This window comes from Manis javanica, chromosome 11 (assembly GCF_040802235.1).
Source record: "Manis javanica isolate MJ-LG chromosome 11, MJ_LKY, whole genome shotgun sequence".
NCBI classification, from domain to species: Eukaryota; Metazoa; Chordata; class Mammalia; order Pholidota; family Manidae; genus Manis; species Manis javanica.
Genome location: NC_133166.1, coordinates 79402927 through 79546216, shown reverse-complemented (window position 1 = coordinate 79546216; position 143290 = coordinate 79402927). Strand labels below are relative to the sequence as shown.

Here is a 143290-nt window from a genome sequence, read left to right as displayed (position 1 = left end):
AATTATTTGTTCCAATTCATTGAAGAATGTTGCTGGTAATTTGAGAGCGATTGCATCAAATCTGTATATTGCTTTGGGCAGGATGGCCATTTTGATGATATTAATTCTTCCTAGCCATGAGCATGGGATGAGTTTCCATTTGTTGGTGTCTCCTTTAATTTCTCTTAAGAGTGACTTGTAGTTTTCAGAGTATAAGTCTTTCACTTCTTTGGTTAGGTTTATTCCTAGGTATTTTATTCTTTTTGATGCAATGGTGAATGGAATTGTTTTCCTGATTTCTCTTTCTATTGATTCGTTGTTAGTGTATAGGAAAGCTGCAGATTTCTGTGTGTTAATTTTGTATCCTGCAACTTTGCTGTATTCCGATATCAGTTCTAGTAGTTTTGGAGTGGAGTCTTTAGGGTTTTTAATGTACAATATCATGTCATCTGCGAATAGTCACAGTTTAACTTCTTCTTTACCAATCTGGATTCCTTGTATTTCTTTGTTTTGTCTGATTGCCGTGGCTAGGACCTCCAGTACTATGTTAAATAACAGTGGGGAGAGTGGGCATCCCTGTCTGGTTCCCGATCTCAGTGGAAATGCTTTCAGCTTCTCGCTGTTCAGTATAATGCTGGCTGTGGGTTTATCATATATGGCCTTTATTATGTTGAGGTACTTGCCCTCTATTCCCATTTTGCTGAGAGTTTTTATCATGAATGGATGTTGAATTTTGTCAAATGCTTTTTCAGCATCTATGGAGATGATCATGTGGTTTTTGTCTTTTTTTTTGTTGATGTGGTGGATGATGTTGATGGATTTTCGAATGTTGTACCATCCTTGCATCCCTGGGATGAACCCCACTTGGTCATGGTGTATGATCCTTTTGATATACTGTTGAATTCTGTTTGCTAATATTTTATTGAGTATTTTTGCATCTACATTCATCAGGGATATTGGTCTGTAATTTTCTTTTTTGGTGGGGTCTTTTCCTGGTTTTGGTATTAGGGTGATGTTGGCTTCATAGAATGAGTTTGGGAGTATTCCCTCTTCTTCTATTTTGTGGAACACTTTAAGGAGAATGGGTATTATGTCTTCTCTGTGTGTCTGATAAAATTCCGAGGTAAATCCGTCCGGCCCCAGGGTTTTGTTCTTGGGTAGTTTTTTGATTACTGTTTCAATTTCTTTGCTCGTAATTGGTTTGTTTAACTTTTGTGTTTCTTCCTTGGTCAGTCTTGGGAGGTTGTATTTTTCTAGGAAGTTGTCCATTTCTTCTAGGTTTTCCAGCTTGTTGGCATATAGGTTTTCATAGTAGTCTTTAATAATTCTTTGTATTTCTGTGGAGTCTGTCGTGATTTTTCCATTCTCATTTCTGATTATGTTGATTTGTGTTGACTCTCTTTTTCTCTTAATAAGTTGGGCTAGAGGCTTATCTATTTTGTTTATTTTCTCAAAGAACCAGCTCTTGGTTTCGTTGATTTTTGCTATTGTTTTATTCTTCTCAATTTTGTTTATTTCTTCTCTGATCTTTATTATGTCCCTCCTTCTGCTGACTTTAGGCCTCCTTTGTTCTTCTTTTTCCAGTTTTAATAATTGTGATGTTAGACTATTCATTTGGGATTGTTCTTCCTTCTTCAAGTGTGCCTGGATTGCTATATACTTTCCTCTTAAGACTGCTTTCGCTGCATCCCACAGAAGTTGGGGCTTAGTGTTGTTGTTGTCATTTGTTTCTATATATTCCTTGATCTCTATTTTGATTTGTTCATTGATCCATTGATTATTTAGTAGCATGTTGTTAAGCCTCCATGTGTTTGTGAGCCTTTTTGTTTTCTTTGTAGAATTTATTTCTACTTTCATACCTTTGTGGTCTGAAAAATTGGTTGGTAGAATTTCAATATTTTGGAATTTACTGAGGCTCTTTTTGTGAGCTAGTATGTGGTCTATTCTGGAGAATGTTCCATGTGCACTTGAGAAGAATGTATATCCTGTTGCTTTTGGATGTAGAGTTTTATAGATGTCTATTAGGTCCATCTGTTCTAGTGTGTTGTTCAGTGCCTGTGTGTCTTTACTTATTTTCTGCCCGGTGGATCTATCCTTTGGGGTGAGTGGTGTGTTGAAGTCTCCTACAATGAATGCATTGCAGTCTATTTCCCTCTTTAGTTCTGTTAGTATTTGCTTCACATATGCTGGTGCTCCTGTATTGGGTGCATATATATTTAGAATGGTTATATCCTCTTGTTGGACTGAGCCCTTTATCATTATGTAGTGGCCTTCTTTATCTCTTGTTACTTTCTTTGTTTTGAAGTCTATTTTGTCTGATATTAGTACTGCAACCCCTGCTTTCTTCTCACTGTTGTTTGCCTGAAATATGTTTTTCCATCCCTTGACTTTTAGTCTATGCTTATCTTTGGGTTTAAGGTGAGTTTCTTGTAAGCAGCATATAGATGGGTCTTGCTTTTTTATCCATTCTATTACTCTATGTCTTTTGATTGGTGCATTAAGTCCATTTACATTTAGGGTGACTAGTGAGAGATATGTACTTATTGCCATTTCAGGCTTTAGATTCGTGGTTACCAAAGGTTCAAGGTTAGCTTCTTTAGTATCTTACTGCCTAACTTAGCTCGCTTATTGAGCTGTTATATACACTGTCTGGAGATTCTTTTCTTCTCTCCCTTCTTATTCCTCCTCCTCCATTCTTCATATGTTGTGTGTTTTGTTCTGTGCTCTTTTTAGGGGTGCTCCCATCTAGAGAAGTCCCTGTAGGATGCCCTGTAGAGGTGGTTTGTGGGAAGCAAATTCCCTCAGCTTTTGCTTGTCTGGGAATTGTTTAATCCCACCATCATATTTAAATGATAGTCGTGCTGGATACAGTATCCTTGGTTCAAGGCCCTTCTGTTTCATTGCATTAAGTATATCATGCCATTCTCTTCTGGCCTGTAGGGTTTCTGTTGAGAAGTCTGATGTTAGCCTGATTGGTTTTCCTTTATAGGTGACCTTTTTCTCTCTAGTTGCCTTTAAAACTCTTTCCTTGTCCTTGATCCTTGCCATTTTAATTATTATGTGTCTTGGTGTTGTCCTCCTTGGATCCTTTCTGTTGGGGGTTCTGTGTAATTCCATGGTCTGTTCGATTATTTCCTCCCCCAGTTTGGGGAAGTTTTCAGCAATTATTTCTTCAAAGACACTTTCTATCCCTTTTCCTCTTTCTTCCTCTTCTGGTATCCCTATAATACGAATGTTTTTCCTTTTGGATTGGTCACATATTTCTCTTAGTGGTGTTTCATTCCTGGAGATCCTTTTATCTCTCTCTATGTCAGCTTCTATACGTTCCTGTTCTCTGGCTTCTATTCCTTCAATGGCCTCTTGCATCTTATCCATTCTGCTTATAAATCCTTCCAGGGATTGTTTCACTTCTGTGATCTCTTTCCTGACATCTGTGATCTCCTTCCGGACTTCATCCCACTGCTCTTGCATTTTTCTCTGCATCTCATCCCACTGCTCTTGCATTTTTCTCTGCATCTCATCCCATTGCTCTTGCATTTTTCTCTGCATCTCTGTCAGCATGTTCATGATTTTTATTTTGAATTCTTTTTCAGGAGGACTAGTTAGGTCTGTCTCCTTCTCAGGTGTTGTCTCTGTGATCTTTGTCTGCCTGTAGTTTTGCCTTTTCATGGTGATAGAGATAGTTTGCAGAGCTGGTACAAGTGACTGCTGGAAGAGCTTCCCTTCTTGTTGGTTTGTAGCCTTTTCCTGGGAGAATAGCGACCTCTAGTTGCTTGTGCTGGGCAGCTGTGCGCAGACAGGGCTTCTGCTTCCCGCCCAGTTGCTTTGGGGTTTATCTCCGCTGTTGCTGTGGGCTTGGCCTGGCTGGGGCTGTTCCTCCAAAATGGTGGAGCCCCGTTGGATGGGGAGCGGCCAGGAGGCTATTTATCTCCATAAGGGGCCTCTGTGCTCCCTGCTGCCCAGGGGGTTAGAGTGCCCAGAGATCCCCAGATTCCCTGCCTCTGGTCTAAGTGACCTGTCCTGCCCCTTTAAGACTTCCAAAAAGCACTCTCCAAACCAAAACAACAACAGCAACAATGAGAGAGGGAACAGAAAGAAAGAAAAAAAAAAAAAAAAAAAAAGGAAAAAACAAGCGATTTTTTTTTTTTTCCTCAGTTGCCGGTCCCAGGCACCCGCTCACTGGTCCTGCTGCCCTGTCTCCCTAGCACCAGGGTCCCTGTCCTTTCAAGGTTTCCAAAAAGCACCCACCCACCGGTCCTGCAGGGAAGCAACGCTCGATATTCTTTGTCCTCAGGCACTGGTCCCAGGCACCCGCTCACCAGTCCCGCCGCCCTGCCTCCCTAGCACCGGGGTCCCTGTCCCTTCAAGGCTTCCAAAAAGCACTCGCCAAAAAGAGAGAAAAAAAGGGGAAAAACACGCGATTTCTTCCGTCCTCAGGTGCCGGTCTCAGGCACCCACCCACTGGTCCCACAGGGAAAAATGCCGGATATTCTTTGTCCTCAGGTGCCGGTCCCAGGCACCCGCTCACCAGTCCCGCCGCCCTGCCTCCCTAGCACCGGGGTCCCTGTCCCTTTTAGGCTTCCAAAAAGCACTCGCAGAAAAGAGAAAAAAAAAAGGGGAAAAACGCGCGATTTCCTCTGTCCTCAAGTGCCGGTCTCAGGCACCCGCCCACCGGTCCCGCAGGGAAAAACGTGGGATATTCTTTGTCCTCAGGCGCCGGTCCCAGGCACCCGCTCACCAGTCCCGCCACCCTGCCTCCCTAGCACTGGGGTCCCCGTCCCTTCAAGGCTTCCAAAAAGCGCTCGCCAAAAAGAGAGAAAAAAAAAAAAAGGAAAAACGCGCGACCTCCTCCGTCCTCAGGCACCGGTCTCAGGCACCCGCCCGCCGGTCCCGCAGGGAGAAACGCGGGATATTCTTTGTCCTCCGGCGCCGTTCCCAGGCACCTGCTCACCGGTCCCGCCACCCTGCCTCCCCAGCAACGGGGGCCCGTCCCTCTAAGGCTTCCAAAAAGCGCTCGCCAAGAAAAAAAAAAAAAAACCGCTCCGGTTTCTCTCCACCCGCCGGGAGCCGGGGGGAGGGGCGCTCGGGTCCCGCCGGGCCGGGGCTTGTATCTTACCCCCTTCGCAAGGCGCTGGTTCCTTGCAGGTGTGGATGTGGTCTGGATGTTGTCCTGTGTCCTGTGGTCTCTATTTTAGGAAGATTTTTCTTTGTTATATTTTCATAGCTCTATGTGTTTTTGGGAGGAGATTTCCACTGCTCTACTCACGCCGCCATCCTGGCTACACCCCGAGAGATTTTTTAAATAAGTAAAATAAAAATAATAAATCCCCCTAAAATGAGGAAGTAGGCTGTGCGTGTCCTCTGGGTAAGGATTTAGGTCTCCCTGCACATCCTGGAGTTGCACAGGGGCTGGCGGAGGCCTGGAGGGTGTAGCTGCGGTTGCGCCCTGTTCTGGCACCAGGACTGCCCAGAGGAAGGATCACCAGTGATGTGCAATAAGAAGGGTGGCTGGGGTGGCACACTCTGTGTGGACATCTCATGGGAGGTGCAGGGCCCTGGGGAGTACAGCCTGGGGGGGGGACTGTGGCCCTTGAGTGGCAGCACAGGCCATTCATTTCTCACCCAGAGGCCACCACCAGTCCCCCATTAGCTGGAGCCTTCCTTGGCAGGCAGCGGCAGGCTCCAGATGCACCACATTACTGAGGCACCGTCCCCATGGGAGCCAGTGCTCGAAGAGTATGGGACTCAGATCAGGTCATCCCACACAGGCTTCGGGGGTCTGTGGGCCCACCTCTGGCAGGCTGGGTGTTTCTCTGGGCCCAGAGGGTGACCTCTGCCCATCTTCCTCTCGGACTGGTGCTGGGGAGGGACTTTTCCCTGGAGCCAAGCCTCACGGCTCTGGGCCTTCCTTGTGGAGGAGCCAGCAGCTGCTGAGGGAAGAGCTGTGGGGCTGTCTGTCCCCATGGGCTCCTGGCAGGGAGGCACTGTTAGGGTCTAGGACTCTGGGGTTTCCCAGAGAACAAGACACATGGACACGGAGATGAAAATCCAAGCAAAGTCTTTATTCAGTCAGCAAGCTGGGGTCGACAGCACCTTCCCTGACACGCAGGCCGAGTCCAAGCTGCCGACCCCGAAGCGACTTTGGGTACTGATTATATAGGATCTTCACAGCCGTTACACCAAAGCCCGCGCAGTTCTACAACTAATAGGTTTAAAACACACTCTATATTGTAACCAATGGGAAACATTGTAACCTTTTTAGGGAACGTGCCAGTTGCCTGCCCGCTTCAATTGTTATCTCTTGCTTACCCAAGCATGTGTATGGACTTATCACGGGTTACATCCCCAGGCGTTCCCAGGCTGTTGCCCACTTCTAGTTATCTAACTTAGGGTAGGCGCATTTCTCAGAAGCCTTGGGTAATTTACACAAGAAAATACTGGGTGGCTCTCGCTCTAGGCAGTCAGGTTAAGTGTCATTAGTTCTTTTTCCTGACTCTTGATGCTCTCTGCACTCCGTTACAGCACGCCGGCTGCTAGAGGCTTGAGGGCCCTGGGTGGGGGCGGCCTCTGACCACGCATACGTGAGGCAGGGGCACCAGGTGCTGGTGGCCCTTCGGAGTGATGGCAGTGGCCCAGACTCCACAGTGGGAAGTCTGAATGGTCGATAGAACAGAGCCTATATGCCATAATGGGAAAGGAGGCAGGGACCCCCATCTCTCCAGCCAGAACTCGGACTGGTGGTTACGTACTCTGGAGCAGTTGCTAGGGAGTCAGTGGGAAGAGCCCACACTCCTTCCTTCAGATGCAGAGCCCCTGGGAGACCAGCTTCCCCTTTTGGTTTGTCCTAGTCTATCAGATGCAAACAGGTTTCCATCAAACTCAGAGACATCGGCTGAGAAAAATTGATGGGCAATAAAGTTTTCCTCTGGGGAGTCTCCATGCTGTTCTCTCCTCCTTCCTCTCCTTGGGCTGCTCAGAGGGCCTGAGATATGGATGGAGACCAGGCTGAGAGCAGATGCGTGTGGCCACAAGTGGCCTTAGAATCATGATCAGCCCTTTGTCTTTTTGCCTGGATCCTGGGGAAGGTGGAAACAATCTTGACAGAGAGACGGGCATGTAGCTCATCCTGACCCTACCCTCGGCATCTACATCACTTCCTTCATGATCCTAACGAGGTAGGAAACTCAAGGAAGTACAAAGTGTTTTTACCTGAGAAGAGCAGGGCTTTCCAGAGACGTGGCAGTGTTAGGCGTGCCACCCCATCTCGCCCTGCCACCAGATGGTAACCAATAAGAAAAGGTTGCTTCCTTTTAAACTTGTAATTAAAGTATAAAAGGCAAGGCCCCGCTGCACTCGGGTCTCAGCCTTTGATATGAATCTGCTGAGCCCGTGACGGCATCAATAAACACTGCTTTGCACCAAACATCTCAATGTCCTGACTCCTTGTTTGTAGTTTCCACCGTCCCTGCGCCACTAAGACCTCCTGTTTGCTGAATGTGTCCAGCACTAGATTAGCAGACCTGGGAGGAAGGGGAGGATGGGTGAGTGAAGCCGCAGTAGGGCCTCGAAGCCAAGGAGCTGAGGGCTGGGCTGCACTCCCCAAGAGCAGTGGCCCAGGGGCAGGGATCCTCAGCTCTGACCTGGAAGGTGCTGGAGGAGCCGGGCTGTCCGCAGACATGGGTGGGGTGGCCCTCCACATACACAGCCTCATCGGGCCTTCACAGGTGCCACACTTGGCACCTGGTCAAATGTGTTTGTTCTGCAGATGGGAAAACAAAGTGAAACACTTGGCCCAAGCCAAGTGAGTCCGCGGCAGGACAGGGCCTTGGCAGAGGGCTCCACTGCCATGCTCCATCATTAGCTCCATTTCTGCTGATTTCAGTGGCTCTGCCTTTAGATTCTAGATGAATTTTGGGGATGAGGTGTAAAAGTGATGACTCCCAGGCCTTTCCCATAACTCTGATTAAGGAGGTCTCGGGTAGAGCCCAGGGGTCTGCATTTTAACCTGAGCGGTGGGTACACCACCCTTGGAGAAGCATAGCCTCTGTCCAGCAAAATTAATAACCATCTACAAAGATTCCCAGTTGCATTAGATTCACCAAGAGGCTCAAGTTCATTAACAACTGTTTTCTGAGAGCCTGTAATTCCTGTCCTAAGTCACGGCTGGCTTCAGTGGTGAGTGACCAGCCAGCTGCAGGGGCCCACGGTCAGGAATCCCATATGTGAAGTTTAAGGCTCTGTAGTTGTAGTTGTGGCTGCCCTTGACATTCTTCATAATGTGAATTTGTGTCTTTGTAAATGAGGTCTAACAGGACAGTGGAGCAAAGATGGGGTTTTGGGGCCTGGATTTACAACCAGGGCTTCTGCAGGATGGGTTCTCAGCCCTGCACCCTGACCAGGACACCAGCCTGTCCAGAGTGGGTCTGAGAGAGATGACAGTCAGGGTCTGGTTCAGTGCCTTTGGTATCTTAAGGCAGGGGCATGGTGGCCCCCTGGAGTCTAGAGGCTGCAGGATGGCAGGACCCAGCCTCTTGCCCACCCTCACCATCAGGTACTGGTGGTGTCCTGGTCTGCACATCCTGAGGGTCACCCTTCTGTTGTAGGTTGGGACAGTGGGTCTGTGGGCAGATGCCTAGCTTGACTTTCCAGCTGTGGCTTGCTGATCTCTAGGAGGCTACAGCTCCTTGACTTTCATGGGAAAGAAGGAAGCTAACATTTATTGAACCCCTTTCCCCCAACCTCATTTAATTTTCATGGATATATCCAGTGCCTACGATACATGGGCATGTGGGCAGTGCTCAAAAAACGTTTGGGCAGTGAATGAATGGTGAATATACTCTGAGGTAGATAGATATCATGTTCTCCCCATTTTACAAGTCAAGCATTGAGGTTTAAGGAGCCCAAATAATTTCTTGGAGGTCCAGAACCAGTCAACGACAGTGACAGAAATAGGATTTGAGTACAGGCAGAACTCCAAAGCCTTTGCCCTTCACCACCTCACAAAGTGTGAGGTCACGGCCCAGTACCCACCACCCCAGTGCCATTTGCCCAAGCGCTGGGGTTGCTCATGTCATGGCCTCCTGCTCATCCAAGGCGGAGAGGGACTGTGAGCCCAAGGTGAAGTGGGCCATGTGGGTTTCCACTGTGCTGCTCACTAAGGGAAGCATAGGTTAATAAAGCAGAAGTACCCACTCCAGGTGGGAGTGCAGCTGTGCTCCAGAGGCGAGCAGCCCAGCGGGATCCGGGCTGGGTGGTCTTGTAGCTGGAGATAAGCAGGGGACGGAATAGTCACCATGATGGGTGGAGTTTTCTTGGAATTGGGAGGGGATTTCTGGGTAATAGGGTGATACCCCCTTTTTGTCCTTAGGTGGTCTGCCTTGGAACTGGGTGGTGCCACGGGGTGATTTTTGGCATGCTAATGAGCCTATGATGTATTTGGAGATGAAATGAGGGTCAGCTTCTCCTCCGTGTGGGAACCAGCCAGTTTGACCCATCTGTTATCTGTATTCTCCCTCCCCACATCCCAAGAGAACAGTGTACAGGGAATGTTGAGAATGTACACAAGCATGTAGTGGAATGTAAATATCAGCCAGATGTCAACACGCCAGAGCCTCCCTCCCCGTGACTGTTCCTGTCTGGCTATCAGGGTCTTCCTCTGCCCTGGAGGCTCCAGGCATGACCTGTGGGTGGATACTGGGGCTGGGTTTGACTATTCATCTGGAGCAGAATGGGTGTTGGGGAGTCAACGATGATGTCCCCATGGCAACAGGGCACAGGCAGCCCTCTTCAGGACCTCTCCCCAAAATGTTCTGAGACAGCCCACCCTTCTTGCACTGCCCAGACCCTGCCCCGCCAAGTCGGCCAGGGGTCTAGCGTATGAGCCACACCAATGTGGTGGCTGGGTGACAGCAGCAGAGTGGCCAGGACAATGATGGTGCCACTCCACAGTCAGCCCAGGCCGGACCCAGCCATCGCAGCAGGGCCCTGCCACTGGAGGGGGAGACAGAGGAAGGGTAGCAGTTGGCCGTGACAGCTGGGACTTGTTCCTTACATTGGAGATACCAAAACAATAGGGTTTCTGCAGGTGGCTGGCATCTGAGCATAAGAGGTGGAACAGAAGTTGCTCGCAGAGCTCAGCTCTTTTTGCCAAGGAAGCCAGTGGCTCCCAGACTTGTCTTACGTGTGCAGCACCTGGGAGAGCTGGGTGGACAGTGCCCACCACCTCCCTGGGGGAGGAGTTCTCACAGCTAGGTGGGGGCCTTGACCAAAGCCTTCTCTTTGTGAGGGCCAGTCACCGCCTGAGGCAACACTGGCTGTTCCTGGGTGTGCTGGTCTTCTCCCTTCCCTTCCCCGGCCCTCTCCTTCCCTCCCCTCCCATCTCCTCTCTTTCTTTCTATTCCCCTCTCCTCCTGTCCCCTGAGCTCCCCTTGCTTTTGCTTTCTTGCACCTTTCCGTATTGCTAAATTAAAAAAATATATCTTACTGGATTTTCTGAATAGATACTATACCTCATGGTTCAAAACTAAAAAATACATTTAAAAATAGTCAAGAGTCCTTTTTATATCCCCTTCAGCCCAGCTTCCCTTCAGCCCCCTCTTCTTCCATTGTAATATCTTTTGTCTTTTCCTGTAACAACTTTTGTATACTTCTAGAGTTTCTTTCTGCATATACAAGCATGTAAAAAAACTTTATTTTCTTCCTTTTTTTATACATACATACTGCTCTGTGCCTTACTTTTTTCATCTGACAACACATCTTGGAGGTCCATAGAAGTAGCAAGAGCATCTCCATTTTTTATAGGGCTGCTCTTTGTAATAGAACATTATAATACCATGATTTTTAAGAACAGTCTCTTATTGATAGGCTTTTAGGTTGCATCCAAACTTTGTTATTCCAAGTGATGTTGCAGTAAAAAACCTTGTATATCCATTATTTTGCATATGCACAAGTATTCCTGTTTTTATTTCTAGGATAAATCCCTGTAAGTGTAATATCTAGGTTAAAGGGCATATGAAGTTGAAACTGTGATTTGGCAAATTGCCCTCCATAAATCTTGTACTAATTTATACTACCCCTGGAAATATCCAAGAGTGACCTTTCCTAAGATTTTGCCAACAGAATTTGTTATCAAATTTTTGGAAATTTGTCCGTCTGATAAGTGAAGTATATCTCAGTATGGCTTAAAAGTCTTCTTTCCTGAGCAAATTTTCACATAATAATGGACTCAATTTAATTGTACACTTCACAGAGTTTTGACAACTTGATATACTTGTGTAATGAAGACTCCCAATTAAGAAATAGGACATGTTTATCACCCGAAAAGGTTCACTTACGCCCCTTTTAAATCAATATTCTGCCCTCTCTGTCCCAGGAAACCATAACTCTGATATCTATCACTATGGATTAGTTTTGCCTGTCTTAGAATTCCACAGAAATGAAATCATTTCTACATGTGCTTTTTTATGGCTGTCTTCTTTTGCTCAGCATGATTTTGAGATTCAGCCATGATGTTGCTCATTAGTTCATGTAGCAATAGCTGATCCCTTTTTACTGCAGAGTAGTATTCCATTAAATGAATATGATGCAATTTTCCATTGTTCTATTTTTCATTCATATGTTGACAAACATTTGGGTGGTTTACAGTTTGAGACTGTTATGGATAAAGCTGCTGTGAACATTCATATACACATAAATAGCTTTGTGTTCATGTGCTTCATTTCTTTTCAGTAATTACTAAGATGTAGAATTTCTGAGTAATATAAAGCATGTATGTTTAACTGGATAAGAAACTAGACAACTGCTTTCCAAAGTAGTTTCACCATTTTATACTCCCATCAGTAAAGTTCTAATAGCTTCACAGTTTCATTAACACATACTGTCATTTAAATTTTGGCCATTCTAAAGTTGGTATATGGTGGTATCTAATCAGAGACCTAATTTGCATTTCCCTGATGATTAATAGTGTTGGGCCTACTTTAGTGTGCTTATTTGTAATCTTTTGAGAAGTGTCTTTTCAAACCTCTTTCCCATTTGTTATTGAGTTATTTGTCTTCTTAATATTGAGTTATGGGAGCTCTTTATATATTTCTCAGTGAGGATTTAATTTGCATTCTTTTGTTATGTATGAAGTTAAGCATCTTCTCATATGCTTATGAGCTATTTGTTTTTCCTTTTCTGTGAACTATTAATATCCTTTGCCCACTTTTCTATTGAGTTTAAGTCTTTATCACTTCTAGGAGGTCTTTATACATGAAGAGGATTAAACCCTTGTCTGAGATAGGAATTGCAATTACTTCCCCTAGTTTGTCATTTGCCTTTGACTTTGCCAGGCAGAAGATTTTTATTTTTATGTATCTGAATTTGCCAATTCAGAGAAGTTCTATGTCTCTTGGATTTTGAGTCATGGTTAGAAGGGCCTTTCTCACCCCAATGATACAAGTCTACCATGCTTTCTTCTCTAGGTTATGTAGAGAACAGAGCACGCATGGGACAGAGCGTTGGAATACTCTAGTGGCAGCTGCAACCCCAGGGCAGCATGAGAGAGGGTAAAAGGGGTATGAGGAAGGAGGGCAGGGTGGCAGGGATGAGACTGCATTTCTCCAGCTGGCATGGCACCAGAAGACACAGAGCAGGTTGCCTCCAAACAGATCTTGGCCGTTTGCTTCAGAAAGGCTCTTGGGGGAGGAGGGGTGGAGCTTTGTGCCCTGGCTCTGTCCTGTCTCTTGTCTCTCTTGGTCCCTTCTGGCCCCATGTGGGTTATGGCTCTGGACTGCAGGCTGTGTGCTGGCTGCCAGGGGCAAAGCTCACACCTGGGGTCCCAGAGCTTCATCTGCACCTGCAGAGGAACTCGCTGGGTCCAGTGCCGTGTCTGCTGTGGAGTCACTGAGCAGGGATGTGTTTGTTTGCATGTGCCTTCATGAGACTCCCTGCTAACCTCTGGAGCCGCACCACCTGGCAAGGGCCATTACCTGGCTGTCCTTTGACCTCCTCCCTGTAGCTGGTTACAGGCCTGGGGGTGCTGGTGGGTAACATCTCTTGCAGAGCTGATCCTGACACACTCCGAACCCAAGCTTGGCTGCTCGTCACTCCAAAGGCCAAAACTCAAGGGTCAAATGCTGGTGAATAGGAAAGAGGGCTTTATTCAGGAAGCCACACCCAGGGGGAAAGAGGCCTGAGCCTCCAACTGTCTGGGGAATGTGCTTCTCTGTCGCTTCTCTGTTGGCTCCCAGTGAAATTCCAGAAGCTCAGAAGGTCTGGGTGGAGGGCAACATGGAATGAGAGGCTTCACTACTTCGCTTGCTTGAAAATGGAGCGAGTTGGGCTTCATTAGAGCCTCTACCAGGGCCAGGTGTGGGCCGACACCAAGACTCTCAGCAGCTGGAGGATGGGGTGGCACATTTTCCCAGAAGTTACCAGGCCCCTCCAGCTTCTGCCCTGACCCCATGTTCCTCTGCCAATAGTACAAACCTGCCCTCAGCCAATTGGGGAAATGTCCTCTGCCTGCCTACTGGCTGCCCTGATGATAAGCAGGCTTTCTTGGCTTCAAACCTGGTGACCCAGAGAGGGCACATGAATCTGGCTTTGGGGTTCGGGAACATAACTGCAGAGGCCCTGCCCTGGGACTGAGAGAACAGCAGCCTTAGGGACCCAGGCAGGGCTGGAGTTCTCCGTGGAGCAGGCCACCTGGCCTGTGGAGATGGTGACCTGAGTTGAGCACATGTAAGTTTATGGTTCTTTCTCTTCTCTTCCACTTAAAAAAATACATTTAAATAATCAGTCTGTCAGAGTTTATCCTGGTCTACACTGTGTGTGGTGTGAGGCATGACTCCACTTGAATTTTTTCTCCCAGATGACAACTGGGTTTTCCCTACTCCACCCATTGATAGTTGATCTTCTGTCCCATTGAAATTCTTGTATTTGGGGGTCCATTAAAAAATTTTCTTTTCTGTCCCATCGGTCTGTCTGTCCAAGTTGTTTTCATTATTGATGTTTTACAATATGTTTGGTATCTGGTAGGCCTAGTGTTCCATCATTGCTCTTCTGTTTCAGCATTTTCCTAGATTTTCTTTTATAATTAGCTGGTCTGGTAAAGAAAAAAAGCTGACATTTTTAATGGATTGCATCCATTTATACATTAATTATAATTACATTACATTTATAGATTAAATTTTGTGAAGTGGTACATTTCTTGTGATTTTCCTATCCAGAACATGGTTGAATCTCACTGGTTCCAGACTTCCTGTTTCTTTCTATACATTTTAAGACCTTGCCCAATTCTTGTTATGTTCATTTCTAGTTGTTGGCAGGTGATAGGATTTGGGTTTATTTTCCACTTTTCCTTTGGCTGCATTTGGAAAAAAAAGGTTGAACATGTGTACTTTTTTTTTTATGTTTCTATGAAGACTTTATTACCATATTTAATAATAGTCTTAAGTTATTTCTTTAAACAAAATTCCTGGGAATTAATCACATAACCAAAGGATAAGAACATACCTGGCTTTTCTTAAGTATTACTATATTGTTTTACAAAAGGATTTTACCAGCATATAATGCTACCAGCAGTGGTGGAGGTACTGCTAACTTCACCACAACCTCATCATTCAAATTTATTTATTTATTTATTTATTTATTTTTTTGAGAGGGCATCTCTCATATTTATTGATCAAATGGTTGTAAACAACAATAAAATTCTGTATAGGGGAGTCAATGCACAATGCACAATCATTAATCCATCTCAAACCTAATTCTCGTCAGTCTCCAATCTTATGAAGCATAACAAACAAGTTCTTACATGGTGAACAAATTCTTACATAGTGAATAAATTCTTACATGGTGAACAGTACAAGGGCATTCATCACAGAAACTTTTGGTTTTGATCACACATTATGAACTATAAACAATCAGGTCAAATATGAATATTCGTTTGATTTTTATACTTGATTTATATGTGAATCCCACATTTCTCCCTTTATTATTATTATTATTTTTATTTTTAATAAAATGCTGAAGATGCAAGATAAAGGTAGAAAACATAGTTTAGTGTTGTAAGAGAGCAAATGTAGATGATCAGGTGTGTGCCTGTAGACTATGTGTTAATCCAAGCTAGACAAGGGCAATAAAACATCCACAGATGCAGAAGATTTCTCTCACAACAGGGGGGGATGAGGTTCTAAGCCTCACCTCTGTTGATCCCCAATTTCTCACCTGATGGCCCCCCTGCGACTGTGCCTGTCTTAGGTTGTTCCTCCCTTGAGGAATCTTACCCGTCTCTGGCTAACCAGTCATCTTCCGGGGCCATACAGGGAAATGTAAAGTTGGTAAGTGAGAGAGAAGCCATATTGTTTGAAAAGGTTAGCTTTTTACTTCTTTGCAGATTTATGCCCTGTGGCTTCTATGCCCAGCATTTGTCTTGAGGTATCTTTACCACTTGGAGGAATTATGATACTCGGTAAATTCGATATGAGGCACAAATTCTATTTAAGTGTTGTAATTAGGAAGGAAGAAGAAAAGCTATAGAGGTAGCAGATGGAAGAAAACATGAGAGGATTGATTATTTCTTTGACATATCTTCTTGTAGAGTACCTTAAGTATGTATAGGTTTTAAACTACTAATTAAATTGTGCACACACATTAACATAATAGGAATACAGTTACATAACCAAAGCAGATCTATAATTACTAGCCTTCTCCAGTGAAGCCAAGAAAACCAGTTAGGCACCCTAGGCATTTGTGAAAATTTGTCTATGATATGATGGATATTGTCCAACTGTACTTGAACAGTCTGAGAGAAATCAGACAAATTAAAACAACCCATTCCTGGGAACTGTTCACATCCCATATGTTCTTTTAACAGTAGATAGTCTGTAGTCATAAGATTTTGGAACTTGCACTTCTCCTAATTCTTGGTTGAGTTCCAACAGTACAGATCCAGTCAAATTTGTTGTTTTACTGAAAGCACAGGCCAGCTTAGATATCTCCTTCATTCCAATGGCAAGTCCAGGAACCGGTGGGATGGATGCAGCTACAACTGCAGCAACGCCTAGACCTTTGTTGAGGGTTTTTGATGATCATCTTCTGGTATGACTCTTCCAGAGAGTGCTGATGTTGTAAGTTCTTCTTCATATCGTATCTTAGTTCATTTTCTGGGTAGCCAAATTAGGCTTTGATCCTCTGTATAAACACAAACAGACCCTTTGCCCTCACTTTGATATGCCCTTTATACCATTGTGTAGAACTCATTGGAGGTCACCACACAGAAACTGCTTTTTTTTTTAAGAGAAAGGAATATTATCAGAAAAGTGTACCTCCATAGCCGATCATCTGACACCCTTTAAGTGATCAAAATTAAGGATATTTAAAGCATGCATTAATCATTGATTTACAGTTAGTTTTATCCTATCAAGGAGTAATCCCCCTTTTCTTTCTTTCCTTCTTTTTTTTATCTTTAATCTACACTTACATGAAGAATATTATGTTTACTAGACTCTCCCCTATACCAGGTCCCCCCTATAAACAACTTTACAGTCACTGTCCATCAGCATAGCAAAATGTTGTAGAATCACTACTTGTCTTCTCTGTGTTGTACAGCCCTCCCCTTTCTCCCTCCCCTCCATGCATGCTAATCTTAATACCCCCTTACTTCTTCCCCCCCCTTATCCCTCACTGCCCACCCATCCTTGATTGCTGCGTTCTTAGGGTAAATTTCTAGGAGTGGAATTCCTGGGTCAAATGGTAGGTCTGTTTTGAGCATTTTGATGAACCTCCATACTGCTTTCCACAATGGTTGAACTAATTTACATTCCCACCAGCAGTGTAGGAGGGTTCCCCTTTCTCCACAGCCTCACCAGCATTTGTTGTTGTTTGTCTTTTGGATGGCAGCCATTCTTACTGGTGTGAGGTGATATCTCATTGTAGTTTTAATTTGCATTTCTCTGATAATTAGCGATGTGGAGCATCTTTTCATGTGTCTGTTGGCCATCTGTATTTCTTTTTTGGAGAACTGTCTGTTCAGTTCCTCTGCCCATTTTTTAATTAGATTATTTGATTTTTGTTTGTTGAGGCTTGTGAGCTCTTTATATATTTTGGACATCAAGCCTTTATCGGATCTGTCATTTACAAATATATTCTCCCATACTGTAGGGTTCCTTTTTGTTCTATTGATGGTGTCTTTTGCTGTACAGAAGCTTTTCAGCTTAATATAGTTCCACTTGTTCATTTTTGCTGTTGTTTTCCTTGCCCGGGGAGATATGTTCAAGAAGAGGTCACTCATGTTTATGTCTGAAAGGTTTTTGTCTATGTTTTTTTCTAAGAGTTTTATGGTTTCATGACTTACATTCAGGTCTTTGATCCATTTTGAATTTACTTTTGTGTATGGGGTTAGACAATGGTGCAGTTTCATTCTCCTACATGTAGCTGTCCAGTTTTGCCAGCACCATCTGTTAAAGAGACTGTCATTCTGCCATTGTATGTCCATGGCTCCTTTATCAAATATTAATTGACCATATATGTTTGGGTTAATGTCTGGAGTCTCTAATCTGTTCCACTGGTCTGTGGCTCTGTTCTTGTGCCAGTACCAAATTTTCTTGATTACTATGGCTTTGTAGTAGAGCTTGTAGTTGGGGAGTGAGATCCCCCCTACTTTATTCTTCTTTCTCAGGATTGCTTTGGCTATTCGGGGTCTTTGGTGTTTCCATATGAATTTTTGAATTATTTGTTCCAGTTCATTGAAGAATGTTGCTGGTAATTTGATAGGGATTGCATCAAATCTGTATATTGCTTTGGGCAGGATGGCCATTTTGATGATATTAATTCTTCCTAGCCATGAGCATGGGATGAGTTTCCATTTGTTGGTGTCTCCTTTAATTTCTTTTAAGAGTGACTTGTAGTTTTCAGGGTATAGGTCTTTCACTTCTTTGGTTAGGTTTATTCCTAGGTATTTTATTCTTTTTGATGCAATGGTGAATGGAATTGTTTTCCTGATTTCTCTTTCTATTGGTTCATTGTTAGTGTATAGGAAAGCTACAGATTTCTGTGTGTTAATTTTGTATCCTGCAACTTTGCTGTATTCCAATATCAGTTCTAGTAGTTTTGGAGTGGAGTCTTTAGGGTTTTTTATGTACAATATCATATCATCTGCAAATAGTGAGAGTTTAACTTCTTCTTTACCAATCTGGATTCCTTGTATTTCTTTGTTTTGTCTGATTGCCGTGGCTAGGACCTCCAGTACTATGTTAAATAACAGTGGGGAAAGTCGGCATCCCTGTCTAGTTTCCGATCTCAGAGGAAATGCTTTCAGCTTCTCGCTGTTCAGTATAATGTGGGCTGTGGGTTTATCATATATGGCCTTTATTATGTTGAGGTACTTGCCCTCTGTTCCCATTTTGCTGAGAGTTTTTATCATGAATGGATGTTGAATTTTGTCAAATGCTTTTTCAGCATCTATGGTGAAGATTATGTGGTTTTTGTCTTTCTTTTTGTTGATGTGGTAGATGATGTTGATGGATTTTCGAATGTTGTACCATCCTTGCATCCCTGGGATGAATCCCACTTGGTCATGGTGTATGATCCTTTTGATATGCTGTTGAATTCTAACATGTGTACTTTTTAACTGAAATAAGAAATCACCAATCTTTTAAAAGTAAAAGAAGGAAAAAGAACATTTTTTAAAAACAAAACAAAACTGAAACCCCCTAAACCAAAGCTGGGCTCTCGCTAGTCTCGGCGGGCTGAGTTCCTTGGCCAGAGATGCTGCTGAGCCTGGGGATGGGGCTTGGCCTGGGTGACAGTGATGCAAAGGACCAGTGGCTTCTGTGCAGCTGCTCTGGAGTCTACTTGCCCCAGGCTATTCCCAGGGCAGAGAATCCACTTCACCCAGGCTTCTAATCTTCCATAAACTGCATTTCCTGCTGTAGAGTAAACACACTTGCTTTCTCGCCCCTTATCTGGGAAGTCCTCCTTGCTAGGCCAAACTACTTTTCCCTCACGGCAGGGAGGCGGGCCCTCACAGCTGACTTTGCTCTGGAATCGGATAGTTTTTTACCATCTGTGTGCCTGCTGAGTCCCAATCACAAAGGAACTGTGTTTCCCAGGCAGAGTGGTGAGGAGCGGGAAGGTGGCAGGAGGCAGGGAGAAGGCGAGGAAGTGTCCTGTCTGGGGTCAGGCCTGCCCTCCAGGGCACACATTAAGTCCCCACTGGGTCTACACAGCCACTATTCACATGTGCTCTTTCTTCTCCAGGCCAAATATCATGGTAGAGTGGTATTATCAGGGGTGTCTTGCCAAAGGGTTTCAGCCCCAAGCAAGTTTGCTATGGATTCAGTGTGACCAAAGAAATGACAGTAGAACGTTCTTGGGGTGAAAGGGTTTATTACCCGGCTTGTTCTCTGGTGGTAGGTGGAGCATGAGCATCTCTGCCTCCGCCCAGAGCACTGGGCCAAGCTCTCTATATAGCACAATAATAGCTTATTGCCTAAAGGTGCGGAAGTGGCAGCCTAGCAACAGACCAGTTATATCATCAGGTGGTTTAAGTTCAGTGAGGATCCTGGCCACAGGAACCCCAACTTCCGACACACTCCACCCCTCCAGGATTCTCGCCTTACAATCTACATGCTTCCAATCTTTCACAATGGTCCCTGTGTGAGAAAGCTGGAGCACTGTAACCAGATTCCACAATAGCAATAGAGGATAACAACAACTTAGAGATAATAAAAATTAAGATACAGCAAGATTTTGATGCAGGTAACAAAAGTTATAATATTCAAGCCAGAGGAGGTTCCTAATAACAAAAATTATAATAATTCTCAAACCAGAGGAAGTTTCCAATCCACAAAGACTTTAGGGGCAATAACACACTTTTTAATGCCACCAACGTAGGCAAATCTTGTTCATCAGGTAAAATGCATGCAAGATTGTGGTCCTGTGATATGACTGTATCAGGAAGGGGGTCCCTTCCAGGTCTAGTATACCATACTTTTACTTTTCCCATGGGGGTTACTGAAGGGTCTATTCACAGTGCTACTGGAGGTGCATGCACTGGCCATAATGATAAAACAAAACTCCCCAGAAAGATGCTCCTACCTTCGGGCCATTCAGGATATACTACTGTGAACTTCGGCGGGCACTCTGCTGTTATTCCAGAAATACAAAGGAGGCCAGCTTCCAGGCCTTGTCCCCAAGGTGCCACAAGAGCCAGCCATTGGTGGTCCATGTGTCAAAAGGTCTAAGGCCATGTCCACTCAGTGGAGTCTTCCAGGTTCAGTGCAGTTGGTGCTGGCAGCAAGATGTTATTCTGGTGGCTGAACCTTGGCTTCAGTGATTCTTCCTTGGTTTGTACTTGCAGTTGTATAGGGGAGGCAGCCAGATGTATTAATGTGTCTATGGGGCTCAGGGCTCCCTTTTGGGGTCTCTCACTCAAACGCCATAGCACAGTCCATAAGTGAATTGACCATCCCTGCAGACTATTGGTATCTGACTTTAGTCCAGGTTTTAACAAGTCATTGTGCCTCTCTATCATGCCTGCTGCAGTAGGATTGTATGGCACATGAGACTTCCATTTGATTCCCAGCTGTCGCACCCATTCCTGCAGTGTATGACCAGAAAAATGGGTGCCCTGATCACTCTCAATTACCTGTGTTCAGCCATAGGCAGCAAAGAGACACTCCAGGCCTCTTTTGGTTGTCTGCTGGTCTGCACAACAGGTAGGAAAAGCAACCAGAAGTCCAGTAGCTGTGCCCACACAAGTCATCGCATACCGATATCCTTCTGACACAAGTAGAGGCCCAATATAATCTATCTGCCATCTGATGAGGGGTATAGGCCCTTTAGCTATTGGCCTATGTTGCTGTGGAATTCGGTGTAAGTCCCTTTTGGAGCACATGACACACTCCTTCTGGGCTTTACTAACTTCCTTGAAGGTCAAAGGCAAGCCCCACTGAGGGACTACAGCCCAATTGTCTTTTGCCCCACATGCAACAAATGCTGATGTAACCATTGGGCTACATCAGAGGCAGGCTTTCCTTCTAACCAACATATCTGGGCCAATTTATCTGCTTCATCATTTCCTGGGGATGCCAGTGGCAAATGACCTGTCACATGGTATACTGTAATTATTTTAGTCTGACCACAGGTCCATAAGTCTTGCCACAATTCTTGCCCCCAAAGGGGTCGGTGACCAACCAACCAGTTGGCATGGTACCAGGTTGATAGCCACAGGGTCAAGCCCTGATAGACAGCCCAGCTGTCAGTGCAGACAATGATAGGGGAGGGCTCCTGGCTGATCACAAGCCACACAGCCCACAACTCTGCCCATTGGATGCTCTTCCCCTCACCATCTTCCATCCATTGTCTCAGTCTTAGGATGAAAAGCTATGGACCTCCATTTTGGGGGCTGCCCATGGCTGGAGCCATCTGTGTACCATGCATCTTCAGTTATAGGGGCTCTTCCCTCCCAATAGGGACTCTCTGCTACTAATGGTTCAAAAGCGAGTTCTTCCTGCTTTTCACTAGTATATGTCACCAGCCCCAATGAGCATTGGAGTTATTCACTCAAGGAGCTAGTAGAGAGGGCACTACACTGCTGTAGGTAAGTACCCCACTTGGCTAGTGTGGGTGTTTGTGCCACACCACCCCTTGGCTTTTGGGTCCAGTCTCACATCTACCCCAAGATGGGATAGGTGGTTATTACCTTTATGGGGGCCATTCCAGTGATGGGTTCTGTAGCCAGCAAGGCATGATACACGTCAGCCAGTTGTTTTTCTATCAAAGTGCCCCTTTCCAGAGTTATGACCAGAATCCAAAGGGTTGATGAGTTTGTTTAAGCTGCTGCCAGAGACCCCAGCCATAACCATCTTAAGTGACATGAATGTCTATCTCACAGGGCCTTGATGGGTCTATCACACTCAAGGCCTGCATGGCCTTGATGACTGTTTTGCTGTAGTAAAGGCAGATGTACATGTCTCATCCCAGTCCCACCTGATACTCTTTCATACCAAACAGTATAAGGGCTTCAGAATTTGTGCCAAGTGCAGGATAAACACTCTCTAGTAGCCTAGAAGACCCAGAAACTCCTGTAGCAATGCCACAGTTGTGGGGGTAGGAAAGGCCTGGACTTTGTCTATAACTGCTTCTGGTATAATTTTGGTCTTACCTGACCAGACAAGCCCCAAGAATTTGACAGACAAACCTTGGTGCTGTTCACAGCCAATCCTCTCTCCTGTAAATGTTGCACAGTCTAGGTGCTGCACCTTCTAGATCGGAAAGAGAATCAGACATGAGTATGACATCATCAATATAATGGTACAGGCACACCTTTGACAGTTTCTCCCGTGTAGCCAAGTCCTGGGCTACAAGTCCATAACAGATGGTGTGGCTGTAGGTATCCCTGTGGGAGGATAGTGAAAGTCCACTGCCGTCCTTCCCATGTGAAGGCAAACTGTTCCTGACTTTCCTGCTCAGTGTCAATGGAAAAGAAGGCATTAGCAAGATCTACCACATAATGGTATGTTCCTAGTTCATGGCTGAGAGTATCCATCAGGTCTGCAATAGAGGGGACAGCAGCATGCATAGGGGGTATGACCTTATTCAGTTCTCTGTAATCCACAGTCATACGCCAGGAGCCATCTGGTTTTTTTACTGGCCACACTGGGAAATTGAAAGGACTATGGGTGGGCTTTATAATACCCACCTTTTCCAGTACCTGGAGAGTTTCTCCAATCTCTTTATGCCCTCCAGGCAGTTTGTATTGTTTGGTGTTAGTCACCTGCCAAGGCACAGGCAAAGCTATGGGCGTGTGCCCAGCATGTCCCCTCAGAACTGCCTTCAGCACACATACTCGCAGTCTGAACTCACCTGCAGTGGTCTGCAGCCATAGACCCTGCAGGATATCAATCCCCCAAATATACTCAGGGATAGGAGATATATACACAGTATACTCCTTTGGGGGTAGACACTCTATTCACAAAGGGATTTGGGCTTGTTTCACTATGATAGCCTTCCCCCCATATCCTTCTATGATAGTGGGGGTCCTGGGGAACCACTCAGGGTTACCAAGAATCAGTGAACATTCAGCCCCAGTGTCCACCAGAGCCAAGACACATTGTATGTTCACCGGGGACCAATGGATAGCTATTTCAACATGTGGCCTACGGTCCCCCCCTGGTCCCTCAGGGCAGATACCTTGACCTTCCCCTCAGTCAAACTGTATTCCCCAATCACCTTCCTGTGTGGGCTCAGGTGAGGTTGGCTCGCTCCCCAGCAAGAAGTCATGCAAACACACAGGCCGGACTTGAGGCTCTGTCTCTGACCTCTGCCTCTTTGGTCTTAATGGCTGGAACTGCTGCTCTGGTTTCAGCTGTTGCCATAGCTCTAGTAAGGTCCTATTTGACTTCCCATCTAATTTCCTCCCATCTGCTCCTGCCCATATTAAATCAACCCACATCTGGGTCCTCGTAACCTTCATGGGGCCGTGTAAATTCTTCTTGTGAGTAGCAGATCTTATTTCTTTCCAGATATTCGTTGTTTCAGCCTCTCCTAAGTCTGCTACTGCACATGTCACCTTGCTTATGGGCTGTCCTAAGTGAGGGGAAAGAATGGCCACTAGAGACGCAAAGAGGGATGTAGGAGCCATTTGAAGTACAATATTTCTCATCCCAGTAGTGAAAATCTCTTCATCTGGGCCATAATTCCCTGGACTATAGATGGCATTTCTTATGCCTAGCTCTCATAGCACCTGTTGGAGCTCAGCATATGTTTGCCATCTAACAGGAGAAGATGGCAGATCACCCGGACTGGGCCACAAAGTGCGTCCATAATCCAATTGAGGACAGAGTGACTCCCTGGGGTCTGATGTGCATTTTGTAATCGCTGCCTCAAGGCAGGCTGCACTGTCAGGGAAGACAGCTTTCCCATCTCTGATCCTGACAGAACAATTCCATCCACCCCTAAGTCTGACAGATGCAGGAGCCAAACTGATATTGACTCGGATGGCTTCTGCCTAAACCAGGAGCCCAAATCCATGGCTCAGCCTGAGTATAGGGGCGGACCATAGAGTGCTCCACAACCTGGGGAGGGGGCTGCTCCTCTCCTTGGGGGAACTTTCAGCTGTTGGGTCTTTATTTTCTTTACAACCACTGGGCATGCTTTCAATACAGGAGGGGCCAGTGCCTCTGGCACCCCCCCTTCATCTTTCCCCAGCTCCTCCATTTCTGGGGCTGATGGTACCTTTCTCTCCCCTCCCCGAAGTGCCTCCTCTGCTACAACCTTTACCTTTTCTAAGGTGCCTCGCAGCAATGCTACCTCAGTCTTCAGAAGGTCTCTTACCTTCACCTCAATGCTTCGCAGCTGACATTCTTGTGCCACCTCTGCCTGTGCTTCCCTCAGGAATTTGTCCTTTACCTTGATGGCCTCTTGCTCCTTCAGAACACCTGGCAGCGCTGCCGTCTCGTCTCTAATGGCACCTTGCTGCTGGCGCTCTCGTGCTGCCTCCTTTTGTATCAAGCCCATCTCCTTCCTCAGGGAATCCACAAAGGTTTGCAGCTCGCATTCTCATGCAGCCATTTCTTGGGTCTCCTCTTTAGACCTTTTTAAGACTGTGAGAAGCAGTCAACCCACAGTCCCCGCTGCCTCACGGGCACTCTGCTTCTCAAAGGATCTGCTTACTATACCAAGGGCCACCCCTACTGCCTCAGATGTCACCTCCACTTGGCTCCAGTCCTGGGGTGGGGCCCACTCCTCTAGGAGGCAAGCCACCTCAGACCACATACCCACTGGGGGATTGTAGATAACATGAGAGTTCCTGTGGCCAGGATTCTCACCTGGCCCTGGTTGACTAGGTCACTGCACACCTGTGGGCATTACATGGCTGTTAACTCTATAAAAAGAGCTCTGCCCAGTGCTCTGGGCACAACATGGTGGCAGGGCTGCAAAGCTGCAGGAGAGCAGAGCAGAAGCTGGAGTGGCAGCAGCACCAAGGACAGAGGCCCAGAGGATGGCTGTGCAGGATGACTGTGCAGAGAGGCCCAGAGGATGGCTGTGTGGATGGTTGTGCAGACAGAAGGGCTCAGAGGATGGCTGTGCAGACAGAGGGGCCCACAGGACAGCTGTGCAGACAGAGGGGCCCAGAGGCAGAGACCAGCTTGTTGCATGCAGACTCGCTCTAACTGAATGAGATTTTAGTGACTGACCTGCCACATGGAAATAAATAAAACATCCCAGGAATGTTTTGCTACCATTTTCTTTGGTCACACTGAATCCATTGCGAACTTGCCTGGGGCTGAAACCCATTGGCAAGGCAGGGATGAAATACTATTTCCCCATTCACAGGGGCAGCCGCTGAAGCACCCCTCCCATAAGGGCAGCTTATCTTTTTCCTTGGTCAATAGTGAACCCTGCCGACTTTTGCCAGTTGTCTTGCCAATGGGTTTCAGCCCCTGACAAGTTCACTATGGATTCAATGTGACCAAATATATTGACAGCAAAACGTTCTTTGAGGTGAAAGGGTTTATTATCCAGCTTGTTCTCCCAGCGGTAGGTCGAGCACTAGCATTTCTGCCTCCACCCAGGGCACTGAGCCGAGCTCTCTATATAGCGCAATAATAGCTTATTGCCTAAAGGTTTGGAAGTGGTAGCCTAGCAACAGGCCAGATACATCATCAGGTGGTTTAAGTTCACTGAGGATCCTGGCCATAGGAAGCCCAGTTTCCCCACACCAACTTTATTTCCACAGTGGCAGGTCAGTCACTAAAATCCCATTCACTCAGAGTGAGTCTGCATTCAGCAAGCTGGTCTCTGCCTCTGGGCCTCTCTGCCAGCACAGCTGTCCTCTGGGCCTCTATCCTTGGTGCTGCCACCACTCCAGCCTCTACTGTCCTGCAGCCTTAGGGCTGTGCCACTGTGTCACCCAGAGTACTGCACGGAGCTCTTTATATAGAGTCAATAGCAACATATTGCCCACACCTGTGTACTGAGCTAGCCAACCAGGGCCAGGTGAGATCCTGGCCACAGGAACTCTCATTTTATCCACAAGGGAACACCCTCAAGCTGAATGTTATGTGAAGTCTTCCATTTAATATGTTTAAGAAATGAAAGAAAAGCTTTCATTGGCTTAAACACACTGTTAAGCCAGCTTTGTTTTACCCTGTTTGTCCCCAAGGTTTACTCTCCATTCAAGTATTTTAAGGGTATTTTTATGAATATTACTATCTTATGATTTTATGCTTCAAAGAAATGTTACAGAATCTCACCTGGGAAGGGGGTGGTAGGAATTCAGATGGGGGCTGGGGCCCGGGGCCTTGGGTTGGCCTTGGACCAGAGATGCTACTGAGATGCTTTGCAGAAAAAATTGCTTCACTCTTGCTTCCCCTCATTTACCTCCTTTTTCCCCCCAGAACTCCAAGGGGGAAATGTGTTCCTAGCCCAGGGCAAATAAACCACTGAAGCTGAAATTAGTCAAAGGGAGAAATAAAGTGGGAGAACCTGTTTATATCATACAAGCAGTTGTCTACTTCTGCTGGTGATGCCAGGGTTCTTGTTCAGGGAGTCAAAGAATGAACTTCGCAAACACTCAAGGTAGGAGAGCAAGGCAGAGGCTTTTATTTAGAGATAAAGTGAGAGGACAGAGCTCCTGGCTCAGGCCAGGAGGGGACAAGAGAGTCCCTGGGTGGTGCGTTGTCTAGGGCTTTTATAGGCGGTTGAGAGACAAAGGGCTAGGGATGTACACCTGCTAAGTGGTCCTGTGGGGGGAGAGGCATTGTGTATTTTCCTTGGTTCTTGACCCCGCCACAACAAAGAACTGAAAGGCAGAGACACAGTAGTGAAATGAAGTAAAAATTTTATTTAAAAAGTTACTTAGCGAGAAAGTGCAGGTGACTTCAGAGAAAGAGGAGGGCCCTGAAAGGTTGGGGGTTCCCCCTTTTGAGGATTTTTCAGGAATGTGACAAAGGGCTAGAGGTTGGCTTGTTAAGAGGTCTCAACTATCTTTGATGAGACATTAAATTTCTTATCAGTCTTCTAGCTACTTCTGCAAAATAAGCTTAACAAAGAAATTTACTGCTTTGGTCCCCTCCCAGGATAGCAGCTTCTTGGTTTGGGAGCATATCAGTCAAGACTGTCTGCCCCCTCCAAAGTGGGCAGAGTTATTTGTTTGTTGTTTGCTAAAGAGTATGTTAAGAATTTTTCTTCTTAACTTCCTGGGCTTTTTCAAAATGCAATTTTGGCTTTAAGGTGGGATCTCACTGTCTTTATTATGCTGTTCATAGGTGGGCCTTTTAGCAGGCTACAGTAAATCTTACAATGGCACAATGAAGACATGGGCTGTGCTCAGATACTTTTCCTTATCTGGGGAATATTTGAACATTCAAGGCCAAACTGCTCCTGAGCTTTTGAGTTTTGACTAATTAACTCATTAACTCTGAGTCTTTTCTGGCTTTCTAGTTTTAACTGGTTAACTGAGTCTAGGGGACTTTACTGACCTTGTTCCTTTTCCAACCCGCTCGTATCTATTTTCCTGCCTAATAGTCCCAAATGTTTATCTTTGAAGAGACATTAAGTTTCTAATTAGTCTTCCTGGTTATTTAGGATAAATTTCCTGCTCTGATTTCCTCCTAGGATAGCAGCTTCCTGGTCTGGGAGCATATCACTCAAGACTGCCTGCTTTACTCCCAAGGTGGGCTGAGTTATTGTCTGTTTGTTAAACAGTATGTTAAGAAAGCTACCTTTTAACAAACTGGATTTTCAAATGCAATCTTATTTTCAAGATGGAATCCTTCCTGTTTGTTTTGGGCTTGCTGTTGAAACTGCTCAGATGACAAATAACTTTATTAGGGCTGGAGGAAGAAAAGCAGCACATGGGTAAAGTCAGAAAAATAGGCTGGAACCCCCAACAGGCAAAAGCAAATCCTACAGTGGATTATCTTGCTTTGTTTTTTCCAGAGGCCTTCACCCTACTCTTGTCTAAGCCCATGGTTCCTGTCTCATTGGCCTGTTTCTCTCCTGACCTGGCTGCCAAGACCCTACAAAGTCTCTCTGGTCCAGATACCCTCTGTAAGTCTGGGGAGAGGAAGTCCCGGGGCAAAATACCTCTAAAAACCAAAACCAGTCAAAGGGAGAAATAAAGTTTAAAACCCATTTATTGCTTATAAACTGCAGTTGAGGGCCATCTCTCTCCTCTGCTCCTGAAGAAGCAAGCAAGCCAGCCAGCCACTCACTTTAAACTCTCAGGTTCAGACACACCTTGGTTGTCCAGGTAATTACCCACTGATATGGAGATGAACTTCTCTTCACTCCCGAGGATATGCAAATGCACTAAAGCCAGGCAAGATATTCTGGAAATGTTATGGATTTTACCCACACCCTCGTTCCCCACCCCACCAACCCTTATAATTACCTACTGATATGGAGATGGCTATTTCTCTCCACCCCTTGGAAACACCTTTTGATATGGAGATACACTAAGGCCAGGCCAGAGATTCTGGAAAATTTGCAATTTTACCTTTCTCCTCCACCACTCACCCAACAGCACAGCCCTATCCCAGGCCTGGAGAAGACCCACCCCACCCCACAGATCCAAAATCTGTCATTTGGTGAGCTCTGATTGCTCAGAGTGAGGTCTGACCCCACTGGCTAAGTGGTCCTATGTAAAACTCTCAAACTCTCAGCACTAGTCTTATTATCTCACCTTTTCTTCCCTTTCTTCTTCTCTCGGGTTTGGAGGGGCTTTATGAATGGAATAAAATAAAGGTTATGAGTTAGCTAATTAGGGATTCAGTTGTGAGGGTCCTTGTTCCAGCTACAGGTTCAGTCAGATCAAATAAGTCTGTTAAGGGAGAGGAGTCATTATGCTCTGCCCTGCGATAACTGAAACAGGCCCATCTCTCCAGATGTCCTCAAATGAGGGAAGGCTTCAGCCAAGTTGCCTGTGGCTGTTTATGTAGTAAGACACACAGTTCATCTCATTTAACAGTAAAGACAGCTGTTGCCCTGAGCTGAGCCTTGATGTGGGCTGTGTTGGGGTGGGTGTCATGCAGAGCCTCTGGCTCTGGGTCTCTGCCAGCCTCTCAGCACCCCCACCCTGGGGCTGGCTTCATCTTCAGGCTGGTGCAAGATAGCCAACTTCAGCCTCCTGGGTGGACAGAAAAAAGCTCACAGGAGGAAAAGGAGCCTTACTTCCAAGAAACTGTGGCCTCATTGGCTTCAATTTGGTCACATACCCTGTCTGGAATGAATCACTTCAAGGAAGATGAGAGGACCCAGAGACGATCAGACCGAATCCTACAGCTGGTGGCAGTTTTGTTGCACGGCAGCTGCATCTGGGAGGTCTCTCCCTGCACACCAGGTGAAACCTCAACATGGATGGGGGATGGTTCTTGACTCTGAGTGAGAAAGAATTCCCAAGCAGGTTGGAAGAGTGTAGGTAAAGAAGGAGTTCATTAGAGTGAGAGTAGTAATGAATGGCAGAGGCTTTGCAGTCAGCTGAGGGCAGGAAAGTACAGATGCAGGGAGAAGGAGTTTGCTGAACTTCTTGGCATAGAGAAGTCTCCCCTGCCAGCATCTGAAGCCAGGATCACATGGCATTCTGTGTCCTCTTGGATCTGCATGGTGTGGAGGCTAGCACCTATGTGGGTAAAATTGCCATATTTCAGAATCTCTTTCCTGGCTTTAGTGCATCGGCATATCAACAGGTGTTTCCAAGGGGTGGAGAGAGGTAGTCATCTCCATATCAATAGGTAATTACATGAGCGAGGGAGGGTTTATCTGGATGGGAGAGGTTGGGTGGAGCTCTCTTCTGCTGCAGCGGGCTCTAGAGAGAGGGGACAACTACTTGTAAGAAATAAATGGATTTCTTAAACTTTATTTCTCCCTTTGACTGATTTCGGTTTCAAAGGTATTTTGCCCTGGGATTTCCCCCATGTAGTTACACCCTACCACCCCAGAACTTGGGGGAGCTGCGGAGCACAGGATGGAGTGAAATTATGTTCTGAGAACTTCCCAGAGAAGGGAGATTTTCATGGAAGACTCCTGCAGCTGCAGTTCCTCTGGGTCTCCCAGGCAACAGGAACTTGCAGGCCCAAATCTGAGCTCTCAGCAGCCCCTCCCTACTTAATAGGAGTAAAGTGGAGATTAAGGAAAGACTTGGAAGTAAAATGAAATAGCAAAGAAATGAAGATGCTTACCAATGGAAAAGTGCAGAGAGACAAAACATAATTGTTAGGCAGCGAGAAAGCTTTATTTAAAGTTACACACTCAAAGAGAAAAAGTGTGGGCGTCCTCAGAGAAGAGGCATGCTGAGAGGCTGGGGGTTCCTTTTTTAAGCATTTTTCAGGAATATGACAAAGGACCAGGGACTGTAGACTTGTCAGGTGGTCTCAAGATGCTTATCTCTTGCAAGAGATACCATGTCTCCTCTCCTCTACTATCAGCCTTCCAGCTAATTCTGCAAAATAAACTTAACACAAGAAATTTATTGATCTAGTTCCTTCCCAGAATAGCAGCCTCCCTCTAGGAACATATCAATCAAGACCACCGCCCTGCCCCCAGGATGGGCTGAGTTATCATCTGTTCACTAAAGAACATGTTAGGAATCTTAACTCCTAACTTCCTGGCTCTTAAAATAGAATTTTAGCCTAAAATGGAATTCCTCCAGTTATACTGTTTATATCTCAGCTTGTTTGGAAAATTAATCATGATGCCTGTTTCAGGTCTCTGCCCTATATCAGTGTGACTTCCCCTGAACCACAAATGATTCTGTAGGAGGGAGGGGAAGTGGTTGCTGGGTGGGTGACTAGCAATGCCCATCAGACACGGGCTCCAAGTCCTCTTCCTCAGTTACTCTCTTCTGAGTCTTCTGTTGAAATTGGTCTTGAATGATGAGAACAACTTGAATACAGGAGAAGGAGGGAACTTCTCTTTGAATAGGTATGGATTTCTGAAGAAATCTGTGGCTCTGTCTGTTGGACAGGGTGCTCTGGCCTGAGAAAGGCCATCTGACCGCTGGACGAGCATGAGTCATCTGGTTAATCCAGCAGGAAGAAAATGAGCCACGTGACTACCCAAGACGTTACTCTCGTTTCCTATTTACCCAATGACTTTCTTAATTCAATTTCTTGAGTAGATTTTCTTACCAAGAAGACAGTGTTCAGAGTAGACAAAGTAAATTCTCTGGTCTTCTTGGTAATTAAATACTAAATGTCATATTTCTCATTCTAAGTTAATAAGTAGTCATTCTGGTCCCTTGAGTAATTTCTTTGGAATTTCAGTTAAATCAGGTTGCCAGCGCCTGGTCACCCCTGGTGACTTGAGGACACTGGGACCTCCTGAACCGCATAACCAGACCATATGCTAAATATCGAAGAAAGTGTAATGCATAGTGGCATCCCTGTCACAGTTGTGACTGCTGGCATGAGGCTCTGGGTGATCAGAACAGAGAGACAACAAGATGGCAATTGATAAGCTAATTAAGTAATAAGACTGTCCAGGAAAGAGTTGGACATTTTCTAGGTATGTGTTTCAAATGAGTGGGGTGGGAACTGCGGTAACCTCCTGTCCTTGGACCTTGGTCCTGTGGCTTGGCCCCATGGGAATTAGCTCACCTGCCTTGTGAGGCTAACTGTCAGTGTAGAATAACTCAAGCTATGTATGTATCACCTTTAAGTGGTAAGTCTATGAATACTTATTCATCACTACCTATGTGCACACCATGAGGAGACATGAGAATAACAGTGGGAATACACCATGTATTCATGTCAGAACTTCTGGGTATGACAGAAAAATCAAGCTGTCTTGCAAATAGAAATTCTATTTGTTTATGTAACAAGGTTGCTGTCACTTTAGGCTCGGCTAGATCCAGTTGCTCAGACAGGGCTCTCAGGGTCTCTCTCCCTCTGGGGTTGCCCACCCCAGCTCCTGTTGTTTGCACGCAGGTGCTATGGCTGCCATTGCCCCGGACTCATGTCCTCCTGGCTTGGCAACTGCAAACGAAGGAGAACCACTCCCAATGTTAATAAATGAACCTCAAGGAAGCCTATGTTTGGGCCTAATTAGGACACATGTCCCTTTCAAAACCAATTGCTCCTGTAGGAGGATAAAGTACAATGACTGGCTCATTCTGGGCCAGCTCTATGCAGACCTTTGGGGATTCTGGCAGAGGACATGTTTTGCCATTTTGCATCCCTGTGCAGTTGTTTGCACAGGATGTCATGTGGATGTAGGAAGCAGACAGGCAGGGTCCCTGCACTCCAGATACCCACAAGCTCTGTCTGTGGTGGGCAACACTGACTAGGGTCTGGTTCCCTTCCCTACTCATTAAGGGGCTTGTTGAGAGCAGGCAGCTTGAGAACTAAATGAGCCTGCGTTCTTTTCTAAGGTGGTCTGAAGCACATTTGTGTAGACACCTGAATTATGACGTACCAACAACCCAGGAGGGCTGCTTGTATCCTAATCAAGGCCATCTCATCCCAGCTGAATTCACATTTGCTTCCCTAATTTGCATGTCCACAAAGCCTACAACCAGATGGGTTGAGGGTGGCAGGGCCAGCTCACGTAGCTATGGAATCTAGGGTCAGTGTAACTGAGCTATTTTGCATAAGCCACAGTCTCAGATGAAAGTCTTCGTACTGGATCCAAGGAGAAGGTAAGGTATATATGACTTTTACCCTGGCTCCAAAGAAATGTGTGTATTTTAAATAAAAAATGAGTTTAACTTGAATAGATGTTTTTCCAAAGAAGGCATACATATGGCCAACAGGTACATGAACAGATGCTCAACATCACTAATCATCAGGAAAATGCAAATCAAAACCACAATGAGATGTCACCTCAACACCAGTCAGAGTGGCCAATATCAACAAGAAATAACTAAAGTTGGTGAGGATGAGGAGAAAAAGCAGCCCTTGTACATTGCTGGTAGGAACGTGAATTGATGCAGCCACTGTGGAAAGCAGTATAGAAATTTACCAAAAAACTAAAAATAGAAATAACCATATGGCCCAGCAATTCTACTTCTGGGAATTTACCGGAAGAAAACAAAACCATTCTTCTGAAAAGATATATGTATCCCTATATTTATTGTCGTATTATTTACAGTAGCCAAGATATGGAAGCACCTGTGTCCATCAATAGATGACAGGATAAAGAAGAAGTGGTACATATACACAATGGAATATTATCTAGCCATAAAAGATGAGGAAACCCTACCATTTGTGACAACATGGATAGACCTAGAGGGCATTATGCTCAGTGAAATAAGCCAGGTGGGGAAAGACATATACCATATGGTATCACTTACATGTGGAATCCAGAAAACAAAACAAACAACAGAAAAAGGCTCTTAGTCTCAGAGAACAGACTGGTGGCTGCCATGGCGGGCAGGGGAATGGGTGAGATAGGTGAAGGGGGAGAAACTAGTGAGAATGATATCTTGATCTGGGTGATGGTTACATGAGTGTGTACGCATATCAAAATTCATCAAACTGCACACTGAGATTTCTGCATTTTATTGTATGTACCTCAATATACTTTTTTTTTAAAGCCCTGGAAAAATAAATAAGATTTGGTTTAGAAGATTTTATGTGGGATAGCCGTTGTTTTCTTGAACAATCCTGTAAGAAATATAACTTGAAAAGAGTGCCTGTGGTCAGTTTCCACTAATCACTGCAAGCTGGGGACTCTAAGCAGGTTCCTGTAGGTTGACTGACAGAGGCCTACCCAACTTTCCCTCTTTGGGCCCCATCCATGAAGCAGAGACTCTCTGGCCTCACCAGCACTCCTGGGAGAGAACAAAGGCCCCTCCATGGGCCAGGAATTTCCCCTGGCACTGCCGGTGCCCATGATCCGCCCAGGACACCCAGCAACACAGAGACCAGGTCTCTCCCCTGGTGTCCTGGACTGAGGGCAAATCTCTCTGCCACCCAACTGGCTCCAAGAGCTTTTATACTCTTTACAGATGTTGCTCAGAAGAGCTGGGAGCATTTAAAACACAGGCCTGTTTGTCTCCAAGGCAGGCCTTCAAGGAGGGTGGAGGGGCGGTCATTTCAGATCTGAGGCACTGAGGGGGGACTGGACCATGGTCCCACAGTCTGGCCCATGGTGGTGGCTGGCCTGGACCACTGAGCCAGCTGAAGCTCAGAACTGCCCAACCACTGTTAGGGTCCAGGAACCCAGGGATTTCCCAAGAGAATAAAGCACACAGGCATGGAGATGTAAGTACAGGCAAAGTCTTTATTCAGCCAGCAAGCTGGGGTCGACAGCACCTCTCCTGACACGCAGGCCAAGTCCGAGCTGCCGACCCCCAGGCAACTTTAGGTATTGCTTATATAGGATTTTCACAGCCATTACACCGAAGCCCGCACATTTCTACAACCAATAATTTTAAAACACACTCTATATTGTAACCAATGGGAAGCATTGTAACCTTTTAGGGAAGCGTTAGTTGCCTGACCGCTTCCGTTGTTATCTCTTACATTCCAGCATGTCTACGTGACTTATCACGGGTTACGCCCCCAGGCTGTTGCCCACTTCCAGTTATCTAGCTTAAAGCAGATGCATTTCTAAGCTTAGCCTCGGGTAGTTTATTCAAAACTGGGTGGCCCTTGCTCTAGGCAGTTAGGTTAAATGTTATTAGTCCTTTTTCCTGACTCTTGATGCTGTCTGCCCTCCTTTACATTTCCCCCCTTTTCTTGATCAGACTAAGGAATCTTCCGCAGCGGTATCTAGGGCCTGATATTATTGGCGAAGGACCAGGAGTTGGACAGTGTCAAACCTTTCCCGTACAAACTTAAGCAGCCTGTTTATTATGCACGGACCGATTGTAAGCAACAACAGCAGGACGACCAGTGGCTCCGCAATGGCTGAGAGGAGGGTAGCAAACCATGGCTTGTGTTTGAACCAAGACTCAAACCAGCCTTCGCTGCCTTCATATTCTTTACGCCGCCTCTCTAGATCTTTTTTTAGCTTGGCCAGGGACTCCCTGACTGCACCAGTTTTGTCTACATAGAAACAGCACTCTTCTTTTAGGGCTGCGCACAGTCCACCTTCTCTTAAGAACAGGAGGTCCAGGCCTCTTCAGTTTTGTAGGACCACCTCTGACAAGGAAGTGAGGGATTGCTCCAGGTCTGACATTATCTGTCGGAGTTGTTCTAGGTCCCTATCAATTGCCAGCTTCAGGGCTGTAAGCCCCTGTTCCCGCATTACAAGGTCTGCGACCCCAGTGCCTACCCCTGCTATCCCTCGGGAGAAGAGGGCCCCAATGGTCAGGGCAGTAACAGGCTCCCTCTTTCTCCGGTGGGGGCTCGGTACTTCTTCCCAAAAGGAAAGGAGTGATTCATGAGAATGATATATTAAGCGAGGTAGAATGGCTACAAGCACACAAAACTCATTATTAGCATTGAACACAGAGGTGGATAGGGCCAGGGTGAAGCCTGTCTTTGAACAGAGCCACCAACCCGAGGAGGGTATAATCTACTTTCCCTGCTCCCATGGGGTGCTATTATAGGAGGAGCATAACTGGCTCTGGGCCGTCGGGACTGTGCCTACACACGTACCAGTGATAGAGACTTGAGCAATCATAAGTCCTCACGGTTTCCCGTCCCAGTAAGTGGGATGGGAGTTATTGATAGTGTAGGAGCCATTTATCCCAATTGCTTCATAGAAGGGGGGTGAACCTGGGTAGCATAGCCAACAGGGATCGCTGAGGGAGGAAATGGTGTGGTTAAGAGTCTCTACTACTGCCTGCACCATTTCCCACATGGGATTATCTAACCCGGAGGGAGCGTGCTGGGCCCATAACCCAGAGGTCGATGGACTCAGTCTTCTTGTGGGCTCGAGGGCAAGTGTTCCGGTCGACATTTTCTCATCTTTTTGGCCCAGGCCCTTGTCCTGGATTGAAGGTTTCTGGGGTTTAGGGTTTTTGTAGGGGCAGGGGGAGCTAATGCCTGATTTGGACCTATAGGAGCTGTTTTTGTATGGACAACTAGTTTAATGGTTAAAAGTCCACTTGGGTAAGGGCCGACCCAGGCAAACTGGCCCATATCAAGCTGAAAACCCCAAGTTATCCCAAATATCTAGGACTTTTCATTTTTAGCCCGTTCTTGGTTGAATTGCACTCGCACTTGGGGTACCCTGTTGTCAGGGTCTCTGAGGGTGAATTTAACTAAATTCCGATTTCCGACCGCCCACTTCCGGGGCCCATCATTAGAGGTTACACAACTCTAGCTTTTGCAGTAGACACTTTCTAGGCCCCCACAGGTTTTCCAGTTATTTTTTAGATTGCCTGGGCAGGCCCAAAACCTTTGTGCTTGTCCTTGAGCAGTGTCAATAAGTGCCCATTTTTGCAGTACATGATAATTGTGTTCCCTCCCCCGCATAAGTCCGAAAAGCTCCCTGAGGTCGAAGTATAAATCTGGCCACCATGTGTTTAGTGGGGCTGTGTGTGTGGTTTTGTTGAGGGTTTTACCAGTTTGTCCATCCATCAAGATCTATGTCTGCCAATAAGGTTGATGGGGGTTAGTGCCTCTGATCTCCACAGATGTGGCTCCCATGAAGGTCTATACTAAGGAGCTTACTAGCGGGATCTCTTTCATCTTCGGCTTAGGTGTAGTTTCAGGGGATTCGCAGGATGCTGCAGCACTTTCTACTCCTCCTTGCGGGCCCCTGGATCCTTATGAGGCAGGGCCTTCCGAACGTGGGTGTGGTGCACCCATGGAGCGATACCATCAACCTTGAGAGCAGTGGGGGTGGTAAACAATACAACGTAAGGTCCTTTCCACCTGGGCTCGAGAGTCCTCACTTGGTGTCTCTTGACCCACAGCATATCCCCTGGGACTATGCTATGTTCCGGGCTTAGAATTTTCCCGCCCTCGTAATATGCTCTGATCAGTGGCCAGATTTCCTGCTGCACTTTAGCAAGAGCTTGCAACACCTTCAGATAGTCAGGGGATGGGTCCTCTGCACTGGGAAGCTGCACTCACAGGGTTATGGGTGGAGGAGCCCCGTACATTATTTCAAATGGAGTTAAACTATGTACATAGGGGGAGTTCCAAGCATGGAAGATGGCTAAGGGAAGGAGGGTCACCCAGTCTCCGCCAGTCTCCAATACCAATTTAGAAAGGGTCTTCTTCAGGGTCTGATTCATTCTTTCTACCTGCCCAGAGCTTTGTGGGTTATAAACATAATGTAACTTCTAATTTACTCCCAAAGCTAGGGCTAGTCCTTGCAGGACTTTGCTAATGAAAGCCGGGCCATTATCGGAACCTATTGCTTCAGGGACCCCATATCTGGGGATGATTTCCTCAATTAATCTTTTTGCTACTACCTGGCTAGTCTCATGCTTGGTTGGAAAGGCTTCTACCCACCCAGAGAAAGTATCCACCATAACCAGCAAATACTTGTATCTATACTTCCCTGGTTTTATTTCGGTGAAGTCTATTTCCCAATTCCTCTCTGGAGCTCTCCCCCTTTCCCGCATACCTGCCGGGTGCAGCCCTCTTGGGGCTGGTCTTAGCATTGCACAGCTACTGCATTCTTTCGTGATCTGACGAGCTGCCTCATTCTTGTGGGGAAACACCAACTGCGCAGACTGGAAAAGGCTGTGCAGCTTTTTCCAGCCTAGATGGGTAGACTTGTGCAGATTAGCAAGCACGTACTGCCCCAATGCTTCCGGCAGGATCAACCTACTTTCTTGGTCCCTATTCTAATTTCCCTCCCCAAACACTTTCCCCGAGACTTGTTTCTTAATCCACTCAAGATCTTGGGGGGAATAGTCAGGTTTGGGTGGCAAGGCGGGCAGTTCAGGTATGGGTATTTCGAGGGCTACAAGTACAAGGGAATCCGAGAGGGCTGCCTTCTTAGCTTCTGCATCAGCATGGCTGTTGCCAATGGCCTCAGGTGTCTTCTTTGATTGGTGGCTCGGTACATGTACAACTGCTACCACTTTGGGTTTTTCGACAGCAGCTAGTAGTCTTTGGATTTCTTGCAGATTCCTCAGTCCCTTCCCTTCCATGGAACGGAATCCTCTTTCTCGATAGATGGCACTGTGGACATGGACAGTGCCAAAGGCATATCTGCTATCTGTGTAAATATTGGCCCGCTTGCCTTCTGCTCTTTCCAGAGTCTCAGCGAGAGCAATAAGTTCCACCTTCTGTGCTGAGGTGCCAGGGGGCAGAGCTGTGCTCTAGACAACTTCCCCTTCGTGGGTTACTACTGCTGCCCCTGCTCTCTTGACCCCTTCCTGCACAAAACTGCTCCCATCTGTATACCAATTCAGCTCACAGCTCGGTAACGGTGTGTCTTTCAGGTCTGCTCGCACCTGGATAATTTCAGAAAGGATGTCTCTACAGTTGTGGGTGGGGGTCCGGCACAGATCTGGGTCTGGCAGAAGGGTGGCAGGATTTAGGGTTACCGGGTCAGAGAAGGCAATTCATGGAGAATCTAGTAGGAGCCCTTGGTAGTGGGTGAGTCTTGTGTTCGTCATCCATTTTCCTGGAGGATGCCTGAGGATCCCCTCTACGGTATGTGGGGCTGTTACTCTCAGGTTCTGGCCAAAAGTCAGCTTGTCTGCCTCCTTTACCAGTAGAGCGATAGCTGCTAGGATACGCAGACAAGGTGGCCACCTGGAGGCCACTGGGTCTAGCCGCTTGGACAAATAGGCCACAGGTCTTTTCTATGGGCCCAGCTGCTGAGCCAGGACTCCTTTAGCCACTCCCTTCTTTTCATCTATAAACAGGATAAAGGGTTTTTCTGGGTCTGGCAGAGATAGGGCGGGGGCCTGAAGGAGAGCTTCTTTTAGTCTGTCAAAAGCCTCTTGTTGTTCCTGAGTCCATTGCCAGCCCGGCCCTTCTTTGGTCGCTTCATATAGCGGTTGGGCTATTTCTGCATACCCTGGAATCCAGAGCCTGTAAAACCCGGCTCAGCCAAGAAATTCTCTCACTCCCAGGGGTGAGGAGGGGACGGGGATAGTCAGGATAGTTTGTTTCATAGCCTGCGTTAGCCACCTGGCCCCATTAGATATTTTGTACCCCAAGTAGACTACTGACCTCTGACAGATGTGGGCTTTCTTGGCACTGGCTCGATATCCCAATTCGCCCAGTTCAGCCAGCAAGTTCCCCATGGCTTCTTTGCACTCTTCATGGGTTTCCGTGGCCAGCAACAGGTCATCTACATACTGCAGCAGTGTCACACGGGGGTGGCTTCTGCGAAAAAGCTCCAGGTCCTGGCTTAAGGCTTCCTTGAATAAGGTGGGAGAGTTCTTGAAGCCCTGTGGTAGTCTAGTCCAGGTAAGCTGCCCTTTTCTTCCCCCTCCCGGCTCTTGCCACTCAAAGGCAAACAAAGGCTGACTAACTTCAGAGAGTGGGATACTAAAGAAGGCGTCTTTCAGGTCCAGAGTAGTATACCACACATGCGTGGGTGGCAGGTGGCTGAGTAGGGTGTAAGGCTTGGGCACTGTAGGATGATGTCTTCTACCTTCTCATTGACTTTCCGCAAGTCCTGCACTGGTCTGTAATCTCTACTGCCAGGCTTCTTCACTGGAAGCAGGGGCGTATTCCATGCAGATTGGCAGGTTTTAAGGATTCCTGTCTCTAATAGTCTATGGATATGGGGTGCTATCCCTTTCCTAGCCTCCTCTGGCATTGGATATTGCCAGACCTGGATGGGTAGTGCCGTGGCTTTGAGTTGAACGACTGGGGATAGGTGTTTAGCGAGACCAATTTCTCTGGTCTCGGCCCATGCGGAAGGGAACTTCTGTAACCAAGAGTCTATTTCTCCCCAGCCCCCCTTTTCTTGATCCGCCTGAAACAGACGATGTTCATCGGCCAGGGACAGAGTTAACACATGCGCCGGTTGTAGGGGCTGCCCTTCTTTGTCCATGATTGTTATCCCTTTGGGTTCAAAATGAATGCGTGCCCCAACCTTGGTTAGTAAGTCTCTACCTAACAATGGTGCGGGGCTCTCAGGTACGACCAGAAATGAGTGAGAGACCTGATGCCTTCCAAGGTCCACTTTTCTGCTAGTGGTCCAGGCACATTTCTTGGACCCTGTCGCTCCCTGGACTATACTTGTGCGTCCTGGGTTCAGGGGACCGTGGGCCTGGTTAAGAACTGAGTATTGTGCCCCAGTATCTACGATGAACCCAATGGGAGTCCCCTCCATGCACAGGGTTACCCAGGACTCGGGGAGGGGTGCCAAGCCCCATCCCCGTCAATCCTCCTCTCCTAGGTGCAGGGTCTTAACAGGGTTCCCTCCTCCTTGTTCCCTCCTTTGGGGGCACTCCCTCTTCCAATGTCCATATCTCTTACACAGGGTGCAATGATCTTGTCCTAGTCGGGACTGATGGGGTCCTGTTCCTCGAGGTGGCCTAGGGCCCTCCTTCACCCCGGCCAGGAATATCCTGGCCATCTCCTCCTTCTGCTTCTTGTTCTCCCTCTTCTGAAATTCTCTGTCTTCCTTCCTATTTTTCTCCTGCATTACCCATTTCTCTTTCCTCAGCCTTTCTTCTCTATCTTCCAGAGTTTCCCTAGCATTGAAGACCTTCTCCGCCTGCTGCAGCAGCTCTCTAATAGAGATCTCCCCTAGGTCCTCCCGCTTGTGGAGTTTTCTCTGGATATCGGGGGCTGCCTGGTTGATGAATGAGAGGACTACAGCTGATCTGTGTTCTTCTGCTTCTGGGTTTATGGGGGTATACTGCCTGTAAGCATCAAACAGCCTTTCCAGATACGCAGCTGGGCTTTCCATTTCCCCGTGAACAATAGTTTTTACTTTAGCCAGGTTAGTGGGCCATCTGGCGGCCGCCCGGAGACCAGTCATCAGAGTCTGGCGGTAGACCCGGAGACGCTCCTTACCTTCTGCAGTCCCAAAGTCCCAATCCGGGCGCGTAAGTGGGAATGCCTCGTCGATGATGGGCTGGAGGATAGTGGGTCTTCCATTCTCTCCGAGGACATTTTTTCTGGCCTCATTGAGGATACGCTCTTGCTCTTCCGTCATGAAGAGAGTGCGGAGCAATTGCTCTCAGTCGTCCCATGTGGGACGATGGGTAAACATAATGGACTCCACTAGACCTATAAGACACTTGGGGTCCTCTGAGAAGGGAGGGTTCTGAGTCCTCCAATTATAGAGGTCACTAGATGAAAAGGGCCAGTATTGATATTGTTGAGCGATGCCTGTACCGATGGCACGCACAGGCAGAACCGGCACTGCTCCTTCTGATGTGGAGGAGGGAGCTTCCCCTTCTTGTTCCTTGGCCCCCGGAGGCCTTAATTGCATTCCTCCTGTTCTACCTGGCACCCAGTGTGGGGCCAGGGCAGGGGAGTGTGGGGAAGCTCTTTCCAGCCTTCTGCCTCCCTCTGCTGAAGAGTCTGGGGAAGCTGCGGCCGCCTGGTTCCCACTGGGTTCCCCAGCCTCGTTTTCTATCCTCCCAGCAGCTTCACCCCTCTCCTCTGCATACGGGGGTGGCTGCTCAATCGGCAGAAGGGGGTAGAGAGGAGAACTGTTGGGGAGGACAGGCGGTGCACTCGGGCGCACAGGATTTCTGGCCCTGCAATCAGAGGGCTCTAATTTTTCCTGAGCAACTAGGACGGAGGTCCTTAGTGGGTCAGTATGAGGTTTCCCCACCAGAAAGGGCCTCAGCCAGTATGGAGGGTTCTCGGCTAGATTTTTCCCAGACCAAGATATAGGGGAGTTGGTCAGGGTGGCCCTCAGGGTCTGGTCGGGAGATAATGGTTTTGACTTTGCTGATAAGGTCCAGGGAAAGAGACCCCTGGGTTGGCCAGCCTACTCCAAAGGAAGGCCACTTGACTGAGCAAAAGGTGTCAAGCTTACCCTTCTTGATGCCAAGGCTCATATTTAAGGCCTGTTTCTTGACCTCCAGGAAATGGGAAAGGATCAGACTCTTAGGAGTAGCCTGAGTCTGACCCATAGTGAAAAAGAAGAAGAAAAAGGATATGAGGGAGACAAAGGCGAAGGATGAAGATGCCACTTCAAACAAGATGACTGTTGTATGTGCTCGTGAACGGGTGCCTGTCGTTGCACAGTTTTTCTTCTGCGGGGGATGCGAATTTATCTGGGATTCGCGGCTGTGACCCCCTTATCCTGTCACGGGAGTCTTCTAGCGGTGGGCACCCTAATGGCTCTTAATTGCCCGACCCGTGCCCGTGGGGAATGATGTAGTGGCAGAAAGGAGGAACAGAGAGAGCAGGAGACCCTTAGAACAAGGAAACTTAAAATGAGAAGCGCATAAAAAAATATAAACTGAAACCAAAACACGGTCAAATAATCAATGATAACACCAAGCACACACACCACATCTGATCGCACTTGTTCAGACCGGGCTTTCTCTCACTCTGGTGCGCACCACACTCACCACTTTCAGGATCCTCAAAAACTCTTGTAATTCTCCTGAAAGGCGTCCACTCGGACCACCGCAGGGTGACGAGCTCGATCTTTTCCTCCTTGGGCGCCAGTTTTCTGCTGATTGGACTTGCTTTCCTAAGGCCTAGTCACTCGGACCTTAGCGCCAGGATTGGTTACCTGGGCTTCACCCAGGGTTGCTAACCTGGGGGCCAGGACTACCAACCCGGACTCTCTCACTCGGGGTCACTAACCCGAGACCATACACAGGATGGCGACTCCCGCTTTATAATGGATTTATGCAGACACGAGGGGGCGACCCTCGAATTGCACTGCCCCGTCCGGACAATTAGACCTTGCCTCCAGCCGTCCTTTGTTCTCAGGGAAGCCGCACAGATCCCGGACGAGCCCCCAAATGTTAAGGTCCAGGAACCCAGGGATTTCCTGAGAGAACAAAGCACACAGGCATGGAGATGTAAGTACAGGCAAAGTCTTTATTCAGCCAGCAAGCTGGGGTCGACAGCACCTCTCCTGACACGCAGGCCGAGTCCGAGCTGCCGAACCCCAGGCAACTTTAGGTATTGCTTATATAGAATTTTCACAGCCGTTACACCGAAGCCCGCACATTTCTACAACCAATAATTTTAAAACACACTCTATATTGTAACCAATGGGAAGCATTGTAACCTTTTAGGGAATGCGTTAGTTGCCTGACCACTTCCGTTGTTATCTCTTGCATTCCAGCATGTCTACGTGACTTATCACGGGTTACGCCCCCAGGCTGTTGCCCACTTCCAGTTATCTAGCTTAAAGCAGGTGCATTTCTAAGCTTAGCCTCGGGTAGTTTATTCAAAACTGGGTGGCCCTTGCTCTAGGCAGTTAGGTTAAATGTTATTAGTCCTTTTTCCTGACTCTTGATGCTCTCTGCCCTCCTTTACACCAGGAGGGCAGGAGAAATCCCAGCTGTGGCAGGCAGTGTTTTGCAGCAGGATCTCAGGAGATGAGGGAAAACACAGAGAAGCACAAAAAAGCTTGCTGGCCTTTGTGGCGCCCTGCTCTCAGCAGAGGGGCCTAGGCCAGGAGTTCCTTGCACCCGCTGCTATGCTTCCCTGCCCTGGAGCCCCTTAACTCTCGCATCCATACAGAGGGCAAGAGGCGTGTGCCCTGCAGCTCTGTAGATTCTCTTTTTTTGTTCTTAACAGTCGGGACTTCAGGAGGAGGAGGAGAGCACACTTCAAGGCTTGTTGGATGGGCTGCTTTTACTCCCCTCTTGTTAGCTGTCAGTCCTGCAGAGCATTTTGCCTTAGTAATAACATAATTGGCTCCAGCAGCTTGCCTGTGCCTGGACCCTTTTCTTGCCTCTCATCCATGTCTCATTTTAACAACCCTGCCCATCCTCTCTGAAGCCTTTCCAGGGCATGCAGAGCCAGCACTTCTGCAGAACTTTGAGACCCAGGCACCTGGGGATTGGGAGGAGTGTGTGTAATTGGATGAGGGTAGAATCTTCTCTGGACTCTCAGCTCCAACCCAGGACAGGGCCTCTGGCCAACTGATGGCAGCTTAACAGACCAAGATTTATCTTTCTCCTTAGGCCCTAAAGTCCTTCAGGGTAAGAGTTGTGTGGTTTCCACCACACATTTTGTTAGAAAATATATCTATTTGGGGGCTGCATGCCATTTAGTGTGAGGCTGGCTGTGCAGTGCACACTGGGGCCCTGGGCTGGTGGGGAAGAAAGGGAGAGGGGGCAGAGCAGGGCTGCCCACCTGCCCGACAAGTTCAAACAAGGCTGCACTGGCCTGATGATAGTTGGAATTTATGCTCAGGCATCACAGAAGAGGCTGTCAGGCACGTGGGATGCTTTTCCTGGGAGGGGAGGAAGGGCAAGGTTGGAGGGTAGAAATAGAAATGACTCTTAAAGGCTGTGCAGAGCTATGCAGTAACATGCAAATCGGGTGTAAACTAACGTGTGACCTCAGCTCACACCTCTCTTGGACCTTGGGGCAAGTCCTACATGAGGTCAGGGGCTTCCCTGGAGTGGAGCCTGACCCCGAGGGGTGAGCTGCACACTCTGGTAACTGTCCGAGGGCAGGAGTGGCTCCTGAAACCTGTCAGCGGCAAAGGGCAGTCGGGTGGGCCGCAAAGTTTTCCCAGAAAATGTCATTACTGGGTCACCGAGGGCCCACCCAATTCTGTTGCTTCCCCATTTGGCAAGCAGCCCCAGCAGGTGGAGGCAGGACCCCAGAGGGCTGACCCAGCCTCCTCTTGTATTAATCGGTGCTCCCCCGGTGCACCCCGCCTGTCAGGGGCGGGAATGGCACAGGAGCACTCGGGAGTCTGAATAAGCGGCTGAAGCCCCGCCCACTTAGGGGGACTGGCTCCTCCTGGAGCTCTGGGGCGGTTCGGACAGTAGTAGGAGCGATGGGTCATCCCTCCCTCTCCCTGCCAGCACCTTCAAGGGACAGGCACTAAAAAGGCCCCTGCCCGCTTCCCTTTCCCTCAGCCACTAGAGCTCTGGGAAAGGTGGAAAATGCCTGATTATTGAACAATCTGTTCCTATGTTTCCTGTGTCTGTAAAGCATTATAAGGTAATAATAAAGATAGTGATAACACCTCACACTTACAGAGGGCTTCACTTTCAGGGAAAGTCTGCCCCTATTAACTCATTTTAAACAGCCCTGTGGTTCCACTAAACGACCACGAGATCACGGGGCGACCCTGGAGCTGTCCTCCGCCCCGCAGCGCTGGTGCCTCGCAGGTGTCCTCCTTTAGTCTCGGCCTTGCACCTGGTCACCCGGATACCTGAACACTTGGCAACAGGATCCCAATTTGTCAGATAAAGAAAATGAGATTCAGAGATTAAATGAACTTGCTGCACCTCAGGAGCTTTTTCTTTGCAAAGAGGCAGATATAAATTATTCAATAGTAAGTAAAAGCCACCTGCCCAAGGCAGCCCTGTAGAACCGTCCACCCCGCGGTTCTGATTGGAGCTGGGTCACTTCTGAAGCAACACACACAAAAACAGGCAGTAACGGACTGAAGGCTAATTGCACCGTGACCTTGAGTCTTTGAAGGGCATTGAGGAGGGTCCAAATTTGTAATTCCCGTGGGACCTCTAGTCTCTCCCTTCCTGCCTCCCTAATTCCACCTCTCCGGGCCTTCTGCAGCCTCACCACCTCCCAACCTCCCCCTACCCTGGCCCAGCTGACTTTTGTTACCCTCTCCTCTCTCGTATTTTCTTGTCACTTAGATCCTTTTGTTTTATATTTACTGAAGAAGGTCTTTCAGACGTAGGTTTAGGTCACTCTGTGCACACATCAAAAGGAAAATACAAGTGAAAAAAATTGGCATTCTTCAGGTGACAAAGCTCCACCATCATTGCCAGGGTGAAACCACTCTGAGGTCAGTGTCGTCGGACATCTGTGACCCAGCCCCTCACTTAAGAAACAGTAGTTCCCAGCACTGTGGAAGGCCTTTGTGCCTGCCGGCCACCTCTCCGTCCCGTCTGCCCGAGAGCAGGCATGCTCCTGGATTTCGTGTCATTGCCCCGTGGTTTCCATACAGTTTTACCAGGTGTGTATTCTACTCAATCCATTGTCTGCCCTTGTTTTGAGCTGCTTCATAAATGGAAATATATCATATATACTCTTCTTTGTGGTTTGTTTTTTTGCTGTTTTAAGACAGCTTTATTGAGATATAATTCACCTACTGAACAACTCACCCATTTAAGGAGTACATCTCAGTGGTTTTTATTATATGCACACAGTTGTGCAGCCATCACCATGTTGGTTTTAGAGCATTTCATCACCTTGAAAATAAACTCCAATTATCACTCCCTTTCTCTGCAGACCAAGCTGGCCCTCAGCAACCGCTCATCTATAGTCTGTCTCCTAGGACAGAACAAGTAGGATCTGCCTATCTGGCCTCTCATATGAATGGAATATGCAGCATGTGGGCTTTTGTGACTGGCTTCTCTCACCTGGTGTGATATTTTCTGGGTTCATCCATGACACAGCGGCACGTCATTCCTTCTTATCACTGGATAAGATTTCATGGTGTGGATAAACTACATTTTCTTATCTGTTTGTCTGTGGATGGAGATTTGCTCTTTTGAAGGTAGCATTATGTGAGATTTATCCATGCAAATGTGTGGCCCATACACTCTACACACATGATGGACATTTAAGCTGTTCCCATATTTTCCTATTACAAATATTGCTATAAAGATTCTTATGGTTTCTCCTGGAACACCTGTGATGGTTTCTCTAGGGTATAAACCACCTAGGGGTGGAATTGTTGGCCAATAGGACTCTCTGTGATGACAGAAAGGTTCACTTTCTTCACTGTCTGGTGCCGTGCTAGTAACCACACATGGCTCTTGAGCTCTTGAAATGTGGCTCAGGTGGCTGAGGAATTGAATTTAAATTTTACCTGATTTTAATTTACATTTAAGTAACCATTTATGGCTTGTGACCGCTGTACCGGACAGTTCAGCTGTCTAGGTAAGCTTTCTAATTCTATTGCCAGCAAATCCTGCCACACCTGTCCCTCTTGCCCTGAAATCCCTGAAAACATGAGTTCTGTCCTTGTTTAATCTGTGGGCTGGACTGAACAGCTAGGTTCAGGGACTTGTTCAAGGGAAGGGAAAGGAAGAAGGGGGTCCCCAACCTTCAGAACCTGACTTCCAGCCCCGGTCATGGGGGAGCCAAAGCCAGCAAGGAGTTGAGCCAGGCGGACACACACTTGTGTCTGCTGAGCACGGGTGTGAGGTGGGCTCCCCTTGGCTGGGTACTGGGGTCTCAGAAGCAGTTGACATCACAAAGTCCACTCTGAGGTTGTGCTGGGTTATGGGGCATGGGAATTCAGAGGACAGCATTCCACTCTGAGGCTGCCTGCTTTTCTGCTTCTTTACCTTTCAGTCAGGGAAGTGGGAGCAGGTTCTCTAGGGACACTTGCTGGAGCCCTGGTCCTCTCTGCAGCTTCCTATGGAGTCAGAGGCCTCTGTGTCCTTGGACCCAGACATCGCAGTACCAAGGATCTCCAGGCCAGGCTGCTGCCTGTGTCTCCCTCCGGCCTCCAGGCTGCCCCTCCCGCCATCTCAGGTACAGGCCGCCTCTGTGTCATGGTGGCGACGCTGTCCTGGCTTTGGAGTTCCTAAGAGACAGCCACCCTGATGGATCTCTTCCCTGCAGAACTTGACCCAGCTGTAGACAGGTTCCCTGGGGTCTGAGAGACATCCAGCCTCCTCTGTGGAGGGACTGCGGTGGCTGCTTTTGTGAGGGGCGCTAAGTTCTCTGTCTCCTGGGTTGCCCTGGCCTTTTTTCTTTTTATCACCTCTAGTGGTTCCACAGCTGGCCAAGGACTGGCGAGAAGGTGATCTGGGAGTGACTTGTCCCCCTCCTGCTCCCTCGTACACCCCCACACCCAGTCCTGGGGGAGATGGACACTCAGAGTTCTGTCCGTATTTTCCCCAAGCCTGTGGCTGGTGGGCCAGCAGCATGACATCTGTCATGATGGCCCGGATGGGGCTGTGGGTGTGATGCCCAGATGTGGTGACCCACGTATCACATCACCTCTTTGCTGATTTGGATGAAGTTGCTCTCAAGCACAGGCGTCCTGGGTATGCTCCCTCATGCAAAGTGGTGGCTGCAGTTTCTCCACAGGCATGTTGATCACACCCAAAGCACGCTGCTGTGGGCCACCCAGGGCAGCCCTTGGCACCCACCCATAACTCCTCACCCCAAAGGCTGCCCAAGGCAGGGCTGAGGTCTCCTCTCCCTGCACACCAGGCCTCTGCTGCAGGAACTGGCTGGCCCTGGTGGCATGCATTCTTCCTTTCCCTTCTGCAGCTTGACTTGCCCTCTCCCCACTAACACACAAGAAAACTAAAATACAAATAAGAGGAACCTATTGTGTTTGTTCAGCACTCTGTGGTCTACAAAATACATGGACATAGTTCAATTTGTCTCAACCATCCCACAGGATGAGCCACTAATGGCCTGAGCACAGGATGATGGAGGGTGGTGGTTTTCCTCTTGGGGTGGGTTGTATGGCCCAATGTGATTTCTGTGAAGATTTAAAATCTCTCTAAAGCCTGGTGTTATCTTAAATCATCATGGCCATTTCTTATTCTACTCAATACTAAGCCTATGTTGACACAAATATAAAAATAACTTGCTAAATTATTTTCCTAAGAGAAAAATGGAGACACCTATTGATCCTGCAGTTTGAGACATGGTGTGTGTGGGGGGTCACCCTTAACTAACCTCAGCCCTGGTGGCATTGCTTATTGTTTGAGATGCAGGGAGACATGCAGGTGGTCCCTGGGAACCCTGAGTGAAGTAAGACCCCTCTCCTGCAGGCAAGAAAACCAATGCTCAGAGGGAGGGACCATCTGTGGGGAGGGTGGGGCCACAGCCTCATGCGCTCTGCAAACTCTCCTGATTGACAGCTGGCCTGTCCAGCGGGAGCCAGGACTATAGAAAAGGAGTGCTCTTCCCCCCCCAACCCACACCCCTTTATCCCAACCCCTCGCAGGGGAGAGTTTTTGCCAAAAGATGGGCAGTAAGTGCTGAGAACAAGTTTACAAAGGTAGAGGACGTGCCCTCAGTAATTCAGTTTTGATTCTCAGAAGCTGCCAATGGGCTCCCAGATGCTGGAGTGACAGCTGCAGAAGGGAGCCTGCCTCCATTCCCTACCTTTGGCTCTGGCACTGGCCTTATCCTCTCTAGTTAACCTCTGACCCCAGAAATACACTGTGGCCCTGGGAGAGCCTGCAGTGGGCCCTGATGTACCGGCTGCACTGCTGCGGCCCCACGGCTGCTTCAGGTGTGCTTCCAAGGTGACAGGAGGGGCACCGCCAGCCTCCAGGGCCCACTCAGCCTGTCCACCTGCTGAGCCTCGGCTCCCTGTGTTCTCTATAGAAGGCAGCTCACCTGCCATCCCCCTGCCCAATTTTGCTTCTGTAACTGACATGTATTTTTTTTTTTAACTGACATGTATTTTTATCAACAGTCAGTTTATTCCCAATTATGCCACTTGGGCTTGTCATCACACTTGCATAATTTAATTAATACTCTGTAAACTGGTAAAACCTGAGTGCAAAAAGGTATCTTGGAAAATTAATCTAAATGCTTCAGAAGGATTTATTTAATGAAGGCAAGTCATAAAACAAAAAATATTAGAAGTGGGTGAGAGAATCAAAAAGATTGGGGGGAAGATATTGGAAAACCAGGATTCTGACCTCAGCTGGCCTCACCAGTGTGTCTACCGGCTCCCTTCACCCTGAAGTAGAGATGGCAGTCCTGGGGGATAAATGAGGAAATGGGGCTCAGAGCTCCAAAGGGTCCATCTACAAGCAAAGAAAAGCTTGAGTCCACACTGAAAAATTGGGGGGAATATTTATGTGTCTTTTGTTAAAATGAAGTGTTTAAGGGGTGCATCATTTTCAGTGATCTTACTCTGTCACTGACTTCCAGGCTTGCCTGCAGTGGGTGGAACTGCACTGACTCCCCACAGCAACGGATGATGACCCAGTGCTGACTCACCAGATCCCCAAACCCAGAGTGAGGCCTCTGGGAGCCCATGGAGTTGGGGGTGCGTGGACCTAGTCTGAAGCGAAGATCGGCTCTGGGGTTGTATGTTGCACAACTCTCATGGAGCCGGTTCCTTTCCTTCCCGGCCCTGTTCAGGGTTACCCATCAGCTGTAGGATGCAGGAGCAGGGACCACATCTGGCACATAGTAGGCTCCCAACTAATATTGGCCCACAAATGAAGAAATGAAAGGTCTTGTGAGCACCCTAGCTTCCCAGGTTACCTGTATGTGGTTTTTCTTAAAACGACTTACTTTCTTTAAAGCAGTTTTAGGTTCACAGCAAAACAGAGGAGGTACAGAGAGTTCCCTTGTACTCCCTGCCCCACACATGTATAGACTTCCCTGGTGTCAACATCCCCTGCAGCGAGCATTTGGTACAACTGATGAACTTACACTGACTCATGAGCAACACCCAAAGTCCACAGTTTACACTGCTCACTCTTGGTGTTGCACATTCTGTGGGTTTGGACAGACATGTAATGATGTATCTCCACCATTGTAATGTCATACAGAATAGTTTCATTGCTCTGAAAATCTGCTGTACTCCCCCACTCTTCTCTCTCTCCTGACTTCTCCTGGCTGCCGATGCTCTTACTGTCATAGCTTTGCTTTTCCCAGAATGTCACATAGTTGGAATCCCACAGAGTGTAGCCTTTTCAGACTGGCTTCTTCCACTTAGTAATAGGCATCTCAGCTTCCTCCAGATCTTTTCATGCCTTGAGAGCCCATTCCTTTTCAGTGCTGAATAATAATCCCTTGTCTGGATGTACGTCAGTTTATCCATTCACCTACTGAAGGATATCTTGGTTGCTTCCAAATTTGGGCAGTTATAAATAGAGCTGCTATAAACATCCATTTGCATGTTCTTATGCGGACATAAATTTTCAACTCCTTTGGGTAAATACCAAGAAACACGATTACTGGGTCATATGGGAAGAGTATGTTTAGTTTTGTAGAAGCTGCCAAGTTGTCTTCCTTTAAAATGGCAGCACCATATTGCTTTCCCACCAGCAGTAAGTGAGTTCCTGCCGCTCCACATCCTCACCAACACTTGGTGTTGTCAGTGTTCTGGATTTTTTGGCCACTCTGATAGGTGTGTAGTGGTTTTAATTTGCATTTTCCTGATGACATATGATGTGCAGCACCTTTTCATGTGCTGATTTGCCAACTGTATATCTTTGGTAAGCGTGGTTACCTATGTCTTAATGAATCCAGATCTACATCCTCTGAAGGTAAAATAAGGACAGATGACCTGAGATCTCTCCCTGAGAGCTGCTTAGGAAATGCCTGATGAGGTGAAATAGCCACTGATCTTTACTTTACTGTTCCATTTCACTTATCACACCAGCCACCCCTACTTGCTCCTGATGTGGAATGTAGAACATAGGAGCTAATGTGGCCCCAAACTCTTTGGTCATTAGGAAGTGCTACACAGAAAGGTAGAATAAATATAAGGTATTGGTATATTCAAGTAGATGGGAGTCTGACTTAAGAAAGCTCATATTAAAAAAAAATCAGAGTGAAGGTACAAATAGACTGGGGAGCAGTTGTTTGAATTACAAGAGTGTCTTCACTTTGCAAATAAAGTCAACAGAAGTGACTTAAAAAGTAATCTCTAGCACATTAAAAATGCCATGTAACTTACAATGAAAAATATTTTCTGGATTTAGAAATGATTATTGCAAGGCCAAATCTGAGCAGGTCAGTATGCATACGGGTGTGCATGTGTGTGTGTGTGGTAGGTGTGCGGTTTCTGAACAGCTTTTGTCCTGTCTGATGAAGTAAGCTTCTTGGGGCTGCAGACTTGGCCATACATATCTGGGGCTCAGATCATCTCCTGTAGAGCCTGGTATGTCTGCAAAATGGGCATGATATAACTACCGTGCAGGCTCCCTGGGAAGGTATATGTGTCGTGGGCTGAATAATGACACCAGCTCTAACCCTAATCCTAACCCGAACCATAAAACCCTCGCCCTAGCCCTGACCCAAATGGTAACTCTAAAGCCAATCACATCTCCAACCTTGCATTAGTCAGGTTCTCCATAGAAGCAGAACCAATTGGAGGTGTACACATAAAGAAGGCTGTGTTTTAAGGAATTGGCTCATGTGTTTACGGAGGCTGGCAAATCCAACATGTGCCGGCTGGTCCAGCAGGCTGGAGGCCTAGGAAGAGTTGGTTTTGCAGTTCAAGTCTGAAGGCCGTCTGATGACAGAGTCCCTCCTGCTCAGGGAGGTTAGTTGATTCAGAAGGTCAGCTGATTAGACGAGGGCCTCCCACATGATGGAGGACAATCACCTTTACTCAAAACCCACTGATTTAGATGTTAATCTCATCTAAAACCATCCTCAGAGAAACATTCAGAATAATGTTTGAGCACATATCTAGGCACCATGGCCCACCCATGTTGACACATAAAATCACCACCACAAATCACAACCCAAATCCTAGTCTCCAAAAAGAACCCAAGTGACCTTACCTCTGAGATGGGCTGGTTGACAGGACTGAGGGGGCCCCCTTGGGTGGTGGGGTGAGTGTGGACACCATAGGCCACGTGGACCGAGCCTGCCTTGGCACCATGGTGGACAGAGCCACAGCAGGAGTGTTCTTTTTCAGACCCTGGCCCAGCAGGAGCATGAATATGGGTGGTATTTGCTCTATTAGGTGCCGAAACTTCAGAACACAATTTCACCAACTTGACCTTCATGTTGAATTTAAATACATTTGTAGCAAATTGTGCAGATTTCTATTTCATGGGCTTGGATCTAGTGGCTTTTGAATTCATCTTCTAAGTGTATGTAAATGATCCACTCTGGTCCCAACCCAGCAGTTTTTATGAGAGGACTAGGGTGTTTCTCTCTGAGGACTGCAAATTGTGTAGGAGGGCTTCATAGAGCTCCTGCTGACTCTGGCTCCCTGGGCATGTGCCCAACAGACGTTTCTAATGGGGAATGAAAACACATTAGTGAATTCATAGGAACAAGGAATGCTCTTCAGAGAGCTGAAGAAAAATCCATAGATGGTCCTGATTCTGTACAATTCCAGAAATGATTTTTGGATGCATGCAAAGAACTGAGATGGCCACTGCAGGAAATACAATAGGAAAGCCGACAACCGGGCATGTGCATGGAGGAGGTGGAAGGGGCAGCAAGGCCCACCCAAACCACGTCTCACTCAGCAGCAGTGTTACAAGATCCAGCAGGCTGTCCCTGTGGGTGCCACCAAAGCAGCAGCCCTCCTGTGCGAGTCCCTGGGAAAAGGAGCACAGTTTGCCAGGATTTTGAGGAGCATCAGTGAAGACTCAGAAAATAAAAAAAAGGAAACTAGGGGTAGTGAGCACCCAGGGGCTACTGAACTCATCGCCTAAAAGTGTGTGCATTTAGGGAAGTCATTCTGGGTCTGGGACCATGGAGGCAGGAGGAGGGACTGTAGAAATGGTGTATCAGCATCTGGGTACATCTGGCGCGGTCGGAGAGGCGCTGTCAGCTGGAGCTGGTTTTGAAGCCAGAGCTGAGCTGAGGAGTGAATGAGTTGCTTTAAAAAGTAAGTATAGATATTAACCCAATCATATATGGTCAATTAATATACGATAAAGGAGCCATGGACATACAATGGGGAAAGAGCGGTGAGGCAGGCATCGCCAGACCGTGCCCCCTGCAGTGAGGTGTTGGAACTAGCTCAAGGGCTGAGTGGAGGCACCTCTTTCCAGCTCCCACATCAACTTAGTAGTTTGAAATATCTCAGTGTGAAATATTTACACCATGGAAATGGGCTAGAGCTACAGATCAGGATGTTTCTCCTTAGACAGCTGGCTGATAAACATTTACTAGCACACCACCGCCCCCACTGTCCCCTGTCTTCTTTCTGCTAATTTGAGAGAAGTCACTTGGGTGAAAGTGTCATCATGTGCCAGCCCCTGGGGGCACAGACGGTGCTCAGAGGAGAAGGGTGCACTGTATGGGCGGAGGGGCAGCAGTCTCAACAGCACAGCCAACTGCTACTCCCCTTTCTCCTGCTTTGTTTTAAGGAACACGGTGCCACCTGCCATGCTGAGCAGCTCATTGCCATCTGTCTTTCACTAGAAAGGAAGCTCCCAAGAGAAGGGATTTTGATTTCTTCTCCAACATGCCTCCAGCACTTGGACAGCTAGCAGATGATCAGGGACTCTTGTTGAATGAAAGGGTACAGGCAGAATTTAAGTGATGTAAGAGAAGATGGAAGCTCAAGAATCAGAGGGGAGATTCCTTCTAGCCTGGAGCAGGTGAGGTGAGGTGAGGGTGGTACTCCCAGAGAGAAATGTCTCACAGACAGTTGAAAATACAGAGGTTGGAGCTGAAGACACAGCTGGATGGTGTTATCAAGCACATATTGAGGATATATATCCCCAGAAGAATGGAGGGGACAAATGCCAAAGATAGAGCCTTGGAAAATTACTAACTCTGGAGGGAGGAGGAGAGAGAAGAATTGAGGAAACAGACAGAGAAGGCCCAGTGAAGCAGGAGTATGAGGATGAGGTGTGGAATTTAAGGAAGGAGATTTCAGGGTGAAGGTGGTGGATGTGGCCAGAGGGAACTGGTGTTTAGTCAACACTCAACCAATGTTTGTGCTGAATGACATTGAAATGAAGCTTGGAAAAGGGCCACTGGACTGTACAAGGAGGAAATTTCAGCTAAGTGGTGGGTTTGAAGCCAGAGCTGAGCTGAGGAGTGAATGAGCTGCTTTAAAATGTAAGTATAGATATTAACCCATACATATATTGTCAATTAATATATTATAAAGGAGCCATGGACATACAATGGGGAAATGACAGCTGGTGTTGGCAAAACTGGACAGCTACATGTAGGAGAATGAAACTGCACCATTGTCTAACCCCATACACAAAAGTAAATTCAAAATGGATCAAAGACCTGAATGTAAGTCTTAAAACCATAAAACTCTTAGAAAAAAACATAGGCAAAAATCTCTTGGACATAAACATGAGTGACTTCTTCATGAACATATCTCCCCGGGCAAGGGAAACAAAAGCAAAAATGAACAAGTGGGACTATATCAAGCTGAAAAGCTTCTGTACAGCAGAGGACACCATCAATAGAGCAAAAACACATCCTACAGTATGGGAGAATATATTCATAAATGACAGATCCGATAAAAGGTTGACATCCAAAATATATAAAGAGCTCATGCACCTCAACAAACAAAAAGCAAATAATCCAATTAGAAAATGAGCACAGGATCTGAACAGACACTTCTCCAAAGAACTTCAGATTGCCAACAGACACATGAAAAGATGCTCCACATCGCTTGTCATCAGAGAAATTCAAATTAAAACCACAATGAGATATCACCTCACACCAGTAAGGATCGCGACCATCCAAAAGACAAATAACAACAAATGTTGGCGAGGTTGTGGAGAAAGGGGAACCCTCCTACACTGCTGGTGGGATGTAAAATAGTTCAACCTTTGTGGAAAGCAGTATGGAGGTGCCTCAAAAAACTAAAAATAGAAATTCCATTTGACCCAGGAATTCCACTCCTAGGAGTTTATCCTAAGAATACAGGATCCCAGATAGATGCACCCCTATGTTTATTGCAGCACTACTTACAATAGCCAAAAAATGGAAGCAACCTAAGTGTCCATCAGTAGATGAATGGATAAAGAAGAGGTGGTATATATATATATATACGATGGAATATTATTCAGCCATAAGAAGAAAGAAAATCCTACCATTTGCAACAACAATGGTGGAGCTAGAGGGTATTATGCTCAGTGAAATAAGCCAGGCAGGGAAAGACAAGTATCAAATGATTTCACTCATCTGTGGAGTATAAGAACAAAGAAAAGAACTGAAGGAACAAAACAGCAGCAGAATCACAGAACCCAAGAATGGACTAACAGTTACCAAAGGGAAAGGGACTGAGGAGGATGGGTGGGAAGGGAGGGATAAGGGGGGAAAAGGTGCATTTTGATTAGCGCACGTAATGTGGCAGGGGGTGGCAACAGAGAAGACAAGTAGTGATTCTAAAGCATCTTACTACGCTGCTGGACAGTGACTGTATGGGATATGTGGGGGGGACTTGGTGATGGGGGGAATCTAGTAAACATAATGTTCCTCATGAAATTGTAGATTAATGATACCAAAAAAAAAAAAGTTAGTATAATGCTGCAACATGAATGAACCTTGAAAACACACTAAGTGAAAGAAGCCAGTCGCAAAAGACCATGTATTATATGCTTCCACTTACACGAAATGTTCAAACAGGCAAGTCCATAGAGCCAGGAAGTACAGTAGTGGTTGCCAGGACTGGAAGGGTTTGGGGAAAATAGGGAGTGACTGCTAAATGGGTAAAGCGGTTCTTGTTCAGGGGATGAAAATGTCCTCAAATCGACTGTGGTGATGGTGACACGATTCTGTGAATATACTAAAAACTATTGAGTTGTAAAGTTCAGTGGATGATTTGTATCATATGTGAATTATAACTCCATAAAGGTGTTATTTAAAAATTTGTTAGGAAATATTTTTACTTACTAATACATAGCCTGAATTTCATCTACTCTAAGGCACTGTTGATCATCAAAAGCATAATTATTTTATGTGCCACAGAGAAAGATAAAAGGCTACCAAAAACAACAGGCACAAGGCTGTTTTTCCTTATCACATTGATTGTGAGATGTACCCCAATTTAGGAGAGTTTAAAATTTTCAAATCTGTGCCTTAGAATCAATGAAATAAGGTACATAGCATCCATATGTGGTTGTAGAGAAGGCAGGTGTGGCTGAATAGAGGCAGCCAGCTAAACAAGTATAACACAATCAGAGCCTGCATACTGGCCACCAGAACAATGTGTCCCTCTCCCTCCCCCTGTGGTGACCACCACTTTTTAAAAATGTGGTACAATACACATAACATAAAAATTACCCTTATAACCATTTTAAGTGTCCAGATCAGTGGCACCAAGTACAGAACTTTTTCTTCTTCCCAAATTGAAGCCAAATAAGCTGAGCTAAAGGACACCCTCCACTCCTCCCTGTCCAGCCCCTGGCAACCACCCTTCCACTTTCTGTCTGTATGAATTAAACTGTTCGAGGGACCTCATATGAGTGGAATCATACAATATTTGTCCTGCTGTGACTGGCTTCATTTTACTTAGCATGTCGTTGTCCAAGTTCATCCATGTTGTAGCATGTGTCAGAATTGCCCTCCTTTTTAAGGCTGAATAATACTCCACTGAACAGGTAGACCACATTTTGCGTATCCGTTCATCTGTGGATGGCTATTGGGTTGCTTCCACCTTTTGGCTATCGTGACTAATGCTGCTATAATGGTGTACAAATATTTGAGTCCCTCCTCTTAATTCTTTTGTGTATACACCTAGAGGTAGACTTGCTGAATCAACTGTGATTGTATGTTTAGCATTCTGAGGAACAACCATATGGTTTTTCCATAGTGGCTGCCCCATTTTACAGTCCTACCATAAGGGTCCCAATTTCTCCACATCTGCACCAACACTTGTCATTTTCTGTTTTTTGTAAAATTTTTATTTTAATAATAGCCATTTTAATGGATGTGACCACCATCCTGATTTTGAGCATACAATTTTTTTGCTTTTCTGAATAGTTTTACTAAATACATATACCTCTAAAGAATATATTTAATTTTCTAAGTTTTTAAACTTTATTTAAAGAAATCAGTTATTTGCTGACTTCTGCTGGGTATGAGGCCCTGCCACCTGGGCTGACAGCCTAATGGGTATGATGCAGGCTCCAAAAGGGGCTTGTGGGACAGGACTGTGGGCTGTTTAGCCCAGTTCAAGGGGGCAGGGAGAGCTTCTGAGGAACACTTAGGACAAGTTTGATAATAAAGAAAAACTGACTAGAATGGTTCTGTGGAGGGCACACAGGATCAAGAGAAGGTTTTTGTTTAGGAAGAGGAAATCTGCCCCACAGAAGGAGCAAGGAGAGAGGGACAAATGGAAGACTCCAGGCCCACGAGCTGCCGTGTTGCAGAGGAGGCGGCACGTGGGGTTGGAAGTCACCCAGCACAGGGCCATCGGCCTGGGATCCCTGCTTCTGTAGGGCACTGGGAGAGGGGCCTGGTGGACAGGAGGCAGGAGCCTGTGCTCTGGATCCCATCCCGAGGGGGCCTCAGGCCCAAGGGGGGAGCTTCCTTGCGCTCATGAGCCTGCAGCCTCCCTTCCCGCTTTCCCAGAATCCTGGGATGCAGAGGACAGACTGAGACATGTGACAGATGATGCTCTTGTTCAGGGCGGCTGAGGACTGGGGGCCCGGCTGCCCCACCCACCGCTGCTGTCTGGTGGGAGATCCTGTCCCTTTCCTTTGACCTTCCCTCCGTGGCCAGTGCACACAGAGGCCCACGGGGTCCCTGGGGGGCCAGGCCCTTCCTGCTGTGCTGCAGAGGCTGTGAAGCGGAGCTGGAAGGGAAGCCCAAAGCTTGCTGCTAAGGAGCCAGGGACACATGAAATGGCCAGGACCTTACAGGGAAAGCTGCACGCAGCAGGGCAGCCTCACTGAGACCTAAGTTCAGATCCTGATTCCTCCACTTACTGGCTGTGTGACCTGAGGCAAGTTACCTAACTTCTCTGAGCCTTGCTTACCTTGACTGCAGAGTGGAGATCACAATTTGAGGATCAGAAGAGATAATGTGTGTGAACCAACTGGCACACCACACATAGGAAACACCTGATAAAAAGTAATTATGTGCACGTAATGGAAAGCCCCTCAGCAGCAGAAGGGAATGAACTGCTGGTACAACCAGCAACGTAGATGAATCTCATGTTTATGCGAGGGAAAGGAGCCAGGCAAAAAGAATATGTACTATGAAATTCCATTTTTATAAAACCCTAGAAAACGCACACTGGTCTCTACCGACAGAAAGATCAGTGGTTGCCTGAGGTTGGGGAGGGACGTGGGGGGATTACAAAGGGTCTCAAGGACACTGAGACTGGTGGGTATGTTCACTGTCTTGGCTGTGCTGATGGCTTCATGGTGTGTATGTGGGTCAAAACTCATCAGATCGAATATTTTAATTACGTACAGTTTTTTGTATGTTGGTGTAAATCTGGGGAGTGGAAATCCTGGGGTAAAATCCCTTCAAACCTGAAATCAGTCAAAGGGAGAAATAAAGTTTAAAGCCCGTTTATTGCTTTCAAGGAGTTGTCCCGTGTCTCTCTCTCTCTCCTGCTGTAGAAGCACAAACGAATACTCCCCACAACCTCTCAGGTCCAGATATGCCCACGTAATTACCCACTGATATGGAGGTAGATTACTTCTCTCCACCCCTTGGAAACACCTGTTGATATGGAGCTGTACTAAAGCCAGGTGAGAGATTCTGGAAATACTGCAATTTTACCCACAGTTGGTTATAGCTCAATAAAGCTGCTAAAAGCAACAAAAATGTCATTGTGATGAAGATTGTAGTATTGAGCTGTCCTTCCCCAGTCCTAGCTGGTCACCACCCTCAAAGCAGAAGGAATTCTGCAAGGAGGGGCTGGTGGGATAGTCCCTTCCCTAAGGGCGTAGCATGACCCCTGGAGGGTCCCAGCAGGGAGGAGCATTAGAAAGAAATGACCCAGGGAAGGTTCTAGAGGCTGCTGGCACGTAGCCCACCCTTACCAAGAGCCACAGGCAAAGGAGCTGAGGGGAAAGACAAGCTGAAGGGAAGGACATGTTGGGAGATGTTCCCTCCCAGACCACCGGTGCTTCAGGGTGGGCCACTGGGTAGCTGTAGAGGGTCACTTCTGTCCGTGACGTGGGGCAGTGGACTGTCCACAGCTGTGGGCGCTCCCTGGAGAGCTGGGCTGTAGCCACTGTAGAGCTGGGCTTCTCCTCCTTTGCTTCTGCTTTGACACACTATAACCACAGCCACCCCCTTGATAATGGCAGCCCACTGTGACCCCAGTTCTAAGGCAGGGGCCAACCCAGAGCGGACTGTGGCTCCCCATTAGACAAGGTGGAGGTGGAAGGGCCTAATCCAACTCGAGCCTGTTTTTGCTCAGGAGAGACAGAGGCCCAGGGAAGCTGGGGGACTAATACTACATGGCTTTGCAGAGGCTGGGCCTGGGTGTGACACAGGGCTTCTTGGGGGCATTGCCTGAGCCCCTCTCCACCTGGCTCTCCCTCTACTGCTCACCTTCACAGGTTGGACTCAAGGGCTCAGCTGGGGACACCACTCAGCTTCCCCCAATCCCTGGCTGCTTCCCAGGCCTGTGTGTGTGGAGGGCATGGGATAAAGGAGGCCTGGAAGCCTAGCCACAGCCAGTCCCTCATCTCCGGGGGTTGTGGAATCCTGGCCACAGAGCTTCGGCTGTGGCTGCGGGCCAGAGCACTCGGGTCTGAGGGGCCTGTAGGCTCATTTGTCTGGTCCACATGTGTGTTTGCTTGGCTCTAATTGCATTAGTTAACAGTACGAAAAAATTGGGAGATTTCAAGCAAAAATCCAGATTCCCTGTTTCTGTGACAAATTGGCAGATCCCGCATCATCGTGTCCACCTGCTGAAGGACAACAGTTGTCTGGGGCTGAGTCACAGCTGCTTGTTTACAGAGCTCTGATGGTGTCCCAGGCACCCTTGGTCCGCAGTGCATTTACCACAGCCCCAGACCTCCTTCCCTTCTGCGAGCCCTTGGCCTGCCACCTCCAGGCTGCAGTCTGTGCTGGTCCAGAGGAAGGGGAAGGCCAGTCCCAAGGAGCCAGGCCGCTTCCGACTTGCAGGCTGCTGCCCCAGGCTGAGGAGAGAGCTCATTTCCTCCCCATTGTGCCAGCTACTTTCCAAGCGGGTCTTAATCTCACTTCTGCTGCTTGACAGCAGCCATCACCCTTTGCCCTTTGTCTCCTCCTCCCACTGCCCATTGTCACTGCCCAGCACCACCAGCACCTCTGACCTGGCTTGCCGAGAGCAGAGAGCTGCCTGATCAGGCCCAGGCCCAGCTGCCAGGTGTGACAGGACTGGGGGTGGGAGCGTGCTGGACTATGCAGGATTATTACTTGAGGGGCCTGAGGAGGCAGGGCCTTGATGAAACCTCGTGTTGGAATGCATGCAGCCTTGACTTCAGCAGGGCATTTGATGAAATGTCCCCAGTCCTTGCAGCCAGCTGAAAAAATGTGGGCTGGCTGATAGCAGGATTAAGTGGCTTTTTGACAAACGGAAAAGCTGTACCCAGACGTTTGTGGGTACTGGATTGATGTTACTGGGGGTCACTGATGAGGCCAATGGGCACTGGAAAGAAAACAGAAATGTGTTTGCCTCAGGTTTAAAGGATGAGCCTGGGCCCTGGAGACAAGCCGATTTGGGTCTAAACACCAGCTCCAGCTTGGGCTGAGCCACATGCCCCCTGGAGCCTTGCTCACCCCATCCAGCTGTAAAGTGGGGGAAGAGCAGAACTGCCTCCAAGGGCCACTGTGAGGAGCACATGGTCTCGTGCCGAGGTCAGGCCTCAGGAAATGTCCCTCCGATGTGATCAGGGTCACTGGGAGCACTGCAGTGGGACCTGGGGCAGCAAACAGCCCGGAGGCCTAAACTTCTCCCCTGTTAACACAGCTGTGTGCCCCCCACCACGGCCACAAATGCCAGACCCCACTGTCCGCCCAGGGCAAAGGGAGATGGCTGATGGCAGGAGGCTGGGGGTGAGGGAGGTTCACAGGGTCCCGGCCCCCTTAGACACTCAGGGACACAGCTAAAGTCAAGAGAACCACTGGGTGAGAAGGAGGAAAGGAGAGATCGTAAACAAGGGAAAAAAGTCAAAGCTACAGGAGGAAGAGGGCAGCGAAGGGTGGGGAGAAAAGGAGGGAAAAACCAGGGGTTCTTGGCCTTTCATGGGGGACAGCCTTACAGTTTGACAAATGAGGACAGGTGGGGGTCTGGCAGGGGCAGGTGATTATAGTAAGGGGAGCACACAGCTCCTTTGCACTGACCCTCGGACCCACAGAAAGCAGGACTTTAATCCCCAACAGGGTCCCAAACCCGCAAACCTGGGGACCGCCACAGCACAAGCTTCCTGCTCCTGGCCTCTGGCTCCAGCCTAGAGAGCAGGAAGCCCATTCTCTCCTGAGTGCCTGGAGAATTGTATTTATATTTGGCCTCATATATTAAGAGGGACAAGCAGAATATTTTGCTTGAAAGACAAGGGTTCTTTTCTCTGAAGCTCTGCCTCCAAGTGCCTAGCATGTAGCAGATGCTCAGTAAATGGTGAGCAAATGAAAATAACAAAGCTCAAGTGGGCGTGGGGGCTGGCAGCTCTGAAGGGACTTGCACGTTTGTTCCAATATTAGTTGGAGAGCACAAGAGGTCCAGCTGGACTCCCCTCCTGAAAAGGCCACACGGCCCTTTTTTCTAGTTACCAAAGTAAAATGTGCATGCAATTAGAAAAAAGCAATGGTATTAAAACACTTCTCATGAAAACAGCAGAACCTTGGCTACTCAAGTCCCACCCCCAGAGGCTCCACCATTAGGAAGAACCCCTCCTGGTTGATACTTATCTCAGCACTGTTTGCTGTAGAAAAGGTTGGAAATGACCAATCAGATGGTCAGTGAACACTATGCAGCAGAAAAACAATGAAGAAACTCTTTATATCCCCCTCTCTCCCTGAAGGTTTCCCCCGCTGGAGCAGAAGTCCCTCCTAACCCAAACTGGTGGGCTTGCTTGCAAGGCCCACAGCACAGCTGTCGCCTGGGGACTTGCATTCAAGGCTCTGCTCAATCCTAGCTCCTCTGTTGACTCAGGCCCATATCTTCTTTCTTAGTTTACAGCCTATTTTTGGTGCAGCAGTTTCTTAAAACAGATGCATGGGAGGTCCATTTGTTTGAGTGTGTTTACATCTGAAAGATGTCTTTTCTCCTCCCTCAGCCTTACTGAGAGTGACTGAACGTGGAATCCCAGATTGAAGAAAGCCCTCCCCTCTGAGAATGTTGAGGGCATTGTTCCCTTGTCTCCTGGCTTCTAGTGGTGCTGCTGAGACATTGGTGCCAGTTTGATTCCTGCTTCTCTTATTGTGTCCTGTTCTAGTGTAGCTCTCTAGAAGCTTTTTGGATTTTATCTTTATCTTTGGTGCTCTGACATTTCAAAATTGGTGTAGGTCTCTTTTCATTTGTAACAATGGGCCCTCAACTGGCCCCTTCAGTGTAGAAATTCATACCCTTCTTTCCTGGGACTATTTCTTATGTATTTAAATTATTTTATTTTAGATTATTTCCTCACATCTGTTTTCTTCGTTGTCTCTTTGTTTCTTTACTTTTCTTATCTCACTGGTCCTGCTTTTCCTCTTCATCTTTAACTCCTCTTTTCTGGCAGATTTCCCTTTATTGCATTTTGTTTCAACTATTATAGAGTTTTGATGTCTAAGCATTCTTTCTTGTTCTCTGATTATTTCCTTGTTTATAAAGGGCACAGGTTTCTTCTCTGTGAATTTGCACTGAAACTCTTTTTGAGCTTGTCTTCTGGTCCTTGAGCGGTTTCTGGGATCCTTTGTCTCCCATCTCAGCCCTGCCTCTGCTTGGAGCTCTTTCTCATCTTGGAGTCCTTCCTCAAATATCTGCTAATCTTTGACGGTCTGATCATGTTTCAGACAGGCTCCATAAAGCTAACTGGAAGCTCTCAGGGCTTGGGTGGAGCATGAGGACCAGAGGGACTTTTTACACTGGGAGTCACCGCATGTTGGTATTTAGAGATCTGTTTCTCCGGGATAGTTCGAGCTGTAGCTTCTGTGCCTGCTGCCTCCAGGCTCTGAGTGTCTCAGGTGTCCTGCAGGACCAACCAGATGCTTCTCATCTGGAACCTCCCCTGCAGGTGCTTTAGTCTATATGCCTTTGCCAATTTTCCTTCTCCTGTGCCTTCCATCTTCCAAACTTTGTTGAAATCTCTTCTCTGTAATTATCTCCTCTCATGTTCTCCTAGTCCTTGGGTTTACTTAAAAAAAATTAATTTGCTTTCATTTTAGTGGGGTTTTTGGAGAAAGACAGGATGAACACCTGTAGATGTTTGGGATGAAGCACATTTCTTATTGTTCAGACTGAGGTCCAGGGCTTCTCCCCCATCTCCTGAGGGTTCTGAGCAGTAGCTGAACTCTCGGGGCTGACAGCTGCTCCCCCAGACCAGAGCCCTCCCTGGCACTCCCAATGAGTCCTGTCTTTGCAGTCTCATATCAGGAAGTTAGAACCTCTGAGAAATAAAATACCACCTCTGCTCTCACCCTGGGGACACTGGGACATGATTAGCAAAAGCCAGAAGCCATTGGCTGCCAAGGCCACCTCTAGGCAGTCTTTTGTCCCATGGGGATGAGGGTGCTCAAGAGTACCCCTGCCTGGGTCTGATCTGTCCAGGTAGAGCCAGACAACAGAGACTGGCCCCAGAGCAGGTGATGAGAGGGTCCTGCCAGTGTGTGGTAGTGAGGCTGGGAAGGCTGGCAGCCCTCAAACGCCCAGCTGTCAGAGGGAGGCGGAGGCCACAGACTCCAGCACTCAGAGGCAGGCACATACAGCAGCAGGTGAAGCCAGCAGTCTGGCTGGTGGGCAGTTGGCTTCCAGGAAGTCCAGCCTCTAGATGTGGGACTCAGCTTAAGGATGGGGATCTGAGTTTGGGGGAAGGTAGGTGTGGATAAAGTGAAGGTCCCTATGGCCAGGATTCTCACCTGACCCTGGTCGGCTAGCTCACTACACAAGTGTGGGCAATATGTTGCTATTGACTCTATATAAAGAGTTCCACCCAGTGCTCTGGGTGACACGGTGGCATGGCTGCAAAGCTGCAGGAGAGCAGAGATGAGACTAGAGTGGTGGCAGCACTGAGGACAGAGACTGAGATGGCTGAGGGGGTAGAAAGGCCCAGAGGCAGAGACTGGCTTGCTGCATGCAGATTCTCTCCAAGTGGATGGTATTCTAGTGACTGACCTGCCACTGTGGGAATAAAGTTGGATATAACCCTTTCACCCCAAGAATGTTCCATTGTCATTCTTTGGTCTCACTGAATCCATAGTAAACTTGTCCGGGGCTGACACCCATTGGCAAGACAGTAGGACACCCATTCCCAGGGAATGGCTCAAGGTGGGGATACTGAGGCAGATTATTGTAATGCAGGGGACCATTCTTGGGACTGAGATACAGGAAGAAGGAGGGACAAGGAGACAAGGCAAGGAATATGAGCCAGAACAACAAACAAAGCCAGACAATTGGGTCTCCTGTGACAGCCTCCCAACAGGACCGGTTCTCAAGCATGGGTCAGGGCAATACCCTGGAGGTGACGTCAGATGACAAGGCCATGGAGGCTCTCTTCTACCAACAGGGCTTGAAATGTGCTCTTCCCCGAGGACCTCTCCCAGCTGGAAGCTGACTGAACTCGTGGAGCTCTGCGCCATGGAACCTGTCTTGATGAGCCAGATGATGGGGAGGGAGCAAGCCTCTGGTGAGCAGGTGCTTTACAGGCATTGTCTCATTTAATCCTCCCATCAGCCCTCTGGGGTCTTGTCACTCCCATTATGCCTACAAGGAATCAAGGCTCAGAGAGGTTGAGCAGATTGGCCAGGATCACACAGCTAGTGGATTCAACCAGATTCAGTCCAGGTCTGCCTGAAGCCAGTCTCTCCATGCTTCACCCTGCTATCTCTGAGAAGTGACTCATGTTCTTTTAAGGACTGAGTGGGGTCACAAGCCTTGATGGCAGGACCTCCTGTGGAAAGACCCAAAGCTGCTGTTGAAGATGAACATGGCCTGGAATCAGCTGTTGGGTCCACTTCTCCAGTGACGCAGTACACCCCCAAACCCTGGTGCACCAGAGGCAGCTAAGCCGCCCTGGGTCTGCTTCTCCCTGGCACATAGCCTGAGGTGCAGGGAGTGTTCTCCGAGGCTATTAACAGGATTTAATTTGCCTGTCCTGAGCTCTCCTAAATCTGCCAGGCTAACTGGGTTTGGGCATCTGTGAGCTGAGATAAAGCATCTACACTATCCGGGAAGAGCTGATCCTGCTGGTCCTGTTGGTATGTGTCCAACATCCTGAACCCAAATCCCCTCCAGCTGCGGCCTGGGACCACCTCTGAGTGGTCGGAGCTCAGGGTCTGAGGGAGACTCAGACGAAGGGAGAAACATGGGGACAGAGAGGTGATGGTCTAGATGCAGAAATGGAAATAGACATTGCCGGAGAGATACAGATGCAGATGGAGATGTAGGTGTAGATGTGGGGTGGATCTGCATAGATGTAAAGATAGGTAGAGCCTAGGCAAAGCCACCCTTGATGATAGCTACCATGTCCTGGGTTCCTTTATTCCTCACAGCAGACTGTGAGGTAGGAATTTTTACCCCCGCTTTACAGATGAGGAAGCCAGGCGACTTGCCAGGTCACACAGTGATGGAGGTGGAAGTGGGGTCCTGATGGTGAGCCCGTCAGCGTCAGAAGTGCAGGTTCTGGTGTGCTCTAATGAAAGCCCAGCCATCAGCTGCAGCCTCCACTGATCCTCCACCTCCCACTGCAGGCCCCTGGGCTTACTCAGCCCTCCAAGGCAGCAGGGAGATAGCCCTGCACCCCATCCTGTTCTGCAGCCCCAGTGAGGGAGAAATGAGTTTCTAGAGGGGAACAGGCAGAGTGAACCATGGGGATGAGTTCCCAAAGAGAAGCATGTGCCAGCCCAGTTCTGCTGGTGACCTGGGGGAGGGACCATGGGTCCTTCCCTGCCACAGGCCGCCCCTCCTCTTGGGACTAGAGTCCTGGTTTTTAGCTAGGCCCAGGGATGTGCAGGGTAAGGACATTTTCCAGCCCCCTAGCTGTGAGTGGCTGAGCTCTTGTGGATATAAGCCACAGTGGTCTGTGGAACTTCTAGGAAGTGTTCTTAAAAGGCAGTGCCTTCCTCTGTCCCCTCCTCCTTCCAGCTGCCTGGCACATGGATGGTGCTCAGGGAGCCGGGGAAGCTGTGTATTGGGGAGGACAGATCAACAAAAGAGAAAGGGCCTGAGTTCCTGGTCACAGAGCAGCAGCCACATCATTCCAGGTGTCTCTGTGTACGACAAATACCGTCCTATCTTGTTTAATGCCGCTGCACTTTTTATCGCAAACAAGTCCTAATAGCCTCAAACCCTTTCACCCCTCCACTGAGGCCCCACTGCCATCCTCTGAATTCAAGTCTGCCCACCTTCTCTGCCTGGGACGGGGAGTGAATGTGTGTCAAGGGGGTGGGGGAAGTAGGAGCCAGGTAAGTTAGTTTTAGCTGGGGGAAGCCAGCATGTGCTGACAGAGGGCTTGGCAGCCAGGAGAAGGGGACTCAAGCCTCGTCAGCTACGACCTGCCTCCAGGTGCTGCCGTTGCCTCTCTGTGGGGCAAGGGCACCTGCTCTGCGGCTACGCAGGAAGACCGCAGGGCAGGGGGCAAGCTCAAGACCGAGCTCTGGACTCCTTGCTGGCGCCCCCACCTGGGCCTGGCTGGTGGTGTGCACTCTATGGTTGTTTGTCAGGTGAATGAACGAGGGTGTGGCCACTGCCTGCATCCCGGCCCTTGTTCCCGGCCCTTGTTCCCGTCTGCACGGTGACCTTTGGGCCCAGGCCTCAGGCCCCAGCTCTCACTCCTCCTTTTCTCCATGTGGGGTCACTCTGAGCTTCTTGCCCCTCGCTCTCCTGTGGAGACTCAGCCCTGCTCTCTGCCCCTTTGCCCACACTTGGCCTCAGGCTGAGAGGACTGAAGGAGGCCTGGACCAGACTCGTAGGACTCAAGGGCAGGCCGCCGTTGGTGGCAGTCAGCCCTGCTGGGGAGGCCAGTTTGCACACATGGGCTTCACCTTGTTTCTGAGGCCCAGCCTTCCTCCTATGCAGCTCCATGTGGAGAACCGGACTGTGCTGGTTCCTGGGGCTCGAGTCCCATCTCAGTGAGTGGTCCAGGCTAGAGTACCCCTAGCGTTTGGTCCTTCCTTGTTCTTGGCAGAACCCACACCCCTGGGACTGGAGTCCCACTGCCCCTCGAAGTCATCCCTGCCCTGACCCCCTTCCCCACCCTGGCGAGGCGATGTGACTGGACTCCCCATTCACTGGGCTCTGCCTGTTCTCGGAACACCCACAGTTAAGGTGTGATTTAAGTCCTTCATTTCCTAACATTGTTGAGCTGTCACCACAGCCAGGAACTTCAATAGGAACTAGGGAGACAGTGGAGAACAACATGAGGTACCCCTAGCCTCTGGCGAGCTAGCAGGCAGCAAGGCAGAGCAATAGTAAACAGAACAGTATGAGACAGGGACCATGGGCTTGGACAGAGCAGGGTGAGGGCCTCCGGAAAAAACAAAGCAAGATCATCCATTGTGGGATTTGCTTTGGCCTGCTGGGGCGCCCAGCTTATTTTTCTGACTTTACCCATGTGTTGCTCTTCCTCCAGCCTTAATAAAGTTATTCGCCACCTGGGCAGTTACAAGCAAGCTCAAAACAAACAGGAAGGATTCCATCTTGAAAATAAGATTGCATTTGAAAACCCAATTTGTTAAGAAGTAACTTTCTTAATATACTCATTAACAAACACCATAACTCAACCCACCTTGGGAGTAAAGGCAGTCTTGAGTGATATGCTCCCAGACCAGGAAGCTGCTATCCTGGGAGGAAATCAGAGCAGTAAATTTCTTGTAAATTACCAGGTGGACTAATAAGAAACTTAATGTCTCTTCAAAGATAAACATTTTGGGACCTCTTAGCAGGTGCACATCCTTAGCCCTTTGTCTCTCAACTGCCTATCCATCAGCTAGACCACGCACCCCCCTGGGGCTCTTTCAGTCCCCTCCTGGTGTGAGCCAGGAGCTCTGCCCTCTGACTCTAAATAAAAGCCTCCCACTTGCTCTGCTACCTTGAGTGTTTGCAAAGTTCATTCTTCAACTCGGCAAACAAGAACCCAGCATCAAGTATACTGTGGTCAACGCTATGGAAATCCCGAGGCTATGGAGTGCTTTATAGGGGCACCTGAGCAGGTCTGAGGGGTCAGAGAAGGCTTCCCTGAAAAAGTGAGATTGAAGTTGAGGCCTGAGGAAGATCGGGGTCAGCCAGATGGAAGAGGAGGTGTGCACAGCAGAAGAAATGACACCTGCAGAGACAGGAAGGTGTGTGGAGACCTGTGAGTTTTAAACACAGTGAGTGGAGAAAGGTGTGTAGAGAGGACGCAAACATGGGCAGGGGTCTCCTACACCAGTGGTTGTCCATCGGCCCTCAGAGCATGCTGGGTCAGGTCTTCCCTGCTGCGGGCGCAAGCCTGACTCCCTTTACAGCTCCCAGGAAGGCCCCATCCAGTTCCTGCCACCCTCCTGCTGGCCCACTTACAGAGGCCATGCACAGCTGGGCCTCACGATCTCACACTTTACCCTTCTCCTTGTATTCCTGGTCCTGTTGCCACAGTCCTGGCAATGCCACAGATGATAGGCCCTCAGGCTATAATGTAGAATCCTTTCCAGCAGGGTTTGCAGCTCTCCGAACCTCAGGGTGAGAGAAAAATAAAAGGACAAGCGCTGCAGCTGGGCTTTGGTGATGGGATGGGGACCCTGGGATTGACCTCCCAGAGCTTCGTGGTGGCCCCACCCGCTGCCTCTCCCCCTGTGGGGTGAGTCACCTCTGAAGCCCTTCGTGGGCACCGGCAGCAGGGGGGAGGCTCTGAAAGAAAGCAAGAGCCAGCGTTGTCACTGATGGGTGCCTCGGTACATCCTGCAATTCTAGAACCAGATCGACTTGCTATTTCCTTTGTTTAAACTTCTGTTTTCCCTCAGCCCACTGGATCCATCTTTAATTCCAACTGTAATAAAAAAATCCATGGCACACAAACACAGTATGAGGCTGTGACACAAACAGCAGGCTGGGAGGGTGGAATCAGGTGGTGTGGAATCTGTAGCCCGTGGCATTTTTGTGGGCCCGGCACATAAAATCGGGTAACATGTTGAGTCAGAATGAGGGGATGGGAGATGGTTCAATAAAATCTGGGGTGTCGGGGGCAGGAGGAAGTATCCATGCTGCCCTTGCTGATGGTAGTGTTTCCCTTTCCCTGGTCCCAGCTACCCTTCCTATAGCTTTTCATGCATCCAGGTCCTGAGCCTCCACCTGCACAGTCTGAGACCCCAGCAGGCCCTGTGCCAGTCCCATAAGACCCAGGCCTTACGTACCCTTGACATAGTCCCATCTTTAGATGAGAATCATGTGCTGTGACCCTCCTCCCAGGCCTCTAAACTAATAGTTCTTACTCTGATGGCTTCTGCTTTGAGGTTCATTTCCCTCTCAGCTTTGCTGCACCCCCAGACCCACACCCAGCCCATTCTCCAGCTTTGCCTTTCTGAACTATTGGGCCTTCTAGGCCACTGTAGACCTCTCCCCTGGACTGTTCTTCCAGTCTGGCTCACTGGGGTCCCACAGTTGCCTCAGGCATGCCTGAGTGTTGCCCAACATGGTAACAGAGATCTCTGAAGGAGAGATGGCTGCCCTGGCCAAGTCCCTGTCCTGGGGACCATCCCCGCTGTTCTGGCAGAGCCTGATGCCCCATGAATGAAGCTTCCTAGGGTTTGGGGTAAGGAGGGCTGCTGGAGATGCCCTTTCAGACCTGCAGCTCCCAGAGAGGGCAGGGCCTAAAGGGGATTCCAAAATAAGAACAAGTGGCCTGTAAGAAGGGGCCCAGCACTGACCAAGCCCTAGCCTCCCCGGTAGCAGGGTCCTGGAGGCCCTGGGCAGGGCTGGGGGCTAACCTGTGAACTGAGGGACCAGGGAGGCTCCCGGGTTGCAGTGGGAACTCCTGAGCAGTCTGGGTGGCCCATGGAGGCTTAGAGGAAGAACTCAGGGCAGCAACTGCTGGCCAGCTTTAGAATACAGCATTTCATTACTAGGTCATTAGCAGGCCTGGATGATTCCGAGAAATGACTAGGCCTCAGTTGTAGAGCCCCTTCGTGCAAGCAGTTGCTTTGCCTAAAGGCCTCACTCCCTCAAGGCTTCTCCAGGAGGTGGTCAGGTTTCTGGTGGCCTTAGAGGGTGGGCAGAGAAAGAAGTGGAACATACATACATAGCAGTCAAGAACTCAGGCTCTGGGGTCAGACTGTCCTGGGTTGGATAACTGGCCATATCACAAGCTGTGTGACCTTGGGAAAGTTGCTTGACTGCTCTGAGCCTCGGTTTCCTTATCTGGAACATGCAGCCTCCTCACTGGGGCCCATAATGGTTCAGTATGTTAAGAGTATGTAAAGCACCTGGCATAGAGTGAGTGTTTAATGAGTGGTAATGAATATTGCAGTTAACTGGACTCTGGTGGTCCAAGCTGACTGTTTTCCCCTTGCCAACCTGACCACATAGCTCCTAAGAATTACCATGTGCCATGTGTTTCAGAATGTGTTGCACTGGGGTTTCAGAACGGGCACTACAAACGACACAGCCAGTGCTACACGGAGCTTAAGTAAATGAGCAGGGTGCATGCAGATTGCCACCTCCCTCCCCTTATGCTGACCCCACGCCTATCGTGCATGGAGACAGCCTTATCTAAAGTGGTGTGTTGTCCTATATTTTCACAGAGAGGCCAAGAAGGAGGAGGTCCCATGCCACACCAGCGCCAAAGTCAAGGGGCTATGGGCACAGAGAGGGGCCTTTGACCCTCCTCGAAGGTGATCCTTCCTCAGGGAGGGTCTCTTCCCAGCTGAGGCAGGGATGGGAAAGCAGGGGCCCTGAGGATAGGCCAAGGACAGGCCTCCAGTGATCAGGGCAGGCGGGGACCGGCCAGAGGAGGGAGGATGTGGGGCAGGCTCTCTCCACCATGAGGACAAGTTGCATGCTGTGGTTTCTTTTGGAAGGCCAGCCAGCCATTCTCTGCCCCGAGCAGAGCCGGTTTCAAATGGGCCACTTATATTAGAGTTGATATGTCTCACTGAAGAGTTTTTCAAATGTGGTTACGTAGACTGTCTTTCCATCCACCAACCTACCTACCTACCTACTCTTCAGAGATCACGACTCAAGTCTAGTCGCCTTGCTAAAACTGACAGTGTAAAATCTGCCATGCCTGGAAGAATAGAAACCTTATTCTTGGCAGCACTGTTTGCACTTAAAACCTGATGTTGCTGGTAACAACAGTGCAGAGGAGTTCTCATGCCTTTGAAATGGAGAGGATTGCATTATTTTCTAATATTGATAATTTGTTAAACAGTACTCATGAACATTGCCTGAGGCTGATGCCACAGGTTGAGCACATCTTTTTAAAGATATTGTCAATCATGCTCTGCATGTTTACCTGTGTCCTGTGTACACCTGTGTCCTTGGTGTAGGTACCTGTAGGAGGCAAGCAGGATGCCCAGATGCTCACAGGCCCATGTGTTTCTCACATTAGGGATGTAAAGAGGTGAGGCTGCATTTCCTACTTGTCAAGCACTAAAGCTTAATTGAGCCCAAAATACTCCCTTGTTCCTACTTCTAGAAGACAGATCTTGGCTGTCACTAAGCATCTGTGGTCCCCGGAAGGGATGGGCACAGTTCTGTGGGCTGGAGGCTTTGAGAAGGAGCAGCATTTTTCTTCTGTGCCAGTTACATGCATGGTGTTTGGTTTTCTTTGTCTGAACCACTGCATCTGAACTGTTGGTCCAGGAAATGACATTCTGAGCATACCTGAGTTCCTAGCACTGCTACCGCCAGGATCCAATGGGCAGCATGTCCATGAACCCTGGCACTACAGGCATTGGAGCACAGGGGGTCACCGAGCAGGCTGTGATGGAAGGCTTCCCAAGGCAGGTGGGGGAGACTTGAGGTGGCGATGCTGGATCTTGGAGGGAGGGTAGGTGGGCAAGGGATGCTGTGGGGGCTAAGACACACGGCAGCACACTCACGCCTTCGCTTGTTTAACACTTCTTTGTTGAGCACTTCCCATGTGCTGTGGCCATCAGAGCTGACCCTGTTCCTTTCTGCCACGGGGGCTGGGTGACAGACAAGCAGACGCACAGATTTGATGATGTCTGGTAGTGAAGCTTGCTTGGAAGGAGCAGCCGGCACGGGGGCTGAGCCACACCAGCAAGGAGTCTGGGGGACAGGGCGGGGGGCAGCCCTAGGGACAGTGACGTTGGCCGGAGAGTGCTGCTGAAGCTGGCAGGCAGTTGGGGTCCTCGCAGACAGCACCAGGGGCAGGGCAGGGATTGCCAGGTGTCTGGGCTAAGCCCCCCGCTTGGGAAGGAACCCTGACCTCACTCCGCCCAGACCCTCTGAGCTGCCTGGAGGCACTGCCACGGCATGGAACCAACAAGCCCACCTCCATTCAATGGAGGAGATGCCAGAGAGACAGGTGGCTCACACGCAGCCACCGCCTGCCCTGGAGGGAAGGCGGGCAGGCAGCCTCAGGCCTTTCCACCTCCCCGCAGTGGGGAGTGGTGGATGAGCACCATCTTAGGGTGGCTGTGGAGCCTTCTGTGCCTGGCCTAGTAACCAGGCACACCATCCTCTCCCTTCGTCCCATTTACCCCCCTACCCCCGCCCTTTCTCTTCTCCCAAGCCCCATCCTGCATTGCCCATCCAGCTCCATGGGGTCGGCTGGGGCAGGACTTCCTCTGCCACCTCTGCGTGGGAACCACAGCCCTGCCAGGAGGTGCCTGCCCTGCCTTTCTTGGCCGGCCACACACACAGGTGCCCAGGATCTGGCTGCTTCTTTGTCAACTCCCTCTGGGGCGGTGAGCAAAGGCCAGCTCTGCTGGAAATTGCCTATGTCTTGAAGGGCCACTGATCCTGCTGCAGGCCACCAGCAGCATGCTAGCTGCCTGCAGAGTGGCTTCAGCCCATGTGCGAGTCTGACAGCCTCTCCTTAGAGACATTAACTAGACCCCAGTTAATCGGAGACAGAAGCTTGTCCTGGATAGAGGCAGGATTAGCTCCAGCTCTGGAGTCTGCCCCTCATTTGTCTGCAAATTGCCCAACAAATAATCATGAGGCTTCAGTCCTTTCTTATCAAAATAACCAAATAATCAAATGTGAACATTAAAGGGCCTTTGGAGGTTTATTTATTTCCTTGCCTGGCACTGAAGACTGCCCCTGTACAGACCCAGCCACGCCCGACTTCCTCCCTTGCTGCTGCTCGTCCTGGCCCAGTGCTAGCGCAGGAGAGCCCTGGAATGCAGCAGCTGGGATCCTTAATTAGCAGCCCTGGAACTAATTAGAGTTCCTCCCTGCAACGGAGATGCCAACGTTTCTCTAAGAATTACCTTTAGCAGGTGGTGCAGGGGTTTCTGAGGAGACGGGTGCTGTCACAACACACCTCTGTCCCCAAGCAGAGGACCTGGCCTGCCAGCTCAGGCAGCTGGGGTGGGAGATGCAGGGGAATGGAAATTGGGATGTGCTCCTAAGTGGGCTTCCATTCACTGCACCAGCAGCTCTTGGCTGCCCACACTGATCTTGGGGACACCACGTTAAGAGTCAGGCTGTGGAGGCCCCCGCCCTGCACACAAACAATGCAAGAGAAGGTTGAGCACCGTGGCAGAGCCTCACACCACATCTTCCTGGGAGGCCATTCTACAGCTTCCCTCTCCATGTCAGGCCCCAGAGTGAGCAAGCTGTCAGGAGAGGACCTCCAGGTGCAGAGAAGAGGGTTCCACAGCCCAGGAGGCCATCTCCAAGGGGCAGGCCAGTGGCTGATGTCCTCTTTTCTCACCAGCAACTGCCCTAAGCAGACCTTAGCCAGGAAGATCCTCCTGGGCAGGGACAGGGGCAGGCTTAACATAGTGAAAGGCGGAGAAGTGGGTGTCTTGCCAATGGGTTTCAGCCCAGGCAAGTTCACTATGGATTCAGTGTGACCAAAGAAATGACAGTAGAATGTTCTTGAGGTGAAAGGGTTATATCCAACTTTATTCCCACAGTGGCAGGTCAGTCACTAGAATCCCATCCACTCAGAGTGAGTCTGCGTGAAGCAAGCTGGTCTCTGCCTCTGGGCCCCTCTGCCCACACAGCCATCCTCTGGGCCTCTGTCCTCGGCACTGCCACCACTCCAGCCTCTGCTCTGCTTTCCTGCAGCCTTACAGCCCTGCCACCTTGTCACCCCAAGCACTGGGCGAAGCTCTTTATATAGAGTCAACAACAATGCATTGCCCACACATGTGTAGTGAGCTAGCTGACCAGGGTCAGGTGAGAACCCTGGCCACAGGAACCTTCACTTTATCCACTGTGGAGATGGGGAGAAAAAAGAAAACATCAGGACATGGAAAGAAAAGGCCACGTGAGATAGTCATCCTGCCCTGACTGCTGCCAACAAACCACCAAACACCCACCTGCGCAGACACTCACCTACACCCACGTGCACACACTCACCTGTGCACACACCTACACATACACCTGCAGCCATGCACACACAACAGGGAAGGGGAGCTACCTCATTTAGAATGATTTATGCATTCCCTCATTGTGCAGCTGGGCAACCAAATTCCTGCAGTTCACTTCTTACTAAGTTGTCCGCTCAGCAGGCAAGTCCAGCTGGCTTCTCTTTGTACAGATGCAGGCGCCCAACACTTCAGCCACTGGCCTTGCTTCTCAGGTAAGGATGCTGGGCCCAGGCCTCTTCTCCTGGCTGGCTGGAGGGCATGTCTACTTTAAGAAGTGGAGTATGTAATGATGTTACATGTGCAAGAAGCTACATAAACAAACTGTGAGAGCACAGACGACTAACATAAACCCAGCACAGCACTGTTGTTCTAATACACAGTCAACAGCAAAAGCAATGTGTGCATGCGTGTGTGCATGTGCGTGGGGTGGATAGGAAGGTTCACATCCGTGACTTGTTCAGTGCTTTGACCCTCCCCTTGGGGTGGCTGGGTCCCCTTCACTGGCTCCCACCACTCCCTGCTCTCTGGAGTTGGCGGGTCTTGTCCTGGGTTGGGGAATGTCCAGAGCTTAGCCTTGGGCACCAGTGCAGGATCCCCTCCAACCTGGATGAGAGCCTGGAATCCCCCACCCATGCTGTCTGGACCTCAGGCCCCTGGGAACCTGAGTCAATGATTACGTTTCTTACCGACCCGTGGGTAGCAGTCCCAGGTCCTAGGGAGGCAGCCCTTCCTCACCACAGCCAGCCCCTTGTTTTGTCCCTAGCCTCCCTCTCCCTCCCCTCCCCCCTCAGGCCTGAGTGCTTGTGGCCAGTGGAGGACAGGTTCCCTTCCCCAGGGAGGTCTGAATGTGGCCTTACCTCCTGATGCCACCCCCATGCCTGGATTATCTGCCACCTGTTTGCTGTGACATTATCTTCAGCTTCCTGGAATTTACCTACCTGACTGGGCTCTTACCTGTGCCAGGCAGCTGAGCAGGGCCTCTTTTTTCTGCCAGTGTTTTGACCACTGGGCCTTGCCTGGCCCTCTTTGCTGGTACCTGACCCCAGAGAATTAGATGCCATCTGCCTCATGCCTGAGTCCCCAGCCAGGATATGATACTGCTGCTGCAGGTGGTGGTAATAATGGTAGCTACCACTGTACATACAGTGCCTTTTTTCTTTTTCTTATGAAAAAATTTCAAACATACAAAAGAAGAAATAGTAAGGAAGCCCCATGTAGCCATTGCTTCAACAATTAACAACTCATGGCCATGTGTTCTCTGTTCTATCCATTTTGGATCCTTGTTCCTTCGTTTACTGGAGTATCTTAAAGCAAATCCTAGATGACACTTCAGTCCTAAGTAATCTCAGTCATTTTGAACTGATTTTCTATATACATATATAAACTGCCATCATCACACCTAGCATACTTTTGTGTAATTACCTTAAACCAGTTAGTTTGTCCAAATCAGGAGCCATACGAGGTCTGCATAAATCTCTTTAGACCCCTCCATTCCTTCATCTGTGCCAGCCCCTCCCCATTTTATGCGTTTGATTTGCTAGAGAACCTGGGTGATAGGTTGAGTAGAGCGCTCCATATTCTGGATTGGGACGCACACATCTTCATGATGTCATTTAACTTCTTCTTCTATGCTCCATATTTCCTATAAGCTGTTATTTATATCTAGAAACTTGATAAGAGTCAGGCAAATGTGTATTAAGGATGGAGAACCACTGGGAACAGACATCCCAGAGGGAAAGGGTTTTTTATCGTCACTATTGTTTAGAATTGCTGTGCCTGGTGATAATACAAAGCTGTCTGACTTTTAGTTGGTTTTAGGACTGATTTAAAATTCTCTTCAAAGTAGCCAATTGTCTGCACACAGGTAGACCCTTGCCTCCCTCAATCCCTTCATTGACATGACACTGGATTCCATTTTTTAGATGAGGACACCCACAGATAGTGCTGTATGTTTCTTATTATATCACAACACAAGGCACAAGGTCTGGCTTGTCTTCTTTTTGTCAAATGGGTTCAAGTTGTGCAGCCTGATGATTTTAGCAGCGCGGATTCATTATTTCATTAGGGGTTGCAAAACAGTGATTTTTCAGCACTGTATTTTCTTCTAATGTGGTGGTGGTGTTTTCTGATGATTGCCTTTTGTAAAGAATTCTCTCCTTTTAGTCAGTTTTCAGAGAAAGGAGTTGGTGCCCTAGCAGCCTTGAATGTGGACCAATGAACTTGTTTTTAGGATCACTTGCACACATGGATTTTTACATGTGTGACACCTAATCTATTGCAGCTTCCATTCTTTTGTGTTGCCCACATCGTCCTGACTTAGGCTGGTGGGTACACCTTGGGGTCGGCTCCTCTATCTGTTTGACATGAACCTCAGTGCCTCCTTGTTTTCCCACCCTCCTTTAGGGAAAACTTAGGGAAATTGCCCCACACCTAGAATTGGCCATTTTCCAAGGAGCCTTGGCTCCTTTGGGAGGAAATTGTTCTTAGACAACCTCAGCTGGTTATTGGGGTGCTTACTGCTCCTGGGTTGTCACTGCCTCCAGGACTTCTTAGTATTCAGTCAGGTTTTTCTTTTCTTTTTTAACTTTTTGTTGAAGCATGGCCCATGTAACAGGAAAGTGAAAAAATCATAACATACAGCTTGATGAAATTGCAACAGACTGAGAGCACTTCTTTAGTCAGTACCTGGATCAAGAAATAGATTATAAGTAGCTGGAGGGCCCCCTTAGGCCCCTTCCCAGGCACCAGCTCCCCACAGAGAAAAACCACTTTTCTGATTTCTAACATCATAGGTTTTGCTTAGTTTTGAAATTTGTACAAGTATAATCATGCTATTTGTATTCTCATACTTTTTAAAGAGGAAAATAAATCATGAATCATACCAGTATTTCCAATTAGAATACAGGGTCTTTATTTAACTTGGTTGAATTTACACTTTCGTTTCTTTTCTCTTTGCTGAAAAGTTTGGTTTTTAATGATTTTAACACAATTACTTATTTGCCTTGTTCCATAATACAAGTATAATAGTTTCAAAATAGCTATGTTCATATTGCTGCTAATAATAAAATTACTGAATACAATACAACATTTCTTTGGGGTTTGTTTTGTCCTTAGACTATATCCCATCAGGACAGTATCATCAAAATTCTGTATTTTAAAGTCATTCAAAGCGATCGTTTTCTCTGTGTTACACCATTGATTTGATGTGCAATGAAGTGTCTATTTCCTTTTCAATTTTAAGACATGCTTTTTTGCAATTTTGTTTTCCTAAAAAAGAATTGTGGGTTCAAAGTCAAAACTATATAACAAGATACATGCACAGAATTCTGGCTTCCATTTCTATCTTCTCTACTCTGTTCACTTTCTCTGCCTAGGTCATTTTAATAATGTACGTAATTTTTCCATATAACCATATAACATGGGTAATTTTTTATTAATATTTGGTTTACCTATTTATCAGTTTTTAAAAATATAAGCAAATATGTATTATATATGTGCATGTACATATATATACACATATATATATACGCATATATTCACATTCCCTCCTCCCACTTTGTAGTAGATTAATGATGATAACAAATTCTTTGTCCCTTTCCCCATTGAGAGATGAATTTCTCTTCCCTTGAATCTGGGTTGGCCCTGTGACTGCTTTAACCCAGAATATAGGAGAAGCAATGCTCTGCCAATTACAGGCCTAAGAGGACTGGCAGCTTTCACCTCCTCCTTGGCACACTCACCCTTGGGACTTAAGATGCAGCTGCCTAATAAAAGAGCCCAAGCTAGCCATGAGGGGACCGAGAGGTCCTAGCATCCTGCCAATGCACCAAGCGAGTGAGTCATCTTGAAATCCAGCCCAACTGCCATCTGACTGCAGCAGCATGAGGGACCCTAAGGGAAAGCATCAGAACTGCTTGGTCAGCCCACAGATTCATGAGGGATCATCAATGTTGTTGATGTTTTAAGCCACTATGTTTTTGGATATTTGTTATGCATTAGTAGATAACCCAAACATCTTTGCTATACAAGGGAAGCATTCTAGTTATGGCACTCTGCACCTTGCGTTAGTCACCATATCTAAGAGATCATTGTGTATCACACATATTGATTCTTATCTTTGCAATGACCTGGATGGAGATCTGTGGTTCAGAAAGGTTCAGTGACTTGCCTGAGGCCACACAGCTAGTGTATTAGTTAGCTAGGGCTGCCTAACAAAATAACAGACTGGGGGCTTAAACAGCAATTGTTTCCTCACAGTTCTGAAGGCTGGGAGTCCAAGGTCGAGGTGTCCACAGGGTTGCTATCTTCTGGGACTTTTCTCCTTGCCTGGCAGATGGTTTTCCCATGGTTTTTCCCATATGTGTACATCACTGGTGTCTCTGCGTGCCTGAATCTCCTCTTCTTATAAGGACACCAGTTACACAGGAACGGGGCCATCCTCATGACCTCATTTTAACTGAATCACCCCTTTAAAGGCTCTCTCTCCAGAACAGTTACATCCTTAGGTACTGCAGAGTTAGGACTTCAACATATGAATTTTGGTCATAGAAGAATTTGTGAACATTTTCAATCTGCCACATTGGGTCTAGACTTGGACAAATGCCTAAGATCTTTTCTGTGTGGGGCTTTTGGAGATACTGGAGAATAAACTTGTAATCTTTCAGAGTAATGCAAATATTATGTTCAAGTACTAAATAGAGAACTGTTTAGGAAGCATAAGAAGAGAGTGAAAGACACTTCCGCCTCCCCCCACCCCATTATAATAGTTTGAGAAAATGATTTTTAGGAGAAACTTCACTAGGGGCTTAAGGGGATAGTTCTTTTATTGAGAATACTTTCATGTTCTGATAATTACCACTTTGTTTAACACTATTTACCTCTATCTTCTTAAATTGGAAAAAAGTAAAAGGTGTTAAGTGGGGCATAATTGCTCCTGAAAGTATTAATGCCAGTTGTCTCTGAGAAGTGGAACTATGGGTGAGTTCTCTCTTTTGGAAACATTCCTGTATGTCTCCATGCTTTCACTGAGTATTTCTTTCCTTAAAAATGGAAAAAATACCATTCACAGATGTGCCTTGGGAGATTGGGCCACTCTCTTTTCCACCCTCTTGCCCTGATGAAGTACAGTTAGAGACTAGCTAATAGCACCTGAAAGGAAATACAGGAGCACAGGGCATAACACCACAGGGGTTCGGGGGGTGAGCAGGGATGGTGAGGGGGAAGTACCAGGCAAGGGGGCCAGGCAGGAAACCAGGGCCCCTGGCAGACACTTCCATAGCGGGAACAGCCCAGCTCTGCAAGCACAAATTGGCTATGGGCTGTGCATTTGGCCCCCACCCCTGGTAATGGTGCTGTGGGCTTTTGCCTTTACAGTGGTTTGGTGCAGACCCAGGCCCAGGGAAAGGTGTGGCCCACCTAGCTTCAACCCACACCACCTGCTTGCCCTTTCACCCTTGGGACTGCCTCAGTTTCCTCCCCCTAATCTGATAACTACTGTATCTACTTCCTGTTTTCATAGAAACTGAAAGTGTGGAGTATTATTTCCTCCCTTCCTACTCTCCTTTCTTCCTTCCTTTTAGTGGAGAAGGAGGGAAAGCGGGAAAGAGAATGGGCAAGGGGAGAAAGCAAAGGCCCTGTCTCTTTAGGTAACTGGCCACTTACCCTGTGGTACCTCTGAGCCAGCCCTCAAAACCCCTTAGGTCTAGAGAGGGAGTTGCTGGGTTTAAGCCAAGAGAGCCTGGCTTGACTTTGCCAGCAGAAGGGCCTTGCTGGCTTCCCATGAGGGGATCAGGGGGCCCACAGGTGACTAGGCAACCTCGGGCCTGTGCCACCAGAAGGTGAGAAGAGCGGCCAGCCACTGTGCAGGGAGGCGAGAGCACACACGTTTTCTTGCTTTTGAACTTCACAATGGGATGACGTTCCATGTGCCCGTGGGTTCCTGGAGCCACAGGTACCTGGGGAGAGCCGGGCTGGGCAGGTGGCGCTGGCTGGACACAAAACGCTCCCACGTTGGGCTGCCTGCCCAGAAGCAAATCTTGAAAGTTTGGTTTCAAGGAAAACAATGGTGCATTTGCCCAGAGTCCACAACTTCTGTCTTTGATGTGAAATTTCTTGGAAAAAACTAGGGAGCCTCCTGAGCTAGGCACAGACCCACATTTCACACAGCAGGTGTCCAGTCACACGGGGTGCCCAAGGGCCATGGGGGCTGGCTCTGAAGAGTTAGGGCAAGCAGGAAAGGGGCTGGAGAATTGCCCCGAGTTTTAAAGAAACAAGACATTTATAACATCTACATTTGGTAAACATGGTGTCAATCCACAAGAAATGCTACAGAGAATTAAGTCTGCTGAGTTTTAAGTACTTAGGGGCAAAAAGCAGTCTGACTAGCTGCCATTAATTGTTTATTAAAAATGAACTTTCGGGGATTTCTGTGCAAAGATATTAAAGCTGGATTACAGTATCTTCCTCTCCCAATATGATACCAAAACCAAAGGCTTTATCAGGGAGATTATGGGCCACGGGCCTGGGTATGGCATGTGTGTGTGCCCAGGCACCTCCAGCTGCCCTGGGCTGTCAGAAGGCCCCAACGGCCCTGGGAGAGCAGTGCTGGGGCCGAAGGAGTTGCCCTGGGCACACACCTGGGGCCTTTGGGGGTGCTTTGCAGCAAAGAGTTCCAGCAGCACCCTGAAGCCTGGGAAGTGCTCACAGGTGCTGAGAGGTTAAGAGAGAAACACTGCCTATGCACAGGAGTAAAACCCAGGCCCAGTCTGTGGGGTCTACCAGGACAACAGAGCCTCATGTTCCCTGTGTCATCCCAGGAAGTATGAGCCTGCCCTACTGTGTAGGAGCAGCCAGGGCCTGCCTGCCGCCTGTGGAGGGCACTAAAGAGCCAAGCCATGCTAGCCTGGCTGCTGGGGTGCTGCCAGGTGAGGCTCCTAGTCTCAGGCCTGCAGGAGTTCAGGTGACAGGCCTGGACACAGGTCAGCAAGGAGACCCTGGGTCTCTGCTCTGACCCATCCTCAGTGACCGAGGATACCTGGGGCTGACAGCACTTGCCTTCCAGGTAGGCTGGGCTTGATGGTTGCTTCTCTGTGTTTTGTTTCTAGAATGTTATTCTCTTGCTAAATGCCAGAGTCATGAGTGCAGAGGCACGTGTCCACCTTTGTGCTCTGGCACAGATGACCTGAAGGTACAGGCAAGCTCTCTCTGCCTCTCTCCTTCCCTCTCCCAAACCCACCTCCCCTTTCTCCCCTCTTCTCTTCCTACTTTACTTTTACTTCCTGCAGGCTTCTCCCACCCCTTGGCCAGTCATCTGTTCTAGGACTCCTACAGCTTCCAAAGAGACATCATGAACTGGGGATGCCGGGGACAGCTGAATGATAAAAATGGCCTGTGGAGATACACGAATTGACTGGCGCCTGAATGAGTAGGCGAATTCAATTCACATTGATGGAACACCCAGGATGTGCTGGCCTCTGTGCTCAGCCTGGGGGCGGGAGTGCGTGACCAGGAGGAGGCCTCGGGGTGGGGAGAGGAGGCCGCAGGAGCCCCTGGGGCTGGAGGAGCCTTATGGGAGGCGGGAGTGGTCACCTCTGCCAAGCACCCTTGTTCTGCTGCACTTGGGGCTCTGGAGAGGGAGGAGGGGGAGCCTGAGCTCCCGGTTCTAGGGCATCTTCCCCGGCCGTCCTTCTTGGCCACCCCTCCCCATCTTGGGTCCACACGTCAGGCCCACGGCTGCCTGTCTCCTGTTTCTGGCAGGAATCACCCAAATCAAATGCAGTCTCCAAACTAGTTAGGGAGACTGCCAGCTCTCAGAAAGTCCTGTCCTCTCCTGCTTGTGTACCCACATGGAGAGACAGAAACCCCAGGAAACCGAAGGAGGGAGAAGCAGCACCCAAGACCTGGGGGAGGAGGGGTCTTTGCTCTGGGGGAGTCCTGCCCAATTTGGAGACTCCTTTCTCTGCGACAGGATCTTGACCTCCAGCCCGAAGTCAGAGGTCTGTTCTGGCCCACACACCCTTAGCCTTGGGGACAGGTGGGGAGGGGACAGCACGTGGCCTGGCCAGACAGACCACAGCAGAAAAGAAGTCAGGGGTTCTGAGGTGGCCCATTTTGTCTCAGCCAAATTGCTTTATTATTTAGTCTTCAGTTGTAATTCCAGGGAAATGCAAACCTAATCTCTGCCAGGTTTAATCAGGAGAGCTGATTTATGGATTGATTACAACCAGATTTATAGGAGCTGAGTGTGACCTGGGAGCAACAGGCTGATGCTGGTGGGCTACACTGGGAGACAGCACAGAAGGGAGCCTGGCACCTAGTGGGTGGGGGCGGTTAGGGTGTAAGGAGACAGACAGCAGAGAGGACCTCAGAGGGAAAGCCAGGTCTGGACAGTCCACAGGAAGAAGCAAGGGACTTTAGTGACTATGGGAGAAAGCTTTGGGACCAATCTAGGTTGGCTCGGCTTATTAACTGTTCTGAGCCACAGTGTGTTCATCTGTGGAAGGGGCATGACTCGTACCTCCCTCAGGGGCACTGTGAAGGTCAGGTGAGATTACGCTTGCGGGAGCTCGGGGCATGGCGCCTGCTCCGGAGAGGGGCGCAGCAGGGAGCAGGATGGGACTAAGGAAGCAGAAGGTTGGAGTGGGAAGGGAGAGAGCGTGCAGGCAAGAAAAGGTGACAGCAACGGCAGGGCTGCGGGCAGCTGCCACAGGAGAGGCAGCTACATGCCCTGACATCTGAGCACCCCTCCTTCCACGGTGATAAACTTTTCATTTTGACCAGAATAAAGTTTCCCAGCATTCCTCGTAGGTGAGGCCATCCCGGCCAATGGATGAAAGTGGAAGTGATTGATGCAGGGCTAGACGCCTTCAAAGCAGGGGGTGAGCCCTCTCCTGTCCCCTTTGCTCTGGCTGGTGCCCATCCTGGGCCATGTAGACAGGTATCCCAGGAATGGCAGTGTCCATGACTCTGAGGACACCATGGGAGCATAAGCAGTCCTGATAACTTCAGGGATCGAGCTACATTACTGACCCAGAATTTTATAGAAAGAAACTAGTATCTTGGTTAACCCACTCTGATGTTGCACCTTTTTAACATGCTGCCCATCATATTCAGACTCAGTGCTGTCCAGTCAAACTTCCTGAGATGAAGCAAATGTTCTCTCTCTGCACTGTCCAGTACGATAGTACAGTGATTTGTAATCACAGCCACAGGTGGCCTTTGAGCACTGAAGTGAAGCTATGTGACTGGGGGTCAAGTGTTAAGTTTTAGTGGATTTTAATTAGCTTAAGTTTAAGTAGCCACAGGTGGCTAATGGCTACCCTCTGAGCAGCATATTAACTCCTCTGTGTCCCGGGTGTGCCCTGTGGGGACACCCCTTTGCCCTTTAAGCTACTTCCCTGCATTAGGGAAAGCCTCCTGGGGCAGGGTCCTCCTTGGTTCCCCTTGTGGTCCAGAATTCCAAGCTTGCAGGGGTCTAGGAGTCCTTGGCTCTTTCCAGAATGCACATCTGCCTGATTTCAACTACTTTCACATCAGAAAGACCTTTGTTGACTCTCCTGTTCTCTCTCTTGACAGCATTCTGCATTTTCCTAGGTGACCTGGTCTGGAGCTCCAGCCTTACCAACTTTAGAAAAATATGAAATAGTTTGCATAAGAAGGAGGGCTTGCCAAGGTAAAGCTTCAGCTCTGAGGCCTCTGTAAGACATTTGAAGAGCCAGTGGTCTCCCTCTCACTGGCCTTGCCAGGGTTTACCTCAGTATGCTTTTCTTAGATCACCAGGACTCAAAATTCAGTGTGGTAATAATTCTCCCTTGGTCCTTAAAGACTGTGTAGGGTGAGGAGCAAGATTAACAGAAGTCTGGTGCTCCCTCGGGCCCCGGGTCCTCCTCCCCAGTGTGGAGATGCTATGCCCTGCTCACCTTCCCCGGGGGCATTGGCTTCTGGCCCCCTTCACCCCTCCCTGGGAGGTGGGGTGACTTCCTGTGAGCACTAGGTTTCCAAATAGTCTGTGAACAGCTGGCCCGTGTCTGAACCTAAACAGCCTGGTCTGATTATTCCTCCACTCCAAGGCTGCTATCATGCTAACCCTACTGCATTTTTAGAAATGGTTAAACTTTAAAAAGGAGACCCACAGAAGGAGTGCCTCTCTGCTGGAGTGGCACGGAGTCCGGTGGAGCACCCTGCCTCCAGCATGCCCCTCGCTGGGAAGATGGGAGGGTGGGGGACGGCACCGTCACTTCTCCTGTTGGCCTTGGCCTCACCAACTTTCCTTTTCCCTCATCATGTTCCTCTGCAAACATTACACTGTTACGGCCTCAGAGGAGGAGCAGGGAAGGCAAATGTCACTTTAGGAAGGAGGGTGAGAATTTCCATCCACAGAGGGAGCAGGGAAATGGACCAGCTGATCCAAAGACCTGAATGCTACTATTCTGATAAGTGACTGAATCCCACCCCTGGGATTTTGGAGTGGGAAGGTGGGCATGGAAATTCCTGTTAACCAAATGGGTAAATGGAGTCCTAGAGGGATGATTTGCTCTGAGATCACCCAGCTAGGTAAGAGTGGAGAGTCAAGAAGAAACCAGGCTGTGCTCTATCTGTAAGACCACATGTCACAGGAGTATGTTGTATCTGGGCAAGGTGGCCGGTTGTGTCAGTGGAAGTCAGTGTTTGGAAGGAAGTCCAAAACATGTGGCTCACATAGGTCGTCAAGGTGAAGCCCACTGCCTGTGCTTGCAGCTGACTGTGGTCCCAGAAGCTGTTTGTCTGCTAGGATCACTAGATGCCTATTCCAAATGCAGTACCACCTATTTCTTTGGAGCACTTCCGCCCATTCTTTGCAGAGTGATGGGAATTGTAATCACAGAGTGCTTCTTGTCATAAGCCTGGTCAAATTTAGTGCCCAGCCACAGTACCCAACAACTGTGACTGATCGTGGAGGTGGGCTAGCTGGAACCCTGCCCTGTGCCAGAGAAAGATGTCAGGCTTGTGTGGGAAGATGTGAATCTGGGGCGTCCACCACATGGAGAAAACCAGTCTGCAGTACAAAACCACTCATGGAGGGGATTAGAGCTGAGAGATGGAGAGAGAGGGAGAGAAATCAACTGATTGGGTGATTTACTGACACAATTTGAGCCCTTCTCTGGACCTCATGGCCATGTGAATCTACTGTATCAGTTAGGGTTCAACCAGAGAACCAGTCAGAATCATACAGATTCTGGATATGGATGGATGGATAGATAGATATGGATTTATTATATTATATATTATAGATAGATATGGATTTATTATATTATATATTATAATATATATATTATAGATAGATAGATAGATAGATAGATAGATAGATAGATAGATAGATAGATAGATAGATAGATAGATAGATAGATAGATAGAAATGGATTTATTATAAGGTATTGGCTTACACAATGCTGAGGGCTGGCTCAACAAGTCTGCAGGCTAAGGGCAGGCAGATAGGGAGGGAACATCAAACCCCAGCAGAGCCAAGCTCGATGTTCAGAGCTGCAGTCAGGAAGGAAGGTCTAGATGGAAGGGAGAGCAGTTGCTGGCCTGTCCTACTTGGAGTCACCCTCAAAGAAGGCCTAAACCCACTTTTAAAGTCCTTCTAGCTGATTAAGCCAGGCTCACCCAGGACAATCTCCCATTGACTCACTTACAGGTATCTGATGAGGGGCTTTAATCACACCTGCAGCAGCTAAATTACTATCTGATTGAAGACTCAGAGAAGCTGCATGTTTGCTGTCAAACGGCTGCTGCCTCCCTTCTGTCCTCCCACTCTTGAGGGAAATGATCACCTGGAGCTCACTGTAAATGGAACCAAAAGAGAAGGAATTCTGGGGACTGTGATTCAACTTTGCCAAGTTGATACATCATAAAGCCATTACATCCACAGGTTCCTTTTTCTACCCTGGAAGCTAAATTTGACTTTGGTTTCTATCACGTGGGATGAATCGGCTCCTGTTGTCATTTACTGAGGGCCCTACACTATCATCTCACCTAATCCGTACACGTATGAAAATGAGATAGGTGTTATTCGCAGTTTTGGAGACTGGGGCTCAGAGAAGTTCAGAAAATTTTCAAAGACACAGAGCTGTGAACAGAGCTACAGTGCTGCCATACCAAGTTCAGTGCTATGATGCTTGTCTTTGCCAAAAGGAGCCATCCCAGTTGATGTATGAATCCTTGTGCAGTTTGGAAGCTGATTCCAGCAAAGTTATTACTTTTCTCAGCTGAAAAGTGGTCCAAAACTGAAGTGCTTTATCCAGCTGGTGACAGAATAATACCAAATAACAAATTTTGTCTTCACCACCCAGTGCCTGGCCTAGATGTGACAACTGGCTGATGCAATCAACTCCTGAACTGTTTCCCCTGTTGTGTTTGTGTCTGGTTTGGGGAAGGATGATTTCTTAAGGTTTTTTTGAGGGTTCTTCCTACATGAAGTACCTTAGACCTTGACCTGTCCCTCAAAGATCAGCCATGGCCACAATGTCAAGTGGGAGTGGTATAAGCTCCCTGCAAGAGTGGTCAGAGAAGAGAGAAAGCACAAATGGACCAAGTCAGGCTGGAAAGGGGAGACATCAGTACAGATTCTATAGATATTAAAAAGATAATAAGAGGTTATTATAAATAATTTTAAGCCAATAAATTCAACAACTTAGATGAAAAGGACAAATTCCTTGAAAATGGACATGGTAGGTGACACTTTTGGGCAAGAACTCCAGTAAGGCTGAACCCCCTAACTGCCAAGTCCAGTGGGCACTTTTAGGATCTTGCTCTACTTCTCTGTGGAATTTGAGAGTCCTGACCACTCCTCCTTAAGTCTTCCTCTTTTGGCTTTCATGAAACTCTCAGTATTCCTTTCAGCATAGTTACAATACCCATTAGTAACGCTCCTGGGCTCTCTACCTTTCTTTCTCCACATTTGCATACAGGGCTTTAACTACCACTTGCACATGGATGGCTCCCAAACCTGCAGCCCAGATGGCTTTATGGAGCCTCAAACTGACTGATATCCAAGACCACTTGTATAAACAATTGTCTCTGCAGGTCATTTAATCTTTGATGTCTTCAGATCCTCAAACCCATCGTTTCCTTTTTATCTGCTAGTAATATCCAGTTTTCATTTAGGAACTCTCTTCATTCCCAGTCCATGGGGTCAGGAAGAGTCCCCCTCTCATGGGGCCCAATTTTGCCCCTCCAATCCATCCTTCATGCTATTGACTGAGTGGTATTCCCCAAATCATATCCCTTTATGGTGGTTTCAAAGCTAGGGCCCAAATTCTTTGATGTTTCTCTATGGAGAGGTGGGGTGTTTTCCATTTTAATGCTTTGTGACTGCTTCAATGAATAGAGCTCACAGAGGTGACCCTGTGTGACTTCAGAGGTTAGGGCAGAAAGCCCATGCAGCTTCCACTGTGCCTGCAATGTGCATTGTCCGGACGACCCCTCTGGGGAAGTTTCCTTTCAGAATCCAACCACCCTACTGTGAAAAGCCCAAGGCACATGGAGAGGTAGTGTGTAGGTTCTGGGAACAGACCAGTTTGCACCAGCTTTCAAGTTAGCCCAGTCCAAGCACTCATTTGGGAAGTGAATCCTCTAAGCCCAGTTGTCCAGCCACCACCCTTTTAGCCATCAGTTGAGTCTCCAGACATACTGGAGCAAAGAGAAGCTGTCCCAGCTGTAATCTGTCCATTTTCTTGACCTATAGCATTTGTGATAATAACAGAATGGTTGGGTCAGTCCACTAAATTCTGGTAATTTGTTATGCAGTAATAGTACCTGGAACATTCATGCTACGTCCTTCTTAACATGTTCCAGTGAGTCTACATCACTGCCGAGATGAAGTCCAAATTTCTTGGTCCTTCATTATGACGTTCCTGCCCACCCACCAGAGTCATCTCCCGTTTTTGCCCTAGTCCCAGGTACCCTGCAACCCCTGGGACATTCCCTACTTTTCTAGGCTTCTCTGACTTTGTATGTACTTACTATACCTGGATGTCTGACATCCACATATTAGGTGAATTATCTGGAAAACTGGGGGAGGTAAATCTACTTCCTTAATGACAGCCTTTTTTTTTTCTTCCAGCAACAACAGTGTTTGTGTAGCCCTAAAACAGTTCAGGTGCTCTGTGAAAGAATATTCCAAGAATGCAGATTGTTTTCTAGGTCTCTGAATAAAACCACCATTCTGTACATATGGATTCTGGAGGCAGACTGCCTGCATTCAGATCGCAGCTCTGTCACTCACTAGTGGGTGACCATGTGCAAGTTACTTAACCTCCCTGTCTCATCAAGTATCAGCTTCTTTGGGAGACCCCCCTGAGGTCTCCCCCACTCTAGCTGGCTTCACAGATGAATCCATGCTTTCTCCATACCCTCAGCTTAGCAAAGGGACAGCATCTGTCCCTGTCATTCTATCATTGCTTTTGTCAGTAATCCTTGATTTACCTATTAGATCCTTGAAGTCGGGGGCTGGGTTTTCCTCCTTTCTCTCTCCCCAGAATCTGAATCATATTAGGCCTTCAATATATGTTGGATCTTACTTTGATTTTTACCACCACAGTAACTCAAACCCAGAAAAGTTTAAATGAGTTCTTCTAAGTTGTGCAGATAATAAGTGGCTGAACAGAGACTAAAACTTTCAGCCCTGTTCACTTCCGACTGCCAGGCCTAAGCCAGTTACAGTATCACCACTAACCCCTGATGACCATCTGCTTTTAAAATTATTTTATTCAGACTCAAATAAAGTAACCCATGTCTTTAAGCATCCTTCCTCTGAGCCCATAGGCCTTGTTAAGGGTCATTCAATCACTATTATTTCTGGAGAAAGAGGATATTTGGAAGAAAGCAGATTTGCATCCTTTCAATTATTCAGACGATTTGCTGAACATCTGAATAAATACCGATGGCTTTAACTGCTCCCTCACCTAAGAGGCGGTTGCTTTCTTTGTTCCCTTTTTCCAGTTCCAGTTATGGAGGTGAGTGGGAGCAGCATTGTTCAGAGCATCTAATTCAGTATGGGCCCCCTGCTTGCCGGCTTGTAAGTTAACATTGAATCCCCTCGCCTCTGCCCACTGCCAACTTCATCGATACCAGATGGCGCTGAGGCCTCTCTGGCTTGTTAGCCACCACGTCGGGCACACAGAAGGTCCAGGTTTTCCTCCAACCAAGGGATGGCTCCCCACATGACCCCCACCCAGTAGTAGGAGCGTCCCTTTCCATATTTCGCATGAGTGCGTGTGTCTGTGTTGTTTGTGTGTGTGTGTGTGTGTGTGTGTGTGTGTGTGTGTGTGTGTGTCTGTGAGTAGTGGAGGGTCCCATCTAACCAGTCTTGCCGAGACCTGTCCGAAAGTGGTGTGTCCTGCCTTCCGCTCCATTACTGGTCCTCAGATCGCTTTTTCACTGTGACTGGATACGAACCCATCCAAATCAGAGTGACCAGCAGGCCTCTCTGGCACACACAGCAGCGCACGCGGCCCCGCCTCCCGTGCATCCTGGGCTCGGAGCCTTCGGGGCGCAGGCGCGCGGTTCCCGGGGTCCCGCCAGAGTCCGCCGACTCAGCTGTGGGGGAAGGCGAGCTGGATCTACATCCAGCTCCCGCTGCGGTCCTCTTCGACTTTTGCTCCGGGCGCTCCGAAGTGTACGTTGTTTCTTAGGGGGGCGGAGAGAAGGGCGGGGAAGGGCTGGTGGGGAGGGGCGTTGGAGCGCTGTCATGGCGTGTCGCGCCGCCCTCTCCGCCCCCGCTGGGGCGTGCGAGCGCCGCCGAGGCTGGCGCGTGGGGAGCTGGCGCGCGGCGGGTCTGCGAGCCCGGAGCCGGGAGCTCTTGCCCGGCCGAGCTGCGCGCGGAGCCTGGAGCGCGGAGCCCGGGGCACTGAGCGCGGCGCCCCCGCCCCAGCCTGTCCCCGGGCGCACCTGGCCATGGAGCCTTCGCACAAAGACTCCGAGACGGCGGCGGCGGCGGCGGCGGCGGCGGCCGACCCTCGGGGGGCGTCCTCGTCCAGCGGGGTGGTGGTGCAGGTCCGCGAGAAGAAGGGCCCCTTGCGCGCCGCCATCCCCTACATGCCCTTCCCCGTGGCCGTCATCTGCCTCTTTCTCAACACTTTCGTGCCGGGACTGGGTAAGACGCGGCCGCCCAGAGCCCCGAGGGCCGGCAGGGGAGGGGACGGGGAGAGCTCCTTGGGAGGTGCCTGCGGGGACTAGTGCTGCGCCCGGGTCCCCCAGCAGGTGGCGGCTTCGCTGGGCCCCTGGCCCGCCTCCCCGTCCCCGCCTTGTAAGCGAGGCTGTCCTGTCCGAAGAGCCGAGAACTCGGCCGGGAGGTTAGAGCCCGCGGGCTATGGTCCGGACCGCTTTCCGGGCCCGACTAGGCCCCCTCCGGGCGCCCCGAAACCTTGCCCTTCTCTCCGCGCGTGCCCTCCCGCGAGCCCCATTCTTCGAGGGGCGCGCCCGGAAAGAAGAGAGGTTGGCATCGCGCGTGGCGGCGACCAAGCCCCAGGCGTTACAGAAGCCGCCCGGGCCGGGCAAAAGGGGGCAGGCGGGACTTCGGAGACACCCCGCAGCCCAGCCTGTGTTCGCGGAACGCGCGGGGGCGAGCGCTCTTTGGCCAGAGTCTCCCCTCCTTGTTCCCGAGGGCCCGCAGCCCCGTTCCTCTCCACGGGGATAAGGCAAGATTTTGTTAGCTTTAATGTCTGTGGTTTGGACCTCACAGGGCCAGAAGTGACCCCCAAACTCTCTCCCATTTCTTCAGCTCCAGAGGAATGTGGAGAGCACGCCGATGTAATTCTGGGTGGGACTCTGGCTTCCTGGAGGGGCCCTGATGGCACGAGTGACCCACATTTTAAAACGCGCACCACGGAGACAGTTGTGCCGAGGGCTGCGCAGAGGGCGGGCGTGAGGAGTGTCCCCGACCCTCCCTCTCCAGCCCCTCCCCAAACCCGCTGTTCGGGCGCGCGGCGGAGAGGCCTCGGTGCCCTCTCCAGGAGAGCGCTGCCCTTGTGTGGAGACAGTTGTTAGCGCAAGGCTCCGAGTTCCCAAGAGCAGAGGCCAGCGGGAAGGGGTTCTCTTTCCCTCTGGCCTTTCTCACGGCCTCGCTCTAGCCCGCTCAGCAGGGGCGCCGCGCGGTGAGAGCTACGGGTCACTTTTCTTGGTGTTTGTCTCCCAGCGGCTGCTGAGGGCAGGCAGCGCGTCTGATGGGCAGGAAGTTGGGTGGTCTTCAGCTGAGCTTCCGTGCGTGAGCCGCCGGCAGCCTGCCCCGCCGGCGCTGCGCACCCTTAGGCCCTGTGAGGAGGCTAGCTGATGTCAATTCAGCAGTGTCAGAACTGCCCACCTGCGGGAGTGAGATCGCACTGCCTGTGCAGCGCTCTGATGATGTGAAGACCCTCCCGCGTCTCGGCTCCACAGCTGTCTTTCTTACCCTCAGCCTGCCCCTGCCCCTGCCCCTTCCCCAGGAGATACCAGCTTTTCCCTCTTCACACTTACCTTTGTTAGATCAGAATCCTATGGGTTTTGTAAGAACTCTTTCTGAGAAAAAAAACAGAAGAAAATAATGCGAAAAAAATAAGCAAACTGCGAAAGTAATGACACAGGTGGGCCACGGGGGAACAGATGTCTGAATTTTCAGGGACGGTATCCAGGCATTTTTTCATTTTGTTTTCATTGTCATTGTACAATTTACTGGGTGCACAGGTGCCTGCCCCTCTCCCTACTGAAGGAGGTGTTTCTGCTCCTTGGGAGTGGTTCTCGTCTGTAAGCCAGGCATCCTGTCTGTCCTGTCACTGGGAAGCGGCAATGAGATTACATAAAGCTCAGGGGTCTGATATATAGGGAGTGCCCGGAAGATGGTGGGTCCTCTTGCTCTTCACTTCAAGAAGCACCGAGGTGAAGACCTGCAAAGCTGAGCACTGGTCCCATCTCTGGGTATATGTGGGGTGCCCTTCAAGACCTTTGCTTCTGGTCACATGTTGATCTCTCTCCACCTGCAGTGGAGTCTGGATGACAAAGCAGCCGGTGCAAAACTTGCAGGCACTTTTTGTCCCCTGTGGGTGGAGTGAATGGCCCCAGCTCTTGGAAATCATCCCCTTGGCCCAGAGCCACTTCTCCAGGTCCTTCTGGCTTATCTGAAGCTCCTGTGAAAACTGAATATTCATGTCAGGCTCTGCCTTTTGGTGAAATGCAGCTTCTTTCAATCCATTCACTCATTCATTCAACAAACACAGCACCCCCACATGCCAGGTACTGGGATGTGACGATGAATAAATCAGTCAAAATGTCATAGACTGTTGAGAAAAATTGATGCAAACTTTGAATTTGGTAGGTGCTAGCATGGCAGCAGGAACAGTGTTTTCACAGCAATTAAATTCTTCCTAGGTGGAAGTGGGGGACTTGGAGAAAGCTTTCCAGAGACAGCCTTCCATTGCTTAAGATCCTGCTGAGAACACCGATCACGTGGCCTGAAGCACTTGCCATCCTTACTCTACTCCCACTCTCTGGGAATTGGTCAGACCACTGACCCCAAGGTCTCTTTTTTTCTGGAAACTTCCCTGCAAGTGTTCTCTTCATTTGCAAGTTAAATGGGAGTGCAAGCACTGGGCTGAATGAGGGCATGGTTTTTCTCTGAGGGAGATGTCTGAGGTCCATCCAGTACACCGGACCTGCCAGGGAGAAGCCCAGGGCCATCCTTATGAAAGCAACAGTGTGGTCAGGACAACATGCATTCCATGGGAGGGTGTTTCCTCTCCTGGGGAGTGAGCAGGAAGAAGTGACCTGTGACCACCCTCAATCCTCAAAACAAATTTTAAAAATGGAAGATGGTAAAGGAAGTGCCCATCAGCCCTATTCAGTGAAACCCTGCTATGGAAGAGCACTGCCCTACCTTTGCAGTTCAACAAGCTGGGCACCTGGATGCACATACACAATACTCATCTGGGTGATACAGGCTCATTGTTATGCCCCCAAATGGGTAGAGAATCTGTCACTGGTCCCCACTGGTCAGGGGTGAAACTATCCTTTTATATTTAAAAATTACATCAATTTTGAATGACTGAAATGAAAATGTTGATAACTGAGTGACAAGGAAAGTGGGAGGGAGGAGAGCTCCCACTGACAGTTACCTATTCAGACTCCTGTTAGCCGTTAACCTGTTGAATATTCATAAGTATGTAATTTAGTTGTAGCATACTGCCTACTCTGACACTCGCTGAAGTCTTGCTTCCCAGGCAGAACACAGGTGGCTCAGCATTTCTTTTTTCCCTCTATGCCTGAGGCTCAAATTGATGATTAATCATGCCCACCTTGTAGCATTTTTTGTACTGTTGACTTTTTGTTACTGTTTCAAGAGTCTATTCTTTATCTCAATCTAAGTTCCTTGAGAGCAGCAACCACTTTGTTTCTCCTTGATAATAGTCTATTATTTATGAGTGCATATTGACTAGAATTTTGTATACCTGGAGTAGGCAGGCAGCAGAAATCATCTGATCCAACTCCTTTATTTTATATATAAGGGAGGCAGACGGGAGGATGCAAAGACCAAAGAAATTTGCATCCTCCTCAGCCTTTCTAAGGAAGTTATTTGAGGATGTATTTCAGCAAAACAGGACAGTAAATCAAGAAAGAAGATGTGGAAACAATGGATCCAACTCAGGGCAGCCATGAAAAGCAACCCCTGGATAAAACAGGCCAGAGAGCAGTCAGTCTTCAGTAGAGTGGGAGGGTGAGTGCTCCAGGAAAGAGGTCTCGGAGGATGGTGTGGGAAGGGAACATTCCACAGAATAAAGAGTAGTAGCAGGACACTGTAAGAAACTAAACTTGTGATAAACTGAAAGCAAGCAAAAATGGAAGGCAATTAGCAACTGTAGTAAAGACCAAAAGCTATGCGAAAGCATTAAGATCCAAAAATGGAACACCTGCCCAATTAGATCAGGAGGTCAGCTGGCTTCAAAGAGAATAGAAAGATTCCAAATTGACTGGAATGAGAGTTTGGAGGATATTAGGAACATGGTGTAGAAGGCACATGTTTCTTCAACCAACCATAAAAAAGAAGTAATCAGCAGCTTCAGAAAAAAAATTTTTCATGAAAGGCATAGCTCAAATACGAAGCACATCAGAATATGGCCAAATTTTGAGCAAGGGGTGGAATGAAGGAAGGCTCTTTTATGTGCATATAAGGCCTGGGTCGTTGGAACAGTAGTATACTGTGTGGGCTGTTAGCTTCTCTTTGACTCTGCAGTGAAGAATATTTGCTTAATCATAATAATATAAATGCTGCTTAGTGATTTTCAACTTCCAAAACCAACCACAAAGCATTGAAGACTGTATAATAATAGCTATAAAGGGAGGATCTAAAGATTTTCCACCTTGACAATATAAAATGAAGCCCAGCTTGTAGAAGTCGGTGGGTAGATTGTGATAGATTAAATTACTGTTCCCAGTTATTCACTGCTATCCCTGCAAGAGGAGGCACATCCCTGCTTGATGCCATGTTGCTTGCCACCTTCCTGTGGAAGGTAACTGCTTCCTTCTCTGCCCATTGATAACAGGCTTGGCCATGTGACATTCTTTGGTCGATTGAGTGTGAGTGGAAGTGGCCTAAGCCATGACTAGCAGATGCTGTAGGAGGCATTGTGAGGTCTGGCCATTGTTCCTTTTCCTCTTCCATGAGGATAGCAGGTCTCAGATGGGGGCTGCTCTTCAGTATGGTTCCAGAATAAAGAGGACATCAGATTTGTCATGTGAATGAGAAATCAGCCTGAGTTGCTGAGATTTTTTTGTTGTTAATGTTAATGTCCCAGCACAGCCTGCCAAAACTGGCCAACATGCAGAGGGTAGGATAGAAGTGTGGGTAACCTCCCCATATAAAGTGGGGAGTCAAGAGAGGCTATCTGTGGTTGATAGACCAAGAAATAAAGGTTAGCAAGACAAGCAGTAGGTGAACTGAGACAATGGTATGTTGGGACAATAGTGATGTACTGGGATAATACTGGAACAAGAGTAGCCGGGAGATGAGGGTATTGTAAATAAAGCTAGCTCTTATGTATCACTGCAGAAGGTCAGCCAATGATGTCTAAAGCTGATAACACATGAGAAAACAATATAAGCATACTCTGGAGATTAAGAATTCCCATTTCTGGCATCATTTTTTCTTTGTTTAGTGGCTCATTCACAGCAGCACACATACACCCTGAAATTTCCTCTTGTCTTTTTAATTTTTTTTCATTTTTATTGAAGTATTGTTGATATACAATCTTATATTAGTTTCAAATATACAACCCAGTGGTTCAACAGTTACCCATATTATTAAATCCTCCCCCCACTAGTGCAGTTACTATACGTCAACATAGGAAGATGTTACAGAACCATTGGCGGTATTCTACATGCTGCACTACCATCCCAATGACCAACTTATATTATGATTGAGAATTTTTGTGCCCCGTTATCCCCCTCACCCTCCCCACCCACCCACCCCAACCCCTCCCTAATGGTAACCATCAGTCACTTCTCAGTGTCTATGAATCTATCTACTGCAGTTTTATTCCTTATGTTTTGCTTTTTACATTCTACAAATAAGTGAAACCATATGGTATTTGTCTTTCTCTGCCTGGCTTATTTCACTTAGCATAATACTCTCTAGGACCATCCATGTTGTCTCAAATGACAGGATTTATTTCCTTTTACATGGCTGAATAATATTCCATTGTATATATGTACCACCTCTTCGTTACCATCTATTGATGGACACTTTGGTTGCTGCCATATCTTAGCTATTGTAAATAATGTGGCAGTAAGCATAGGGATTCATATATCTTTTAGAATCAGGGATTTTATTTTCTTCAGGTAAATTCCTAGAAGTGGAATTACTGGGTCATATGATAGTTATATTTTCAGTTTTTTGAGGAACCTTCATACTGCTACTGCTTTCCACAATGGTTGCACCAGTTTACATTCCCACCAACAGTGTAGAAAGGTTTCCTTTTCCCACATCCTTGCTAACACTTGTTATTTCTTGTCTTTTAGATAGTGGCCATTCCGACTGGTGTGAGGTGATATCTCATTTGTGGCTTTGATGTGCATTTTCCTGATGATTTGTGATGTGGAGCATCTTTCATGTGCCTGTTGGCCATCTGTATTTCTTCTTTGGAGAAATGTCTGCTCAGGTCCTCCACCCATTTTTTTAATTGGGTTATTTGTTTTTTTTGTGTGTGTTGAGGTGTATGAGTTCTTTATATATTTTGGATGTTAACCCCTTATTGAATAAATCATTTATGAATATATTCTCCCATATGTAGGTTGCCTTTTGTTCGCCTGATGGTGTCCTTTGCTGTACAGAAGCTTTTTGGTTTGATGTAGTCCCACTTGTTCATTTTTTATTATGTTTCCCTTACCTGAGAGATGTGTCCAGGAAAAAATTGTTCATACTTATGTTCAAGAGATTTTTGCCTATGTTTTCTTCTAAGAGTTGAATGGTTTCTTGTCTTAAATTCAGGTGTTTGATCCATTTTGAGTTTACTTTTGTATATAGAGTTAGACAGTAATGCAGTTTCATTCTCTTGCTTGTAGCTGTCCAGTTTTCCCAACACCAGTTATTGAAGAGGCTGTCTTTTCCCCATTGCATATTCATGTACTAATTGACCATATGTGTGTGGGTTTTTATCTGGACTCTCTGTTCTGTTCCATTGATCTATGGGTTTCTTCTTGTGCCAGTACCATACTGTTTTGATTACTGTAGCTTTGTAGTACAGCTTGAAGTCCTTCTTTCTCATTATTGCTTTGGCTATTTGGGGTCTTTTGTGGTTCCATAGGAATTTTAGAGCTATTTGTTCTAATTCACTGAAAAAGGCTGTTAATATTTTGATAAGGACTGCATTGAATCTGTAAATTGCTTTGGCCAGGATGGCCATTTTGACAATACTAATTCTCCCTATCCATGAGAATGGGATAGATTTCTATTTATTTGTGTCTTCTTTAATTTCTTTCATGAGTGTCTTATAGTTTTCAGAGTACAGGTCTTTCATCTCCTTGATTAGGTTTATTCCTAGGAATTTTATTCTTTTTTGGTACAATTGTAAATGGAATTGTTTTCCTGATTTGTCTTTCTGCTAGTTTGTTGTTAGTATATGGGATTGCAACAGATTTCTGTATTAATTTTGTATCATGCAGCTTTGCTGAATCCAGTTATTAGTTATAATAGTTTTTTGGTGGAGTCTTTAGGGTTTTCTATGTATGTCACCTGCAAATAGTGATAGTTTAACCAATTTGGATGCCTTTTATCTCTTTGTGTTGTCTGACATGGATAGGTCCTCCAGCACTATGTTGAATGAGTGGTGAGAGTGGACATTCTTATCTTATTCCTGGTCTTAGAGGAAAAGAATTCAGTTTTTCATCATTTAAGTTTTATGTTAGCTGTGGGTTTGTTGTATATGGCCTTTATTATGTTGAGGTATGTACCCTCTATACCCATTTTGTTGAGAGTTTTTATCATGAATGGATGTTGAATTTTGTCAAGTGCTTTTTCTGCATCTATTGAGATGATTGTGTTTTTTATCCTTCTCTTTGTTAATGTGGTGCATGGTATTGATTGACATATGAATATTATACCATTCTTGCATCAGTGGAATAAATCCCACTTGGTCATGGATGATCTTTTTGATGTATTTTTTAATTCAGTCTGCTAATATTTTGTTGAGGATTTTTGCATCTATGTTCATCAGGTATATTGGTCTATAATTTTCTTTTTTTGTAGTGTCTTTGCCTGGTTTTGGTATTAGAGTGATGCTGGCATCATAAAATAAGTTTGGAAGTATTCCCTCATCTTCTACTTTTTGGAATACTTTAAGAAGGATGGGTATTAGCTCTTCTTTAGATGTTTGGTAGAATTCAGCTGTGAAGCTGTCTGGTCCTGAAGGTTTGTTTGTTGCAAGTTTTTTGATTATTTTAATTTCATTGCTGGTAATTGGTCCGTTCAGATTTTCTATTTCTTCTTGGTCACTCATGGAAGGTTATATTTTTCTAGAAATTTGTCCATTCCTTCTGGATTGTCCAATTTATTGGCAAATAATTTTTCATAATATTCTCTGATAATTCTTTGTATTTCTATGGTAACCACTGTGACTCTTCCTTCTTTGTTTTTTATTCTGTTTATTCATGTACCCTCTCTTTTTTCCTTGATAAGTCTGCCTAGGGGTTTATCTGTTTTGTTTATTTTCTCAAAGGACCAGCTCTTGGTTTAATTGAATTTTTCTATTGTTTTATTTATTTCTACTCTGATCCTTATTATATCCCTCCTTCTAGTAACTTTGGGTTTCATTTGTTCTTCTTTTCCTAGTTTAATAGTGTGTTTGGACTATTTATTTGGGATTGTTCTTGTTTCTTTAGGTAGGCCTGTAATGCTATGTACCTCCCTCTTAGAAGAGCCTTTGTGGCATCCCACAAATATTGGACTGTTATATTTTGTTTTCATTTGTCTCTATGTATTGCTTGGTTTCTGTTTTAATTTTGTCATTGATCCATTGATTATTTAGAAGCACGTTGTTTAGCCTCCATGTGTTTGTAGGCTTTTTTGTTTTCTTTGTGTAATTTATTTCTAGTTTCATACTATTGTGGTCTAAGAAGCTGCTTGATATAATTTCAGTATCTTTAAATTTATTGAGGCTCTTTTTGTGGCCTAGTATGTGATCTATTCTGGAGCACGTTCTGTGTACACTTGAGAAAAATGTGTATCCTGCTGCTTTTGGGTGGAATGTTCTGTAGATATCTTTTAAGTCCATCTAACCCAATGTATTGTTTAGTGCCTCTGTTTCCTTATTTATTTTCTGTCTGGTTGATCTGTCTATTGATGTGAGTGCTGTGTTAAAGTCTCCTAAAATGTATATGTTGCAGTCTATTTCCCTCTTTAATTCTGTTAGTATTTGTTTTACATATTTAGATGTTCCTATATTGGGTGCATAGATATTTATAATGGTTATATCCTCTTGCTGGATTGACCCCTTTATCATTATGCAACATCCTTCTTTGCCTGTTACTTTCTTTGTTTTGAAATCTAATTTGTCTGCTATTCCTACTTTTTCTCACTATTATTTGCATGAAATATCTTTTTCCATCCCTTCACTTACAGTCTGTGTATGTCTTTGGGTCTGAAATGAGTCTCCTGTAAGCAGCATATAGATAGGTCTTGTTTCTTTATCCATTCTGCCATTCTATGTCTTTTGATTGGTGCATTCAGTCCATTTGTATTTAAGGTAATTGTTGATAGGTATGTACTTACTGCCATTTTATTAATTGCTTTCTGTTTGTTTTATAGCTCCTCTCTGTTGCTTTATTCCTCTCTTAAACTCTTCTCTTATTATTTGATGGTTTTCTTTAGTGCTGTGATTAGATCCCTCTTTTTAAAAATTTTTCTGTACCTATTATAGGCTTTAGGTTTGTGGTACCATAAGGTCCAAGGAAAGCTTCCTGTGTTACAGTCTGTATTTAGTTGCTGATTGCTCTATTTCAAACATAATCTAAAACTACTTCTTTTTCTTCTTCCTCCTCCACACTTTATATATTAGATGTCATAATCTGCACCTTTTGTGTATCACTCAACTGATTTTGTGTATAGTTGGTTTTATTCCTTTTGTTTTGTTTTAATTTCACACTTGCTTGTTAATTAATTGGCCTACTATTTTCACTACTGAAAACTCTTTAGCCTTAGGAACATTTCCATCTACAGCAGTCGTTTTAACATATCCTGTGATGCTGGTTTTGTGGTTATAAATTCCCTGAGCCTTTATTGTTTAATGAAGGAATTGTTTAATCTCTGCTTCACATTTGAATGATAATCTTGCTGGGTAGAGGATTCTTGGTTGAAGGTCCTTCTGTTTCAGTCCATTAAATATTTCATGCCAGCCTCTCATCTTTTTATGATAGCCTCTCTTGATCCTACAGCCACACCCGGGCCATTGCCCATTTCTCTGCTCCCCTGGACAGTACGGTTCCATGAAGGAGTTATCTGGATTCATTGTCACCAAGACCTGTCCTGCCATTTTCTCCTGAACCACTCTACTTATGTTTTGCCTCCATCACTTACCTCAATTGTCCTGAGCAAGATCACCTCCAGGTTGCTGAATCCAGTGGTCATTTCTGCTTCACTCCCTGGATCTCCCAACAGGGCCAGACATGGTACTTACTACTCATCCTTGAAACCCTGCCTTCATGTGGCTTCTGAAACACCAGCCTCTCCTGTTTCTTTCTTTCTTTTCTTTTTTTACAGATCACAGCTCCTTCTCTGTTTCCTTTTAAGAGCAACCTCTAAACTTGGGAGATCCCCAGGGCACTTGATATTCTGGCTCTTGATCTTATTGATGTTGATCTCTCTTCCACCTACACTCACTCTCTCGGTGACTTGAGCTGCCTGCTGGCTTTAAACTGCACCCTTATGGTGATGACTCCCAAATCCAGACCTCTAGTCCAGCCCTCCCCACTGAACACCAGAATCTTATATCCAGCTACTTCCCAACATCTCCACTTGGAAACCAAAAGGCATCCTAGGCTTAAATTATCCAAAACTAAACTCCTGCTCTCCCCCAAACCTGCTTCTCTCTCATCTCTCCCCATCATGGCAGATGGCATCCTTCCAATAAATGAGACCCAAACCCTGGACTCATCCTTGACTCCTATTTTTCTCACACCCTATGCCCAGTCTGTCAGGAAGTACTCTTGGCTTTGCTTTCAGACTCTTTTCTGTGTCTGACCACTCCTTACCAGCTCACCTCTGCCTCACTGGTCCACATCTCCATGTTCTTCTAAAAGATTGCATGGCTTCTTAATTAGTCCACTCACCTTTACTGACATTTCTTCCTATCTGTCCTCAACATGGCAACCAAAGTGATCCTTTTAAAATATGAGGGAGCTGGATCATGTCACTTTGAGCTGGACACCTTTCAATGGCTCCTATGTCACTCAGAGCAGAATCTCAAGTCCTTTTTATGACTCATGGCCAGGCCAGAACTTCCCGAAAGAGATATAACACGAGCTCATCACAGATGCAACCTAACATTTTCAGGTACCCATATTATAAAACTTAGAAAGGAATGGGTGAAATGAACTTTAATAGTTTATTTTATTTAACCCAATATATGTAAAATATTAGCACCCAGCACACATCGATAAAAATTATTAATGAGAAGTTATATATTCCTTTTTAACATACTAAGTTTTCAAAATGCAGTGTGAATTTTGCACTTACAGTGCATCTTGGTTTGGACTGGTCCCTTCCAGTGCTGACGAGCCACCATGACTGCACGCTGGATGGAACCATGACATCCCCGGCCTTTCTGATGTCATCTTCCTTCACTTTCCCTGTTACTGGTACTGCTCCAGCCACACTGGCCTTTTTGCTGTTTCTTGAATGTTTCAGAGGCACCTTCTCACCTCAGGGCTTTTGCATTCGTGGTTTCTTCTGCCTGGAGTGCTTGTCCAGATATCTTGTGCTCATTCATTCACATACTTAGGTTTTTGCTCAAATGTCACCAACTCAGTGAGGCCTCTTGCATCAGTTTCCTAGGGCTGCCATACAAATACCACTGACTGAGTGCCTTACACAGCAGAAATTAATTTCCTCACAGGTCTGGAGGTAGGAGTCCAAGGTCAAGGTGCCAGCAGGGTTGGTTTCTTCTGAGGCCCCTCCTCTTGGCTTGTAGATGGCTGCCATCTCCCCATGTCTCCACATGGTCTTCCTTCTGTGTGAGCACATGTCTATATCCTAATTTCCTCTTCTTACAGGAGCACAAGTCATATTGGATTATGGCCCACTCCAAAGACCTTGTTTTAACTTAATTACCTCTTCAAACACCGTATTTCCAAATAGACTCACATTCTGAGGTCCTAGGAATTAGGACTTCAATGTACAATTGTGAGGGGACACAATTCAGCCCAAACACCTTCCCAGATAATCTTACTTAAAATCACAGCTCTCCCCCACCTCCCCAAACTTCCTGTTTTCCCCTCCTTTGTCCTTCTCACGGGCACCTTCACTATCAATCATAATGTATATATTTTCTTTTTTGGTCTGTCACCCCTATTAATGTATACTCCCTGAGGGCTGGGGGTTCTTTGTTTTCTGTTTTGTTTTTGGTGAATTTTGTTCATTGTTATATCCCTATACCTTAGAATGGTGCCTGGCTCATCATAAATGGTTAGTAAATAGAAGTTGAATGGAGAATGAATGAATGGATGAATATGCTAAACCAGGAATGGAAGTGATTGCACTGTGAAAGCTGGACTCAAAGCAGGGAAAACCATGATAGGGGACAATTGTTTTTCATTAAAAAGTTTTTTTTTCTACTTGAATTTTAAAAAACTGTATACATGTATTACTTTTTTTTTTAAGTATAAGAGTTGATGCTATAGAAGGAGAAGGGACTTTTATGCACTACTGATAGGACTGTAAATTGGGACATCTTTTCTGGAAAACAGTTTAGTACTTGTGTGTCAGGAGTCTTAAAATGTTTATACCCTTTAATTCAGTAATTTCACTTACAGGAATTCATCCTGAGGAAACAATCAGAAACGTGGACCAAAATTTATGCACAAAGATGTGCCATGGAACATAATTTATAACACTGAAAATTATGAACAAACCTAAAGGGCAACAATAGAAGAATGGTTAAATAAGTTGTGGTTATCCTTATGGTAGAATATTATACATCCACTAAAATGTGTTTACACAGAGTTTCTGATAATGTGGCAGAAATTTGTAGGATGAAAGGGAAAGAAATAGTTGGAAATTGTGCTGTCAGTATGATCTCGAATATTTTTTGATTGCTTGATTCTAAGGCATCTCCTTTTCTGACATTTTGGAAGTTTCTGAATTTGGGATCCTTTTTCCCTTCTTTCATTTTTTTCCCCCTAAAAAGTTGTTGCTAAATTAATGGTGTTTTATGGTCAATGACATCTTAAAATCAAGAAAATATAAGGTAAATGATAGATAAGACTGGAAGTTTAATACATTAAAATGTTAACAGATGGTAGGAGTATGGGTGATTATTTTTTTCCTTTATACTTTTCTTTATTTTCCAAGTTTTCTAAAATGAGCATAATGTGCATTATTTTCATAATTAGAAAACTAAATAAACACTGTTTTGGAAAAACATTCTCACAGGGTTAGGATGCTTAATGCAAATATGGCAGTGTTTTGACAGTGGAACATGCTGTAAAATGTCCAGCACTGCCATGTCTGTGTCCCACTGTATTCATACCCATGTGTATGTATACACAAGGATCAGTTACAGTCCAATGGGTGGATGTCTCTGTGTCTAGTGTTGCAGTGGGGTCAGAGGTTCCCTGTCACACTTGGAACCGAGTGACACCTGCTCAGTGAGTCTTCATGGGATGTGTCCCATCATGGGCTGGGTTGCAGCCTGGACAGTGACACTTTGAAGGTGACTGTGTCCAGTTCAGTAATGTAAATGCCACCTGAATTTCTTCTGAGATGTTGCAAAGTATGGATGTTGTATTCAGCAGACGACACTGGGGAAGTCTGTCTTTCAATGGAGTGCAGACTGCAGGCTAAGTAGAGGAGACCTGGACTCTGAGTGCCTTTGGCAGCATGTCACTCGGAGGCATGCATTGTGTTCCTACTGTGTGCCAGGCCTGTACTTGGGTTGAGATAGAAAGCCAAGGAGCTGACAGGCTTCTGTCCCCAGCTGGAGTTTTGCTTGGTGGCACCAGGGGTGGGCAGGGACCCAACAAGTACTTCTGTCATTTTCCACATCCTGGTGTCCTTTTCCGCATCTTGGGCCTGCGTGACTCTGTGCTGAGGCCTGGATTCCCTCTGGGCAGTAGCCCAGGCTGACCTGCCTGGTGCACTGGGCAAGAGCAGGAAGAACACAGGTTCCCCAGGGTGGGTTGCCAACATACTCCCCCCACCCAGGCTGTGCTGGGTCGTGACCCTGAGATGACTTATTTGGTAAGAGGCTGTGGAAGCATCAGCTGGAGGGTGTATGTGTGTGGTGTGTGTGTGTGTGTGTGTGTGTGTGTACATGCACTTGGGCACATGAATGCTCTCACAGGCCTTACCTCTACTTAGGGCACTGTAAAAATTAAAGACCCTTCTGAGGTCCTGTTTGTACACCCCAGCCTTACAATCCCGGGAGGCCACAGCAGCTTATTCACGCTTCCTCAAGGCACAGATCAGTGGTTGACAGCCTCGGAGCCCGATTACCTGAGCAGGTGGGGAGGCCTTGGCAGGATGTACTTTGAGGACAGGTGTGTCTGCAGCCTGGGAGCTTCCTAATCTGAATGGAGAGCTGGGTCTACACGCTCTGGGCTGAGAACATGTCCCTCTGCACCATGTGAACTGGGAATAGCATATCCAGGGGGAGGCTGAAGCAATGGTGTGGGGACACTATTTTCTTATTCAAAAGGCAAAACACAGGGGTTGATTATGCATTTATTGTATGAAAAGTCTTAAATTCACTGAAGAACTCGTTTTTGTTGAAAGGAATCAAATAACCTGAGATCAGGACTGTCCCAGAACCTAGAAGGTACGGGGGCCACAGCCAGGCTTTGGTCTCTGTCGATGGAGAGGCTTGACCCCAGGGCCAAGAATAACTCAGTGTTTGTGGAGAAGAACCTGTCCTAAAACCTCAACATGGGCCATGGTCCAGCTTCCTAGGGCCAGGCAGCGTTAGGGCCACTCCAGCGCCTCCTTCTTACAGAGAACAGGCCTCCTCACCCCAACCCCATCACTTAGCGCAGCCTGAGGCCCCTCCGCCTGCCCTCTTGGAGAGTTAAGTACTAGCTGTTGAATTCTGTGAGTGTGACATTATAAAGGTCTGCCAGGGCTGTGGGGGATGAGGCACGGCCTGCCGTGACAGCATGAGAACCCGCCCTGGTTCTTCTCTTCACTCCCAGCCTTCTTCCCCTCCTAACAGCCTCACTGGGATACACTTACGGAGATGCCTCATCTTACTGGGCTTCGCACATGAAGCATTTACAGATAGAGCCAGAGAGTCTATGGGCATCATTTTCCAACAGCATTTGCTCACCTCGTGTCTCTGGATCACTTTTGGGCAATTCTCCCAATATTTCAAACTTTTCCAGTATTAGTATACTTGTTAAGGTGTCTGTGATCAGTGATCATGACTCCTGGAAGCTCAGGTGATGGTTAGCCTTTTTATCAATGAAGCATTTTTTAATTAAGGTATGTGCACTGTTGTTTTAGACATAATGCTATTGTGACACACCTACATAACATTTGTGTGCACTGGGAGACCAAAAACCCACCTGACTTGCTTTATTGTGATATTCGCTTTAGTGCACAGTCTGGGACCCAGCCTGCAGTCTCCGAGAACTGCCTGTACATAGCATAAATGTCACTCTTTCAAGTGTACAATTTGCTGGTTTGAGGAAATTTGCAGCTTTTTGCTGCTTCCCCTGACCCGTCTTCCAGTCTCACCATTTGATCACTTTCTTTCGGCCCTCAGAAGCTTAATGTGACGAGAACGCCCCAGTTTGCCGGGGCCTCTTCTGTCGCTGTGGCCTCAGAGCCCTGCTGGTGCAGGAATCCACATCTCAGGAGGCCAGGCCCGCATGGGTGCCACAGATGGGTGAGATGCAAGCAGCCCAGAGGCTTCTGTAACAAACATTGTTTGGGAGGTTGTCATATTTCATTTTCTGTTTTGTTTTAAAAAGAAGCATCTCACCAAGAAGGGAAACTTACTCAGTGAAAATGTAGCATGGTGCCAGTGGCGTAAGTTGAAATGAGGGAGCCTCTCCCTCTGGGGACAGCCAGGCTCTGGCCCTGGCGGTGAGTGTTGGGGGTCTGGGAATTGTCTCCAAGCCGCAGAAGGGAGCACAGTTCAGGGGGACACGGGTCTTTGTTATGTTCCCATTTTAATGGCATTTCTCTGTTCCCATTAAGTACTTGTGGTCTGAGATCTGCAATAGCTCTTGTCCCCGGCAAGTTCACAGTCCATGTTGGACACACAGGATTCAGTGAACTTCACCTTCTCCTTCCCCCACTTAGTTAAGCTGGGCACCCTGCTCTTACCAGATGCTGCCTGGAATCTCTCTCCTGCAGTCACTGGGCCCCACCCAGACTTCGCCCCCCCCCCCACGTACTCCTCCTCTCTGGGTCCCCTGACCACTCCAGGTGGCGTGCACCTCTTTTTGACTGTCAAGGCCACTTAGAGCATTTCTCTTGCTCTCCTTACATTCTCGTTCTTCTCTAGGTTTAACCCCCTCATGAATCATGTCCTTGCAAGTGGGAGCTACGTTTTACATGCCTTCCCTCCCACAGCTCCTGGCACCTGCCAGTAGGCATTTGTTGAGGCAAAGGTATGTATGCATCCTGATTCCTGGTTGTGGAGGGGAAGCCAAGAGCAGGTCCTTGTTTCTTTAACCTTGTGAGCTGTTATGCAAGGGATAAGGGCTTTCAGTTCACCCCTCAGCCTTCCTGGCTCAGGGAAGTGAGGGGCAGAGCTCTCAGGACAGTAGGCAGGGCCCACCAAAGCATGTGTGTCTCTGGGGAGACCGGGGAGGGATGTTGGCTGGCCCTTCACTGGCTTGGAAGCCTACTCTGTGGGGGATTCCTTGAAGACAGTCCCAGCATTGCTGAGAAGAGCCCGACCACCTTCCATCTTCCCAGGTCGTATAGCTAACAACCAGCAGGTGGGGGTGGGAGTGGGGAACAGGTTGGTGGTCAGGCTTAGTAAACCTGTTGAATGAAGACTGGTTTGGCCAACAGCCATCACATTGAATCTAGGGGGACGTTTTAGGAGCAGGATATTTGTATGATCTTGAGTGTGTCTCCACACAATGCTTGTAACTTGCCAGGGAAATCATTATAGAGAAATCAGACAACATCCTGACTGGGTGAATATAATAACAGTACCTGGACCTTGCAAACAGCATGCTCTTTGAGAGAGGCCAGTCACAAAGGACCCTATTGCATGATTCCATTTATGTGTAACTTGCAGAATGGGCAAATCTGTAGAGACAGAAAGTAGTTGTGGAGTGGAGTAGTGCAGATTGGAGGGCAAAGGAAGGATTCCTCATGGTCTCAGGGTCTTTTGCTGGGGGAGATAAAAATGTTCCAAAATTGCTAGTGGTGACCCAGTGTGACTTTGAATATCCTTAAAGCCACTGGATTATTAAAAAGGTGAATGTAATGGTAAGTGAATTATATCTTGATAAAGCTACTAAAAAATTAGCATCACCATGCAGGACAGACTGACATCACATGCCTCCTGATGTGATCTCCCCGGAGGGACATGCATCACTTGATAAACATTTCAGCTGTGGGTGCCTAACCTGAATCTACTCATGAGAAACTATCAGAAAATACCTGGCCTGTAGTCTTCAAAAATATCATGACCATGAAAGATCAAAGGAGACAAAAAAAACATCACAACTAAATGCAAACAGAATCTTGGGTTCGATACTGTGCCAGAAGGAAAAAGAATGCAATATGGATGTTATTGAAGCAGTTGAAAAAATTGGAATATGGACTGTAGATGGGATAAAATACTGTGTCCCTATTACATTTCCTAGAATTGGTGACTGTGTTATGGATATGCAAGCGACTGTCTTTGTCTTTGGAAACAAACTGAAGTGTTAAGGGATAAAGAGCCATGATGGAGGCAGCCTATTTACAAATGGTTCAGAAAAAATGATTTTATGAAAGGAGCAGGAGGAAGAATGAAAAAAGAAATGTAGTAAAGTGTTAAAAGTCTAGATAAGGAATAGGCAGGTGTTCTCTGTATTATTGAAACTTTTCTGTAGGTTTATAGCATTTTAAAATGAAAAACTAAGCAATTGTATGGTTAAAAACTGAATGTGCTCATACAGATCAGATGTAGCAATGGTACCTAATTCCAAATTACTCTATCCTAAGCTTTGTTACCATTTAAGGTCTACCAGTTCTCACTGTCTTGGGGTCCATCTGGGGTCACGGGAAGAAAGTCATGGTACAAGGTGGCCTTGGCCCGTGGGGCCCAGACCCCCAGAGGAGATTTTTCCAGAGCTGCTACCATTAAAACCCCAAGGTCACATACAAGCTGGTTGCAGCCATTGGGAGCATGAGCTGTTCCTGCTCCATCAGTGTGGGCTTGGCCCTAAGGAGAGTGAGTTTCCCAGGAGGCCTGGACTGGTGCCCGCAACTAGCTGCCCTTGCACTAGCCAGCTGGGACAAATGGGCTGCATTTGCGGCTTCCCCTTGGGGCTAACCAGAATCTCCAGCCAGAACAGGAGCAGATCCCAGTGCTACGGATCTGTTTTGGTGAAGTCTTTCTTTTCTTGGTTATTCCTCCTTTCTGACGTCCCAGTGTGGAGTCTGGATCATTCAGGGGGCTGAAATGAAGCAGTGAGTGCGGCGTGCCGGAAGAGCATGGGAGAGCCTCCCCGTGGCCTTGGCTGCCCTGAGGTCTCATGTGGGTTGAACTTAGACGTGGAATCTTTCCAGGAATCACTCTATGGCCTGACTCAGAAGAAAAACAAATAAATACAGCCATCTTAGGCTCGCATAGCTGGGGTTCTGAGGCTGAAAGCAGTGAGGGGGGAAAGGAAGGATGTATTGCAGCTCACAGCCTAGGTGTGGCCAGGCATGGGCTGGCCTGGAGCCTCTGGGCCCATGGCTGGACTCTGAGTCTGATGCTTCCTGAGAAGAGGTGCCTTGGTGCTTGGGGAATATTTATTTGAATGAAAAGAAAGCTGAGAAAAGCCATGGCTTTAGCAAGATAGCTGATTGTTGGGGCCCACCCTTGGGTGGGACCCCAGTACTTTTTATTTCCCTTGCTCGCTTCTTCTCTAAGCTTAGTACAGCTGATGCTGCAGGTGGCTCAGGGTCTCCCCATGTGGACTGGAGAGCTGGCTCTACCCTGTGTCAGCGTGCAGGTACTCAGGTCGTGCTGGAGACTGACCAAAGCACACCTCAGGGCAGACCCGGGACGCCTGAGCACTTAGGTCTCCCCAGTGTTGTTCGCATGCATCATTTCTCATTCTGCAAGAGGTCCCCTTTCCCCAGACGTCCCACCAAGCATGAGGGGAAGTGCATATGATTCTTAATGTGAGTCTGAAAGCAGCACCGACTGGGGCAGGAGGTAGGATCACATAGAATGTGCATCAAAACTAAGCACCGACTCTTTTAGATTATCTGGTCTGCCTGCCACTCTAATGTTGGGTTTTCTAATTTGCCATGCGGGTTAGTCTTGTCTCTTGGACTGTACCTTCTCCATGTGTCTCACCGCTGCGTGTGGTCCAGCACAGAGCCTGCAAGCCTCCCTGCCCACTGATGAGCTGGGGAGGGGCAGGGCCTCTGCTGCGCTGAGATCCGGCTCCCAGCTCCTTATTCGAGCTCTGTCACAGGGCATCTTGGCCTGGCGGTGCTCACTGTCCCTGTCTAGGTCCCACTCTGTACCTGTCCTAAGCAGGGGTGGCTGCTATTCTTGTCTTTTTGTGCTGAGGTAGGTAGAGGGCAAGCTGAGGGCTGTGCGCACCCGTCCCCGGGAGTCGGCAGGGATGGTGCTCTGCCACAGCCTTGTCCCTGGACCCTGGCGGAGCTCAGGCTTTCCTGTTCAAAAGAAATGAGTCTTGGCCTCACAGAGTGGGCAGGAGAGGAGGCCTCCACCCACCTGCATTCTCTGGCCTGCCTCACCTGCTCCAGATGTGCTGGAGGGAGGATGGAGGAGAGAGGTTGGGTGCCAGCTTATCCTGTCACCTCGACTTCCATCCTACCCTCCTTCCTCCACCCCAGCCCATTCCAGACTCAGACAACACCCCTCCCTCCCTGGCCCCTTCAGCCAGGCCTGGAGATGGCCTCCTGCTGGAGTCATAGCTTTCCACTCTCAGGTGGTTCTCCTGGTCCTGCCCAGACATGTCCATAGTCTCTTCATAAGACCATGACTCAAGCCTCTGTTCTTGCTGGGACCCCCAGTGACAAGTATGCATCTTCCCTCCCTGGGCTGTGGGATCCTGACCCACCAGCTTGGCACTGCTGCAGCCCCTGCCCCCCCTGCTTTTCCTGAAGAAGCTGGTTTCTAGCAGTCTTCCTCCTGGAAGCCCTGGAACAGTTCGTACAAGAGCCAGAGCTTCCTGCCAGCTGAGAAGTGTGGGCGTCCAGCTTCCACATGGCTCTGGTGCTCGTGAGAAGCTATGGTCCCAAGTGGGCCGGGGGAGGGGCAGGCGGAGAGCAGGGCAGACAGGAGGGCTGGGGGCTTGCCTCTGCCAGCTTCCAAGCCAGGAATCCCCTGTGTTTTCCTTGATGGCTTTTCATGTTGCCAACATGTATCAGGCCTGGGGCCTCCCTGGGTGTTCCCACCACTCACACTTGGCTCAGAGACTTCTGGCCCACCCTCCCGACCCTCTCAGGAAACCCGGATGGCCAAGCTTTGCTGTCTGCGGACCCCACTTCTCTCCACACCTAGAGACCTCTGCCACTCCCACCTTCCCCCACGGTGTGCACAGACCTTTTCAGAATTAGTGCACCTTTCACAAGCGGCTTGGGAGGGCCTCCATCTTTGTGGTTATTTGGGAAGATAAGGCACCTGCCCAGTGATTCCTCCTTGTGTGCTCTTCAGTGACCAGAAGATACTCAAAGCAGGCCACTGCCTCAGCCCCAGGTACTCTCCATTCCCAGGGCCCACCCTTTATGTGTTGCCTCCATTCCTTTCTGCTCCCCCACCCCCTTTGAAGACTGAGACTTGCTGAAGATTGAAATAGGCAGTTACATGGCTTGATTTTTCTTCCTCCACTCACAATAGAACCTCCACTGTTTGAGTTGGTAAAGCCCCCGATGATTCCTTGTTATGAGAAGACTCATCAAAATATGCCTGTTACATTTTAAGTCTTTACAAAGGATATGAAAAATTGGTGCCTCGTCTACTTAAAAAGGATCCCTTTTGATAACCATGCCAATTACATTTTTAAAAAGCAGAAACATTCTGGTTGGGTACTTTTGAGTCTGGCTTTTTTCCCCTCCTGTGTGATTTGTGTGCAGACTTCTGAGAAGCAGGTTTTATAATAGAGATTCAGCCAGGCTAACTCACAGCGGCAGAAGCTTATGCAACTGCTAAAAACCTATAAGTTAAAAATGGAATCGTCTTGCAGAGTGCAGAAGGTAATAATATCAGTGATGTGGAAATAGAAAGTAAAAAAATTAGTATTTCAGCAACTCAGGTCTCTTACCCACATTTTTCTGCACTGGATCTTAGTGTCATTTTCTAGAATAAACCAAAGTGCAACCTCTGATTAGAAAAATCCAGTTTTGCTCTCACAAATTCAGCCACTTGTTCCAGTGAATCCAGGGTCATTAGCCCTTTTTACTGACTTGGCCATCACATCACAGAACCCATTTTGTATTTGTTAGAATCTGTATGTTCACTAATCCCCATAAAGGAACAGATTTTAGATTTTTATAAGTGGGTTTTGTTAATTTGCTATTTTAAAAATACTTGTGAGACCTTTACGGTTGCCATGGTGATGTAATTTCCATAAACATGATTTTTGTGGAGATTTTTGCACATTGAAGGCTGAGGTTGATACGCAGTGTTGGGGGGAAAGTAGGTGGTGAATTTGGCAGCCACCCCATTGCTGCCTCCCTCAAATTCTGCAGATCTGATTCCAAGGATCTGTTACAGCACAGTTGACACAAGAGGCTTCTGGGAAGTGTGCCTGGTCAGGTGAGGAGGCCAGCCTGCTGCCTGGATGAGTCAGCAGGGCAGCGGGGCATCAGTCCTGTCCAGGTCAGAGCGACCTGCCCTCTCTCCCCAAACCTTGGTTTCACAAAGTCCTTAAGGACCAGAAACCCTGGAGCTGCCTAAGGGTGGTAAAGAACTTGCAAGCTTTCTTCCTTTTAACCAGACTCCTCAAAAAACAAAAAAAAATCCCATTTAATGCACAATACTGCTAAAATGCCAAACGCTTGTAATGGAAAATAACTTAAAAATGGAACAGCATTAGCTGCTAAACAAAACGAGAACACTGAATAAGAAATATTTTGTATAGTCATTTTGAATGCCAATAGTCAAGGAAAGCAGATTTAATTAGAAGAAGAGTTAGATGGCCCCAATGGCACCACATTTTTTAACAATGATGCTAGACATTTGTTTTGGCTCCCAAACAGATGTGCTCCACCGTTAAGCTTTATTTCCCAGAGAATGGAATATACCAAGAAATCAAGGGAGAAGCTCTCTTCGTTGAGAGAGAGAGAATTTTCTAATAGTTAAAAATATTTTGGAAAAGAAAAGACCAGAAAAGGAGTTAAATGGGGACGTGTGTCAGCATGAGAACATTCCACCGAGAGCTCTCTAGTGATCAGGCCAGGTCCTGGACACAAGCGTTGCCTCACTGAGCACCTGGGCGCAGCCGGCTGTTTGACTCATATGGAATATGAATCATAAGGGATTATGAATTACTAGAAAGCCATTGTGTAGATGTTATTATTTATGTAGCACCAGAAATTCGAACAGGGCCCCCCAGAGGAGGATGTGCCAGACACCCTGCCTGGCGGATTGCTGGTCTCCATTCCTTGAAAGCCAAGCCCATATGCCCGGAGAAGCTTGTCTGCATGTCCAGTGTACGCACGTTAGCCTGCCCGCCTGGCATGAGCCTGAATGCCTGGTGTGCGCCTGCATTCCGGTGCCTGGGATGGGGGCATGTTCAGAAGTTTGCGTAAGTTAAAAAGGTGCAGAACTTCAGCTCCACCACACAAATCTCGGCCCCACACAGTGGGAACAGGCCAGTGGACTGTCTGTCTACAGACTCTGTGGCGACATCTGCTGTTACTGACTCAAGATTTGTTAACGAGTGTTTACTGAAAAGGAAATTGTGATGTTTGTGGTGTAGGACAGTATGTGTGCTCCTAGAGCAGTGAGGCTGGGAGGCTATCCTGAGGGTGACCTGGACAGAGCCCTGCTGGATGCAGGCAGGGACCTGCGCCTCTGCTGCTGGGGCTTCCCAGTCGGGGGCTGGTGTGCTGGCTGTCAACCCTGGGTGGGGTGACTTGTTTATTACCAGGCGGCCAGCCCACAGCCGCACCCTCCAGGGCTGCTCAGAGAGCCCCCCCACCCCCTGCATATTTTGTTTTGCCCTGATTTAGCCCAGAGGGCCTGGGCATGGAAGGCTGTGGGAAGGTGGCCCACTGCCCCGTCCAGAGTGGGAATCAGAACCAGGACGGTGCCTGCAGCGCTGTGTCAGCCTCTTCCCTCAAAACACAGTTAATTTAAAGTGGTGGGGTTTTTTTTGGCTGGGGCTGGTGGGTGGCAGGAGGAGATGGAAGGAGGCTGCTGAGCCAAGAATGCGACAGCCCCAGGACCGGCGCCTTTCTGCCTGTTGTCCCCTCTGGGCTGAGCCCGCAAGTGTGCAGTGCAGAAGGGAGCTTGGTCCCGGGGTGCTGCCTTCTGGGTGATGACACAGGGTGTGGGAAGGCCAGGGCTGGCCCTTCCAGGAATGGGAAGATTTCCTCCTCCGAAGGGAGGGATGAGTAGAAGCAGAACCACCTGCCCCACTGCCCTGAAGACGAGAGCTGGGAGGAAGCAGTGTCCTGTGGGTTCTTGAGAGTAAAGACATTTGATGATGGGGAGTCGGGGATCCCGAATTGTGTGTGTGAGTGTGTGTGCTTCCCTGAATCCTGGGACTTTTTCTGGCTGTAACTTTTTTGTTTTGCTGAGAGAATACCTCCTAGATTCCACTCTACCACATGATAGCAGTGTGACCTTGGGCAAGTTACTTGCCCACTAATCACTGTTCATCAGTTTCTTCATCTGCAAAATAGGGATAACAACAGTACTCACTTTGAAGGACTCTTGAAGATTAAATGAGTTATTACACATAAAGTGCTTGGAATAGTGTTTGGTACATTGCAAGAATTAAATTTTTTTCCAGGCTCTATTTATTATTAATTTATTCATTCATTCATTTGTTCATTTATTTATTTATTTATATTCTATCGTTGATGTAAAATCACATGAACAACATTGTGGTCACTAGATTCCCCCCACTATCAAGTCCTCACCACATATCCCATTACAGTCACTATCCATCAACATAGTAAGATGCAATAGAGTCACTACTTAGTTGTCTTCTCTGTGCTACACTGCCTTCCCCGAGCACCACCCCCACATTATGTGTGCTAATCGTAATGCCCCTTATTCCCCTTTCTCCCTCCCGTCCTACCCACCCTCCCCATCCCCTCCCTCCGGTAATTGCCAATCCACTCTTGGGTTCTGTAAGTCTGCTGCTGTTTTGTTCCTTCAGTTTTTGCCCTGTTCTTATGCTCCACAGATGAGTGAAATCATTTGGTACTTGTCTTTCTCTGCCTGGCTTATCTCACTGAGCATAATATCCCCCATCTATCCATGTTGTTGCAAATGGTAGGATTTGTTTTCTTCTTATGGCTGAATAATATTCCATTGTGTATATGTACCATCTCTTCTTTATCCATTCATCTACTGATGGACACTTAGGTTGCTTCCATTTCTTGGCTATTGTAAATAGTGCTGCGATAAATGTAGGGGTGCCTATGTCTTTTTGAAATTGGGATCCTACATTCTTAGGGTAAATTCCTAGGAGTGAAATTCCTGGGAATGGGGTCAAATGTCTATTTTTTATCTCCCTTTTCCTCCACACACAGCCTCCGGTGCCCACTACTGTTAATTATGAGTTTGGCTTTTTTGTTTAGATTCTTCATGTAAGTGAGATGGAGTGTTTGTCTTCCTCTGTCTGGCTTATTTCAGTTAGCATAACAACTCTTAACTTTCATCCATCTTGTCACAGGCAGGATTTCCTTCTTCTTCTAAGGCAGAATAATATTCCTGTATGTGTGTGTGTTTATCCATTCATCCACCGTTGGACCTTTAGCTTGTTTCCATATCTTGGCTATAATGTTGCAGTGAACATGGGAGTGCAGGTATCTCTTTGAGACATTGATTTTATTTCCTTTGGATGTATCCCAGAAATGGGATTGCTGGGTCATAGGATAATTCTATTTTTTGAGGACCCTCCATGCTCTTTCCCACAGGGGCTGCACCAATGTACATTCCCACCTACAGGGCACGTGGGTTCCCTTTTCTCTGCACCCTCACCAACACTTGTTATCTCTTATCTTTTTGGTGATGGCCACTCTAGCAGATGTGAAGTGACATCTCATTGTGGTACTGATTTGCATTTCCCTGATGATTAGTGACGTTATGCACCTTTTCCTGTACCTGGCCATGCGTGTCTTCTTTGGAGAAATGTCTACTCAGGTCCTTTGCCCCATTTTTTAATTAAATATTAGCATTATTATCCCTGGAATTTGTACTGGGGTAAAGCCAGCCCTCCCATCCTGGCTCTGGGAGGACTGATGCTGTGTGAGCCAGCAGGGCTGCCAGACTGTGGGTCTGTTGAGCTCAGGGCTAGGCCTCCCTCAGCTTTGCACCTCCAAGGCTGATACAACGCCTGGCTCCTAGCAAGTGCTCAGTCATTGTGGAACAGAATTCCCAGCCAGGGACACGCGGTTCTCCAAACTTGGGTGCACGTCAGAATCCTCTGGGAAGCTTGTTAAATGTCCAATTTCAGCTCCTACCCTTGAGAGTTTGATTTAGTATTAGTAGGGGTGGGGTGGGGCTGGAGAACTTGGTTTTTTTTAAAAAGAACCCCGTTTGAGAAACACTCCTGGGGAACCCCAGTTTGTGCCACTCTACTGTGATCCCGAAGCCAGGGCTGGGGGAGGAGGGAGCCAGGAGCAGCTGCCGGTTCAGCCCTCTCTGCAGGGAGGGGAGGCACTCTAGGCCCCAGGCCCTGCTCTTCACTGTCTGGTAGAAACACTGGGGCAGACTGGAGCCTTCCCTAGAGAGACAGTGGGGCTGGATTTGGGCTACAGCATGTTTAACTTGGAACCTCTCTGTAGGGAACTGAGGTCAGTGGTTCCTAGAAATGATGATAGGAACCCCTGGAGTAGGCCCCAGCTCCCCGGTCCCTCCAGGTGTCTCTACACATGGGGCCCCTCTCATGCTCTCCGCCTGAGCTGGTGGCTCTCAGGTGCCCCCCGTTCAGGAGCCTACTGCGGGGTTCCCAGGCAGCTCTGGCCAGGATGATGCCCTCCTTTTGCCTAAGGCCGACACTTCGTGCTCTGCAGGTAGTTCATCTGTTTGGGTAACTAGAGCAGTTCACTGGATTTTCCTTAAGGCTCTGAATGAGGCCATAGGCAAACAGGTAGCAGTTTAACCTCAGCAGCCCTAAAGAAGACTGTGTGGGGTAGAGTGAGGGGGGTGAGCCATTATGGGAATGGGTGTTTAAAGGCACAGTTGGGATTTGCTTCTTAGCAACAGGGCTCATCCAAAGCAGTGTCAGAACATGAAGGCACCTTATCTGATACAATAAAAATCTGTGGAGTAGGAGAGATCTGAGCACACACCTCCAATAGGTACAAAAACTCAGAGAATCCTGAACAGATGCAGCAGCCATTGGTTTAGAGTTGAGCACCAGGGAGCGAAAAGGTCTAACCCATGGATGCCAAGCCTCCTGCCTGCACCAGGCTTCTTTCCAGGCTCACACCTTTCCCCTGACCGCTAAGACTGTTACTTGAGGGCTCATCTCGTTCCCCTCATCTCCCTCCTTCCCTGACACCCAGTGTCCAACCAAAAGCTTTCATTTGAAGAGGGGCAGGTTTGAGCACCAGAGGAGATATTAGACCCAAACCAGACGTTCTGACCCCTTGTTTGGTTCCCCTGGACCTCTTAGCAGTCTGGTAAAGCCTTGGACCCCTTCTCAGAATAGTGTTAATTTAAAAAAAGTGGAGTTAATATGTAGGCTTACAAGAAAAACCAATGATCCTGAAAAACAGTTTATCAAAATATTTAAAAAATAAAATTTGTATATAGAAACACTGTGGTTCAGTATTAGTGCAGTAAATAAGGTCCAGCAGCCTGTCTAATAAGCACTGTAACTTTGAAATAGCAATGAGACTCAATGATATTTTGAGAAATCGATTTCACTGCCATGTGATTGCCACTGGTGACAAAGACCAGGTTCTGCTAATATTATTGTGGTCATTGCCTATATCCACAATGAAAAAAAATGCTGCAATTGAGTTAGAGATTAGTGAGAATAAACATTTGATTTTTTTCAGCTCTAGTTTATGGATGACCAGGGGACTGTGGGTCCTGGGTCTATGCTGACAACTCCTTACCTTCTTTATCTTCCTACTTGGTACTTCTGTGTTCCTGAACAGCTTAAAAACTTACGCTGCAAAAAAAAACCTATGTTGCAGAGCCCCTATATGGGCATGAGTAGACAGACAGATCAGAGAGGCAGCAAAACACTTTTGAAGAAGCACAGTCAATAAATCAGTGTCAAAGATCATAATGGTGTTACGGCTGCTGCGCGAACCTGTGACCCCCATGCTGACACCCCTGGAGGAGCTGACACCTGTGAACAGGTGCTGTTAATATCACTGCCATCCTGCAGAAGGAGAACTTGAGGCACAGAGACCCTACATGCCCTGCCCCAGGTCAGGAGGGGCAGAACCAGGTAAACGCAGGCTCTGGCACCAGCAACAGCCACTTGACAGCCCCTCCCCACCTCCCTTGCAAGAAATGCCCACCTTGAGGGGTTCTGTGAGGTCTGACTGAGACTGCAGGCAGAGTGCTGGGACAGCCCTGGCTCAGAGCCAACCTCAGGGAAGGTGAGGGTTGTCACAGTGCCCTGTCATACACAGAGGTTGGGGAGACCACCCCAGCTGGGGGCTGACAGTGCCGGGAAAGACAGATTGGTCTGGCCTGGTCCTCCTAGCGGAGCTCCCAGGGTGGGCAGGGGAGAGGCAGGCAGGATGGAGTTGAGCTGCATGGTGGGGAGCTGGGTGGGGGTGGCTAAGTGGCATTGGGGTAGTGGGTGGGGGCAGAGGGCAGGGGCAATGGGTCAGCCTTCACCTGCATAGCCCCTGCTGGGAAAACATGGGGGCACTTCTGGGGGTCTAGCACAGGACAAGAATCCCAAAAGGCCATTTCCAAGGGGAAAATAATCACTATTTCTACAAAAATTTCAGGCCTTACCCAGCCAGCCACTTTCTGCCCCCTTTCAGGTGGATTAGAGCCACAATGTCTGGTTCCAGCTACCAAAGTTAAACGCAGAGTGCAGATGCCGCCTTTCACGTTCGCTGTCTTCTTGCCCTAATAGGAAATGTCTGGAGGCGAGCTGCTCCCTTGAGCCTGCTCTGGCTTCTGGCCTGGGGCCGAGTTGCCCTGCCCAGCCAGGCTGCCACCTCCATCATTTTCCTGCCTGTTTAGACTGCTGCAAAGGTGATGGACTGCCCAAGGTCACGAAGCCCTGGATAAGCCTTCCTGCACCTGATGAGCTCTGCTTTGAGAAACAGTCAGCTGCAGAAGCGGCTGTCTGGACCTTGATTCCCTCTTTGGCTCAGTGATCAGATGGGCATCACCTGGAAGGAGCAGTTTTCTCCCAGCTGCTCCCTGTCCAGTGGGATGATGGTCTGTCCTTCAGTGCTCAGTCCCCTCATTAAAGGGGCTGACACGTCTCCTGGAGCGGCTGGCTGGATGGGTGGAGGGGCAGAGGTAAAGGAGCAGAGCCGGTACTGGGGGCGGGCAGGCTGTGTGTTCTGGGGTTCCCCACTACGAGGGCCCCCACAGGGCCAGGAGGCTTGACTTTGGCATTCACAGGCTACCTCCTTGTGGGTTGCACCTCTTTAATCATCTTGGCATTCTAGTCAAGGAAGAAAAAGGGATTCTCCCCAACTCGAAAAGCCATGATGACACAAAACCCAGTCATGGACAGACTTCACAGGGTCAAGGGTCCGAGCAGCTCTGTGTGTGATCCAGACCATCCAGAGCAGGTGTGTCCCAGCCAGAGGCTCACCTCTCATTAAGGTTGCCAATCACTAGTGAGTGAGTGAGCCTCCAAAGGGCACTTTCTTATCGTGGTAAAATGTACATAATGTAAACTTACCATTTTTAATTATATGGTTCAGTGGCATTAGGCACATTCACATTGTTGTTGCAACCATCACCCCCAACATCTCAGAAATGAACAGAACCTCTGTATCTCCTGAGCACTAACTCTCTGTGTTCCCCTTGGGCCTCATGAGGCTGAACAGTGACCTTAGCGATTATCATAAATTTTTTAAGAGGGGGAGGAGGAGTAAACCCTGCTGGCCACGAACCAGCTCTAGAGCAGGATTCCCAGAGGCTGTTCCAGTCGCCTGCCTCCCAGGCTGAGGCCAGGGTCCTCCTTACCCTCCCATCTACCCCTTCCTGCGGGTACATGTGCTACGTACTTCATATGCCCTGACTTACACCGGTGGTGGGGGGCCAGGGGCTGTCATGATCCTAATTTCACAGACAGGGAACCTGAAGTCGGAGAAGTCATGTCCCTTGTCAAGGCCTCTGGGCTTATCAGCGGTGCAGCTGGAGTTGGGCCCTCAGCATTCAGACACCAGAGTCCCCTTGGTAACCACGGCATTATCCTGGCAATGCTGACCACACAGCATTGCGTGTCCAGAGGCTTATGTGTCTCTCTCTGGCTGGGAGGTTCTTGGGAGTGGGGACACTGTCTTTCTATTTGGGTACATGTAGATTCAGCTCAGCTCTTGTCACCTGGCAGGTAATTCCTAAATGCTACCTGAATCCATGGAAAACGGTGTGGATGAGACGAATTGGGCATCATTTTAAAGCACAGGCAACTTTGTGCCCAGAAATGCCAGCCAGCCTGCAGGCTGGGTTGCATGATTGGGAATGCTCTGCGGCTTCCAGTGAGGCCCGTCGAGCCCACAAGGCCTCCGCTCTGAGGCCTAAGGGCAGATGCAGGTCCTCTGTGTGGCCACAGTGTGGGGTTCAGCCCAGCGACAGCTCCTCCAGTGGTTGTATACCTGGCCTCACACACTCAGGCGCCAGAGGCCCAGGGCAGCCTTCCTCCCTGGCTGAGTCCATACAGAGAGCGACTCACCTTCACCAAGCTCAGTGTGGAACACATGGAGGGTGCTTCATAGATGAGAGGAGGTATTATTTGGGGGCTGGAATGACTGGATGAAGCTCAGCTCTGAGCCAGGATGTCTTAGCCTCATCCCTGTGCATGAAAACCTCACTCAGGCAGAGGGTCGGTGCCAGACTAGGGGACCCCCTGCTCAGAGGCTGCAGCAGCTGCCCACCCCTCCCCAGGAGCCTCTGGGTTTCCTCATTTGCAGGTTCTCACTGTGTTAATTCAAAAAGGCTCCCTGGCAGCCATAACCTTGGGCAGAGCCCCTGTCTGTTTTTAATCGCAGCACCTACCTGCCCGTGGAAATTTCATCTCATCAGGTTGCAAATTCTAAGGAGATGGAAGCTGTGTTGTCCTCTCCAACAAGTGTACTTGCCCAGCTTTCCAACCGACTGGCCCCCTTAACCCCCATCCTGCTGGAGGGCAGGAAGGACAAGCCTTGTCCCCAGGGGCCTTGGGTGACCAGCTCCCTGCCCTGGGCATTGCACAGCTGACCCCCACACACACCCCTTCTATATCCCTTTCCCTTGGCTCGCCCTCAGCATTTAAGCCCAGAATCTGTCATAAACAAGGCTCAGAGCCAGGAACCAAGAAATTCCATGTGGTGAGATTAATATCCTGGGGAGATCCGAGGGCTGCCTCGGGTCTGTGAGAGACGGAAGGTGGGCAGTTCTGTTCTGCAGCCCCCAGTCCCACACAGTCTGTCCAGGGCTGGGGGCACATCTTGGAGCAGTCAGGGGTCTGGGGGACAGGGGAGGAGGTTGAAGGCAGAGGACACGTGCTGACAAGTACAGGGCGGCTGATGCAATGCACAGCGACATTAAATTCATTACCAGCTCCAGTCAACCTAGCCTCCAGCAGGATAATCAACTGAATGTCACGGTGGGGCTAAGAGGGATGGAAGACAGAGCTGGTCTCATCATCTCTGTCCTCGAAAAGAAAGATTAATCTGTAGGCAGCCAAGGGGACTCTCTGTCCCCCTTCCTTTATACCACTGACCTTTTCAGTTGGAAAATGCAAGGCCCGCCGCCCGGTTGCGGTAGCGCCAAGGATAGTTACCTACCGAGGTCTCACCTGGAAGCCCCCATACATGTCTGAAGACTTCCACCCACTGCCTTCCCTGAGCTGCTCGGCCCTGGGTCCCAACCCTCAGCGTTTGCTTGACACTGGGGAGGAACATGGAGTGTGGGCCCGAACTGGTGCTCTCTGGGGAGAGGAGGGAGGGGCCAGGCCGGGGCAGCAGCTGGAGCTGAGAGCAGAGTGGTTTGGCTCTAACTCCTCCCCTCTGCTGGAGGGACAGAAGGCCCACCTGTCCACCCTGCATTACTTTTCCTCCATAAAACCTGTGCTTGGATAGATCTAGGACATAATAAATGTACTTCCCAATCTCTAAGTGACAGTGGCAGATGGGATGGTCAGTATTAGCTGCCGGTGGCAGGAGACCCTAGTTACTGCTCTGCGGTGATGTTTCCAACCAAACCCTCCTAAGCCAGGGCCCCATGGGTGTGTGCCCTGTGGAGGGGGGGCAGGGAGTGTGCACTGTGTGGAGTGTTGAAAACGGTTCACAGACCCCTTTGACCACTGGTCCAGGATATCTGGGTGGAAGGCACTAGCAGATTCATTGCAGACTTCGAGGGCAGTCAGGATGACAAAAATTCTCAAATAGCCCCCATCCAGCCCTGCTCTGCCTTGCTCTGGGTGTCTCTGCTTTGCAAATTCCTTGTTAAGCAAGATGCAAGCACCGACCAGTTTGGGTCCACAAAACATTTCTGGATGAGGACACAGCCACCCTCACAGACTTATGCAGCCTTGACTCCTGGCCTGGGAGCCTGTACAAGGCACGGCTGGCTCCCAGCTCCCAGCTCCCGGCATGGTGCCCTACCTCCCTGCCCAGCCAGCCTTCCTTCAGAGGATCCTGAGGGGCAAAGCTGCCCCCTCCTGGTGGGATCCTGCACATCCTCATTCTGGGCTGCTCCTCCTCCATACCCAGGAACAAGCCAGGTCCAGGAGCTCGTCCCCAGGGAGCCCTCTGGTCTCCCCAGGACAGAGGAGGATGGAGGGATCTGAGCCCTTTGGGGAAGCTGCCAGCACAGCGACCTTCAAGGAGAGGTGGTGGTGGCCAGAGGGTCTGTGGCTGAAACCCGGCTGGTGTCTGCTCAAAGCGTCTATGGGGGCGCTCCTCAGGTCTCTATTCCTCAGGATCACGGCAGGTTGTGCAAAGCCCATGCCTGCACCTGAGTTCTGTATATCTTAAAACACCCTGATTTGGGTGGTTGACAGTATAATTTGCCGCCCTCATTTTCCTTTGTGCCAAGGGGTGTTGGCCAGGCCTCAGCACCCCCAGGAGCAGCAAGCCCAGAGCCCAGCCCCTGCCTCCTCCCCTGCCAACTCAGTTCACCTCCCTTCTTGTCCCCTCCCATGGGGATCTTGGATTTGGTTTTTGCCTTCTTTCTTGAACATCAGCTTTTATTTAGTTAGTTGTGGTACATACACTAAAATGCACAAATCTCAGTGTACTGCTTGATGAGCTTTGACACATGTACCTCTCCTGTAACCATCGTTCCCATCTAGATATCAAACATTCGCCTTCACTGTTTCCCTTCCCCCTGTCTCACCCACCCCCAACCCTCTCAGGGCTTGGCAACTGGCTCTTCTTCCCCCTTCTGTCTCTGACCCCTCTTGGGGTCAAAGTGTCTGTGCTAAAATCCAACCTGATGGTGCAATTCCCCATGAAAGGCAATTCCCTGTTGCCTGGCAGAGGAAGGCCGACACCACAGCCAGGGACTCAGGTCCTCTTCCATCTGACCACTGCACACCCACCATAGTCTCATTCTTTTCCTTTGTGAAGGGTTGTTTTTCTGTTTTGTTTTTGTTTTTGTTTTTTAACCAGAGTATGAGCCAGCTTTGCTTTTTATCACCCTGCATGCACCTGGTGCAGCTCAGAGTCCCCATCTTCCACAGAGCTTCAGACAGGTACTGGGGGTTCCTTCCCCTCTTTTCCTAAGATTTCCCGACAGCTCTCCAGACCTTTCCTCCAAACCCAGCCACTCACTCTTCTGTGAAAACGCCCCCATGTGACCAAGCAGAAACAGTCATTGGCCCTTTGTGATCCAGCATCCCCACCAGAGCATGGCTCCAGCAGGAGTGGGCCCAGTACTGGCGCCTGGCTGGTGCTCAATGGAGTAAATTAGAATCAGCATGTTGCCATTGAGTAAGACTCATTTAAAGTAATTAGCACCTCTTCATATGAAAATGTGCAAAACCATTTTTAAATTTACTGCTGAAAAGATTAAAACAATGTTTTTTATTATAAATCCATTCTCTTAATATTTAACCTTCTATGGCACATGTCATCTTATATGGCAAAAGGGGCCTATTACCATTGTTTCCTAGTTAGTGGAATTACTTATCTTAGTTAATAATAACTAATTAATTGTTAATTTATCCAAATGAATGCAACTGCTGGAAATATGTGTATATATGGTACAATCAGATGTGTACGGGATGCTTACATTTTTGTTCACATCTTGGAGTTGTCACAGGTGTGGCAGTGCGGGGGGGAAGAGAGTAGTGATCGGAGGCCCTGCCAACTGGCTAACAGGCTGCCACCTCTTAAGCGCCACTGCCCTTCTTCACTAGCAGGTGAGTCCACGTCTCTGCGGGTGTCCCTCATACGTGTAGCTCTGTGTGTCTGCAGAGCGGCGGGCTCCCAGGATGACCTCTCCCCGCCACAAGCAGACAAGTGTACGGTAAGGCCCAGGGGCCTCCAGCCAGTCTGGTAAATCCGGATACATCCCATCTTTTGACAGGAGATGGACTTCAGTGACTTTATAACTAAGAATCTCTGAGTTCAGGGACAGAGTTTCCTTCTGTTCAGAATTTTCAGGTTCCCATCAGGCTGATCCATATGAAACTGCTGTTACTCAGCTCTTCTGGACCTGTGGAAATTTCAGTTGGTTCCACGGGATTCCGTCTAGTGAGACCAGGTAGGGAGACTGAGGCAAGGCCACAGCTACAGAGACAGAGGCCACTGGATCTCAGCCGGCTCTCATAGAGGCAGGACACTGCGGGCCATGGCGAGGGTGCTGTCGGCTTGAGGGCTTTCTGTGAAGGACTCTGGCCAGGGCAGGGGGCGGTGGAGAGGTTCAGGGATATTTTGAAAATCATTACGGAGGAATTTTCTTTCCTTATTTTTTCCAATTCTTTTTATTGTGGTAAAAACGCGTAACACAAAATTTACTATCTTCACCACCTTTAAGTGGTGGTTCAGTTGCACAGCCACCACTACCGTCTGTCTCCAGAACTCTTCATCATGCAAATCTGAAACTCTGTCTCCATTCAACACAAACTTCCCATTCCCTCCACCTCCAGCGCCTGGCAACTAGCATCCTACTTTCTGTCTCTGTGAGTCTGATGATTCCTGGGACCTCAGATAAGTGGAACCGTTTGTCTATGTGTCTGGCTTATTTCACTTAGCATGTCTTCCAAGTCCCTTCATGGTGTAGCAGGTGTTGGCATTTCATTCCTTTTTAAGGATGAGTAATGTTCCATTGTATGTATGGAACACATTTTGTTTATCTGTCCATCCACTGATATTTGGATTGTGCCTAGCACTACTATGAACATGGGTGTTCAAATATCTCTTTGAGAGTCTGCTTTCAACTCTTTGGGGTGTATATCCAGAAATGAAGTTGCTGGATTATACAGTAATTCTATTTTTAGTTTTTTGAAGAACTGCCATACTGTTTTCCACAGCAGCTACACTAATTTTCCTTACTTTTAAATGTAGGGATGCAACATCCTAGGCTGAAAAGAATTCAGGATTCTAAACTAGACAGAGCTGGATTTAAATCTAGGCTCTGCTATATGGCTCAATCATTTAGTCTCTCTGAGATTTGCCCCATCTGTGAAACAGGGATACTAATAAGTACCTCCAGCTATTGTAAGAGTTGAAGGTAAGGTAGGAAAAGAGAGGAGAGCATGGTGTAGCCCGTTGTAGGTGTGTGGTAAGTGGCATCTGTTATTTTTACTTAATATTTTCCCACGTGCTCTTCATCTTCTACCACCTTTCTACTTCTTCAGTGTCCTCTTTTTCAATGGTGTTATCTTATGTTTATCCCATATCCCACTAGCAGAGGCAAAGGATAGTGACACACATCTCCTAATGGTCTCTAAGTCCCCTGTTCTCTCCTGTGTCCACTACTAGGCCCCGAGACTCCCCCCATTTCTCAGCTGCTGCCTCATCCCAGTTTGTCTTCCTCATCTCAGACGCTTTCAGTCCACCCAACACCCTGCTGATAAATTAATTTTCTTAAATCACTGCTTCCATTATGTCTCTCTCCTACTCAAAACTCTTTGTCTGAATTCTACTGCCCTTGGGTTAGGGGCAAGCTCCTTACCCAGGCATCAAAGTCCTCCACAAATGGCCTGAGCAGCCCTCCATCCCATCCCCATGCCCTCCCCCAAGTCACCACTCCAGCCCCCACAGCACCCCTGCCCTACTCCTCCCCTCGGGAAGAGGCTGGGGTTCGAGTGCCAGTCCCATTGACTGCTCCTCTGCAAAAGTGGGCAAGCCTTAGTTTCCTGCGTCCTCTGCAGGCATGATAATGAGCTTCCTCATGAACCTGGGAGCTTCTGGGGGCAGGGACTGAGTCAGATTTCTGAATGAGCCACCTAGAGACTTAGGAGTTGCAACCCAGCATCACCCCCTAGAAAGGAGGGTCCAGCAGAGGCTCTGCACCCTTGACTGCACTTCTTTTTGGTGAAGTTCTATTCAGACTTCACCTCTGAGCTCCCCCAAGGGCCACTTTGGGCTCTGTGCCGGAACAGGAGGGGCTAGAGGTCAGTTGATCTTGAATCTGTGGTTCTTACACTTCAGTAAGCATTATCATTACTTGAGTGGAGGGAGAAACTTGCTTAGAAATGCAGATTCCTGGGCCACTCAGACATTCAGATCACAGGTGGGACCTAGGCACCTGCATTTTCCCAGTTTTATTGAGAAGTAATTGACATACATCACTCTGTAAGTTTAAGGTGAGTGGCATGGTGGTTTGATTTACATACATCATTAGAAAATGCCCACAACAGGATCAGCTCACCCCCATCATCTCACAGAGATACAATAAAAAGAAAAGAAGAGGAAAGAAAAAAAAAGCTCTCCTTGTGAGGAGAACTCTCTAGGAATCACTCTCTTAACAAGTTCCCCACACGTCACACAGCAGTATGGGCTCTAGTCACCATGCTGGGCATCACAGCCCTGGTGCTTATTTATCTTGTAACTGGAAGTTTGTACTCTTGACCACCTTCCTCCAATTCCCACTCCCTCCATCTTCTGCCTCTGGCCACCACAATCTCTTTTTCTGTGAATTTATTTATTTATTTGTTTTTTATTTGACATGGAAGTGAGATCATGCAGTATTTGTCTTTCTCTACCTCACTGTTTTCACTTAGCATAATGCCGTCAAGGTCCATCAGTGTTGTCTCAAATGATGGGATTTGCTCATTTTTTTAATGGCTAAAAAACAATGTGTATATATATATATTCTATTATATTTATATATATGTATAATATCAAAACAAAAATTCTATTATATATATTTTATTACATTTATATATATGTATAATATCTATAATAATATCTAATGGAATAATATGTCTATAATTATATATATATAATACTTTATTGCTAAAAGATACTAACTACTATCTGAGCCTTCAGTAAGTCATAATCACTGATCACAGATCACCATAACAAATATAATAATGAAAAATGTTTGAAATATTGTGAGAATTACCAAGATGTGACACAGAGACAGGAAGTGAGCAAATGCTGATAGAAAAATGGTGCTTACAGGCTTGCTGGACCTAGGGTTGCCACAAACCTTCAATTTATTAAAAAAATAGTATCTGAGAAGTGCAGTAAAGCAAAATGCAGTAAAATTATGTCTGTATGTGCTTGTATATTCTGGGTTCCTAATTCTGTTCAATTGGTCTATTTGTCTGTTTTAATGCCAGTACCATATTGTTTTGATGACTACAGCTTTGTAGTATAGCTTGAAATCAGGAAGTGTGATGCCTCTTGCTTTTCTTCTTTCTCAGGATTGTTTTGGCTATTTGGAGTTTTTTAAAATTATTTTTTGTGTGTGGTTCCATATACATTTTAGGAATGTTTTTTCTACTTTTGTAAAAAATGCCATTGGAATCTTAATGGGGATTGCATTGAATTCATAGAAGGCTCTTCATAGTGCTGACATTTTAAGAATGTTAGTTCTTCCAATCCATGAACATAGGATACCTATCCATTTATTGTGTCTTCTTCAATTTCTTTATTCAATGTCTGTAGTTTTCAGAGTGGAGATCTTTCACCTTCTTGATTAGATTTATTCCAACATGTTTTATTGTTTTTGACCTTGTAAATGGGATCAATTTCTTTATTTCTTTTTCAGAAAGTAGAAATGCTACTGAAAGTTTTATGTTACTTTTGTTGTCTGCAACTTTACTCAATATGTTGATTTGATTTAACAGCTTTTTGATTGTTTTGGGTTTTCTATATATAAAATCATGTCATCTTCAAATAGAGACAATTTTACTTCTTCCTTTCCAATTCTGATACCTTTTACTTCTTTTTCTTGCCTGATTGCTCTAGCTAGGACTTCAGGTACTATGTTGAAAAATGTGGTGATAGTGGGCACCCTTGTTATGTTCTTGATCTTAGAGGAAAAGCTTTCAATCTTTCAATATTACAATGTTTGTTGTGGGTTTAGTATATAAATGGCCTTTATTATGTTGAGATGTGCTCCTTCTTATGCCTATTTTGTTGAGAGTTTTTATCACAAATGGATTTTTTTTTTGTCAAATGCTTATTCTGTCTTTTGTTCTATTAATGTGATGTATCACATTGATTGATTTGCCTGTGTTGAACCATCCTTGCATCTCATGGATAAATCCCATTTGATCATGGTGAATGACCCTTTAAATGGGCTATTGAATTCAATTTGCTATTATTTTTTTTTTAGAATTTTCACTTCTAGGTTCATCAAGGATATTGGCCTATAGTTTCTTTCCTGGTAGTATCCTTTACTGGTTTTGGTTGCTAGTTGGGATGACTACTTGGGCACTGCAGGTATGAACTCAGGCTGCCAGGATCTCTGTGCTGATGGTTGCAAGCTCCTCCCATCTCTCCTTCATAGTCAGATTCCCAGTAGTTGAGTCCTGCAGATTCTTCTGTAATCCTTGTGGGATAAAATCAGCAAGACCCAGATGTCAAAGCATCAGAAACTCTGGTTAAAGCTGTGTATTTGATACTGTGGTAGGCAGAATAATGTTCCCCAGAGGTGTCTACACCTTGATTCCCAGACCCTGTAAATGTATTACCTGACATGGGACAAGGGAGTTGGCAGCCATTACAGATTGGAGATGCAGGTGGTTACCCTGGATTATCCAGTGGGCCCAATGTGATCATAAGGGTCCTTGTGAGAGGAAGGCAGGAGGATATGAGGCAGAGTGAGCAGACGGACAGGAGCAGAGGTCAGAGGAGAGACCTGATGCTGCTGGCTTTGGTGGGAGAGGAGGGAGCCATGAGCCAATAAATGCAGGCAGCCTCTTCAAGCTGGAAAAGGCATGGAAACTGATTGTTCCAACACCCTCCAGAGAGGACCCAGCCCTGAGGAAGCATTTCAGACTTCTGACCTCCAGAATTGTAAGAGAATATATTGGGATTGCTTTAAGCCACAAAGTTTGTGCTAACTTGTTACAGCAGCCATAGGAAACTAATACAGACAGGGAGAAGGCCAGCTGCCTTTTGAGATGTCGTGAGACTCAGAGCCCATATAGGAAAAGAATCAGGTTTGAGGAAAACATCGGTAAATGTGGGGACATTACCTGTAGGGCTCTGGGAAGTCTTTGACACTGTAAGGAACCTGGACATAACTACCACATTGCTCTGTGCCTTGTGGATACTCGTCTGGGCAGCTGGGGGAACCCCATTCAGGAAGCATTCAAAAAGATCTGCCCTGGCCTGCACTCTCTCCACTCTGCAGGCAGCAGAGTCTCAGCAATCAGCAAATGTGCTGGGCATCACTCCCGGAGTTGACCTCTGTGGGTGGCTTCCATGTCACCCCCAGGACACCGACTCCTATTTCTGAACTGTTAGGCCCTTAGAATCTTTGCCACACGAGGCTTGTGCCCTTTCTACCTGCTGCCCATGGTCCTTGCAGGTGGCTGCACATTTGCTCCTTAATGGCAGGACATTTGTGCTCCCCTAAAGACACCAGGACCATGCTGGGCCCTTGGTAGCCCTGGCCATGCCTCCTCCCAGGTGGAGCATTGGTCTCTGATGTGGAGACCAGAGGTGGGCTAGGGTCTGAGTGGGAAGGTGCTGGATGCCAGCTGCTTCTCTCCAAGCTCCTGGGAGGTGGGGAGCCGGACCCCACGTGGCAATAAGTGCAAGTGCCACTGTGTCTCCAAGTGCTCAGAAATCTGTCCATTCTGGCCTCTCACAGGGACGTTCGTCTCAGCCTTCACTGTCCTGTGCGGAGCCCGCACTGACCTCCCAGACAGGCATGTGTGCTGTGTCTTCTGGCTGAACATTGCCGCGGCCCTCATCCAGGTCCTCACAGCCATCGTTATGGTGGGCTGGATCATGAGCATCTTCTGGGGCATGGACATGGTCATCCTCGCCAGTGAGTAGCTGCCAGCACCATGCTTCTGGGAGCAGGGCTGGAGGGGGGCAAGAACCAGAATGGCCTGGGTGTCGGTGGCCCTGCAGGGTGTGGGTGCTTCACAGGGAGACCTGCAGAGCTGGGCCTGCTCCCCACCCCGCAAGAGCAGGTGCTCAAGAGGCTCACCTGTGTCCTCCCTACTAGTGCTTGGAGCTCCTGGCCTTAGAGGATCCTCCCTGCAGGCCCAGCTCCCATGCTGAGGGGAATCATGAGTGTGGGTGGCAGACCTGACCAGAGCGTATGAGTAGCAGACCCAGGACCTCTGTTCAGCAGGCATGGCAGACAGTCTGCTTGTCAAGGATGCAGACAGCTGACATTGCCAGAGAGCAAGTATGTGGCCCACGGAGCTCAGGCCCCTGGCCCACTGTTCTCTCCTTTCCATCATGCAGTTTCCAGAAAGAAGGGAAAGGCCATGTGGAATGCCTGCCCACAGGAAACTCTATAACTGTGTTTTTACTGCCAGAAATTACATAATTTTCTTTTCATCTAAGCTCTTTGTTGTGTTTACCTATAATTTGACAAATAATCGATTTAGAAAAACTGTTTTGCAAAAGGGCTTAACATTACAAAATCAAGTTTACCAAAGAGGACTTGATTAACATTTTAAAGATAGCCTACCAAGGTCTTAAGACAGACACCACCTGTTTTAAGCAGCCCAGGACACTGCCACATGCCCCCATGCCTGCCCTCTGCCCTTCCTCATTAGGCCATATGCCTCACTAATGGAACCACCTCCCCTCAGGGAGTTGGCCCTTCTCTTCATCCCATGCTCTTTGTGTCCTACACCCAGCCCAGCCATTTGCAGGCAGTCTTGTTACTGGGGTAAGCCATGCCAGGTAGGACAGCAGAGACAGGAGGGGAAGCTCAGGGCCTGGAATGTTCTAGAATGATCTTTAGCCAACTCAGCCTGAGTTCAGGATCCTGTGAGGATCCAAAACCCAGGCACACATATGCCAGGACAGGCAGGCCTCAGGCCAGTGATCAGTCAAGCCACCTGACCAGGGAAAATACCAGAACCTGTGCAAGGTCCAGCAGGGCCTGTGGACTGGTCAGACAGGCTGCCTGGAGCAGGTCCTCCAGCAGCTGAGGTTGAGGGGCTGGCTGGATTGCTGGGGTGTCCAGCTCTAGGGCAAACCAGGGCAACCCTGGACCTCCAACAGCTGGAGAATGGGAGGAGAGCTCCAGGAGCGGTCAGGGGTGCCCCTCCGCAGGGGAGGGCTGTCCTCAGGGCAGGTGAGCAGGCAGAGTGGCAGAGATGAGACACAGCACCCCAGTACCCTGGTGGGGGTCTGTGGCTGTGCCCAGGGGGTGCTTCCATTTGGGGCCACAGGACATGGCCAACAAGAATGAGCTGCTGCAAAATCTGACAGTCTCCCAGGGGGCACTTGGCACCGCCCTGGGGGCCTGCAGGGTGGCTGCCAGCTTCCTGGCCCTGGCCCCAGCTGGAACCTGGAAGGTGCATCTGCTCAGGAAATCGTCCTCAGCAGCAGTTCCAAGACCAGTGAAGGCTGCCCCATGTCTGCCCTTCAAAGGCCCTGACCCCTCTCAGTGCCTGTGCCCCCGTGACTTCAGCGGACCCTCGCCATTAAAGTGGATACACCTATATCACAGGCTTGTCTCAGTGAATGCATGTTGATGTCTAATCTGATCCCTAGACTTTCTGGTGTCCTTTGGTCATCCTCTGTACTCAGGAATTACAGGGTCTGGATGGGAGGCTAACCTAGGGAGCTCCCTTTATCCTGTCCTAGATGAAGAGACACACCCAGTCACTTGTTTACTTTCCACCACCCTGGGCTGCTGACTCAGCCAGGAGCCCCTCCTTATGGCTGATGTGAAGGCCATCACCAGCTGCAGGATAATCAAGTGTGAGAGCCCCCGTCCCACCCCATGCCTTCGCTCAGATCAGAGGCGGCTCCTTGCATCAGACCTTTTAGAACACAGTTGGGGGTGGACTTGCAGGCTGTACCAGAAAACCCGCCTGCCTGCTCCCCACTAAACCCTGCTGGCCACCCCTTCCCTCACCCATCTCTGCAGGGGTGCCTCTGTGCTTCCTCCAGAAAGCCAGCCCACCCTCCAAGGATGAATAGTCATCATTCTTGAGATGGTGCCATAGGCTGGGATGAATCCAAGCAGCAATGGAGTGTGTGTGTCCCAGGATGAGTACTTTGAAAGGAATAACCATGACTGACCTGTCTGTCCTAGTACACAGCTGGGAAGGGACAGTGCTTTCTGGTGTCCCTCCAGCCCCTGCCTGTAAAAATAAAGGGACTTTTCAGTTGTCAACAATATAGGATGATTTTTCCCAGCATTGTCTAGGGTGTCACCAACAAACACACCATCAGGAAAAACTCCTAAGAGGGTAATCAGAGAAATAAAAATCACAGTAGAGGTTCAAATCAGGAACTTACAATCATGCTGCTGTATTTATATTAATAACAAGTAACATTGCACCACAGCCTGTCTTGATCGTGGGATCAGACTTAGTGTGACAGTAGCTGCTTTCTCCTGCCATACCCATGGCGGATGCTGCTGATCAATCATGACTCCTGCTGAACAGTCTCACATGTTCTCAATGCAGGGCTTCAGGCAGTGGCTGCCAATTGATACAAGATGTCCACAGGCTAAAACCTGTTTGCCTTCCCTGGGCCTGGGTCTTTCCCAAAGCACTGGTTTTGGTGTATGTGGCTCCTGTGCATATAAAAGGCAAGCCACATGGCTTCAGACAGAGCCAGGCTACTGCCAGGAGGGTCACTTCAACACCTTCAGGCAGTCATAGTCAAACCTGTCCTGTTGCTGTCTGTCCTGAGGCCCACCCAGAATTCTTTTCAAGGCAAACGTGGGTTGGGGATGAAAAAAAAGTGAGGGTCAGGAGGAGAGCAGAAGAGTGTGAGTGGCTGCGATGTGTTGGAGAGAGCTTCTTGGCAGAGTTCCACCAGGTGTGAGCCTGGGGATGGAGCCCTTGCTGTGCACACCTGCAGCCCCCTGCCACACGCCGATGGGGCTGGCTGCTGGTTGCTGGCTGCCATGAACACCTGAGCCTGTGCATCCTTCCCTATTTGTATTTCAGGTAGGCCCAGGCCTGGTTTTCAGAGTGCTTTCTCTTTCTCTTTTTCTCCCCTTCCTCATGCTGCCTCACATCCCTGTGTTGCTCCAAAGTTTCCCAAGGTGAGTCTGATGGATGCACAGACTTGGGGTCCTCCCCCAATTGGCCCCTGGGCTTTTATTTTTAACTTTTTGTTTAGGAACACATCTAAAAATGGACAAAAGGGGAAGACCCAGTATGACAAGCCCCAAACACCCATAGCAGCATCAACAATTGTCAGCTCATGGCCACTTTGTTTCATTGGTTACATCTGACACCTTCCCTGCATCTTCCCCACCCCTATAGACCATTACTGGCACCTAAAATTGATGAATAACTTGATAAATAAGAAGGAAAAAACAGTAAGTCCACAGACGCTCCTCTGTGGGCTAAGTTACCAGTTCATGGGGTGAGGACCATTCAGCAATACCAGGCTCCTAATTTCAACCTAAATATTTCTGTAGGTATCATTTTTTACAAAAAGAAAAAAAAAAGCAACCATAATACCCTTTCATACCCATACAAACTGGCAACAATTCCCCCATGTCAACAGTGCTTAGATTTTCCTGATGGTCTCATATCCACAATATCTAAAGGCCTGAAGCCCTCATTCACCTCTACCTGTGTCACAGATGTCCAGTGGACTGCATGCGTTCGTGGTACGCCTTCTGTGTGCTGTCTGCCCCCATTCCTCCCTCCTCTTCTCTGTCCTCATGTGCCACGTATACCTGGTGGCCCTCCCTTGGGGAAGTTTGCTCATACCTGCTTCCCAGGCTCTGCATTGGGAAACCATACTAGGCCAGTCTGGTGAAGCCTTTTCGTACACATCGCACAATGCACAATTCAGAAGCATGTTGATACCCCACCCCCACCCTGACACCCTCCTCTCATATATCTCCCCTAAACCCAGAGTTCCACAATTCTCCACTCTTCCTTTTGTTTCCCACTAAAACACCAATTTCCTTGGGAAAAGTTGGACTCTGACTGCAGCAGTCATTTATACCTCAGTGTGAATAAGTTCTCATAAGTGTTTCTTAGTCTAGGGACACCTCCTGAAGAACTCCTGAAGGAGGCAGGCATCTAACTACCTGTCCTCTGCTTCTTCTCACAGGCTACAAGGAGCAGGGCATCCCACAGCAGCTGTGAGCCCCAGGAGCTGCCAAGAAGCCCAGGTGGTCTCATGGGAGCCCCACAGGCAGTGATGGGCACAAGAACCTTTACATGTTCTTTTCTGCTGGTTCCTGGGTTTGGAGTGGAAAGGGGAGATTTTTAAATTATTATTTATTTTGAGAACACACCTGCTTTTCTCAGCAGGCTCTGAGGGCTGCCAGCCCCTCCCCCTGCTCCAGAAGGTAGGGGCAGGCCCCCAGAGCATGTCGAGTGGGGCAGGAAGTGGGGTGGAGACAGGTGCTGGCAGAGTCTGGAATGTGTGGGCTCACCCCCACCACACTGCCCATGGCCAGCTGCTGAGGGCCCTGTGCCGGGGAGCAGGGCACCACTGAGGGCCGGGACTGTGGTGGATGTGCCCTCTGGGTCCCCAGCCCCTACCTAAGTGTTTCTGCTGTGGTCTCTGGGGACAACACCAGGGCAGAAGTGAGGCTGGAGAAACCCCAGCCCAGCATGGAAAGGTCCACTGTGCCCTTAGCAGGCCCAAGGCAGCAGTGGGGCAGCTCCCCATAAATATCTCCTGGCCCTGCCCTCCCTTAGTGCAGCCACCCCACTTCTTACCACTGAAATCTCCAGGCCTCAGTGTGTTTTGACCTTTGTTTCCCCGGAAGGGGGCCAGTGCTCAACCCCTGGGCAAAACTGCTGGAACCACCGAATGTTCACACACAGAGAGCATGGTTGGAGAGAACCCAGCCTGACAGCCTCTCACATTATATTTAACACCAATTCTGGACCACAGTCCTTCTTCTGAAATCTTAAGGCCAAATAGGTCTCTGAATTCAGAAATGTAGTATTTAGGAAAGGGGGTAAGAGACATTTGCTCTATAATTCCTGACACCCTGACAGAGTTGGAACATCTCCCACCACCAAGCACAGGATTATTTCTGCAGAGAAGCAGGTGAATCGTCAGACTGATGGGATTAATAAAAACTGTAAATAGCCTCATCATGGTTTAAGTTGAATAGGAGAAAACCTACCATTTGAGAGCTTTTGGGGTTTCAGAATTGCAAAAAAAAATTGTGTGGGGTTGTGGACCTCTCTCTGAAAATCCTTCTTGCAAGCAGATGCTTTAGGGTGACTCTGTTGGCACTAAACCCGGATGCCTCCCAGTGGCCCTTCAAGGCCCTTCAATAGTAATTGCTACAGAGTTAGATCCCAACAGAGGGAAGAACCAACAGACGCTGTCCAGGCCCCCGAGGGTCAGGAAATAATGACCCGAAATTAAGAGACAGGAGATCCAAAGTAACGGTGATGAGGTGGACATACACGTCTGTCTTTCATTTTTCATTCTAACACAGGAAGTGCCAGTGTGGGACTGGCCCAAAGCTTAGTTTCCAACCCCACGGGACTCCATGCCATCGGGTGTGTCCCTCTCTGAGGGGCTCAGTCAGGGGCTCGGCTGGATTTCGGCCAGGGCAGGAGAAGTGGCTGGCTGGCCCCTTTCCTGGTTGCTGTATGGGAACATGTGGGGACAGGCCCCTTGCTCTGCTGTGAGCAGTTTTGGAAGCCTCTGCTTGCAGAATCTCTGCTCTTAAATGCCCTGTCTGGGGGCAGTGGCCCACCCACCCCATCCCCTAGGCTTTCTAATGACAAGCCTTCCAGGAAGCAGCCCAGCTCCCTAGGGACTGGACAGCTTGTGGCATCCGGGGAAAGATGGAACTCTGCCCAGCCACTCTGCCACCCCTGCACCCCAACTCGAAGGTGGGCCCTCTGCTTCTGGCCTGATCCTACCCCACCATCCACCCTTACTATGATGAGTGTCCTGTCCCTTTTCCATCACTGCCCGGGGCTGGCTGCACTGTTTAGGGCACCTGGCAGGATCTTTATCTCCTCCCGCCCTCCTTCCTTCCTGATCCCCACCCAGGCCTTTGCTGCTTCTTTTGTGTTTGGAAGCCTCTGTGTTTTCAAGGTGCTGGAATCAGATTTGGCTTTATCCAGAAAGCTAGACCCTTTTGCTGTGTGAAGACAGCATCCTCCAGGCCCAGGGAGAGCAGACTGGCTGCTCGCTACTCTCAAGGCTGCATCGAAGAACAGAGCCTTCCTGAAATCAGATAAAACAGCTTCCACAGAGGGGAATACCAGGCCCACCAGCCCTCCCCCAGCCCAGCTGCCCACAGCCTCTCATCCCAAACCACTGCCCTATGTTTGCCCACCTCCCTTCTGTGATGGCAGGTCTCAGGTGGGAGCTGCCTCTCCCGGCTTGGCTGGGGGCGGCTGCTGAGGGACAGAGAAGAAAGAGCAGTTTATGTCACATATTTATTAACACAATCCCTACACCAGTGGGATTTTCTTGAGTGACAGGTGTCACCATGAGTCCCTGTGTGGGATGGCTTGACTCAGGGGTTTGTGTGCTTGGAAGGACATCTCCCCTCAGCTGCAGGCTGCTTCTCCATCAGCCTCAGGAGGAAGCTCCTCTCCAGGGAACTGTTGTGTGGAAGAAACCAAGAGGAGCCCCGCCCATCTTCTGAACAAGGAGTCTGTGAGGACAGCCATGTGGGCAGAATCAGCTCAAAACAGCATCCCCCTAAATTAGACCACGGTCTCAGCATTACTGTCTGCATTAGATAAGGGGCAGTGGCTAGTGGCTGCAAGTATGTGAGCTGGCCACTCAGGTGCTGGATGGCCAGAGTCACTTTAAACTAAACACCAGTCAGCTGAAAAAGGGCTCTTGTGCCAACAAGTGCTGGGCTGACACACAGCCCCTTGGTGACAGAGCTGGGCTTGCCTGGTGGCACAGCACAAGGGTGATAGTCAGGAGGTCCCAGAGCACGTTTCCGGTTCGGCCCTTTCATCAGTCAGACTCCTGCAGGTGGTTCCCTGGCCGCGGCCATTTGGGGCAGGGATCGCAGGCCCGTAGAGAGCTCCGTGGTGAACAAGAGGCTCCCAGGACCTAACGGTGACACTTGGACCAGAGTGGCAGTTCCCTCAGCCAGAGCAGGACCCTAGGGAAAGAACAAGCCACTGGTGGCCTGGGAGTGTCCTGGGGGCAGCGGAGACTGGCTTGGATCTTTAACTCTGAGTCTGTTTAGAGCCACAGACCTCAGACGGGAAAACCAGGGCCTCTGTGGGAGCAGCTGGGGGTGGACGGCTCCAGTCCCCACCCCACCCCTGCCCTGGCCTGGGAACCAGTCTGGCTGCACTTGAGGGACACGGAGCAAGATGCCTCCCTCTGCTGCCCCAGACCCCATGACAAGGAGTGACAGGAGAGCCTTCAGATGCTGCGCCTTGCCCAGGCATGGTGTGACCCATCTGATGTATGACCCTTCCTGCAGCCTGGCGGCAGGGCAGCAGCGTGCTGGGCTTTCGGACGTCAGAGCTAAGGAATGGGCCAAACACACGGCTCATGGGCCAGAGCTGACCACAGCCCTATCACAGCCCTCCCAGGAGGGAGCAGGTCTCAGGGGCCAGGAGCAGTCACCTGGAGGGGACTCGAGAGAGCCCTCAGAAAGAACCGGAAGGCCTCCACAGCCCACCCTGTGGTCACCATCCCAGGAAGCCCTCACACATGCTCCCTGGCTGGAGGCAGGTGGGAAGGGCTGCCCCATAGTGCCACCTGGCAGTGGTGTTCAGTGCTGGAGCTGCGTGGGGGGCTGCTGGCCCTAAAGGGAAGGACCCAGACACTAGCTGTCCCTCCAGGGGCTCTGGTCTCCCCACCCACCGCTCTCAGAGGCATGGCCGTAGCCTCAGCCTCAGCCAGACTCCTGGGGGCCCAGGATCAGTGGGGAGGCACCTACAGGAAGGGAAGAAAGCCCCGTGCTCAGCTGCCCCTGGAGGAGCAGGGGTCAGGGTCTCAGGGAGAAAAACCACACACGGAGCTGAGGCAACCAGGTGGGGCTGGATCCCAGGACCAGGAGCACCCTTCCAGGCCTGGGGCTCATAAGGAGGAAGTGAGGGGCTGAGCTGTGGAGGATCTCCTGGACCAGCTTGACTCTTCAAAAAACAAAAAAATCTAAGAAGTTTTCTTTAGTGCACCCCCTTCCCTGCCCGGTGGGGTGAATTTGTGAGGGTCACTTCAGTTGTGCTCGGCTCCCACTCCACCTGGGCCCCGGGCCTGAGCCTGGCAGAAGTCTGGCCGCAGAGGCCCCAGGCCCACCCCGGCCAGTGGGGATGCTGGATGCCCTCACCCTGTAAGTGTCGCAGTGAGGAAAGCCTCAAGCGTGGTTCGCTGTGTACGTGCCTTGGGACTGAAACATCAATCCTGTGAGTGGTGGTGGCCCTGGCCCACTGTTATCTTCCCTCCCTCTTGCTGGTCGCTTTGGAGGGCTCTCAGCAGGGGGTCAGAGGTGCAGAAGCATGTCCACAGCACCCTCATGCACTGACCCTGACCTTGTGGTGGGGGGAGCAGTTTGGAGCCACTGCTTGTCTGCTGACACGCGCTCCCACAGAATTGACCTGAGGCTGAACAGAGAGGGTTCCTTCTGTCTCCTGGGCCCCTGGGCAGGCCTCAGGCAGGCCTCACAGCAAGGGGGCTGCTGCCTGCCAGCCCTGCCTTCTAGGGAAAAGGCGGGTGCATGGAGAGGAGGGGACCCCCCAGGCCTGGGCCTGGGCCCTGCTGCTGTCGGGGAGGGGCCGGCTATGGGGAGGAAGCTGAGGCAGCCTGAGCAGGTGGCCGGCGTTCCCTTGGGTTTCTTCCAGCTAGATTCCTGGGACTTCATGATGTTCATGAGATCACAGGGGTTGCTGTGGGCCCACCCTCCGTCCCATGGACATAGGGTGAACCCCTCTGCTGACAGTGGGGGAGCCCCAAGCAGAGTGATCCCAAATGCCCCCAAGCCTGGGGTAAGTTCTGGACTTAGTGGCCATTCTCTCCTGCCTCAGTTTGACCATCTCCAGTAGATGGGGGCCTGGGCATCCGTCGCTCTTCCCATTTCTGTCAGAGCACCAGGCCTGGAGGACGATCCCCCACCTGGGCAAGGCAGAGGCAGGGGGTTTGGTCCCTGGCAGGCCTCAGGTCCAGGGGCTGGCCACCTTCTAGTCGGAGACCCCAGCAGAGCTTCAGTATCCCCTCCTGATCCTGTCACACAGCAGGGAGGTGATAAGGTGGGTCCTACTTGTATGTGTCCTGATTTCTAGTACAAGTTGTTCCTCACTTCAGATTTACAGTGGAATCTCCCTTCCCAACCGCTCTCCCTCCTGCTGGATTTGCCAAAATGCCAACCTCCAGGCTGGTCACCACCCCCACCACACATCCATTCAAGTGGGAAGAAGCGTGGACATACACTTGCCCACACAAACACATGGACATTTGCACACACACTTGCACCCACTTGCCCACAAACACATGCACCCACACTTGCACTGTTGCAAACTCACACATCTGTGTACACACACTCTTGCACCCATTCAACCCACTCTTATGCACACTCACACATGGACACATGCACACTTGTACCCTCACAGATACACACACTTGTACCCACTCTTGTGCACTCTCAGACACACCCACCCACTCACACATGCACACTCACTGTTCCTTTGACTGTGGGGTGGAGGCAGGACAGTGTCGGGAGACATGACCAGGACTTGCCATCTCCCAAGGCGCCCGCACCACATCCAGGAGCTGACCGTGGCCAACATGGGCTCTGGCTGACAGCATCTGTCCCTCCACCCAGGCCCAGGTATACACACTGTTTGCTCTCTCCAGGGCCCTTGGGCTTGAATCTCTTCCTCCCCCAAAACCCACCTGTGCTCCCCCTGCCCTGCCTTGACCCCTGCACCTGCAGTGCCACCTTCTGTGGAGGAGCAAGATGCATCTACCCAGAGAGAGGGGACAGAGGTCTCTTTCTGGGCTCCTGAGGGCTGCTGACAACCCTCTCTTCTGAGGCACTTTTCTGTTCCCACAACCCTCCCACCTGCCCCAGTATAGAGACCAGTGAGAAGAGAAGGGGGTTGAAGGCCACAGCCACCCCACTTTTCTGTGTTAGTGCTGGTGGCTGTAACCAGCCTGGCTCCCTGTGGGAACACTTGGCTGGCCCTTTCCTAGGCTGAGCTCATGCTGTTGCACCTGGTACTAACTGGTTTTAAACAGCAAGCATAGGAACAACATGGAGTCTGTGTGTAGTAGCTGGGTTTATTATGGATGTATGTCATGTTGTGATTTGCAGTTTTTGATCTAGTGATTGACTTCATTTGGGTTTTTCTTTCTGTTAAATTAACTGCTGTATATTTCTATTCTCCAACAATGTCCACTCTCTGATCTATTGGGATTTCTACTCTGACTTCTCAGACCCACTGAGGGCTTACTCCACCCCTACCAGCATCCCTTGGGATCCAGCCTAGCCCATCCGATGACTGGAGCCTTCCTCAGTTCCAAAAGAGGAAGGAAGTTCTAATGTCAGGGACAGAGGGCAGCGTCCAGACTTGCTGTGGCCCACTCCATGCAGCCTGGGGCCCAGGCCTGCCTGCAGCTTAGCTTTCCCGGTGTGTGCAGGGCCAAGCTGCGGGTAGAGTTGCCTGCTGCTGTTCAGGGTCTCCACGGTGCCCTCTGAATTGGACGCTGAGCAGTCTTCCAATTTCTGCTGTGTTCTGCCAGCTTTACAATTCCTAACTCAAGCACCATTGCTGTACATGTAATGAAAAGTGCCGTGTATGACAATAAAAACCTGTGTACATACCTCCATGTACATATTTATATGTTCCTATTATATAAAGCATGGCATGTCTTTGGCATTCCACATTTGTGTCTTTTTAGATCCTTTGGAAACTTTTCCTTTCCCTCTTTTCTATGTAATAAACATAAATGTGACCTTTTTGGTGGCTTTTCAGATCCCTGTGTCCTCTCATTTGCATAAATGGACAGGTCTCTGATAGGGTCGCCAATGCCACCTCCTCCTCCCTCTGAAGCATTCTGTTGGTGTCCTTTCCATTATGTGGGTCACCCTTCTCCAAATGGGCTTTGCCCTTTCCAGACCTTTCGTTCCACAGACCACTTCTCCTGGGAGCTTGCACAAGTTACTCCCCAAAAGCCCACGTCTTTGGTGATATGATCTCTTTGTAAGTGAGAATTTACACCCTAAATAGAGCATGGGGACCGACACTAGTTTACCAGGACAGAATGCACTTTCCCTTGACTGTTAGACTGGCTGATGAGGGAAGTGTCTGCCACCCACTTCGTCCAAGTCTCCTGCGTATGTGAGAAGCTGGGCAAGAGCAGTTAGGAGCCCAGACTGCGGGAATGGAGGCTGCTGTGGTCCAGCCAACATTTCTTAATGGGATGAAGACTAGGGATCTTATCCAGCTGCAGATGAAGGGAACTTCAAATGGTGAGACAGCAAATAGGAATTCGGCAAGCTCTCGACAAGCAGAGGCAATGTCACAAGATGATACCTAATAGCCGAGTTTAATAGTTGAATGAAAGGGCTGTGTTTGGAATTAAGAAACTCCCAAGTGCCTTCAAACCCGGGGTCTTACTTGGCAGTCCGCCCCATGCTGCGGCTGCCAGAACACCCCTGATTTCGGGTGCCTGACGGGGAGCCGGCATGGGCCCATCTACAGTCTGCATGGTGGGTGTTTCCTTACTGGTGCTCTGGCCCGTCCTCCCAGAGCTGCTGTGACCCACCCTGATGTGGCCGTTGGCTAGGTAACCTGCTTCCAAGTGTGATCTTTCAGCGAGATTTTTGACTCAACCTTCTGGACCCCCCATGAGGCTCTGGAATGGCATCCGTGCCCAGCTGACTTCAGTCCCTGCTGAAACCAGGCGTCAAAGCCCAGGCAGGCATGACTCTAGGCACTCAGAGGGCCCCCAGCATCCGGGAAGCACTTCTAGGTCCCGTGCATCTTCCAAGTACTCACTGCCTCAGAGGGATGCCCTTGGCCAGGGGATCCCCATGCAGTGGTCCAGCCCAGGCTGCGAGCACACTGGGAATGAGGCAGCGCATGACTGCCTGATCCTGCATCTGTCTGCGTCCCTGGGGAGGGCGACTGCCTCTCTCCCAGTGGTGAGTAATAGGGTCCACCCAAAAGGAGCCCTCCTCAGACTGGAAGGCAGGGGCTGTGACAAAACGAAGGCATCTTTCCCGGGCTCCCCCACCCCAAGTGCAGGCTGAGCTGGAAGGGTCCTCCTGAGTGGGCTGGTGGGTGGCGCCGTGCACTTGGGGAACAAGTGTTGGGGTCCCGCGAGGACTTGTTACTAGTGACAGAGCTTGGCCTGAGTAGTTAGGGACAGGAGGAGGGGAGGGGAGGAACCGGCTGCAGGGCAGTGGCCTGGTGGCCCCTTCAGCAGG

At 48.4% G+C, this 143290-nt stretch overlaps 1 protein-coding gene across 3 annotated transcripts; it reads left to right on the top strand.

Moving 5' to 3' along the window:
* The first annotated feature begins 90867 nt into the window (after window positions 1-90867).
* STUM (stum, mechanosensory transduction mediator homolog) lies at window positions 90868-141818 on the top strand. 3 transcript variants are annotated; one of them, XM_073216742.1, is made up of 4 exons: window positions 90868-91284; window positions 130601-130780; window positions 133887-133984; window positions 135013-141818. In XM_073216742.1, exons 1-4 carry the CDS (start codon window positions 91086-91088, stop codon window positions 135172-135174), a joined length of 639 nt encoding a protein of 212 aa, XP_073072843.1. In that variant the 5' UTR covers window positions 90868-91085; the 3' UTR covers window positions 135175-141818. The 3 variants fall into 3 exon arrangements, with proteins under 3 accessions (XP_073072843.1, XP_073072844.1, XP_073072845.1); XM_073216743.1 differs by lacking the exons at window positions 133887-133984; window positions 135013-141818 and adding an exon at window positions 130964-133871 and having other exon boundaries at window positions 90878-91284; XM_073216744.1 differs by lacking the exon at window positions 133887-133984 and having other exon boundaries at window positions 90885-91284.
* Window positions 141819-143290: the final 1472 nt, after the last annotated feature.

What these genes read in the sequence shown, in the direction of transcription:
- STUM (XM_073216742.1), top strand. Translation starts at nt 91,086, where the DNA reads ATGGAGCCTTCGCACAAAGACTCCGAGACGGCGGCGGCGGCGGCGGCG. An exon ending in CACTTTCGTGCCGGGACTGG is followed by an intron (nt 91,285 to 130,600) that starts GTAAGACGCGGC and finishes GGCCTCTCACAG; the next exon opens with GGACGTTCGTCTCAGCCTTC. An exon ending in GGACATGGTCATCCTCGCCA is followed by an intron (nt 130,781 to 133,886) that starts GTGAGTAGCTGC and finishes TTTGTATTTCAG; the next exon opens with GTAGGCCCAGGCCTGGTTTT.